This window comes from Canis lupus, chromosome 30 (genome assembly GCF_003254725.2).
Source record: "Canis lupus dingo isolate Sandy chromosome 30, ASM325472v2, whole genome shotgun sequence".
Taxonomy (NCBI): domain Eukaryota; kingdom Metazoa; phylum Chordata; class Mammalia; order Carnivora; family Canidae; genus Canis; species Canis lupus.
In genome coordinates this window covers 27,816,198-27,923,133 of record NC_064272.1, presented here as the reverse complement: position 1 = coordinate 27,923,133, position 106,936 = coordinate 27,816,198, and the positions used below count along the sequence as shown (strand labels likewise).

At 44.6% G+C, this 106,936-nt stretch overlaps 1 protein-coding gene and 1 long non-coding RNA gene across 40 annotated transcripts; both read right to left on the bottom strand.

The window, feature by feature from the left end:
- Positions 1–40,362: 40,362 nt before the first annotated feature.
- On the bottom strand, positions 40,363–68,902 carry TPM1 (tropomyosin 1). 39 transcript variants are annotated; one of them, XM_025472584.3, is made up of 10 exons: positions 68,644–68,902; positions 67,391–67,516; positions 54,674–54,807; positions 52,054–52,171; positions 50,688–50,758; positions 49,849–49,924; positions 49,326–49,388; positions 48,980–49,049; positions 47,473–47,551; positions 45,868–46,066 (listed from the first exon to the last, which is right to left on the bottom strand). In XM_025472584.3, exons 1-10 carry the CDS (start codon positions 68,755–68,757, stop codon positions 46,063–46,065), a joined length of 855 nt encoding a protein of 284 aa, XP_025328369.1. In that variant the 5' UTR covers positions 68,758–68,902; the 3' UTR covers positions 45,868–46,062. The 39 variants fall into 39 exon arrangements, with proteins under 39 accessions (XP_025328371.1, XP_025328375.1, XP_035564484.1 ...); XM_049104481.1 differs by having other exon boundaries at positions 48,980–49,043; positions 68,644–68,886; XM_049104485.1 differs by having other exon boundaries at positions 49,326–49,379; positions 68,644–68,886.
- A 9,515-nt stretch (positions 68,903–78,417) lies between these two features.
- LOC112675810 (uncharacterized) lies at positions 78,418–82,928 on the bottom strand. Its single transcript, XR_003146081.3, has 2 exons — positions 82,845–82,928; positions 78,418–78,838 (listed from the first exon to the last, which is right to left on the bottom strand). It is a non-coding gene; the product is annotated as an uncharacterized LOC112675810 (long non-coding RNA).
- Between the last annotated feature and the right edge of the window lie 24,008 nt (positions 82,929–106,936).

Below are 106,936 nucleotides of genomic sequence, written 5' to 3'. Positions count from 1 at the left end.
CCTCTCAGTTAAGTAGGAATAGAGAATTTTGTCAACTTGATAAAGAATATCTACAAAAACCTTTTCATTTAACAACGTACTCAATGGTGAGAAATTTTCCCACTCAAATCAGGAACAAGGCAAAGATGTCCCCTCTCAGCACTGCTTTTCCACATTTTACTGGAATACCTAATGGAATAAGACAAGAAAAGATACAAAAGGTTTACAGATTGGAAAGGAAGAAATAAAACTTTGTTGATGAAATGATCATCTATGTAGAAAATCTATAAGAATTTACAAAAGCTCCTGAAACTAAAAAGCCATTATAGCAAGGTTTCAGGATACATGGTTAATATAGAAAAGCTAATTGCTTCCCTAATATACTAACACTGAACAAGTGAAATTTGAAATGAAAACAATACTATTTACATTAGCACCTGCTAAATGAAATACTTAAGTATAATCTAACAAAATATGTACAAGATCTATATGAGGAAAACTACAAAACTCTGATGAATGAAATCAAAGAACTACCTAAGTGGAGAGATCGCCATGTTCATGGATAGGAGAAGTCAATATTGTCAAGATGTCAGTTCTTTACAACTTGATCTACAGATTCATTGCAATCCCAATTAAGATCCCAGAAAGTGGGGCAGCCTGGGTGGCTCAGCAGTTTAGCGCTGCCTTCAGCCCAGGGCGTGATCCTAGAGTCCTGGGATTGGGTCCTGCATCGGGCTCCCTGCATGGAGCCTGCTTCTCCCTCTGCCTGTGTCTCTGCCTCTCTCTTGCTCTCTCTGTGTCTCTCATGAATAAATAAAATCTTAAAATAAATAAATAAATAAATAAATAAATAAATAAATAAATAAATAAATAAAATCCCAGAAAGTTATTTTGTGGATACCAATACACCGATTCTAAAGTTTATATAGATAGGCAAGAGATCCATAATAGCCAACATAACATTGAAAGAGAAGAACAAAGATGGAGTATTGATGTTACTCAACTCCCAGATTTCCTTTAAAGCCTCAGTAATTAAGTACTGGCAAAATAATAGGCAAATAGATTAGTGGAACAGAGTAGAGTCCAGAAACAGACCCACAAAATTATAGTCAACTGCTCTTTAAAAAAAAAAAAAAAAAGATTTATTTATTTATTTACTGGAGAGAGCGAGAGAGAGCAAGAGAGTATGTGTGTGGGGGGAGGGGCAGAGGGAGCAGGAGACCCCTGCTCAGTGGGGAGCTCGCAGCTCTCGATCCCAGGACTCTGAGATCTTGACATGAGCTGAAATCAAGAGTCAGATGATTAACGGACTGAGCCAACCAGGTGCCCTTATAGTCAACCAGTCTTTGACAAAGGAGCAAATGCAGTACAATGGAGAAAAGTTAGTCTTTCAATAAATAGTGCTGGAGCAACTGGACATTCATATGCCAAAGACAGAGAGATAGACTTTATGCTTTCACAAAAATTAACATGGTCACAGACCTAAATTAAAAATGCAAAACTATATAACTCCTGAAGGATAATATAAGGAAAATCCAGGTGACCTTAGATTTAGCCATAACTTTATAAACCACACCAAAGACATGCATGATTCATGAAAAAAATTGGTAAGCTTGGCATCATTGAAATAAAAAATTTCTGCTCTGCAAAAGATACTGTCAAGAGAATAAGACAAGCTACAAACTAGGAGAAATCCTTGCAGAAGACATTATCTGATTTAAAAAAAAAAAAACCCAACTGGGTGGCTCAGTTAGTTAAGTGTGTCCCACTCTTGATTTTGGCCCAGGTCATGATCTCAGGGTCGTGAGGTTGAGCCCCATGTTGGGCTCTGTTGGGCATGTAGTCTGCTTAAGATTCTTTCTCCCTCTCCCTCAGCCTCTTCATCACCCCCCCCACCCCCTGCCATGCTTGCATATATTCTCTCTCTCTAACAAAATGAAAAACTGTTACCCAAATATATAAAAAAAAACCTCAACAGTAAAAATACAAACAACTGAATTAAAAATGTGCCAGAGACCTTAGCAGACACCTCACCAAAGAAAATACAGAGATGGGGAACCCTGGGTGGCCAGCAGTTTAGCGCTTGCCTTTGGCCCAGGGCGCGATCCTGGAGTCCCGGGATCAAATCCCACGTCAGGCTCCCGGTGCATGGAGCCTGCTTCTCCCTCTGCCTATGTCTCTGCCTCTCTCTCTCTCTCTGTGTGTGTGACTATCATAAATAAATAAAAATTAAAAAATTAAAAAAAATACAGAGATGGCAAACAAACATATGAAAGAGTGCTCTACATCATATGTCTGGTCAGAAAAATTCAAGTTAAAACAACAATGAGATACCACACACCTATTAGAATGGTCAAAATTCATAAAACTGCATCAACAAATGTTGACAAGGATAGGGAGCAATAGGAACCCTCATTCACTGTCTGGTATGCAGAATGATATAGCCACTTTGGAAAGACAGTTTAGCAATTTCTTACAAAGCTAAACATATTTTTCCATACAAACCAGAATCTCTCTCCTTGGTAAGAGAGCTAAAGGAGTCGAAAACTTATGTCTACACAATAACTTGCACATGGATATTTATAGAAGCTTTATTCATAATTGTCAAAACTAAGAAGCAATTGAGAGACGTCCTTCAGTAGATGAAAGGATAGACTGTGGCACATCCAGACAATGGAATATTGTTTAACAGTAAAAGACATAAATGAGCTATTAGGCCATGAAAAGACATGGAGGAAATTTACCTGCTTGTTACTAGGTAAAATAAGCCACTTTGAAAAGGCTACATATAATATGATTCCAGCTATACCATATTTGGGGAAAGGCAAAACTACACAGAGTTAAAAAAATCAATGGTTGCTAGGGATCATTGGGGAGAGAGGGATACATAGGTGGAAAGCAGGATTTTTAGGGCTGTGAAACTACTCTGTATGATACCATAAGGGTCATTAAAATTTGGTCAAACCCATAGCATGTACAAAACCAAGAGTGAGGGACTCCTGGGTGGCTCAGAGATTGAGCATCTGCCTTTGGCTCAGGGAATAATCCCAGGCTCCTGGGATTGAGTCCCACAGTGGGCTCCCTGCGTGGAGCCTGCTTCTCCCTCTGCCTGTGTCTCTGCCTCTCTCTCTCTCTCTGTGTCTCTCATGAATACATAATTTTTTTTAAATCTAAAAAAAAAGAAAAAAACAAGAGTGAACACTAATGTAAAGTGTGGACTTTAGGTGATAATGATATGTCAATGTAGGTTTGACTGTTTATTCTCCTCTAATACCACTTTTAGTGGAAAAAAAAAAAGAGAGAGATGTCTACTACTAAAGTCACCAGTTCTTTTCCTGCTGCATCTTTCAGTTTACACTTAGATGGTTTATCTTCTTCCCACCTCTCTTTCCCTCCACATGTAAACTTAGTTGTTTGGTCACTGCCTCAGTGATGAAAGACAAAATAGGAATTCAATTCCTATGCCTCTCTTGGATTGAGACTGATGGAAAGTTAACAAACAGCCCTATCTTGAAATGTCATAATGATCTTTTTAAGGAAAGGAATCAAGTCACACATGAAGGCTTTCTCACTGGAGTAGTGAGAATTTTAAACTCTTGGGACCTGGAAGCAAACCATGCAAGCCCTGTTCTGTGCCCCATCTCTATAGATGAGCAGGGGGTCGGGAACTCTGCTCCATTCTGTTACTGCGACTGTGTCTCCAGAATTAGCTGTGGAGACCTGATGGGCATCCCCACTTGGCTGATGGGCAGGTTGTGCAGCAGAAGGAATCCACACCAGAGGGTCTTTCAGGCAGGTGATTTCTCCTGCGGCCTTACTAACCACTAGCCTCAGACAGATGAACTCTGGGGAAAGTAGATTTTCTTTTTAGGTCCAAAAAGCAAACGATGAGGTAATAGAATGCTGCAGGCATCTATTTTAGCTTCACAGCTCTGAACAATTTCCAGTTGCAGATGTTAAAATATCCAGAATCCATGGAGAACAGAAGAGATGACATTATTCATCCTGCCCATGCAGCTCTGGGAGCCTCCTGCAATTCCCAGCACTTGATGACTCATGTAGGAGCAACCCTGTGCATGCTCCCAGCTCGCATATAATTCACTTCGCTTATAAAACCTTTTTACAGAGAGTCATTACAGGGCCAGACTTCTATGCTGGGGATAGAGAAAGATGAGCAAGTTCCGGGGAACCCTCAGGAGCTCACAGCAGAGAAGGCAGGTGGAGAGACCCTGCGTTTGGTCGAGCAGGCTCTGTCCCACACACGGGTGTCCAGGGAGGGGTGAGTGGGTTGAAATCCAGCCTACGCTCTTATTGTCAAGCCGCGTGTCTGTGTCTGGAGGAAAGGCTGCCTTTTTCTAATATGCTCAAAAGAGCAAATGTGTATTCCCAGTAGCCCTGGACCGAGTTACAGACCTAGAACTCATTCATACAGTAACACAAGTGCTATAATAGAGACAGGTATCCATGACCATGAGAAAGGAGGAGAGAGCAGGGCAGGAATTAAGGAGAGTGGCAGAGAGGGAGGGACATTTCAGGAGGGCCTTGGAAGAGAACAGGAAGAATAGGAATTAACCCTGTATTGGTGGAAAAAAAAAAAAAGGCAAACAGGCAGGGGAAGCAGAATGAGCAAAGATGCAGAGGCCTGACAACATAAGGCCTGTTTCTGGAACAGAGAGTGGTTCAGACTGGCTGATGGAGGTGAGGCCAGAAGGTGGGTAGGTCTTCTAAGCCACATTGAGGTTGCCTGGCTTCAGCTGGTAGGCTGATGGTCCTCAAACTTTGGCGTGACCCGAAGCACACGGAAGGCTTGTTACAAGTGTAGTTTCCTTGGCCCAAGCCCCAGAGATGAGTTCTGATTCAGGAGGTTCTGGGTAGGGGTGGGGGTTTTAAGAATGAACGCTTAAAATGATTTTCCCCTTGGATTTTGATCCAGTAGTCAGAGGAGAAACAGCACTGAGCTACAAAGGGTGTTCAGAGGAGTTAGGGGAGCAGAGTGTCTGCTGGGCTTGCCAGAGCAAAGAACACCAGCTGCAAAGTGGGGAGTTGGGGGCAGCTGGTGAAATCCACTTTGCCAGTACAGGCACTTAGAAAGTGGTCTCATCAATAAAAAATTAAAAAAAAAAAAAAAAAAAAAAAGAAAGTGGTCTCAGAGCCCCTCCGTTAATCGATCCACCCTCAAGTGCCAAGGTCAGATAACAGCTTTAAAATACTAAGAAAGCAGAGGCAAACACTTCAGGCCCAGCTCTACCACCTGTGGATTGGGTCATTTCAGGCTAATCATTTCCCGAGTCTCTATCTGTACACAACAGGAACTCTGAGGCCCCTCTTGGCTGTGTGGTATGGAGCTTTGATACCTCCTACTGAGAAGTTCACTGTATAAAAGGGTGCTGGATAAGGGTTTTTTTTTTTTTTTTAAGATTTTATTTATTCATGAGAGACACCGAGAGAGAGGCAGAAACATAGGCAGCGGGAGAAGCAGGCGCCCCAAAGGGCACCCGATGTGGGACTTGATCATGACCTGAGCCGAAGGCAAACACTCAACCACTGAGGCACCCAGATGCCCCTAGGGTGCTGGATCAGTTAAAAACAAAACAAAACGAAACAAAAAACCTCTAATAGTGGAAGTTAGGCTCAGAGTTGTTTTGAGAAAGGGAAGTTCTTTGTTTCTGCAACCTTCTGGAACCTCTTTGTGTGTTTCATAGCACCTAACACAGTGCTCTGCATCTGGTAGGCCCTTAGTACAGACTGCAATGGTGAACAGCTTTGAGGGTCGTTGGATCTTCAGGGCAGGACACATCTGAAACTCCTCCTCTGTGCTTTATCAAGCCTACATTATCGGCAGGCATTTTATGTAGTGCTCCCCTGTTACCCAGACTTTTATTAATTAGGGTTCTCGATTACCTGGATGTTTTATTTTATTTTATTTTATTTATTTATTTTTTTATTTATGATAGTCACAGAGAGAGAGAGAGAGAGGCAAAGACACAGGCAGAGAGAAGCAGGTTCCATGCACCGGGAGCCCGATGTGGGATTCGATCCCGGGTCTCCAGGATCGCGCCCTGGGCCAAAGGCAGGCGCCAAACCGCTGCGCCACCCAGGGATCCCTACCTGGATGTTTTAAAACAGCCTCAGGTAATGGTACCATAAACCTGAGCTGGCTGTAACCTATATGTGATTGGGTAGGGGAAACAATTAGAGATTTTAAAGGTAATAAAAACTTTCTCTTAGACTTACAGAGCCTTTAATATATTCAGAGTGTGTCTTTTAAACTTGCCAAGTGAAGGGCGCCTGGGGGGCTCAGTGGTTGAGCATCTGTCTTCAGCTCAGGTCCTGGTTCTGGGGTCCTGGGATCGAGTCCTGCATCAGGCTCCCCATAGGGAGCCTGTTTCTCCCTCTGCCTCTCTCTCACGAATAAATGAATAAAACCTTTAAAAAAGATAAACTTGCCAAATGAAGGTAGTTATGTGAAATATTTGAAAGTATAATAAAAGCAGGCTTTGGTTTGGGAAGTGATGTTCCTTCCTGTCCCATATCAAAAGACAGATATAAAGTTCCTTCATTTATCAGTTTGCAGATTGGAAGGGTCTGTGTCTAGGATGTAGTGTGTCCTGAACAAGGCAATAGGCATGTTATACTTACTACTGGTCAGCAGAAGGGCAAGACCAGTGTGGGAGCTGTCAGAGGAAGGCATGCATTTGGAAGACGCTCCCTAGTTGAGGTAGAAGCTGCTGGTGTCTTGCCCATATTCCCACACCACCCCCTTCCAGTTGTCAGCACCTGCAGGTCTGTGTCTGAGGATTCTCTGGTGCCACAGCCAATCCTGCACATGAGTGCAGCAGGCTGGAGGGGTCAGAGAATCATTGCCATGCCACCCTCACCCCTTCGAAAAGACAGACTGATGGGATCAGATGTAAGCCTTAATTCCCTTGCCCCTTGAACAGAATAACTATCTTCTAGAGTTCCCTGGGTGGGGGGTGGGGCTAAGCTCCAGATGGGCACAGTGGTAGCCTGCATGATCACAAATCATGCCTCTTCCTGTCTCCCTTCTCTGGACCATCTCTCAGACAAACCACCTGTATTGGAATCCTTGTCTCAGGTGCTAGTTCTGGGGAAACCCCGATTGAGACATCAGGCCACTGGAAATGTGATCACCGAGGACATTGATGTGTAGCCCTGGTGTTAACAAGAGACAGGGCCACCATGTGGCTTACACAGCTGTAGAGGAAGTAGCTGAAGAGTCCTGCATAAAAAGAGGTGAGCACAGGGGAAGTTCATGGAGAGCAGGGTGGTGGAGGGCAAGAAGGTGAGAGAAAGCAACCTTGGTTCGATGTCTGCTCTGGTTCCCACCCTGGGGTTGGTGTTAGACATACATTATCTCTATCAATCTACAACAACACTATACACTAAGAAGACATCATCTCCATTCTGCAGGTTTAGGAAATGATGATTGAAGGAAACAACTTGTTTACAATCACATGGCCATCAAGTGGCATAGGGAAGGGATTTCAACTCAGGCTCAACTTTGGCTTTCTCTCTGGTGCCAAAGTCTATGCTCTGTCTCCCAGAGCTCCCCTAGTAGCCCACATATAATGAATAACTATCAGTCACCAGTGTGGTCTTGACAAAGCAGAGCCAGTAGTTCCTCCAGCTAGGCTGGGCGTCCCAGTGGAAGGACCTTAGGGAAGCCTAAGTCAGTTGTCTGTGTTTCCCACTCAGTGTCCACCTCCCTGAAATTCATTCAGAAATGTTCTAGGAGAACCTGTTTGTGTGCCAGGCACTGGGGAAAGTTGTAGGTATACAGTAGTGAGCAGACTTGCCCCAGCTCTCATGGAACCTAGAGACCAGAAGGGAAGATGGATCTTTATCAAATAATCATACTCATAAATGTGTAATTAAACATGAGGGTAATTGCTCTTAAGGAAAAAAAAAAAAAAAAACATGGTTAATGAAAACCTGAAGAGACTTGTCCTAGATTGGGGGTCCTCAAGGGAAACTTCTCCAGGAAATGCCATCTGAACTGTCATCATCAGGTGGGTGGAAGGGAGAGGTGGAGGAAGCTGTGAGGTTAATGTGGCTCCAGGCCAGGAGAGATGGACAGGATAAAGGGTCAAGATGAAGCAGCAGCAGCAGGCAGGGGCCAAGGGCAGGGTTTTGAGTTTCAGCCTGAGAGTGAAGGGTTCAAGTAAGAGCATGGAGAACAGATTTTAGGCAAAAAGAGGGCAGAGTTGGTGCAGAGAGAGCAGTTAGGAGGCTCTCAAGGTAACAAAGGCGAGGCATGAATGGGACTTGTCCACCGTGGTGGCCATGGAGCAGAAAAGTGATTGGTTCTTTGTGGAAATTTGGAGGGAAAACCCATGAGGGCATGGTGACAGTTTGAATATGAGGGCGAAGAGTGGAAGATTTCAAAGATGAAACCAGGCTTAACATGGCTTACACAAACTCCTACTAGCTGAACTGGTGTTTACTTCAATTGCAGTGAAACACCGTTGAAAGGACAATATGCCCGCTCTGTGTATTTTATGACAGGCCTGATGAGAACAACTGCCTTGCATGTGAGAGGGCCGCACATCCCTGTCAAGCTCAGACAGGACCACAGTGGTGGTTTCCGGAAGAAGTTTACATACCCCAGTCAAAGCCCTTGGGTGGCCAACATAGTTGCCACTTTTTCCTGTTAGAACCCCTCTAAGAATCTCTGTCGTAAGAGGAGGGGCTGGCTCTAAAACAGAACCCCCAGTCAGAGCCTGCTGACCTCAGAGCAAGAGGCTTACCATAAATCAGAGCATTCTGGGAATCCAACCCCAAGAATGCTGGCCCCCTTCCCCACTTGTGACTGTTTTTGAACTCTAGGATTTGGCAGTCATTCAAACCAAATAACTCTGGGTGCAAAAGGCAATGGGGTCCAGAACAATCTCTGCCTCATCGTTTCAGAGAAGATGTCTCCAAATCCTTGTCCTCTTCCCTTTTCAGTTAGAGCGTATTCTCTGGTATAATGAGAATGGGCATAAACATCTTTTCTTAATATGCTTTCCTCTGACAAGGCATTTGATTTTGCTTCATTGGGAGAGAATTTCTAAGATTTCAAACTTGAGTGTCAGGTCCCAAGTATCCTGGTGGTACACTTGGATGTCCCAGTTAAAGTCACTTGTTAAGGTAAGCAGGTACTTTTGGAACAAATATCCTGTCGGGTTCCGCTCTCCAAAAGTCAGAGACCTGGCCTCCCAGCTCAGCAGAGAGGCAGTGGGGATAGGAGTATGTCCCCTGGGATGAACAATGACAGATCCCAAACAGGGAATGTGGCCCATGGGCTCTGAACTGGGCCATTACTTTTGTTCAATTACACATCAGGAAAAGGGAAAAAATGAGGAAAGCAAATTAATACTTAATAACCATTGCATCCAATACACAACTCTGGCTCTAATATTTCATGGTTGAGATCTATGCACACCTGAGTCCTCCCACCAAACCCCCTACGTCATCATTAACACCTATGATTCTCAACTTGCACTTTGAATCATGTGGAGTAGCGTTGAGGGTGGGGATGAGGGTATAAAAAAAAAACAAAAAACAAAAAACTAATGCCTTTGGTAATGACTCCATTCATTCCCACACAATATGTAAGTCACCCCACTCTATTTGTTGCCTCCATCTTTCCTGATGGCCTATAAGGCAAGCTGTGGCCACTTCTGCCTTCCAGCACACTCTTTGCCTCCAAAAGGCACACACTGTGTTTCCTATTTGAGCCCAGTTCCTATACCCTATCTTTGCACTGAAGCCTTGTACTGTTTAATAACATGAACACTCCCTCATCTCTCTGGGTCTTTCCTTTCTGGTCTCCTCTAATTCTTGCTTCTAAGGTCCAGATCTTGGCTCTGAACTCCTTGCTCAGTGCCTACCTCTGCCACTGGGGATTGTGGGGCAGATGCTTAGGTCCACATGAGCAATCTGTGAAGTAGGAACTAATATATTCCCTAGTTTACAGCTGGAGAAATTAATATCCAGAAAGTTTAAGGGATCCATATAATACCACTCAGCTCTGAACCTCATTGCTTTCAAGTCTATAATCCAAATTATTATTCTAGTTTCAGCTGCGAAACAGAAAAAAGGTATTACCCACCTGGATTGTGATTATTTGGATGGTGAGGATTAGAAAGATAGAAATGTAAAATTAGGGAGACAAGCATAAATAAGGCTTGGATTATTGGGAGCCAACTGAATAAACTGTGGGCACGAAACATTACCTCAAGTATTTTGTATTAGTCAGCTCTGGCTTCCATAACAGGAATATCTGGAACAATAGAAATTTGTTTTTTTCACAGTTCTGGAGTTGGAAGTGTGAGGTGAGGGTGCCAGCAAGGTCGGGATCCAGTGATGACCCACTTTGTGGCTTGATCACATGGTGGACCTCTTGCATCTCTTCTTCTAAGGATACCAGTCCCATGGTATCAGATCTTCACCCTTGTGACCTCAGTTAACTGTAATTACCTCTTTACAGACCCTATCTCCTAGTACAGTCATATTGGGGATTTGAGCCTCAATTTATAAATTTTGGGGGACATAATCTAGTCCATAGCATGTTCCTATAAGAATCACTAAATCTTGGAAATGACACAAAGTCATTCTTTTCTTGCACATTGCTTCTCAGTAACTCACTGCTCTGCTCAGCCTTCTTTCCTGAAGTAGGGTGGAGGGAGGGGCACCTTTTGTCTAGATTCTACCCTCAGGCTCCAGGAAAGGTTATCCAAACAGACGTTAATTGTTTCTTTCAAAGGTTTTCCTGCTCTCTGGTTACTTAGTCACACAAATGTATTAGGGATTCCCAGAGGAAGCCCCCCAGATTCTAAGAAGCTGGCTTCTACCCTGGATTCAGTGATTTGCCCCATAGTTCACTAAGCCAATCTTTCAATTTTTAAGGAAGGGAAAAATTAAACCGCAGGGCAGCTTTTCTTATCCCCAGAGCCATTTTATACTTTAGGTAAAGAGGATGTTGGAGAACAATCCTAAGTGCAGGCCTGAAAGACTCATCCCCATGATGGTAGGGGCCTCAAAAGCATCCTCCATGGGATGAGGGCAAGCTTCTCTCTGAAAGGTCATAACTTCCCATTTTTGTCCTAAGAGGCTTTTTCTTATTAAGTTGTTGGAAGCTGTTAGAATCCGGGCTCACTGAGAAAATCTTAAGAGGCCCTTGCTATGATACTCACAAGAAGCTTAAGTGCAGCGCTAGTCAGGGCCTGCCTGTGAAAGAAAAGTTAGAACATGCTAGTATGTCAGGGACTTTAATCACACTTCGGAAAATCACAGTTGGGAAATTTCTAGAACAGGCTAGGCAGTCTCTCAGATATCTCTGTTCTATCTGAAAGCAGTGAGGAGGTAAGAATCCATAGGAAAGAAGCCCCAACATCCCTCTACTTCAGAGGACCCACTTTGCATCCAGCTGGTAGACCAATCCCATCTTCATGGTTTACTGTCTTGTTGCCAAGTTCCCATGTGTCAGTCTCCTTTTTCCTGAGCATAAGCCTAAGAAGGAGAGCTGCCTTAAATATATGTTGAATGTTCCTCCTTAATTTTGAACCCTAGGTGCCTCACTTCCCTCACCCCAGTCCTGCCCTGCCTCACAGGGCTTTGTGGATATGAAATTATAGAATGTCTGAAAAGTGCCTGGCACAAGGTGTATGTTCCCTAAATGCTGGTTTTCTTTCTTATCCTCCTTAAAAAAAAAAAAAAAAATCATTGTAGGGGGGACCATACCCTTAGTTATCATCTGAAATCTGACTAATGATAACCAATGTTTATTTAGTTCTTAGTGCCAGCCATTATGCTAATAATGATCATTTATTGAGTTCTTTCTAGGTGTCAAGTACTTTGTACGCATTATTCTAAATAGTCCATCCAATACTCTTATAAATAGAGATTATAATCACCTCCAATTAATAGATGAGGAATCTGAAGTGAGAGATTGGATAATTTGTTTAAGGTCTTATTGCTAGGGTAGAACTAGTTGTTTGGTTCCAGGGTCAGTCCTGAGAACAAAATTAGGGAATAAGACAGTTCTTGAAAGGGGAGAGAGAGAGAAGAATCAGAGTGAAATGCTTTCTAAAAATCCTCTCTTAGAAAAAATAAATAAATAAATAAAAAGAAAAAAATAATAAAATCCTCTCTTAGAAATAAAAAATGGCTGCATGCTTTCATTTCTAAGTGAATCCTTGTATGAATCCTGTTAGATAGGTACACACACTCTTATTTTACAGAGGATCTCGGAGAAGTAAAATTTCTTGTCTAGCAGCACCTAAAATTTCTCGGCAGGTGGCCACATGTCCAGGTGGATTTTCCACTGATAATAATGGCATTGTCAGGGTCTCTGGGTTCACGAATATTGTACCAGTCTCAGCCACAAGTCAAGTGTTAATTTTCTGCTCATACTTGTCTTTCTTGGGTCAGGAGTTTTTCATGGTGTGGAGGCCAAGAAAAATTAAGGCCTTTCCACCTCAAGTTTAGCATTAGCACAAGTACAGCCATCTTAGGCCCCTGGGAATAAGACCTGACCTTTACAGGAAAAACTGCAGAATGTCCTAGGCAGGGAATCCCATATCGGAAAGACAATAAAGCTCAGAATGTCCTCGGCAGAGAATCCCATATCAGATCCTAAGAAACTCCCCCACCCTTTCCCCCATATTGGAATGGAAAAAATTCTCCACCCCTTCTGAAGATCCCCTAGATCAGCCCATAAAAAACCCAGCTGTAACCCACTTCGGGGTCCAAGCCCCTGCTCTGCTGTGTGGAGTATACTTGGACCCAAGCTCGAGCTTGTAACCCTCGTGTGTTTGCATCGGTATCGGCTCTGTGGTGGTTTCTCGATTTCGCAATTGGGCACAACACATGGTGCTGCAGATGCAGGTATGTATTGTCTGGGTTTTGTGGCTCTGTATGTATTCAATGTTTTTTATTTATAACTGTGTAACAGTTAAAAGCATAAGGAGTTTATACATAATTCTGGGCTAGCATATATTTAAATAGCATTCAAATAAAATTAATTTTGGTAAGCCTAGAAGTCTAAAAGATATTTCCTTTTAAATGAATATAACCATGAACCCAAAATAATTCAAACTGGCAACATCAATTTAAAGAAGTTTTGCTAAGGGTGGCTGGGTGGCTCATCTGACTCTTGGTTTCAGCTCAGGTCGTGATCTCAGGGTCATGAGATCGAGCCCTGTGTCAATACCTGCATGGAATCCCTCATCAGGCTCTGGACTCAGTGCCTAGTTTGCTTGAGATTCTCTGTCCCTCTCCCTCTGCTCCACCCCCTCTCTTTTTCTCTCCCTCCTTTTATTAAAAGAAAAGGAAACTATCATTTGTTGAATTTTTGTGTAATATCAAAGAAGAATGTCCACAACTATCTGCAAGTCTATTAAAATACTCTTCTCTTTCCAACAACATCTATGCATGAGGTCATATTTTGTTCATATATGTCAACCAAAGCAATATATAAAAATGGATTGAATACATAAGTGAATTTGAGAATCCAGCTGTCTTCTGCTTAGCTACACATTACATGGATTTGCAAAAATGTAAAATACTACTACTTTTCTCACTAAAGTTTTATTTTGCAAAATATATTTTCATCAAAAATGCTAGATATGTTAATATATAATGAGTATATTATTGGCACTTAAAAATAAAATAGTAAACAAATCTCAATATTAATTTCTAATACTGATAGATACAACTCATAAGCAAAAGCTCTTTCAGATTCTCAATAATTTTTAAAAGGGTAAATCGATCCTGAAACCCAAAAGATCATCCTTGGGCAGGCTTTCATCCCTGTATAAAAGGGACATGCTGCCCACCTTTTTTTGGGTACCTTCTCTTGACAGGGTTCTTCCATATTTGGTATATCTCTACGTCTCTACAACTTTAGATACCCAACAGTTTTCTGTTTGAATGACTCGGAAAGTTTTCTTCGAACAATGTTATGTGATGTCTTTGACCTCTACTTGTTTAGATATCACACATATGTCTATTCTTTTTCCCTCTAGTTATGACAATTCACATAGCATTATTTGGCCCCAGTACTATCTAACACGGTGCCTGCTGTAGACACTGAAATCATGTTATGGTATTCAGTGGTTGTCCAGATGACCCAGAATCTGCAAACATTAATATAACTTTAAATAGGCATCAAATGATAGGATAAAATATCAAAGTCCTCATGGAGCATTCACAGATACCTGCAGGTGAGTCTGCAGCTCCTAGTGTGAGAAGCCCGAGCTAGGTGGCTCAAGCACAATGGCTGGAGCCATGCGTTGAATGAACCTCAGAGATACTGGAAATGCCACTGTTCTCAGCACCAATTACATAATTACTTAGTAGTTTCTTAAGAGCTGTGCCTAAATATGATCTTAAGAATTATTCTTATTTCTATGCTTTGGAACTCAGTTTTAAATGTTTTCCTCTCAACTTCCTTTCTTTTTATTTAAAAAAGAATTTATTTATTCATGAGAGACACACACAGAGAGGGAGAGGGACATAGACAGAGGGAAAAGTAGGCTCCATGTAGGAAGCCTGATGCGGGACACGATCTGGGGACCCTGGGATCACACCCTGAGCCTAAGGCAGATGCTCAACCACTGAGCCTCCAGGCATCCCTCCTCTCAACTTCCTTGATCACCAATGGACCAGAGATCTACATCCAGGTCTGCCCCTAATTCTTCCTCCTAAAGTTCCCGTCGGATGTGTCTAAGCCTTGTTTCTCTCTCACAGATGCCTCCTTGTGCGTACAGAGGTCCTGAGTCATCTTCCTTCAATTGTTCCACACTCTGGCTTCCCTACCTTGCTATCAAGCTCTCCAACAGGCCATTATACATGTTTCCCAGGTACACTAAACACAAAACATTCCTTTCTTCCCTTAAAAAAGTCAATCAATATTTCTTCCATACTCCCTGTACGACAGAGTTGAATGTAGACTGTCACAGGGAGTCTGGTCAGGTCCTCTTATGTCAAACATTTCTCAAAATATTTGGTTCCAGCTCCTTCACTTACCAGCTGTCTGTGTGAACTGGGCAAATCACTTAACTTTCTGAGCCTTGGTGTCCCTGTCTATAAAGTGGTCATACATAATACCCTGTGTACTATCTGTTGTGTGGAGTTGTTGTGAAACTCAAAGTTGATCATCTGAAGGATGTGAAAGTATTTTGAAAATTGTTAAGTGCTAGTCAAAGGCAAGTTGGTACTAAGACAGAAACTGACATATTTAATAGCCACTTTATGATTCCTCCCATTCAGGGTGGACGAGAGTGTCATCTCAGCACAATTGATGGATTGAAGATTTAGGAACATAAGATTCTTAGAGGACTTTTTCCCTGCATAGTATCTGCTTCTTTTATTTGCAGTATATCATGTTTGAATGTTGTGGTGGTTGATGAAATTTTTTGGCAAAGTATTACTGATGGAAATGAGAAACCATTTGCTTTTCCAAATAGATCATAACTGCCTCCTTGTTCTAAAAAGAGGTGCTCTGTAGAGTAACTAGGTTCAGTTTAGAAATAGAATATCTGTATCTCGAAAGGCCAAGTTTCTTTTTATAATGTTACCATACTTAAGACAACTTAGAAATAAAGAAATAAGAATAACCCAGAATCCTACTGAGTACAACTTTTTGTGTACTTGCCCATTACTGCCCAGTTATCATCCATAAAGACAGATAGCTTAAGAATGGTGTAATTATAACATACACACTATTTGGTATACTACCTTTTTTACCATTGTAGCAAACAGTTTCTCCACATTTCTACATAGTTTCCATGTTTATCATTGAAATGGCAAAATAGTGCCATGAACTTAAGCGCTTTTGGGTTAATCATAATGCCCTTTGGGTCAAGATTTAGGTTATTTCCAGGTCTCTCTTTTGCTACTTTTTTTTTTAAGATTTTATTTATTTATTTATTATGAGAGACACACAGAGAGAAAGGCAGAAACACAGGCAGAGGGAGAAGCAGGCTCAATGCAGGAAGCCTGATGTGGGACTCGATCCTGAGACTCCGAGATCACGCCCTGAGCCAAAGGCAGACGCTCAACTGCTGAGCCATCCAGGCGTCCCAAGAGTAGAATTATTCTATTCAAAGGGTATGAAAAATCTAGGATTCTTGCAAGTATATTTTTATTGCTTTCCAAAAGGATTTCCCAAATTACAATGCCATTAAGTGTGTATTTGATTTCATTGCAAACATTCTATGACTGATCAATTTATTGTAAAATTTTATTAATTGAATAAGTATAAAATGCTTTCTTAGAGTTGATTTATTTTTATTTCCACAAAGGAAATAAAGGTTTAAAGGGCTACTTTTCAGAGAAGAAAGTTTGGGCACGAAAAGAAATCCAGGCAATAGTATCTTCATTTAACATTTTGTCTACTGCAAGGAGACAGGAGTGTGAGCTGACTCCCAGTCTCTGTTTTAGAGGATAAGAACAGCTGGCTTTGCCCTGGAACTCACAGGGCATCCAGGCCTAGAGTATGTAGTAGAGGAACAGTCCTGCAATAGTTTACAAATACTTGCTGGAATTCACCAATAGAGAATTTCAATTCTGCTGAACTTCAAAACCAGCAAAGCAAGTTACAAATATTCCAGGAAAGGATATTAGATTGGCAATATGAAAGTTGATTATCACCCAACTACTGGCATTTAGATCCAGTCAGAAGGAATTTTCAGGCAAACAGAATCTGGTATGATGTTTACTGCTACTTAGAAGGAGCCAGGCCTCCTCACTTTGCTAGTTGCACAAATTCCCAAGGGAACTTGGGTGGCAAAAGCCCTACGTTTTCTCAGTTTTATGTTGCCCATTTGCTAGATGCTTTGCCTGAAAGAAGTGCTATGAAACGTGTGAACTGGAATCTTGGAAATAACTCTGACAGTCTCAGAAGCGACAATTTTAATTATGAAAGCTTGTTCCATTAAAGAAAAATCAGTCAACACCAAAGAAATACAAACAAAATTGTAAGAACATATTATGAGCAAGTATATGCCAACAAATTAGGCAATCTGGAAGAAATGGATGCATTCCTAGAAATTTATAAACTACCAAAACTTAAACAGGAAGAAATAGAAAATCTGAACAGACCCATAACCAGCAAGGAAAGTGAAACAGTAATAAAAAATCTCCCAAGGAACAAGAGTCCAGGGTAGGATGGCTTCCCAGCGGAAGTTCTACCAAACGTTTAAAGAGGAATTAATTTGTATTCTTCTGAGCTGCTTCAGAAAATAGAAATGGAAGGAAAACTTACAGATTCTTTCTATGAGGCCAGCATCACCTTGATCTCAAAACTAGACAAAGACCCCACCAAACAGGAGAAGTATAGACCAATATTCCTGATGAACATGGATGCAAAAATTCTCACCACATACTAGCCAATAGGATGCAACAGTACATTAAAAGGATTATTCACCATAACCAAGTGGGATATATTCCTGGGCTGGAAGGATGGCTCAACACCCACAAATCAATCAACATGATACACTACATTAATAAAAGAAAGGACAAGAACCATATGATCCCCTCAGTAGATGCAGAAAAAACATTTGACAAGTACAGCATCCTTTCTGGATTAAAATTCTTCACAGTTTAGGGATAGAGTGAACATGCCTCAATATCATAAAAGCCATATATGAAAAGCCCACAGTGAATATCATTCTCAAAGGGGGAAAACTGAGAGCTTTTCCCCTAAGGTCAAGTCCATGGCAGGGGTGTCCACTCTCACCACTGTTGTTCAACATAGTTCTAGAAGTCCTAGCCTCAGCAATTAGACAACAAAAAGAAGTAAAAGGCATCCGAATCAGCAAAAATGTCAAACTCTCACTCTTTGTAGATGACATACACTCTATATAGAAAATCCAAAAGACCCCACCCTAAAATTACTAGAACTCATACAGGAATTCAGCAAAGTGGCAGGAAATAAAATCAGTGCACAGAAATCAGTTGCATGCCTATACACTAACAATGAGATAGAAGGAAGAAATTAAGGAATCAATCCCAAATACAATTGCACCAAACCCCATAAGATATCTAGGAATAAACCTAACCAAAGAGATAAAGGATCAGTACTCAGCTAGAACACTCCTGAAAGAAATCGAGTAAGAGACAAAGAAATGGAAAAATGTTCCATGTTTATGGATTGGAAGAACAAATATTATTGAAATGTCTATACTACCTAGAGCAACCTATACATTCAATGCAATCCCTATCAAAACACCATCAACTTTTTTTCACAGAGCTGAAGCAAATAATCCTAAAATTTGTATGGAACAAGAAAAGACCCCAAATAACAAAAAGAATGTTGAAAAAGAAAACCAAAGCTGGTGGCATCATAATTCTGGACTTCAAATTATATGACATCTGTAACCATCAAGACAATATGGTACTGGCACAAAAGCAGACACATAGATCAATGGAACAAAATAGAGAACCCAGAAATGGATCCTTAACTCTATGGTCAACTAATCTTTGACAAAACAGGAAAGAATGTCCAATGGAAAAAAGACAGTCTCTTCAACAAATGGTGTTGGAAAAATTAGACAGCCACGTGTAGAAGAATGAAACTGGATCATTTTCTTACACTGTATACAAAAGATAGACTCAAAATGGATGAGAAACCTAAATGTGAGACAGGAATCCAACAAATCATAGAGGACAACACAGACAGTAACCTCTGTGACCTCAGCTGCAGCATTGCTAGACACATCTCCAAAGGCAAGGGAAACAAAGGCAAAAATGAACTATTGGAACTTCATCAAGATAAAAAAGGAAACAGTTGACACAACCAAAAGACAATCGACAGAATGGGAGATGATATTTGCCAATGTCTGATCAGATAAAGGGCTAGTATCCAAAATCTATAAAGAACTTATCAAACTCAACACCCAACACCATGACCACATCATCCAATCAAGAAATGGTCAGAAGACATGAACAGACATTTCTCCAAAGAAGGCATAGACACATAAAAAAATGCTCAATATCCCTCGGCATCAGGGAAATACAAATAAATCAAAACCACAATGAGATACCACTTCACACCAGTCAGAATGGCTGAAATTATAAGACAGGAAATGACAGATGTTGGCCAGGAAGCAGAGAGAGGGGAACCCTTTCACTGTTGGTGGCAATGCAAGCTGGTACAGCTACTCTGGAAAACAGTATAGAGACTCCTCAAAAAGTTGAAGATAGAGCAACCCTATGACCCAGCAATTGCACCAGTAGGTATTTACAAGAAAAAATGTTTTCATTTTTATTTTATTTTATTTAAAGATTTTATTTATTTATTTGAGAGAGAGAGAGAGAGAGAGAGAGAGAGAGAGCACGGGGGTGCCTGGGTGAACCAACGGGGTGGTGGGGGTAGGAAGGAAGGGTAGAGAAAGAGGGTGAGAGCCCAGTGTGGGGCTTGATCCCAGGACCCTGGGATCATGACCTGAGCTGAAAGCAGATGCTTAACCAACTGAGCCACCTGGGTGCCCCAGAAAAAATGTTTTTAAATTGTTAAAAATGTTAATGTAAGCAGAGGTGATTTGGAGCATGTTAGGGATGATTACTTGTTCCCTATCCTGGCTGGTCTTTTAAATATCTAAATTTCTTTGATAAGAAAGTGGATTGTAGAGGGAAAAGATAACTTATTTCAACTTAAAAACAATTGTATGAAGGAGAAATACCATTGTCTTCATTTTACAGATGAAGACACAGAATCAAAGGAGTGAAGCTCCTTGCCTCCAAGGTCACATGGCCCAGAGCATATCTTTGCTCTCCTATTTGAGCCTTTCTACTTCGGCTAACGGTTTACTCTTCTTATAATATTTGACATTGAGCAAAGGTTGATATTCTTTTACGTAGGTCCTAGAAGAGGTCTGGAAAAGACAGTGATGAGGATCTTGAATCGTGCACAAAGCCTTGGAGAAGCCCTTGGATGGAGAATGTGTGAACAGCAGGTGGCAGCAGTGTCCTTGGAGTCACGGTTCTCCCCGGAGGCCTTGGAGAGCAAGGTCAATGCTCTGCTCTCTGACTTGTCTCCCACCTTCCATCCACTTCCTCCTGAGCCCGGTGGACTACCTGACACCGAGTAGGAGTAGAGTGTTTCCCTTTCTCTGCAGTGTGTATCCCCGAGGAACCAGTGTGGAAGACTGGGGAAAATGACCCAGGGGTTATTTACAATGGAAAGGCTCCGTCTAGATAGTTAAGTCATGTATAATTGTGTGATCGTGTTATGTTGCCTTTTCTGTTCCTTGATGTTCTGGTCTGTAAAATGGGGATGATACTGGCCACCTGCTTCACAGGGTCATTGAGATGATTGAAGAAACATGACATATGCGAAGCCTTACAATAGCACAGTGAACACAACACATGCCATTCATTGGTACTCTTCTTTGTAGAGGGCTTTATCATTTGTAGTGGGCTTTCATACCTATCATCTCATTCCATCCTCCCTCCATATTTTTAAATGCAGATATTATGTCCATTTAACAGAGAAGGACTCAGGTTGAGTCAGAGGAAATAAAAAATTAGCATAAACTTTGAATGTCAGACAGTGGAAGTCAGATTCCTCCGAGAGGTGGGAACACATGCAAGTTTTTTTTTAAATAATAAATTTATTTTTTATTGGTGTTCAATTTGCCAATATACAGAATAACACCCAGTGCTCATCCTGTCAAGTGCCCCCCTCAGTGCCCACCACCCAGTCACCTCCATCCCCCGCCTACCTCCCCTTCTACCACCCCTAGTTCGTTTCCCAGAGTTAGGAGTCTTTATGTTCTGTCTCCCTTTCTGATATTTCCTACCCATTTCTTCTCCCTTCCCTTATATTCCCTTTCACTATTATTTATATTCCCCAAATGAATGAGAACATACACTGTTTGTCCTTCTCCGATTGACTTACTTCACTCAGCATAATACCCTCCAGTTCCATCCACGTTGAAGCAAATGGTGGGTATTTGTCATTTCTAATGGCTGAGGAATATTCCATTGTATACATAGACCACATCTTCTTTATCCACTCATCTTTCGATGGACACTGAGGCTCCTTCCACAGTTTGGCTATTGTGGACATTGCTGCTAGAAACATCGGGGTGCAGGTGTCCCAGCATTTCATTGCATCTGTATCTTTGGGGTAAATCCCCAGCAGTGCAATTGCTGGGTCATAGGGCACATGCAAGTTAATTAATGCTTCAGGGCTTCAGTTTCTTTGTCTGTAAAATAGTGATAATATTACCTATCTTGTGTTTGTTATGAGGATTAAATAAAACTTCATATCTGGAGCTCTCTGATGTAGTTCCTTTTAAATAAGGAACACTTAACTTTATCAAAACTATGTCTTAAAAATCAGACATACAGAAAAATTATATGGAAGGCAAGTTACTCACAATCCCACCACCCAGAAATAACTGTTATTATTATGGTGTGTTTTTTCCCTCAGTGTTTTTTTTAAGATTTTATTTATTTATTTATTTGAAAGAGAGTGAGAGAGAGCACAAGCAGGGGGAGCGGCAGGCAGAGGGAGGGGGAGAAGCAGGCTCCTTGCTGAGCAGGGAGCCAGATGTGGGGCTCAATCCTAGGACCCTGAGACCATGACCTGAGCTGAAGGCAGATGCTTAACCAACTGAGCCACCCAGGAACCCCTCCCTCAGTGTTTATATGTAATATGGCTGAGATTATATCACATATGTAGAAGTAACCTGGCCTTGTAGAAGTTCTGCCTTTAAGAAAGTGGCAGAGCTGGGCTTGTATACCAGGCAGGCTGGCTCCAGGTCAGAGCCGTCCTGTGTAACCGCTTCTCTACACTGCCTCTATAAAGTTAAGGCTTACATGACTTGAGAAACTGATGAGAAATGTTTAAATGTTTCAAGTTTGAAAGTACACACTTACATTCAAAAGCATGTAAAGAAACCAGAAGTAGTCAAAATAATCCTATCATACAGTTAAAGGCTGGAATTTTGCCTGGAAAAGTAGTGTTTCATGTGGGAAAAAGAATTTATTTCAGCACATTTCTGTGTAGCCAACATTTTAGTTGCTAAAATATTACTGTTCAAACTGTTATAATTACAATGAGTAAATTTGGTAAAACCAGTAAACTAGTCTTTTGACAAATTGATTAAATTGACAAACTGAATTGATAATTCAGCAGATTGGGTTTTGGGGTGCACTGATTTTTGGCAAATTGGCTTGTATCTACTGGACATGGAGTAGTGTTCACTATATAAACTTGTTGAGTAAATGAATACATGAGTGAATGAATGCACTGAATCTTGCTATAAACAAGATATTCTTTCCTTCTAAAATTCAATGGCTTTTCGATCTACAGATTGAATAAATCCCTCTCAAAATACCAATAGCATTTTTCACAAAACTAGAAACAAATAATATTAAAGTTTGTATGGAACCACAGAAGATCTTGAACAACCAAAGCAATCTTGAAAAAGAGAAACAAAGCTGGAGGTACGACCAGATTTTGAGATATATTACAAGCTGTAATAATCAAAACAGTATGGTACTGGCACAAAAAGAGACACAGAACAATAGAATAGAGAGACCCCGGAAATAAACCCATGATTATATGGTCAACTAATATATGACAAAGGAGTTTAGAATATAAATGGGGGAAAGACAGTCTTTTCAATAAATGATGCTGGGAAAACTGGACAGCTACCTGCAAAAGAATGAAACTGGACCACTTTCTTACACCATACACAAAAATAAACTCAAAATAGATTAAAGATCTAAATGTGAGAGCTGACACTATAAAAATCCTAGAAGAGAACACAGGCAATAATTTCTCTGACACTGGCTGTAGCAATTTTCCTAGCTATGCTTCCCAAGGCAAGGGAAACAAAAGCTAAAATAAATTATTGGGACTACATCAAAATAAAAAGCTTTTGCATAACAAAGGAAACTAACAACAAAACAAAAAGACAACCTACTGAGTGGGAGAAGATATTTGCAAATTGTATTTCTGATAAGGAGTTAATATCCAACATATATAAAGTACTTGTACAACTCAAACCCAACCCCCCCCAAAAAAAAGCAAAAACAAACCCCAAACAACCCCAATCCCATTAAAAGATGGGCAGAGGATCTGAATAGACATTTTTCCAAAGAAGATACATACACATGAAAAGATACTCAGCATCACTAATCATCAGGGAAATACAAATCAAAACCACAATGAGATATCACCTTATACCAGTTAAAATGGCTACGAGAAAAAAGATAAAAAATAGCAAGCATCGATGAGGATTTGGAGAAAAAAGAACCTTTGTGCACTGATAGTGGAAATGTAAATTGGTGCAGCCACTGTGGAAAACAGGACGGAAGTTCCTCAAAAAGTGACACACTGAACTACCATATGATCCAATAATTCTATCACTGGGTATTTATTCAGGGAAAACAAAAACACTAATTCAAAAAGATGTATGCACCGTGTTTACTGAAGCATTATTTACACCAGCCAAGACATGGAAGCAGCCCAAGTGTCCCTCAATAGATGAATGGATAAGGAAAATGTGGTATATATACATATATATAAAATGGAATATCACACAGCTATAAAAAGGATGAGATCATGCCATTTGAGACAACATGGATGCACCTAGTGGGTATTATGCTAAGTGAAATGAGTAAGACTGAGAAAGATAAATACCATATGGTTCCACTCATAAGTGGGATCTAAATTTTAAAAAGAGCAAATGAATAAACAAATAAAAAGCAGAATCAGAGAACAAACTGATGGTTTTCGGAGGGGAGGGTGGGGGTTGCACAAAATGCATGAAGGGGAGTAGGAGGCACAGTTTTCCAGTTATGGAATGAACAAGGAATAAATAGGCACAGCATAAGGAATCAATGATATCGTAACAGGGATGTAATGGGACAGATGGTAGCTATACTAGTGGTGACCACAGCATACTGTGTTGACTACATTCATACTAAAGAGAGAGAGAGAGACAGAGATATCAGATTTGTGGTAACCAGAGGCAGAAGAAGAGACAGAGAAATAGGATGAGGGTCAGAAGGTACAAACTCCCAGTGATCAGATAAGCAAGCACTGGAGATGTCATGTCCAACATGATGACTAGAACTAACACTTCTGTATGAATGGTGTATGGGAAAGTTGTTGAGAGAATAAATCCCAAGAGTTCTCATCATAAGGAGGAAATTTTTTTTCCTTTTTTTTCTTTTCTTCTTATTGTATCTATATGAGAATGTGGATGCTAGCCAAACCCACTGTAGTAATCACAGTGCTGCCTCCCAGAAAGAAACCTATATTCAAGGAAATCTGGCTGGGGAGGGCTGGCAATAGGACAGAATGCAGCTGGGGGTGATAAGACAGCCTGGGAACACCAAAGACAAAAAACTGGTGGTGTTGGGGGGATGTGGGGAGAAGGCTGGAGAGCACTGTTTTCTTTTCTCAAGGGTAAGAGTGAACTAAGGGAGGGGAAGAGCATTCTTCAAAGGGAATATAGCAACCAGTGTCAGCTTTCAGAATTTGCATGGGTGACAGGATATTCCTGCTGCCATCAGGAGACCTACCACAGCTCAGTGATGCTGCAGGCTGGCCCACCCAGGCCAGAGGCCCCCCAGTAGCTCCTTGCCTCATACCCAGGCCATCTGACCTGTGCAGGTCTCTGGCCACTAGCCAAGCAGTAAAACGTATCACCTACTCATTCTGGTTTCCTCTCTCTTTCATAACTTACATTAGCCTTAGCAGAGACTCAACATAGTAGTTCACTATACCTATAAGGTACTTCTTCCCAGAAAGCTTCACACCCACCATCTAAAAGCTCATACACTGGAATAGCCCTTCAGGGTTTAAAGCACTTGTGTACAGGGATGCCTGGGTGGCTCAGGGGTTGAGCGTCTGCCTTTGGCTCAGGGTGTCATCCTGGGATCTCTGGGATGGAGTCCCAAATCTGGCTCCCGGCATGGAGTCTGCTTCTCCCTCTGCCTGTGTCTCTGACTCTCTCTCTCTCTGTGTATCTCATGAATAAATAATTAAATCTTTAAAAAAGAAAAAAAAACACTTGTGTATAGATGGGCTCTGAATGGAAAGGTGTTGAGCTTACTCAAAGCAGTTACTATCTGGTATCAGCTGGGGCCTCCATCTTATCCCTCAGAGATCTGGTTCAACTTGGCCCAAACCCTAATCCCAGGACCTGTGACCAGGGCTGGTTGTAGTCCATAACAGGCCCCATGGCCTTTCAATTCATTATGGAATTCACATTCCACATCATATCAAACACATTGGAGTATACCCATATTTCAGAGTAAATATAACATTTTCACATAGCAAAAAAAATCAAAATGAATTCTGCTTTTGAAATTATTTTGCTACTAGTCAGCCATTTATTATATGATTAGGATTTCTAGGCTGTCATCACATGCACATTGGAAATTTTATGGAGTGAGAAAAATCAAACCACAGCATTATTTTCAAATATAAAGAATTTATAAATACAAAACTTAAAAATGCCGTTGACATAAATATATGTTTTATAGATGTTTAATTAAAATGCTTTACTTTCGGGCAGCCTGCGAGGCTCAGCGGTTTAGCACCGCCTTCAGCCCAGGGCGTGATCCTGGAGACGGGGGATCGAGTCCCACATCGGGCTTCCTGCATGGAGCCTGCTTCTCCTTCTGCCTGTGTCTCTGCCTCTCTCTCTCTCTCTCTCTCTCTCTCTGTCTCTCATGAATAAATAGATAAAAATCTTAAAAAAAATAAATAAAATGCTTTACTTTCAATTTTTATGTTTCTCCTTGTGTTACGTCCATTCATTGCTTTTCTCATCTCACACGCTTCCACAGGCCTTTGAAAACTGTTCATCTGCCAGAGGCCCTGTGCCAGTGGGACCAGCACACCAGATGGCCCTGCTTGAAGGTTGCTAAAAGCCCTTCCCAATATTTTGGCCTGGCCCTCACCTGATTTCTAGCATCTTTTCGATTCCTTGCTCCTGCATATCTGCTCATGCTTTGGTTTCAGCTGATATCAAAACTGGTCACAAGGCTCATCTCCTTCCTTGTTTTCTACAAAATACCACCAAGAGTGACCTCTTGGTGGAATCCTGGATGATCAAGGTTGGTCCATCTGACCAAGGATAATCAGAAGCTTAAAACTTTCAGCATTAATCCCCTTTCTCTGGAGAGGGTAGGGGCTTGGAAATGGAGTTAAGAATCAACCATGCCTATACGAGGAAGCCTCCATAAAAATTCCAATAAAGGGGACTTGGGGAACTTTGGTGCTAGTGAACACACCTGTATGCTGGGATGGTGGCCGACTCCACCTCCACAGGCACACACGTTCCTGTGCTCAGGACCCTTCTGGATCTTGTCCTATGTATCTCTTCATCTGCCTATTCATTCATTACCTTTACTATGTCCTTTATAATAAGCTGGTAACTGTTTCCTTGATTTCTGGAAGCCATTCTAGCAAATTTTCGAACCCAAGGAGAAGATCATAGGAACTCCAATCTATAGCTGGTTGGTCAGAAGGACAGGTGACAGCCCAGGATTTGTGACTGGTGCCGTAAGTGGGGGGCAGTCTCGTGGGATTGAGCCCTTAACTTGTGGGATCTGCTGCTAACTCCAGGTAGATAGTGTCAGAACTGAACTGAACTGTAGGACACCCCTAGTATCGGAGAATTGCCTAAAGCATGGAAAACCCGCACATCTGGTGTCAGAAGTGTTGCGAGTATGGAAGTATTTTGATTTTATGATTCTGGGCAAACGCAAAGTTTCTTCACATCAGGAAAAGATTGAGGATTCTTTGTTTAAAGGTATTTCATGACATATAACACATTACACTATGAAAACAGGGAGATGGAAAAATTCACCGGTGGAGGCAGAATGAAAGCCTGCTGTTTTCCATTAACTCTCCTCAGTTCACATCCTGAAGGTGGAGCTGACTTTTAAATTGCTCACCAGCAATCCAGAGTGTGGCTAGAAGACTCCCACGCTGCTACTGCTCTGTGAAGTCTCATACAGTACTCGGCTGTGACACTCTAAGGTAAGAAGGGAAAAATGGAGCTTCAAGGCTCATCCTGGTGAGACCAACAAAATCCCTCTGGCAAATCCAGGAAAATCTAGAATTCCAGAGAGCCTGGGGAAGTCACAACTTTCAGACCGGATCAAACTTCAGCAACTTTCCTAACTGGGAGGTGATGTCTACCTTGAAAATCCCTGGGCTGCCAACTCAACCCAAGTTCACTTGCCTTGAAGTTGACCAGCTGCAAAACTAGAAGTCTGGGGAGAGAGTGCGTGTGGTATGTGGGGGCCAAAATGATAATCCCATCTTTACAGATAAGCTTGAGGGTGGGGTGCGGGACAATGGGAGAAATACCAATTCTGGAATTCCTATCCTTGTTTTGTTTCCTGTCCTGTTATCACCACATCCCCCCTACCTTCTGGCCTCCCAACACACACACACACACACACACACACACACACACACACACACACACACAATCTCCTTACAGGATGGAAACCATTTAGCTGCAGACAGATGATTTCCCAGGCATACTGTTGGGAGGACCTGGAGTAAATCACTTCCTTCTCTACCCCTGGGAAAGGTCTCTCTCTTGCTTAAATCATAATTCAAACAGTCTGCCTCCAGTGAGCTGAGACTGAGATGACGTATGGAGTGCATCAGCACCGATGGCCCGAGCTCCAAGAATTAGGAGCAGAGAAAAGATAAGATAAAGTGAAGGTGCCTCTGCACCAATGCAGTGCCTGCTTCAGACAAACCTGACTGCCAAAACTTAGAGAATGTTTTCATTTCTCTAAATAGAAATAAGTAGGAATAATAAGAAATATTCTAAAATATGATTTTAGGGGCGCCTGGGTGGCTCAGTCGGTTAAGCATCTGCCTTCGGCTCAGGTCACGATCTCAGGGTCCTGGGATCAAGCCCCACATCAGGCTCCCTGCTCAGTGGGGAGTCTGCTCCTCCCTTTCCCTTTGCTCCTCCCCCCTGCTCGTTCTCACTCTCAAATAAATACAATCTTTAAAAAAATTGATTTTATTCAAAAGACTTCTATATACACAAAACTTTCTGGGAATCTATGTATCTCATAAAAAAGGTTACGTCCTCAGCAGATTATATCTGTAATTTTTAAAAAACTATTGGAACACGCTGATGGGATAATTATAAGAGCCTCTCCACAGAGTAGACAGCAAATTTTTCTGTAAAAAGCCAGATAGTAAGTATTTTAGACTGTAAGTCTCTGTTATGACTACTCAGCTCTATATATGTAGCACAAAAAGCAGCCTTAGACATCACATAAATTAATGGATGTGAGTGTTCCAATAAAACTCTATAAACACTGAAATGTGAATTTTGTATACTTTTCACGTATATGAACTATTATTCTTTTGAAATTTTTTCAACCATTAAAAAATTTAAAAACCATTCTTAGCTCTCAGGCTGTAACAAAAACAGGTGGTGGGTTCAATTTGGCCCACAGATGATAATTTGGTTGGTTTACAAAATTCCCAGGACATTGTGTATGCAGGTAAAGTTTTATTTTTGGTTAATATAATCCTTTCCCTATGGTTCTGGTTTATAATAAATAAATATTTATTTATTAAAGATTTTATTTATTTATTCATGAGAGACACAGAGATACAGAGACACAGGCAGAGGGAGAAGCAGGCTCCTCACAGGAAGCCCGATGCCGGACTTGATCCAAGGACCCCAGGATCAAGACCTGAGCCAAAGGCAGACCTCAGCCACTGAGACACCCAGGCATCCCTTATTTATTTATTTTAGAGAGAGAGAGAGAGAGAGTGAGCAAGCACACAAATGGGGGGAGGGGCAGAGGGAGAGAGAGAATCTCGGACTACCCACTGAGCACAGAGCCCAACATGGGACCCCATCTCACCACACTGAGATCCTGACCTGAGCCTAAACCAAGAGTTGGATGCTTAACCAACTAAGCCACCCAGGGATCCCTGATTCTGGTATTTTATTTTATTTCAAAGATTTCATTTATCTATTTTAGAGAAAGAGAGTGAGGAGGGTCAGAGCAAGAGGGAGATTCTCTGACTCCCCATTGAGTGCAGAGGCCGAGGCCAGGCTCAATCTCACGACTCTAAGATCGTGACCTGAGCTGAAACCAAGAGTTGGTGACTCAAATAACTGGACTACCCAGGCGCTCCTGGTTCTGGTATTTTAGAATAAGACAAGTGAGTAAGGAAAATGAAAGTCAAAGGAATAAATTATTAATATAGGAATTTCAAGAAGAATAAAGAAAAATATTTTGAAGAAGGTCTCTCATTTGACGCTTTGTAAAACAAGTACTGACTTGACCTTCAGACAGAATGGGTTTCACCTCTATCAAATTCAACAGACTTTTATTGACCTCAATTATATTCCAGGAACACACTAAGTGCAAAGACGTTGAAAAGACAGCTCCTGCCCTTTGACAGGGTGCACCTGCTAATCAAAGGTCCTTTCCATTTAGCAATAGTATCCGACCATTCATTCAACAATGCATTTGTTGAACACCTACTTCATGCTAGGTCCTGGATTAGGTGCCAGACCTTCCTTCCAAGATAAATTCCAAAGAAGTTTATGATAAGTGACTTTCTTCCATGCTTTCACTTAGTTCTTATCTTATTTTCTTGAGGGAAAACCAGAGACAAGAGGTCTAGCTGGCTGTCCCGGATGTAATATCAGAGCGAGAAAGCAGAGCATGCCTAGTACCTGCCTTAGCAGGCTGGGACTAGGGTGAGGTGAGTGAAGCCTCAAGGGCACAGAGGTCAAGGAGGCTTCACACACAAATACTGCATGACCTTGAGAGTGAGCACCTCCTTAAGTTTTGCACCCGATGCCTCACTTGCCTCATACTAGTCCTGGCTGGTGCCTCAGCTTCCCTGAAGTCTAGCTGTGGTTCTGGGAGGGCTGGAATGGGCTTTGATGGGTTTGGGTGACCTCATAGTCATGTGACCGGTTCCTAGGATGTCCTGACTTGCTGGTGAGGAATTCCTTCTTTCTCATGGTACGGTCTTGTACAACTCCAGGCTGGCCTCACCACCAGAGCCTAGGCTGGTATGAGGCCCCGGGCATGGTGTGGGCATCGTGTCTTCCTTTCCTACACTGACTTCCAAGGTGAGTGAGCTGTTTTCTGTTTCTTCTCACCACCCACATGACAGTGGTACATTCGAAGTCACACCTCAGAGCCCTGCTATTCCGGCTGTGGTCCACAGACCAGAAGCACTGGCATCACCTGGAGCTCATGGGAAATACAGACTCTGTCCCAGACCCCAGCCAGAAGCTGCATTTTGACGAGCCAGGTGATTCCTGTGCTCATTTAAATGTGGGAAGTGCTAATATACACCTTTCCCCCACTCTCCCACCACTGAATCCCCTTGGGCTTCACAGTCACAGGGGCCTGGGAAAGGGCCTTCCTGGGAAATGCGTAACTTGCTGAAACTCAAGGAGGCTCTGGGCTGGCCCTCGCCTTCCCAGATGGCCTGGCTCCCTGAGGAATCCTCAGCCCAGGGCTCCTTGGATACATCATGCAATCTCCAGTTCAAGGCTGATGCTAAAATAAAAGAAAAAAAAATACACACTGACCTCAGAAAATGGTGAGAGTGTCACCCTTTTGGAATGAGCCTCTCTCCAGGAAGCTCTTCCCCTTTAAAAGTTTGGGGTAATGAGGGTAGGAGTCTCAAGAAGCTACTTTGAGTGGTGACGTTTCCCTACAAGGTCCCCCGGACTAACCTGGGATGGTGGGGGTGGTGGGGGTGGTTCTCTTAGAGAAGGGACCTGTTCTATCGACCTTTTAGAATGGGCCAGGAGTGAAGAAGGGACATTAACGTCCCTACTATTTACTGACGGCCTGCCCTGTACCAGCCACCTACCATGTACCAGGGTGTCAGCAAATAGTATTCTTTTTTTTTTTTCCTTAAGATTTTATCTATTTATCCATGAGAGACACAGAGAGAGAGGCAGACACAGGCAGAGGGAGAGAAGCAGGCTCCATGCAGGGGGCCCGACGCGGGACTCAATCCCGGGTCTCCAGGATCAGGCCCTGGGCCGAAGGCAGGTGTTAAACCGCTGAGCCACCCGGGCTGCCCAGTATTCTTTATTTTTTAACACAACCATAAAGGATGGGCTTTCACAGAGGAGGGAAGTGAAATTCAGAGAAGCCGAGTAACTTGCCTCAAGTTCCCCAGTTACTTGCTGAGAAGAACCAGGGATAGAACCAGGTTTCATCAGTGTTGCAGACTCACAAAAACACATGAAATCTAACACATGAGATGGAACTGTGGTTGGCATTTATCCCATGTGGTGGTGGCAGTGATGACGGCTCTGGGTGTGGGCAGGTGTGAGTGTGCACTGGGGGAAGGTGGGATGGAGTCTTCAGGAGAGTCAAGGGCACAAGTGAGACACCTGCAGAGGAACCCAGCTCCTCTTGCTGGCGGGCCATGGCATCAATGAGGTATGTAGACAGCTGAAGACACCATTTACACATTTACAATTCAAAATAAAAGATGACTATAGAATAAGTGGAAATAGACCAAGGATATTGAGATTCTTCCAATGATGGACTTCATCAATGCTTTTTTGGGGGGAAATACAAAAAATTCTATCTTTTTTTTTTCTTCTGGGTGCTCTTCCTTCGCTGATGCACTCAGTACCCATCCTTGTAGGACCCATCTTAACACCAGTGCTGAGGCCAGGAGATGCTCACCCGGCTATTTGGAGGTGGTGGTGACACCCTCCACTTGGGAGGACCAGTGCATGCTTGTTAGGGAGGTGAGGAAGCTGAAAACCTAAGTGAGTCACTGCTCTAAAGATTTTTGGAGTGCTTGCTCACCCCATTCCTGGGCTCTGAGTCAAGAATGTAACTGAAGCCCCAGACAATAGGGTGTGAAAGGAAAGATGTTCCCTAGTGTCAGATACCCAGGCCAACCAGACCCAAAAGCACAGAGCAGGTGCTTGGCTTTCGTTCCTGATGCTGGCTGGGTCCCTGCACCCTGCCCCACACCCCACACCTCTCTAGACAAAAGCCACAGCTAAGAAGCTTGAGTTCCTGCCTCCTCCCAGATATCTAGGAACCACTCCGACAGAGAATAGCCTGCTTCCTCCTGCCAACCCCTTCTTTCAAGGCTAAAGATACAGAAGGCAGGAACTGCATCCCAATGGAGGACACCACGAAGCAGGTCCTTAGGTATGAAGGATTTTATCAGAGGAGGATGAGGGTATTTTATTGTCTGAAGAAAACTTTCAAGTGCCCTTGGTAACCTTCTAGTGTCTGAGAATAAGATCAACAACCAAGTGAGCTGCGTTGTTCATAGTGTTATTGAGAAGTCCCCAGGGAACCAAACCCCTCTCATGCTCTGGTGAAGATACCATGGAAGAGGTGATTCCTGGAGAGCTGGTGATGGTTGGTCCATCCTTTGGTTACTGAGGGGTCCCTACTGGAGAGGGGCTGTGCTCTTTACCAACACTGGATTTGAGTCCTCAAGGGCCATGAAGCCTTGTCCTCCTTGTGACTTCAGGGGGAAGAAACCACTGACCTATCTGGCCCTGAACCATCCTGATGGACATCAGAGGCTGCCTCACAGGTGAGTATGGAAGGGACAAGGGCGGCCTTTCCTTTGAAGCCTGAGAAAAGTGGCTATAAGGGCTGATGGCAAGGACACGAGACTCAGGCTCGTTTAAGTGATAACACAACACAAGAAGATGTCCATTGTGAAGTTTTTGTATCAGGAACTGTACTAACAACTTGACATCTTCTTTAGTCATGACCTTAACGAGGTGCTATTTAGTATTACCCCCACTTTGCAGACAGAAAAGTTAAGTAGCTTACTTGAAGTCACATGACCACAGGTGGCCTTCAAATTCTGCTCTAACTTCAAACCCTGGGATTCTAACCACTCTCTTGGGCTGCGTCCTCTGTAGTACAGCCGAAGTTACTTTTATTGCTGCTGCTACCCTCTGTCACTGTTCGTTTAAGTAAGGAATGGGCTTCCTAAAACCAAAGCCAGAATGGCCCTCGACGCTGCCTCTGGGCCCACACACCAATTACTCACTTTTATCAGTTCTGGGTCTAGACATGGGGTATAGGAAAGAGTGGGTAACTGCTGTGTGAACATTGCTCAAAGTTCAAGTTTCTGTGTTTTTGTTGGCAGGAGGAGAGCTGGGAGAGACAGAGATCACATGTGGAGCTAGATTTCTCAAAAGTCTCTATTTCAACCAGTTTGGGAAGTGTTTGTTTTGTTTCTTTTTTAAGAACCCAAAGCTTGGAACCCAAATGGGCTACCCAGTTCTGGCTAGAGCATGATATTTAGGGTTATGTTGGGACTTAAAAAGAAATAGCTTTTTTTTTTTTTTTTTAAAGTATATGTTTTCATGTCCTGTCAGTCAGGAAATATCCAAAATTACAATGAATCCTTATCAGTTCTAGTTACAAAAGAAAAAAAAATCAGAAATATTCCAAATGATCAAAAATAGAATAACAAATTGGGGATCCCTGGGTGGCTCAGTGGTTTAGCGCCTGCCTTCAGCCCAGGGCGTGATCTTGGGGTCGCAGGATCGAGTCCTGCGTCAGGCTCCTTGCATGGGGTCTGCTTCTCCCTCTGCCTGTGTCTCTCTGTCTCTGTCTCTGAGTGTGTGTCTCTAGTGAATAAATAAATAAAATCTTAAAAAAAAACAAATTACAGCACATAGACCAGATGCAATAGCATATAATAGTAATACCATGAAGGCTAGGTTAGTAACAGGAGGTAGATACCTGTGCAAAACTTTTTGTAATAAAAAATACGAAGTTTTGGGATCCCTGGGTGGCGCAGCGGTTTAGCGCCGGCCTTTGGCCCAGGGCGCGATCCTGGAGACCCGGGATCGAATCCCACGTTGGGCTCCCAGTGCATGGAGCCTGCTTCTCCCTCTGCCTATGTCTCTGCCTCTCTCTCTCACTGTGTGCCTATCATAAATAAATAAAAATTAAAAAAAAATACGAAGTTTTGAAAATTAAAGCCCTAACTATACATACAGGCACAACCTATGAAAAATAATTTTTTTTTAAAAGTGCTGGTGAGATAACGAATGACTATTCCTTTATGGATTTTCTCTATAGTTTTAATAGCATGTGACAAATGAAAAATTCCAAGTGTATATAATTATATGGCGGCTTGTAGGCTTGTACCGTACGTATACATTTTGGCCCTCCTTACCTTGCAACCTCGTATCCAAATATGGCAGAACTTTTCATTTGAACTTGCAAATTGCTGCATGAAATTTACATATTCCTTTAAATACATAATACACATCCATTGCCGTTATACAAATTGGGAGTAATTCCTTGGGTTAGAGTCTTTGTCACCCAAATTTAGCTATGCCATATTTATCCCTAGCACTTACCTTTTTTGAGTAGGAAACTAGAAGAGCAAAAGAAGAGATCCCACCTCCCAACAGTTCCTATCAATAACAGTAGTGAAATTCAACTTTCTCTCACACATCACCTTACTTTTCATCTTTCCATGAAAGTTGGAAAATGAATTACCTGGAGACACTCAGGTAATTCACCTATTAGGAAGGTTGAAGTCTGGCGACCCCAGCAGATCAGGTCACGGTCTTCTCTAAGGGCTATAAGAAACAGTGCTGGGGAATCTTCCCATGGAAGAAAGGTGTGTTCATGGCATCTGTCATCCATTTGTTTTTCCAGAAATCAAAATCTCCCTGCAAATTTCCCTATTGGCATAGAATGCTGAGTTTATAGTCTCTAAGAGTCTATCTAATAATTTATTTGTACTCTAGTCTTTCCTCTAAAGATTGAGATGCTCTTGGATAAAAGCAAAGGTATGTTAAGACCAAAACCAAGATTAATTTAAAACAAGTTAAACAGCATAAAACAAAGAGTAGGAAGGTGGTTAAGAAGGGAGAATTTTTCAGTTAAAGTCTGGTAGAAAAACTACAATGAAAAACAAACTTGGTGGCCTGAGCAAAGAGCAAAACCAAAGCATCTGTAAATAAGTGGAGGTCTTGTTTCTAAGGTTTGAGAGGTTAGGTTGAATCATGAACTGCCTGTGACGAGAGCACTTCTAAGAAAATGATGCAGCAGGCCCAGGAGGGCCCGGCCTCTTCCACTGTTTAGGTGGTTAACAATCTTCCAGGAAGGAGGAGGCATGATGCCCATTTTCAATGCACTCCTGTATCACTTATTCTCAATTTGCCATGTAATCACATCCCATTATTTTTTAGTGTGTGTGCACTGGTTCTTCTATAGACTCTGAGGGCAAGTCTATTTTAGAAGAAGTCTATTTTATGCCTTTTCTATACTGTTCTACAACCCCCCAACCTATAGTTCCTAAAATGATGTGCATGCTTCTTAGGTGGGATTTTTTAGTCCCATAGGCCAAATCATGCATAACCTTAATTTCCATATATCATATATTCTCTAGAAGACAATATGGGAGTCATTTCTGTGTTTAAGAGAAAGTGAGCAGAACAAGAGATTAGTGTAGTAAGAAAACTGCAGCTGGAAGAGGGGAGATCACAAGCCAGAAACAGGAACTTTCAAGTATAAGACTAATAACTGAAGAGATGTGAATGGTTTTGCCGGGATTTGAGTCTAGAAACACTTCACTGAGGCACGTTTTCTTTAGATTTATTATATTCCTATTCCTAGACAAGTTATTGTGACTTGTTCCTTTTTTTTTTAAAGATTTATTTATGATAGACACAGAGAGAGAGAGAGAGAGAGAGAGAGAGAGAGAGAGAGAGGCAGAGACACAGGCAGAGGGAGAAGCAGGCTCCATGCACCGAGAGCCCGACGTGGGTCTCCAGGATCGCGCCCTGGGCCAAAGGCAGGCGCCAAACCGCTGAGCCACCCAGGGATCCCCTGACTTGTTCCTTTTTAATTTCTTGTGAAGGTGGTAAGATGGACAACCCTGGAGAATTCCAGAAAGGAGTACTTTGTGAGAACATAGGAAGAAGACGAATCATGGGAATGGCAGTCCTCGAAGTGAAAAAAACAGTAATTCATCATTTCCCATTTGGGTTCGATAGCAGTCCTTTAAGAGAAAAAATGAAAAACCCTATTGCCTGGGTGCTGGCTCATATTTCTAATATATTCTCTGCGATTTTAGCACCTGTACTAAATAAACCCTTTTGGGACAGTGACAGGGCTTGCTTCAGGTAATGCTGTCATTGACCACTGCATGATTCAAGTAGTTATTTGGCAAATTGTTTTTTTATTTTATTTATCTATCTATCTATTTATTTATTTATTTATCTATTTATTTATTTATTTATTAATTATTTATTTTTAAGATTTTATTTATTTATTCATGAGAGATACAGAGAGAAAGAGAGAGGCAGAGACACAGGCATAGGGAGAAGCAGGCTCCATGCAGGGAGCCTGATGTGGGACTTGATCCCGGGTCTCCAGGATCATGCCCTGAGCCAAAGGCAGGCACTAAACCGCTGAGCCACCCAGGGATCCCCTGGCAAATTGTTTTAATGTGAAAAATGGTTTTCATAGAGGAAGTGGGCTTGGGATAGAGTGGAGGGTGGGGGCGCTGATGCAAAATGTGGTCAGCTCATCAAAACCTAGCTCACTGGAAGGCCACAGAACTATACCATCTACCTGCATGTATCTGAGTGTTTACTATCCAATTTATGAGTCTAAGGAACAAGAATTCCAATTCCTGAGCATCTAGCATTCCAAAGTTGAAAACAGATCTGGACTTTCCATCGTGAAGTGTGCTTCCCTCTTACCTTCCGACCATCATGTAGCATCCACCCAGAGGAGTGTTGGCCCAATAAGGCCCAGGAGGGCTCTTGGGGACAGAACAATCAATCCTAGGTCACACACACACACAAAGGGCTTGTTTTGTCTTCACTAGCTTTCTTCTGGAGGAGTGGATTCCACAGTGGTCCTGCCCAGTGGCTGCTCAAGAATGAACCAGGGCTGCCTACCTTCATTCACATCTGGTCCAGGGGCTCTGGGCAGTATTCCTACTGTCTGCTTCACTCTGTAGCATGTCCAAATGCAGTTCGAGAGCCCAGCAAGAGAAACTCATTTTCAAAGGCCAGTGTTGTGCTTAAAAATGAAATTTGAATCTATTGCTTTGAAACATTCTTTACTTTTTGCTTGGGTGGGTAAGGACTCCAGAATTGTTACTTGAGCATTTGTGTCTGGGCCATTTGTTCAATCCACAAAAGTATTCTGAATGCCTTTTGTGTGGTACCAGGGCCATGCAACCAATGGGGGCGAGGAAGGGGTCCTGGAGATTTTCACTTTAAAAGGAACCAAGTTACTTCTTTGTTTCCCTAAGGACCCCCAAGGAAGGGGGTAAAAGGCTCAGGCTGAGGAGCAGAAACAGGACTGGAGGTGGGGGGAGCATCACCACACCACCTCGTTTAGTTCCCAGGCTTGTGAGAAGTGCAGAACACGTGAAGAGGCAAAACTTCTCCCTCAAGGCTGAAGACACTGCTGCTTGAAATGGTAAAATTAACAGAGGTGAGTGGTGGAGCAGGCTTCAGAGCTTGCCCATCTGGTTTCTAGGCCCTGCAGGAGTGTTCAACTCTACTAGCTGAAAGACCTTGAGCAAGCCATCGAACCTCTCCGGGCCTTGATTATAAACCTCCTTCCAGCTCGGCTGTGAATCAGCATTTTGGTTAGGGCATCAGCCTTGGCAGGCCTGGTAAGGCCTTGACTTGACTCTTTGTTCTCCATGGCCTTGGAAACAGATGGAAATAAAACTCTCACAGGCAGCAGAAACTGGTCTTAGCCTCTAGGTTGATGCCCATTTGTCAAAAATTTGGCAAAAGTTGCATTCATATTAGTGAACCCTCAACTTAGCTTCATTCGCTGTTTGACACATAAAATTTATGACAGCCGTTGGAGGAATGTAGCTCTGAAAATTCTCAATGTCAAAAAGTATATATAATGGAAGGAACACTTCTTCCATTCCCTGACATTTCTAATTTTTTTCCCCAAAACCCTGTCTCCAATTCTGGAAATGATGGCTCCCTGAGCACCTCAGTGCTTTTTGTTTTGGTTGGAGAATTCGGATTTTTTTCCCCCTGTATGTACATTTGACTGCAGATTTTAAAACAAAATCACATCTACAAATAGTGTCGACAAGTAGAAAAAATGGTTAACATACACTCAAATATTTGTTCAAGACATTTTTTCCTTCCTGGAGAAAAAAAAATTAGGCCAAAAGTATTAAACTCTGGATACATACCAGCATACACAAAAATTAATTTTCTTTCTGCTAATGACCTCACCAGGGGCAGTAAGTAGAGGATTTGTTCTCAATGCCAGTCTCAAAAAGTTCAGAATGTATCCAGGAAGTGCTTTTCTTTTTTTCCCCCAGAGAGATTATGGAACTCTTATCATAAATTGAAACATTTTGGGGGAAATGCTTATTTCTCACTTGTACCCTTCCTCTCTGGAGGGCCCGAATGTTTTACTCTAAACATGGCAGCTTCTTAAAGCTGCTCATTCTGAAATCTGGGCCTGCTAATGGAATTTGGGGTATGAATCTTGAACTATTTCTCTGTACTTCATGATTTTCTAAATGGTGACCGTATCAGCTTCCAGCCTCGGTGCTTCCACTTGGAAGAGCCCTTATCTTTCTCCTGACCTCACAGCTGTGGCATGTTCAGAGATTATCACATTGGAGCAGCCCCAAGGCGTGTGCCATGAGGAGACAGGGTGTTCCTTCCTATCAAAAAGATCAGGTAATAACTCTTCAAACTGGCATGATACTTCATGAATTCATTATTTCTACCAGATCCCTGGAGCCCAGGAAGTCAGGTGGTAAGCCAGTCACTGGCAGTCATGTCAGCTGCAAAGCTGATTCCACCTACATCTTCCCGGTGTCCTCCCCCAATTGTATTTGTGGCATCATGTTTTTAACTATCTCCAGCAGTGGCTTTTCTTCTGATGCAAAACATCTGAAACAGGTGGGAGAACCCGAACAGGGCTGCGGCGTCACACAGGCCTGAATCTGAAGGTCGACCCCACTCCCTGTGAGCCACGGGACTGTGAGTAGTTTCACGGATTCCCTGAGCCTCGGCTTCTGTGTAAATAAAACAGCGAATGATGGAGAACTGAAATAATACCTTGTTTAAGGCACTTATAGGTTCTGGCATAGGATACCTGAGAAGAGTATTAACAGCCATCATCATCTGGGGGGAAGTTAGTGTTGTTCCACTTTTAGAAGTCAGGAATTCAATCCCCTGCGGTGCTCTCTGGAGCACATGTGGCGTGAGCAGGACAGCAGCAGTTAATGGTTAGCAAGCATGTCCTGGGTGCAGCACTATGTACTTTGGGATGTGGGCGATACGTTCCAGTCCCATGGTACTGCCTTAGGTGCTAGGTGCTAATCTCATCCTCATTTCATAACTGAAGAATCTCAGATTTAGACTTGACTGGCTAGGCAGCTAGTAAAGGTGAAGCCAGAGCTGGCTCCCCACGTGAAAGAGTGCTGGCTTGGGAAAGGCCTCTGTCACTGTAGTGAGGCAGAGACCAGTCCTGGCCTAGCTGAGGACCAGCAGTGAGCCTAGGGGCAGTGAAGACGGGGGAAGACCCAGGACATTTCTTCACCTTGAGCAAGGGGACAGCTTTTTAGAAGTGGGAACCAGAAGCCTGGCCTCCAGGCTTCTTCTTTACCTTCCATGCCCTTCCTCTCTGTGGAGAGAAAATACTTGATCAAAGGGCTTGGAAGAACAGCTACAGATATATTTAATACTTTTCAATGAAAATACTATGTCATCTGTCACAGAGGAGTTTTCATTTCCATTCTATCATGTTTGCTTTTCAAGAGAATGTCCTTTTCCGCCATGCAGCTCAAGTTTGGCCAACTCATGTTTGTAATCTACTTTCATTTGCTTCAAGTCTTCAGGAGTGACCTGTGTTATTTTCCATTTCTAAGTCTGAGAGAATGAAGATGTATTGGAATTTCGAACTCAGCAAGAGCGAGAAAGCAGGAAATCACGAAGAGCCTTTCGAGCAACACTTTTCAGTAGTCACACAGCTAGAAGAGGAGAGCACACTTGGTGCCTTCACCCACAATGTGCTGATGTGTATGTGTCACTGCTGAAGCCTTAGCTAACTTGGGGGAAAATCCCCAAAGCAGCACAACCACTGCAAAAGCCTGTATGAATGTGCAGATATACACTTGGAACATGGAGAAAGGTCTTTGGAAAAGAGTCTTTCCCGCTGGGTTATAACATTAACAGACCAAAGGGATGCTGCCTTAAGAGAGTGGGGAGGATGATGCACAAAACCCACTTGCCCCCTGATCTTTGGGACACTGTTTTAAGAAACCATTCACAAGGGAAGGTAGGTCGACCACACCATCCAAAGTTCACAAAGTAAAAACATACAAATGACAGGACCACCAAATTTAGAAAATGTCCTACAATGTGCATTTTATTCCATACCATTATACAATGTTTACATATAGTTATAACTCTTATGAAAATGTTTCTTCTTTACCAATTGTACATAGTGCCTAAATCTTTCACTTTAACATAAGAGAAATGGAGAGTGGAAATCCACATCGAATGCTATCCTATAAGTTGTAATGAGCCGCAAATGTGCCAATGAGGAGGCTAGAAGTCTTACAGGAGCAGCGTGCCTTACAAACCCTTGGCTTTAGTGAATTCGGGCATACAGGACCCACAGTCTCATCTTGTAGTAAAACTCAAGACAAAATAAATTAGTGTTGGACAGAATTCTAAATTGAACAATATTGAACGAAAGACCACAGTGGGACTTTTTGTTTAAAGTAGCACCAAACCACACCTGATTGCATTTTCAACATTAATCTGCCTGTTGAATACATCGTTGGCACTTTGAGTGGAAATCTTTCTGCTTTAGTGAGGATTGCTAGACTGGCGGAGTACGCGGTGTTGCAAAACTCTCTATGAAGTGTGGCAACGTCAACCTGGGAAATGGCACATTTAAGTCATTACGGCCCTGCCACGGGCTTGCCTTTGTGTGTGTGTGTGTGTGTGTGTGTGTGTGTGTGTGTTTTCCCCATCCCCTGATCTAGCTGGTATCTCGTGGATGTTTTCTGTGACAGTGTAAAAGTAAATAAAAATGCGTTTAAGGGGGGGGGTTCATGGTAAGCATGGTGTTACAAAACAAAACAAAATAAAACAAAACAAAAAAAACCAACAAAACAACATGAAAGAATGTGGTCGCAGCTAAGGAGGTTTTCACATGTTGTTTAACTCCAGTAAAGTCTGATCCAGCATCTGATGCATACTAAGGTTTTCTTCTTTGGCATGAGCCACTTTCTCTGTGGTGGGATTAGAAAATTAAGTCATAAATAGCTGCACTCTGGACACAGTGGCGGTTTGCACATTTAGGCAGGCAAACATCAGTCACAAACAAGGATGAGATGATTAGGACAAGGCATGCTGGTAAGATATTACTCATTTCCAGACAAGGACCTACAAAGGGGGAAGACGTCTTTGACCTGAAGGAGCTACAGGCACAGCAGGGTCTCACAGGGCGGTCAGGTAAACTTTCACCAAACGTTCACTCAGAAAAAAAGCACAGGTGGCGCTTGGCGAAGGTCTGCTGGCCCTATGCTGTAGGGACAGGGAGGGGTGCCAGCAGCACTGAAGTTAATACAGCAGATGTTTCTGAGTTACAGGCAGTTAAAGGTCTGGGAGCTGTGTTGTAACACAATCTCACAGAAGACAAAGAGGACGTAAGTAGGTTTTCTGGCAACTTTTAAAATGATTTATTTCTGTTGCTCGTTAAAAAAATGAATTATCAACATATTTCATGCACACTTCAGTAGGACATTTTCTTGCTATTCTTATAGTTCTATTTATTATTAGCATGACATTCTCACCAGATTCCAACAACACCATTAGACGGAATAAAAGCATACCTTTCAGACAATCAGGGACTTCTGACATGAGCTCCTGTTTTCAAAAGCTATTTTGCCCAAGCATAGGTACATTTAATCAAACACTATACCAGATATTAAGAAGTCAGGAATACGAATATGTAATAGCTATGTGGGTGTATATATATATATATTATATATATGATGCAATATATAATATATATATGTATATAGTCACTCCTCTGCTTTGGCTTTCTAACTTAAAGCAGGACTCAGTTCTCTGTAGGAAATACAAAACAATTTTTGGTCCTCATTATGTATCAGTTCAAACAAGAGGACCTGCAGTTGCTGAATTGTTCTAAGTATTTAACCCATATACATATATGTAATTTTACCATAAAAGCAGTTTGGGGGTTTAAAGAGAACCTAATTATTCCAGATATAGAGGAAAATGCAGGTGAAGCCAACTTTTTAGCTAATTCCTTCCATGTACAATTCTGCAGAAAGCAAGTGTTGTCAGCCCTACTGGTTGAAGGTACGGCAGTCATAAGATTTCCTGCCCATGGGCTCCATTCCTAGAATTCAGCCCAAGCTCTTTCCTAAGTTTAATCCTCATTCAGGGCCAGCTTTAGTTGGTTAGTTAGGCGGCGGTTTTGCTCAAGTTGCTGGTAGAGTTGATCTGTACAGGTCAGCAAGCAGGTTAGCAGAAGAGAGGCAGAAGGAAGAGAGGTTAGCCAGACTTGGTAAAGGAGTTAACAGCACACAGAGATACCTCAGGTCACCTGCCGAGCAGCTCACCCTTCCCCGGTGGTCATCTGTCCCATGCCCAGGAAGGGTGGGTGGGAAAGGCCTGGCAGACTTAGGAGCCACCAGGATTTCTCTCTTGGTGGCCGGGGAGGGAAAGGGAGCGACAGGGGTGAGGAAGAGAGAGGAGGAGGGGGATGTTCCTTTTATACCTTACTAAAACCGCTGCATGAATAGAACCACATGCAGTTTCTGGCAACAGCCTGAGGAACCGAGGCAGAGCATCACAGTGGAGATATTACGTTGAAACTTCAACCTGCCCATTTTGCCCACCTCTTCCCAGAACCCCTTTCACTTGCACTCCTGTGGCTAGAGCTTTCCTTTCAGGCAGTACCAAGAGGGACCCCCAGTGGCTGCTTCATGCAGTTTTGCAGAACTAAGCTCCCTGTGCCTCTGCTTATCACCACCATACAGGGTGCTACCTTGCTCAAAGAGTAACACAACAGGTACTCATTTCCGAAGGAAACTGACTTAAAATTCATTTGCTTACTAGTTGAAAAGAATGGCATTCATGGTGGTGTGAGATGGAGGTGTACCGAGTGAACAAAATCTCAAACTTCCACAGGGAGACTAGTGCAACATGAATTTTACACATTGGCATATAATCTGCTCACATGGCAGGGCGGTCAACCAGAGGGGTCATCAGGCTGTATCTGATGGTCCAAGGGATGCTCCCCAAATGATAAGAACCTGGCACTTACCATAAATAGCTGGAGGATATAAAATTGGTTCAAATGACAGTGACAACCTGGACCTAGAAATTCTACGTACTGATTTTGAAAGGCTGACAATCCCATCCCTGGAGAGAATGCACTATCAGCCTCCAGACTGGCGTGTGTTGGGAAACTGATCAATTCTTATTTTGGCTTTCTCTCCTATGTGGTAGGTGATGGGGAAGATGCCATGTACGTTATGCTTTATAGCTCAGAGTATCTGCTACTTATCCTCTTTGCTCAACCACATCCTCTAGATATTCAAAACCCTAGCCAAAAGTCACCTTCTCCAGGTAGCTCCAAATGTATACCCATCTATAGGTTCAGACACACTTCACTTCTCTACCTTCCAGCAAGATGGCCAGCTCATCAAGGGCAAAGAGCATTTCTGGCTCATCTCTTCACATCTCCACTGCCTTCTACAGTGTCCTGTGTAAGGCACATGCTCCGGGGTTGCAAATTTAAACCCTACCGATATAGTCACACTACTACATGTGGGGCAATCGTCATAGGCAGGATGTCTCAGTTTGCTGAGCTAGTTGTCTGGCCAAACTGGGATGAAATAACTTTAGAGAAACCCTAAAGAACCTAGTCAATGTGAACTCAGCTTAAATGACAGTTGTCCCTACCACATCTCCCTTTGGACATGCTCCACTCAGCTACCATGGAGCTGGTTTGCCTGGTGGCCTGAGGGCAGGGACCAGAAACAGTCATACATTTAGCAGTATTTTCTCCTCCTTTCCTACCTCCCAGATATCTGAAACCTCTAGCGCCCAGATGAGCAATGCTCTCTGTTTGGTCCTACCAGGTTCTTGCAGTAGCAGCAGCTATGGTCTGGCCCTCTAAACTAGAAACCTGGATCCCAACAATTTCTTGACAGAATCAAGTTGCTATTTATCCACTTGTGAACCCTTACCTTCTTGGGCTATTCTAGATTTGCCTTTCCAAACCATCAGTTTTCCACTTCCCCTTGTAGAATGTATTAGAAAAAGTGTGAAAGTCTCTGGTTTAAAAAAAAAAAAAGAAAAAAAGATGTGCCTCTAGAATTAACTGCACATCTGCTCAGCAGAACTTTTAAACTCATCATTTTGTCTCTAGTAGGAAGCAGGGTCAAAGAAGGGCTCACTTCAATCAGTAGGAGCTAAAAAAAAAAGGGGGGGGGGTTAGGAATCATAGTCAAAAGCAGACCCAACAAGCCTTAGGGGAAAAAAAAAATCCATGAAATTTTAGAAGTCTTTACACTCTCGAGAGAGATGTTGATTCTAAATTTTAGAAAGTCTACTATATCACTATTGAAATAATTTGTGGTCCTCTTAAAAAAGTATTTTTTCTCTGATCTGAAGTCTTTATAGTGTGATTGACATTATTTTCAGTTTGTCTAAGTTGAGTATAGTGGTACATATCAACCCTCTCAGTCTAACAAAAACAGATGAAAATCACCCACATTTAAAACACAGGAGAAATACAGCCAGATTGTTGAGGATGCAGAAATGCTGGGAATTAAGAAACAAAAGTTCATACCATTTTAAAGTTCTAATTTTGCAATGTGTTTCTCTTTTAAAATCACTTAGCTCTTGTTTTTGGAGTGAACTAGTGAAGCCTACATAAAATAGAACTGTATTCTGAACAACTACTACTAACTACACTTTTAGAGAGAAAAAAAAGAATTAACTCTAATGACTATACTTCAAAAATGTCTACAAATGAAGGAAAAAACCCCAGTTATTATCACAAAGAATATATATTCTTTGTGATATCTATCTATACACATAGATCTATATCTGTATCATCTATATCTACCTATCTATCTATCTCCTCCTAAAAAATATGTGACGTCCTTAAGGGCACAAAAATGAATCTGGACCTAAACATTATCATATTTAGAAAACTTATGATGTCTTTCTTGATCCAAATGAAGGTGGCTGAGTAATGAATATACTTTTAAAATGCTTTGTTCTTTGTGCCGTGAAAGGATGATTGACAGTAACCTCAACTACCGCTGTTGAATACAAGTTCTTTTTCACGATTCCAATTATGTGAATTCCAGGCAGTGTGGGGTGCTAGTTAGCCACGTCCCTACAAGTAGGGCCACCTCAACATCAACACAGAGGGCTCTCCGTGTCCCATGCCAAACTTCTGGCAGAGGAAGACACTGCTCAAGGCACATCTTCTCACTCAAGCAAGCAAATGTGCAGAGGTTCTCAATGAGGACTACATACCAGTACCACCACCACCTCAAAAATACAATACAAAACAAACCCCCCTACGCAGATACCCAGGCCTCACTCTAACCTTTGCAAACCAAAACTCTATGAGAGAACCACGCATGAATATTTTTTGAAAGTTCCGTAAGGAACTACTACTGGTTTAGAAATGTTTAACATTAATGTTGAGAATGGAAGAAAAAAAAAAAAAAAAGGTAGTGGCTAAAAACTAATCCTCATGTGTGTGAAATAGATTTATCATTTTATTCAGCGTTGAAACTAAAATGTCAGGAAGTAAGAAGTAAAAAGAATGGCAAACAGAGAGAGCTTATGCAGTGTTTATTTGACACTGAAATGAGGAGCTTCTGTACAATGGAAAGCGGTGTGCCTGGCTCTTAGGCAGGGTGCTAAAAGAGCGAGCCAGGGCAGCTGGGGAACATACAGCCACCTGCAGAGCTCAGAGAGGTGGGACAGCCAGCTTGATGAAGGGGTCTCAGGAGGAGTGAAGCAAAGAAACTTATCTGCATGAGGAGAAAAGGTGGGAGAGAAAGAAAACAAAGTGGCACAATGGAATAAAGGAAAACCAAACTAACAGATGAGAGCAGCCCTTGAAACACAGGCCAGAAAGCACACATGCAAAACCCTCTGCCAGCTGCACCTGCAGGAGCATGTCCGTCCTCACCCACCAGCGTCTGGACCCAGGGCTAGCGCAAGTCCCTCTAGGGGAGGGGCCGTGGCCAAGACGACCCAAGAACAGAGTTCAAAAATAGATTTTAAGCTAACCCACCTTTTAGGATATTCAATCCATACCTGATGCTATAAGTTTTCCCCATAGAATCACCACATTTTAGCACTGGAAAACTCCTTAGAGACAGACATTCTGATTTACTCCCACATTGACAAATGAGGGAGGAGAGGATGCAATTCTACTTTCCATGGTGACAGTCACTGTCTCTAATGGTGATGTGGAGATTCTATAACCGGGAAGGCAGCAGGCACATGCCACACTCTTCAGGCTACCAATTTCTTGCATGGGTGGGTGGGGAAATTCCTAGCTTATACAGAATTCAGTGCCTTATTATTAGAATGAAGAGAACCCTCTGTGGAACACTGGAGGTTAGAATTCAAAGAGGCAGAAGTGTAATGCTAAGGTTTGGTTAGCCATATGCGGATTAGTTGTGTCTGCTCAAAGTTCTCATGAGAATGAGGGATCTGCTCCAATGCTCACTGTCTCACACAGTTAAAGGTGGGCCATTAACTCCCAAACTCATACTGTGTCATCAGTGTTTTATTTCCCAATACTTTGACACCAATTAGGGTGTTCAATGTGAGTATTTCTTTTACCTAAACACAGAAAATTAAAGGCTCTGGTATCCAGGAGATGAACCATTTCTTTCCAGAATTCTTAAAAGCAAGAGATGATCCCTCACAGCATCATTCCTTAGGCTGTACTGGATCAATTTCCTCTCAGATCATCAGTAACTGGACACTTTAGGGTTCCTTAATTTCTTTTACAAAAATTATACTGTATTTAATTGAGTCTCAGGAAGCCAATTTTTGATACTTCTGGGGAAGTTCCCGCACAATTCCATAGCCTTCTGAGTTTACTTGAACCTGGTTTAAGTTCGTAAGAGGGTAGTGCTCCAATCGTTCATATTTCAGTTCACTGCTTGGTGGGAACAACCTAGCTCAGAGATTGTGAAATAAACAGATTCTGAAAGGAAAATGATTTCTATAGCTAGACTTAATCTGCTTGGCTTTTATATTAGTAGACTGTGAACAAACAATAACTATCCTAAGGTTATGCAAAGAATAAACAGAAAAGCGTAAAGATGGAGCTTCTGGAGGTAGAGAAGGGAGCAGCGGTGAGTTTATCATATTAGCGTGAGGGCACGGATGTGAGCAGGCAGGGTGGATGAACATTTACATGGAAGTCATATCGTTGAGAGCGTGGTCCAGCTCCTCGCTGATGGCTTTGTACTTCAGTTTCTGAGCGTACAGCTCGTCTATGACCAGGAAGTGGAAGGCAGAGATGCAAGGGCATGGAGAGTGATCAAGAGATGGAGGGTGGGGGTGGGTGGCGCGGACGCCATCCCGACACAGCAGCAAGGAAAGGGCAGTGCATGAAGGAAGTGGTATCGCAGCAGGTGGCCAATGCAGGAGGCGTGCGTTTTGTTTTTAAATGAATTGAAACAAAAACAAAAAGAACAAAAGCCATTAGAAAATAAAACAAGAAGACCCAATATGAAAATCATCACAAATGTGGTTGGTATGTCAGTAAACCATGGTAAGTCCTAAATGAGACCACAGAAGGCTGTCTCCTGGGTAGGTGATAGAACACTTTTCCTGTCTATAGCTGTATTTTAATGGTGCTGGCGCGGTCAGCTACCTGCGACTATAAACAGTGGGAAAAATATCCAAGGACAGGGTTTTGGAAGGACAACTTGTGACTCTTGTCTGTCATTCTTATCTGGCTCCACCTTCAAACCACTGACTTCCTGACCAAAATGGACTTCTGGGTTATGGGTTTCTGGGCACCCTGGAAGCTGCCTTGTGAAGTCTTCTAAGCCACCCTGCTCCTGGCCCAGGAGGCTTGAGAAGCAAGGAGAGCTACAGGTTTATGGTGGTGCTGTGCCAAATCTGCAATTTAGTCTTTGTAATGATGAAGATTTCATACTTCTGCACTTAGGCAGATTGTTCTGCAACCATCTGTCACCCACTCTTCCTCTCTAGCTTGGTTATTGTCTGCACCAACCTTTGGGGCCTCTGCCAGCCCCTTCTGCCTTTCTTGAATTTAAGTATTTCCCTTTCTTTCTTTCTCATTGCTGACCCTTCTCACGACTCAGAGTTCCACATTTAGCATTTCTGTGAGATTAAGGTGGGTGTTCCTAAAACAAAACCTACGTACCTTAGGGGAGAAAGGCTTAAGTATAATCTCAAAAAAAAAAATAGTCCTATTATCCCCACACCCCTTTCAAAATGTGGAGCATCTCGAGGACATTGAGGACATAAACCCCACCCTTATGTTGGATTCTTACTTAGAAGATGAGTTGTGTCTAAAAACAAATCCATGCCACTCTGACAATTAGGAGGTATTAATAGCAGAAAATAAGCTAGTTGCTATCACCCTACAACCACCTCACCCACAATGACAAATAAACCTGCCATACTTCTCCAGAGTGTGACATAAAGCTGGATGGCATCTGCCATTAGAGACAAACGGGCCTCTTCTGGTGGCTTGAGTCATCTGGTGAGCATAGGACTCAGGTCCAAGAGTTTTAAGAGTCACAGAATGAAAACCCCAAAGGACAGATAGGAAGAATATGCAAGAGCAAAAAAGTGTATCAAGGAGGATGCACTTGGATTGGAAAACTGCTTTGCAAGGTCAGTATGCAACTATAGGACTAAATTAAAAACAAACCTTAAGATCTTACCTTCTAAGTCATCAATGCTTTTCTCCAATTTAGTTACTGACCTCTCCGCAAACTCAGCCCGAGTCTCGGCCTGCAATGATTCCATTTATTTCAGTCAAAATTGGGAAGCTTTATGTCGCTAGTAGCTACAAATATAGGGAACCCTAGAGCATGAAAATGAAGCACAGCACCCGTAAAATGGATCTAGAACGACCTGTCAGTCGCTAGCATAGCACATTAACGCCAGGACTGCCTTTGAACATTCCTGACTTGGATTACCATACTTCTTGGATTACCATACTTCAGCTCCGTAAGAATGGGGCTCAGTTAAAATCCAGTTGGCTTCATTCTAAAACACTCATATTACCTCCTTCAGCTTGTCAGAAAGAACCTTGATCTCTTCCTCATATTTGTCTTCCTTCTGCGAGTACTGTAATTAGAAAGAGCATTCCAGATGTCAGGCTATAGAGCTCACTCTACTCAGGTCTTCTAATACAAAGAAAGTGCCAGCCCAGCCAACAGATGTTGAGGATCTCTTAGGAGGTAATGGAGCCTCTGGTATCAAATGGCATGCTACAATACATTCTCTGTTTTCTTGCCTATTGTTTTACATGGGTTAAGAACAAGATAACTTAGCCATGTGGTGTTTAAACCAAGCAAATTAAATTGTTACAGACGATTCACATATTCAACATAAAATATTTTCCCTATTAAAAAAAAATGTTATCCAATAACCATCAGGACATCACCTCAAAATGATGCCATTTGCTAAATAAAACGCCTAAGGGACTGTTGCTTTCATCGGCGGGGCCTCAGATGAGAAAAAGTACGTGTTTTTTGAGCAGCTCTTATGAGAGACTCCTTTCCCCCACACCATGCTCCTGGCCTACCTTCTCAGCCTGAGCCTCCAGTGACTTCAAGTTGTTCGTCACAGTTTTCAATTCTTCTTCAAGCTCGGCACATTTGCTAATGTTTTCGATCAGAGGCAGAAAGGATGGGAGACAAGCCCAAGGAAGGAGGAGAGAAAAAGGAGAGGGATGGGAAAAAGTGAGAACTGAGTCCTAGAGAACAAAGGGCTGCCTTAAAGTAGCCAAATCGTCAGGTAGTAAAATGCTCAATTTTGCCAAGGACACTGTCCCCCCAACCCTGCAACAGCGGAAAGGCAGGGTGACAAAATCCAACAATTCTGAAGTGTGATAATTTGGCTACTTTTTCGGCTGCACCAAAGAGCATTTATGAAGGAAAAACAAAGGAGTATAAAGGACCCAAAGAAAGCACTTAAAGCAAGATAGAAGACAGCAGAGGGTGTCGTTATACCAAACGAACCAGTAGACACTGGAAGCTGAAAGACGTCTGCATTGCAGTTAAACCTAAAACCACACATGAGCCATCAGTACCTTATCCTCTGCAGCCATTAATGCTTTCAAGGTCTGATCCATTATTCTTAATTGTTCTTCCAGCTGTCGAACTTGGCTGTTAGTGGACACAGGAAATGCACAAGGCCATTCTCAAAATCAGTGTGCAGGTAAGGCATGCAGTGGTACACGCATTCATACAGACACCCCACACAAGCCCTCCGTGTTCCGTACTCGCAGCTCATCCACGGCAGATGAGCACAGAAGGAGCCCGGAGCTGAAACAGGTAAATGTGCAGCTGCCAGAAGGTCATGCTGTTTAGTCACTGCTCTGTAGCATCCCACACACAGCAGACCGGCACCAGGCCTACTTACCTTTCTGAGAGCTCAGCCCGTTCTTCTGCGCGTTCCAGGTCGCTCTCAATGATGACCAGCTTACGGGCCACCTGTAGAACAGACACACATACACACATCATGAGGGTGGCAAGCTTTGAGTAAGGGGGCAAAGCATGGGCATGGAGGTGGGGAACGGATCTACCAGCCCCTAGAACTTCTTATAGACAAAGAAGATGACTCTCTTTCCCATGGACTGGAAAGAAGTAACTCTCTACTGGGAGGGCCAATGGAGAGTAGACCAGAGGCTTCGGCTCACAAAGATCCAGAATGGTTGGTTTTGAGTAGGCAGTCTCATTTTAAGTCTAACCCAGGTGAAGTTCCTATAATTACATAGCCAGCCTAAGTGTGGAAGGAGGGAGAGATACAAAATTTACAATCTCAAAAATAGCAGCACGATGAGACATGATCCATTTGATGCTGTAAAGGTAGGGGCTGCCAAAACACACTGAAAATAATCCTGAGAACTCTACCAATTTAGAGCCCTGTACCTCAACCTTCTCTTTGTGGAGGAGGTTAAAAATGACAACAGAATAGCAACAGAAGCTAACATAAGATGAGCTGGTAAGATGACTAATCAAGCTCTCGATTCAGTGGAGGAAAGAACCTGAGAGAAGAAGGGATCCTCTGAAGCGTTTCAAGTAGTGGGCATAGGGTAACCGGAGTGGTAATAATGGTGGTCATAAAATAATTTTAAAAAGTAGAAAAAAAGGGGTGTCAATACCATTTCAAGATAGCCATGATACATTAAATGAAAACTAAAACAAATCATTAGCTTTGTTATCACAGGAGGTTGTTCTCATGGGGACAGGACCAGAAGTTGATTTACCTGTGAACTTCTCTTGACAATGGGATTCTATCAACTGGAAAAGAGAGGACAGACTGAAAAAAGCCTTTTGAATCTACATGGACTTTAGCGCAATGGACTGTGTCTCCATGCTGCCTGAAGTGGATGGTGCTAGGTGAGTCACACCAGGAAGAGCTGCCTGCGTGGTGACAATATGAGAGGCTCTTTCCACAAGTGACAAGAGGCCCAACTGCCTTTTCTCCAGGCCAAACATCTTTTGTCCTGGTCGGGATGCTGCAAAGGTGGGGGGCAGGGATCCTGGGGGAAACTTTGGTCTTTCTCAATGCTATGGATTGGCTTTATGATAAAGCCTGGGATCCCCTAGCAGGATCAAATCAGAACTATTTTCTGGAGACAAGGGAACTCTGTTTCTCAAAACCACCCATTTCCACCAATACAGCAGTGTTTCACAAAAGAACCCAAGGCTCATAAGCATGGTTCCCCAGCCCCCACCAAGGCCACTGCTGGCAAGTCATGAGGCTTTGGGTCCCAAGATCTGACCTCTTCATACTTGCGGTCGGCATCTTCAGCAATGTGCTTGGCCTCTTTCAGTTGGATCTCCTGAATTTCCATTTTCTCCTCATCCTTTTGGGCTCGGCTTTCAATGACTTTCATGCCTCTGAAAAGTAGACAAGCAGGAAGATCCAAGGTTTAGAGGAGATCTCCATAGGCCCACACTGCACTGGTCTGTGAGGCTTGGTGTAACGGGTAGACCAAAATAGAGCACAGAGCTGCTCTTATTTTCCAAACCATGAAGTAAGAGTTTCCAGAGCTTAAGACAGAAAAAGACATACACATCTCTGTTTTTTGTGAATGAAACCTCACACTTTCTTTTTTTATTTTTTTTTATTTTTATTTATTTATTTATTTTTTTAAATTTATGATAGTCACAGAGAGAGAGAGAGAGAGAGAGAGAGGCAGAGACACAGGCAGAGGGAGAAGCAGGCTCCATGCACCGGGAGCCCGATGTGGGATTCGACCCCGGGTCTCCAGGATCACGCCCTGGGCCAAAGGCAGGCGCTAAACCGCTCACCACCCGAAACCTCACACTTTCAATACTGGTGAAAACTGTCCAGGGATCTAATGTTAAATGAAAGGTGCAACGTCAGGATCCCGTTTGAAACTGGGAGGCACGGAAACAGGAAAAGCCAACATGTTTTACTTGCTATATAAATCATGGGATTTCTTCTTTTTCCTGGTGAGAAGCTTCAGCTTGAAAGTTTTAACAAAAACAAATTTTGTCTTCATGTACTTCTTATTAAGAAGGTAGCTGTTCTTACCCCATTAGCTACAAATGTGACTGAACCATAGGAAACTGCTGATACTTGACTGCATCAGATCTGTAAAAATGGCAATTTCCTATGGGTCAACCGATACTTTAGATAAGAAACTATGAATTCTGCCTTTAATAGAATTCTTTCACCATAGAGGTGTTGAGACACACGGATACCGTTGTCTATGCTGAACATGTATGTTTGGTGTTAAGTTTTGGAAAACGTGAATTGTTCCGTGATATGTTCAGTTTATGGCATATGTTTTTTTTTGTTTTTGTTTTTTTTTTTTTTTAGAAGATTTTATTTATTCATGGGGGGAGGGGGCAGAGACACACGGGGAGGGGGCAGAGACACACGCAGAGGGAGAAGCAGGCTCCATGCAGGGAGCCTGTCATGGGACTTGATCCCGGGTCTCCAGGATCAGGCCCTGGGCTGAAGGCGGCGCTAAACCGCTGAGCCACCTGGGCTGCCCAAGGCATAAGTCATGTTAAAACGGGATTCATTTAATAAAATCTGAGCAGGCAGTTCAGATAAATAAACCAGTAGTTTTGGATGAAGTACTATGGTATATATTAGGAAACCAAGATTCACGTCTTGGCTTAGCCATAAATTCGTTGTGAGACTTTGGATGGGTCGCATTAACCGATGAGTCCTCATTTTCTCATTTGTAAAACGAAGGGATGGGGTAAGTCATCTCTAAATTCCTTTTTCCTACAAACTCTAACATTGCCAGACTGTCTTTTAGGCTCACTAACAAGTATATTTCAGGAAGGATCAGCCACAAAACCACTGGTATGTGTGCACTGTAAGAGATGATGAGTCATCTTAAGGAATTCCAACACTCTCCATTAGAGAAGAAACAATAAGCAACAGTGAATAATGAACTGGAAACTTCAACTTAAAAGCTTCTTTAATCTTCAAGTCTGAAATTACTCTCTATCCCTGGTGGCAGGGAGCAGAAACTCACTTCTATCTAAGAGGGAGAAATGGAAAGAATGGCTGATGGCATTCACCTGCCCAGGTCATAGCACGGATACACTCTCCCCGGGTTCTGAACCACCACACCACTCTCTCATCCTTCTAGCAGAACTCTCTAGTCTCAATGAGTCATGCTTGGAATGCTTCTATGTAATAGGAATATATGAACTTGAATGGTTGAGCATAAGAAAGAGTATCTTCTAGGATACGTGGAGTTGTGCGTCTATATGGCCATGGTTTTCCTTTACTACCACAAAGCTGAATCTTGGAGTAGTAAGTCAGGAAGAGCCAGGTTACAGGGAGCGGGCTCAGAATACACAGGTATCTTCTGTATTTACATGTGCACGAGTGTCTTATCAGCAGTACTAAGTCCAAAACAATTTACTGTCACAGATCATATTACTGTTTTATCTGTGCTTCCTCTTCCACTTATTTTTAGGGTTATTTAACAATTGAGAGTCCCTGGTTCATTTATCAAGGCCCAGTCTCCGCTGTGTATTTTAAAATAAAGTTTATCTTTTAAAAAATGCCTAATTGCTCTGTGGTCAGCAGGAGCTGAATGAACCAAGAGGCATCCCTAGAATGTCTGGTTTAAATGTCCATCTCCTTTGCTGGACAGGGAGCTGCATGAGGGCAGGAATAGGATCTTTTTCTTCTTTGTAACCTCGGGGTTTAAAAATAGCACTTGGCACACAGGTATCCCACTAATGTTAAACAAACAAACCCAGTAAAGTTATATTTGGGATTGAACGAGGAAATGATCCCCCCAAGGGACTGTAAAACTCCTAAGCCCCAGATCAGAGAAGCCTCCCTGTCGCACCCAGAAGGGAGGCCTGTGCAGAAAGATGGGCTGGGAGAGGCACCCTCACCTCTCGCTCTCGTCCGCTGCCTTCTCAGCCTCCTCCAGCTTCTGCAAAGCTGTTGCCAGTCGCTCCTGGGCACGATCCAACTCTTCCTCAACCAGCTGGATGCGTCTGTTCAGAGAAGCTACATCGGCTTCAGCCTAGGCAGAGAGAATGAAAGGCATTTCAGGCTGGGAGAGAAAAGTGAGGGGAGTGCCTTCAGGAAGTGGTGGAGCCTGAAACACAGATTTCAGACAGGAAGCCTGGCCCTGTGGGGACCTACCTCCAAGGGCACCACCTGCCCTGGTCAACTCTGGAGTTCTGTGAGGCTATGATGATTTGATACAATGAACTGGTGTGTTTACAAGTCTGCACATACAGTTTTCAGTGGCCAGAGGGACTGTGAACGAGCGCACTCTCTCACTGGGTTCTTTTCTTCTTTGGAACTTCCACACTGACCCTGACTGCCACTGCGGCCACCTCACTCACAGGGGGGTGACGGGGTGGGGGCCGAACAGAGGCAGCACTTACCCGGGCTCGGCCACACAAGATAAGAGCATGACAGCCAGAAACCAGACTCAGGAGTCTGCCTTCCCCCTTCTCCTGGCCATTGGCTCAAAGGAGTCTTATAAAGGAACTAAAATAATTAAAATCAGCCATTCTTCTTCTTTTTTTAAAATATTTATTTATTTCTACTCAATGTGGGGCTTGAACTCATGACCCCAAGATCAAGAGTCATGTACATACTTTACCAACCGAGCCAGTCAGGCGCCCCTCCCCCCCCTTTTAAAGATTGTATTTATTTATTCATGAGATACACACACACAGAGAGACAGAGGCAGAGACACAGGCAGAGGGAGAAGCAGGCTCCATGCAGGGAGCCCGACGTGGGACTCGATCCCGGGTCTCCAGGATCACACCCTGGGCTGAAGGCGGCACTAAACTCTAAGCCACCCGGGCTGCCCAAATTCAGCCATTGTAAACTATACACCCTACAGATACAAGGAAATCTAGTAACCCCCCCCTCCTCCACCCTCTTTTCAGCAACCGGTGTAGAAGAACTCGGCCACCCTAGAACAGGGCCAAGACAAATTTCCCAAGTGTTTTTGAGATAAGCTTACTGGCATTTCTTACAAGGTTGCTACTAGAAAAGTTTCAAACTCCTTAAGGAGGAAAGCAGTACAGAGACTATTTTTATTGATATCTGTATCCAAATTAAGATGTTTCTTTTTTGGGGATGCAATGATTGCTTACTATTATAAACACTTGCTATTATGAGCTTCAGAACACTTGTAGGACTGTGATGGCCCACTGCAGACACTTGCATTGGTGTCTGTTTAAATACTATGTGTGGAAGTCAAAGCTAGGACTTACTAATCAGGTTCCATTTCCTCAACCACATCCACTTTGAATATGTGGGTATCATGGAGTGATCAAGTTTTCAGGACACTTGAGAGATTTCTAAAAACTAAGATACATACTTAAGCACCCATGCTAGTTCTATCTATATTCCCATCTTCTTTACTCAACAGGAAGCTTCTTACATGTAGGGAGTCACAGTTCTCTGCACACAATATGGGCTCAGTAAATGTCTACTGAATAAAACAAGTAAAACCAACCTAATTTAAACAAAAGAAACTTTCTTAGCTCAGGGACCCATGATATAAAAAGTTTGAAAGACCCATATAGTTAGAGTCTGTGATTACGGCCTTGAATGAAATTAATACGAGAACATTCAACCATTTGCCCATCAGGATTTGTAAAATTTTTTAAATGCCAAGTTTTGTCTAGGGAAGAGGTGATTAGGGCACCTCCAACTGGGGTGAAGGACTTTACAAAAAAAAAAATTCAAATATACTTTTATCTTGTCAAAAATTAACTATGTAATAATAACTGGCTGACGAGACAGGGCATGAGGAAGAGGGAAATGGATCCGAGGACGACAGTTTACAACCACACTGGCCTACACGGTAAATCCTTCCCAGTGCACAGCTAGTAATGGGTTCTGCTAAATCTAATGGGCAGGTGAGTATGGGTTTTTTCTAGAGGAGGGGAGAGGGTAATAGGGACGATAAATTTCTTATGTAGAAGCAACTGTCTTCTCAACCTTATTTTTTCAAAATTGGAAGGAAGTATACATTAAAAGGGTCAACTTTTGGGTCAGATCTGCTTTGGTCACTGTTCTGTATTTTCCATTTCTAGTAAGATTCTATGTCCTTTATGAATGAGGGTAGAGGGAGATAAGCAAGTCTGAAAGTTGAAAACAAAACGAAGAGCAAAACCAAAAATACTGTAGTATAATGTCTATGTCATGTACTCAAAAGTATTAGTCTCCTCCCCTTCTTTCATAATTATTATTTTAAATATGAAGGCAAGTATCCTTGTTACAAGTGCTGTGGCCAGAGAAATGTCAACAAGATTTTCTCTATAATGTTTTCTTGTAGCCACCACATTTTAAATTTCTGCTTTCTGTTTCATCTGGGCCCCAACCTTGAGGACTTTGTACTCACAGGAAGAAGCCTGTTTATGCTCTAGGGAAACGACCTTCAGAGTGACAGGGCAACCTAGGTCCCTGGCTTCTCACCCAGCTGGGGCACCAGAGGGGAAAGACCAATGCTTGTTCTTGCCACTCTACACAAGATTCCTTGACCTGAAAGGTTCTCCTCATCAGTCTCTATCTTCCCTCTTATTGCCTCTAACTCTAACCATTCTTCCTTTAGTCCTGGACCCTGTTTTATAAATGTCACTCACTGTTTCCCTGGGAGCATGTTGCAGAACCTTAGACTTCCCGACATTATGGGTTGGGTCCTGCAGGAATACCGCCCAAGAGGGCCTCATCCAGGGCACCCAAGGAACAGCTGGGAATGGAGGTCCATTCTAGGAGCCAGGACTAGAGAGATCACACCTGTGGGTGGTTCACAAAATGGGGTCTCAATTGTTTTAAAGGTCCCTAGGCATCATTCAGCAGTTCCCACAACTGGCTGAGTACCAGAATCCACTAGGAGGTGCACGTTAACAATGCAAACTTTCAGGCCCCATCCCCGGAGATTCTGACTCAGGAGGTCAGAGGGGAGGGCAGGCATCTGCAATATAAGCAACCTGTTCCATTCCTGCACCTTCCCTGCCCCACCATCCACAGCAGCTGGCAAATCTTTTGGGAACTACTCTCTGAGCTCTCTGTTCAAAAGAATTTTTGATAGAGGATTTTGATAGAGGATTTTTGATAGAGGGCTGACTATGCTCAGGCCGTACAGCCATCAGTGGGAGAACAAGACTAGAACCCCAGTTGCCTGGGTCCTTACGTGTGGGCTCTGTTACTTCTCCTGGCCTCCAGGAATCTCATGACAGCGCTGGATTGGTGGTTCTTACCCCGGGTGCCTTCTGTCTTCCTAAATCAGAATGGGAGATCCTCTACAGCCTCCACTAACACAACTACCCACACAAAAGCAAGGCTTCCGCAACAGAGGATAGCCAGTACTAGTGAAGTTACTATATTGAACGCCATCCTCTTAAACAAGTCCTCTCAGTCCTTTCAGAAATAACTTCATCACGCAGCACTCATGGGTGAGTGACGCCTCCTATAGGGACACAGGGCATTTGCTCTCAAGCCAGGAAATCAATGCCTGCTGCTCCTGGGGTTTCCCAGGACAGGCTAAGGTGCTTATAGGCTACAGCTGGGACCTGAGAGCAGTGTCTCGGGGGTACATCTGTCCCCATGAAAGCCTTCTCTGGGAAAAATCTGGACTCTTACCAGCTTCTCAAGCCCTACCATATTGGTATGGTTGCAATGTTGTTTGGGTCCCCAGAATTCAAATGAAGTTTAATTCCACAAATAAATTAAGGGTACTTCTCTCAATTTTTGTGTGTGTATGTATTTGGGATTATGCCCTTTGTTCAGAAGGCCCCTACGTGGGGCGCCTGGGTGGCTGAGCGGTAGAGCATCTGCCTTTGGCTCAGGGCATGATCTCGGTCCATGAAGTTCTGCATCAGGCTCCCTGCAAGAAGCCAGCTCCTCCCTCTATGTCTCTGCCTCTCTCTCTGGGTCTCTCATGAATAAAATAAAATTAAATTAAAAAATAAATAAAAAACAAAAGGCCCCCCTCACCTTTAATGGCTTTTATTCCTGGTGTTTTTTTTTTTTTTTTTTTTTTTTTTAAGTTTTGAGGTTTATTTAGGTATTCTCTAAGGTTCCTTTCATCACAGAACCTGGGCAGTCTACTTAAGATTTAGCCTGTGTTTACCTCTGTCAGTACAAGCCCACAGCCACATGAGTAGCTGTTATTTTAAAAGCACATATAAATAAGGCATTTGGGAAGGGTCAAGACCCAAGAAGCAAATTATTTCCAGGCATGGAAATCACCCTCAGTGTGCTGGGTTAGCTTCTTCTAACAACGGCTGTGTGTTGACACTGCTGGTGGAGTCTTTCAGTTTGGGATGCTAGTTTCTTTTATTTCAAAAGTGCTATTGTGTCCCAACGTGTAATGAGCTACTCAGAAGAGACTGCTATATTAGTAAAGGCTACCAATTATCTTCCTGCAGATCTGTTGTTAAACAATCACCAGACACTTTGCAGTTGTGCCTGCCCTGTCCCCTCACCCAACCCGAAGGTACTAGCTGCCCACACAGAAAACAAGGGTAGGTACACAACTGCCCCCCACCCAATACAGTACGGTACTACACAGAAATCAAGGGTGTGGCCACCTCAATACAGCAAAATATTACTCCAAATCAGATTTGAAAGAAAACTTTTAGGCCTAGATTTTCATGAAATCCAGATGTTACAGCCAACACAACTAAAAACAAAACAAAAAACAAAAAGACAGCAATGATGTTTACTTTAAAAAAGCATTCTAGGCGATCCCTGGGTGGCTCAGCGGTTTAGTGCCTGCCTTCAACCCAGGGCGTGATTCTGGAGTCCTGGGATCGAGTCCCATGTTGGGCTCCCTGCATGGAGCCTGCTTCTCACTCTGCCTGTGTCTCTGCCTCTGTCTCTCATGAATAAATAATTTTTTTTAAAAAAAAGCATTCTAGTTAAGACTATTAAGAAAAAAATAACTGTAGGAGAATAACAAATAATATTCTATCCTAAAAAGTGATCCTCTGGAATATGTTTTCAAAGTCCTGCCTGAACCAGCGGTGGAACATGGGATGATCAAAGGTCAAGCATTTTTATTTCATGCAAACTGTAGTTATACAGAGAAGGTTTCACCCAACTTGCTGTGTAAGACCAAGTGTCTACGGCCAAGTTAAACTTATGCCCTTATATGGTAAGGAAAGAGGAAAAAAACCACTGAGGACATTAAGGGGCACTCCCATGGATAACAGATAAACACAACCTCCTCTATCTGTGCCAAAGCCTATAATTTATGAGGCATATTTGTATAATGAGGGAGAACGGACAAGAACAGGGCATTGTAGTGCCCTTGCCTTGCCTACATATCAAAACAGACATCATGAGTGTATATTCCAGTTACTGCCAGTAACTGGGGGTGCCAGTGTGAGCACAAAGCACACTCTCGAGCTTCCTGGTCCCAGAGATATTTACCAACTTGAAAGTGGAAGAGGACAGGGGATTTTTATAAATTGGTTATTTCCCACAATTTAATAAAACTATCAGTTCAAAACCTATAGGCTACAACTTTAAGTCTCCTTGTTTGCTGGACTGCTATCCACAAAGGAGGAAAGACTGGCTCCTTCTTGCTACTTTTTCCTTTGATAATGACAACAAACATACAAAACCCTGGTGGGTCACAAGACCTAGAGTCAATCATTCTATCAAGCAAAGTATCCTCATTCCAACCGTTTCAAGGGCCCACACACCTTGGAAAAACAAACCAGTAGGAAATAAGTGATAGCCAAATTTTCCAAGGTAAGTGCTGCCATAATAGGGCCAATTAACTATAGCATGTCTGAACTTTTGAGAATAAGAACTTAGGGCCAACTCTCCAGTCAAATATTTTTTGCAGTGGCTCATGATTCTGACTCTAAACCTCTATCTTTGCTGCCAAGAGAAACTGTGACTACTAGCTTACCTCACAGCGCTGTCTGACAACTACCAAGAGGCTGGCTTCAATAAGCTACTTCCAAGGTCCAGCTGCAGAAGTCAGAGCAACTCTCAATCTGAAGTGGTCTCTTTAATGGTCTGATTCAGTTCTCAAACTGCTATCTTAAAAGGTTCTGTGTCCAGTCACCTGGATGGAGTGTTTTCCAAATTACTTTTAAAAACCCGGCCCAATTAAACCACTTTAAGCACAGAACTTTGAAAAGAATCAAAGCATCATCTCCAGCCAACAGACACAGGAAGACTACGGTTACGAAAATGATGCAGAGGAGTAGAAGAGTAACAACATGCCCTTCATAAAAATTAATCTTCTGCGTCTAACATCAATTACTGGGACAGAAGTTAATAAATACAAGGCTCTCCTGTATAGGACCACATATTCCCTTTCTTAGGAGGGTGAGGGGAGTTCTACTGACTTCTGCCACTAATGCCACTTCAGCCAAACGTTTCCTCCAGTCTGTCCACGTCCTCTCTCCATTCAAGTTCCAAAAGAAAAAAAATTGATTAAAGAAAAGCATTTACATGGAGCATTTTAAAATGCAGTGAAACGTCCAGGCCATTCTTAAGACCCTCTGATAGGTGAAGGCAAAGGGGGCAACAGGCAAAGCCAAGTGCTGTGCAATTTTAACACCAGCTGACACCTAGTACTTAATCTGTTGCCCATACACTGCTGTACCTTCTTTACACATACTAATTCCTCTCGCTACCTTAACCGGCAGGTACTAGTATTATCCACATTTTAAAGTTAGGGATCTGAGAGACGGAGAAGTTAATGTGCCCAGTGTCTCACAGGTAGTAAATAGCAGAAGCCAGAATTCAAGTTCTGGCAGTCTGGGTCCAGAGTTCTCATTCTTATCCATCTTGTTCTATTAGCTTTAATGGTTCAAGGACAGCTGTTAGCCAATCAGAGAGGGCCCTGGAATCAATTTATTGCCCTGCCAAATTCAGACGTATCTATGCGGTCTCTGCTGACCTGTTCTCAAGAAAATTATCTTTTGCTGATTGATTTCCTGATTCCCATCTGCATTTCATCTGAAATCTCCTCCAGCTAGGCCTTCCTCCTAAGAGAATCCATTGCTTCCCTGTATTTTATGCAAAACAGGTCTTGAAGTTTCTGCAGCCAGCCATATTGCAGTTACAAACACCTAACGAATGCAATTTACTCAACTCTGAATGGGTCCATATTAAGCACAGCTGGGCACCTTATTATGTTTGTTGTAAAATTCCCAAGGTGTTTGAGCATCCTGATTTAAAACACAGGCTCAAAAACCAACAAATAGTAAATGCCCGGACTACCTCTGAAATCCTATTCCTGTTTGTTGGATACGTTTGCCTTAGCAGAAAGGAAGGAAGCCAGGTATTACATTCACCATGGGGGAGGGGGAAGCCGGCAGGAGAATACACCCAATAATCGCTGACATTCAGCCAACTTTTTTCAATACTCGGTAACAAAGGAATGTCTGTAGAAGACCACTGGGGAGGAGGGATGGCTAATACAAAGGGAAAAGGTGAACGGGTCACATATTCTTGTCTGAACCCGGCGCTGTCAAGGTCTCCACCACCACAAAGAAACAGGCTTCCAGAAAACCAATGGTCACTGGGGACGGACTTTAGCATCCCCAGGCCCCAAAGTCTAGCAGCACCCCAGACTTGCCCGGTCGGCGCCCCTTTTCCAAAGGGACAGATTTCCGCAAGGTTTTCCCTCTTCCCTCCCCACCCTCGGGGTAAATACTGCCAGCAGCGCAAAGTGCACATCCCGGGGGACCCCAGACACCGGGGCCGAATGCAAATAACCCCAGAGTAGAGCCTTTTCTGGGAAACTGCTGCTTCCAGAACCTTCTCAAGACAACTGCTGCTTTCCCTTGGGGCTTTTACTTTAAAGCAGCTGAGATGCAAAGGAAGGGCTGCAAAGAACAGGCGGGGCCGCTCCCCCGAGCCAGAAGCCGGCTGCCCCAGGTGCGCCAGGTGCGCCCCCGCGGGCGTGGGGGTGGGGGTGGGGGCGGGGGCGGGGGCAGGTGGGCTCCGGGAGGCCCTGCACCGCGCGGCGGGCCCGGCGGGCGGGCGGGCGGGGGCGGGATGCGTGGGCCCCTTACGGTCTCCCTCAGCTTCCTCTCGTAGTCCAGCTCGCGCTGCAGGCTGCCCGCGCGCTCCTCCGCCGCGTCCGCCTGCTCCTGCAGGCTCCGGATCTTCCGCCGCACCGCCTCCAGCGAGCTGCTCCCGGCCATGGCTCGGGGCGGCGGCGGGCTGCGCGGGCAGAGGCCGGTGCTGCGCTCCCGCCGCCGCGGCCGCACTCCCGAGCGCCGGCCGCCCCGCCCCGCCCAGGCCGCGCCGCGCGACCGCGGCGCCCCCAGCGGCCCAGGAGCAGCCCGGAAGTGGCGGGCTCCCGGGCGGCGCAGGCGAACCGCGGGCCGGTGCGCGAGCGCCGCGGGCGGGGCGGGGCGGGGCGGGGCGCGCGCCGCGGGAGGCACTGCGCATGCTCGCGGCGGCGGGGCCCGCGGAGGTGCCGCGCGAGCCGGGGGCCGCCTGCGGAGCCGCGCACGGCCGGGAGCGAGGACTTGGGGCTCCGCGGCGACGCGGGGGAGCGGACCTGGCTGCGGAGCGCGACGGTGCCGCCTGCCGGCGACGGGAGCACGGCGCTCGGGCGTTCTGGGTGCCCTCGCCCGAGAGGGAGAGAAGCGGAGCCAGAGGTTTGGGGCCTGAAACGCGTCCCCAAAGGGGCCGTGCCTCGCTGCCCAGAAGCCCAGCACGCCCGAGCCGGACCACCGCAACCTTCCTCCCTCGCCGCGCTCGCGAAGCGAAAACCACTAACATACTGCATTGTGGTTAGACCTGCCGAGCGCAGGCTTCCTGGGTTCGAATCCGCTCCTGGGTCTCTCCTGGCTGTTGACTTTGGCCAAATAACCGGACTTTTCTGGGCTTCGTCTGTAAGCATGGGTTAACAGGAGCACTTTCCTCATAGGGCAGTGGTGAGGGTTGTGAAATACAAAGCGCTTAACACAATACATCGTACATAGTTAAGTGGTGGCTTTAAGTGAATAAAACAAATGCAGGCACTGGCTTAAGATGCAGGCGGGGCGCATCCCCGGCTGTGTTCTCAGGGCCCCGAGCCTCTTTGGGGCTCGTTTTCCATAAAAACAATCGTCTCGAGGATCCCTTATACTTACAAACTTCTCTGGTTTTAGGTCAGCCTCAAAGATCTGGGATCTGACCGATTCTGGGCTGGACTGGGAGGTCTTTAAAAGGCACAAGCGTGAAGGCTACAGAACCCTAATAGAGCCTCTGGCTCCAGCTGGATGAAAACCCAGTTTCTGGGAACCATCCTCAGCCAATTCTTCCACTGGGCCATGTATTTAAGAACCTCCTAGGGGCACCCGGGTGGCTCAGGGGTTGAGCCGTCTGCCTTAGGCTTGGGTCGTGATCCCGGGGTCCTCGGATGGAGGCCCCATTGGGCTCCCTCTGCCTATGTCTCTGCCTCTCTCTCTCTGTTATGAATAAAATCTTTAAAAAGAATAAATGCTTTCTATGTGTCATGGCTTTCTTCCTCACCTTTCTCGCAGGAAGCCCTTCAAGTCAATTTCTGATGTGTTTAAGTGTGGGAATAATGAAGAAAAAACCTACTTGACGACCCTCTCCTCCTCCTCCTCCTCTTCCTCCTCCAAAGCCCGAACAACGAACCTCCTGTGCTCTCCAGACTCATTTTCTTTGGACTTTGTCAGGTCTCTACTGAGTCTCAGAAACCTCTGCAGGTGCCCCCACGTCCTGTAGGTGGAGCCTCTCGCTTTGTTTCCAACACAGTTCATCTAGTCCGGCGGGAGGTTACAACTTTTCCCCTAGAGTACACAGTGAGCCTCCAACTTTGAAAGTGGAGGATGGGGGCGTCTGGGGACGTCCCCGGAGGAGCCAGGGAAACTGCTGGACATTTGCAAGTGCTCTCCGCAGCCAACTAATGACTTAATGTCCTGCTTTTCAAACACCTGGGAAAGACAGTTGCAGGTGAGTTCATTTTCACGCTGATGTCATTATACAAGAGTTTAGGACAGTTCTCAACCTTGGCTGCACATTTAAAAAATACTAATGCGTGGGTTCCACTCCCAGAGATTCTGCTTTAATTGAGCTGGGGTGCAGCCTGGATTCTAGGGTTTTAAAACTTCCCTAGGAGATTCTGTTTACATAAGGTTGAGAATCGCTGATGTAGGAAGCAAAGACCTACAAGGACTAAAGACTCACATTCTGCAGATAACTGACACATCACAATTATTGGGGCAGGGGTGGGAGGCCAGATAGAAAATGTTCAGCCTCATTCAGGTAGAACACCAAAAAAAATTCAGACCAAAACCATCAGGGTGGGATCCCTGGGTGGCGCAGCGGTTTAGCGCCTGCCTTTGGCCCAGGGCGCGATCCTGGAGACCCGGGATCGAATCCCACGTCAGGCTCCCGGTGCATGGAGCCTGCTTCTCCCTCTGCCTGTGTCTCTGCCTCTCTCTCTCTCTGTGACTATCATAAATAAATAAAAATTAAAAAAAAAAAAACCATCAGGGTGCTACCTTGTAAATCACAATCTTTTAAGCTAGGAAGACCCCTACGTCTGGAATAAGATTTACAAAGTATGTTGGTAAATAAGTAGAAAAATGTTTTTAGTAGTAGGAAAATATGGAAATGCTTTTACACTGCTGAGTAATGACAGCGAAGTGTCCTAATTCCAAGTGTAATACGATTCTACTTCAGGAAGCTGACCTCCTACCTCCCTCTTTCTCTAGTGATATCAGTCTCTTCCTCCTTAAGTCTTGACGATTTTTACTAGTTGGGAATCACTTTAAACATAGCATTTCTTCGCAAACGTTCTTCTTCAACATCCCTACAGTTTCTAAACAACCTAAAAGGTCCTAAAAGGGAAGATGATCAATATATACTACCCCCCCCCCCACAAAAAAAAGTGCCATATTAAGCATAGTTTTCCGGTAGAAAAAAAGAACCAAAACAGTTTCAAAAATTCCCCTCCCCTGTTAACCACGCCCCTGCCCAAGGTGGCTTTAAATATCCTCATTTCCATTTCTGCCCCACCTCATACCAGCATTCCCTTAAACAAGACTTTTCAATAAAGACATGATAGCGCTGCATAGTTACAATAATTATGATCTTTTTTCCCCTCTAAGAATTGTAGTAGCTTTTTTCTCCTTCTCTTGCCTTCAGTCTTACAGGGCTATTTTCAAATTCTCTGCATTCTTTTCCTTATAAGGACTATCTCTCCTTGATCTATCAGCGGCTCTTTTGAAAAAGCCAAATAAACGTCCTGCTGGACAATTTGGGGGAGACAGACATCCTCCATTTAACCTTATACGGAGCAGACATCTGATCTACATTATACAAAGCAGGCGCAGTTGTATGTGTTTTTTGGCTCTTTTTCTAAAGCCAGGTAGTTTGTAGCTTTAATGTTTTAGCTAAGTCAGTGCTTCTGTGAACCCCTTTTCCAGTAATCTTGACGGCGATTGGAGTATTTTTGTTGATTCTAAATGTCCGATGTCTGGATTTCTCATTTATAAAGCATGCCTGGAGATTACATTTTAAGCCTTTCGTGCCACAAAAAGCCTTTACTGGTTTCAAGAACCCAAGACCCTCCAGCAATTTGCATTTTCCTCTCCTACAAGAAATTCTGCCATTGTGCTTGGTAGTTCAACTTCTGGGCACAGCTTTCCCCGGTGCTCATACATTCTTGGAATTGTTACTAACTTCCCAAGGAATTCTTTCCTAATTGGGCCTCTAGCCTTAATGAGCTTCTACAATGGAATCCAACAGTGTGAAAAGAAGTCGTTCCTTTGGAAATCTAATGCTTGGCTTGACTTAGGGAGCAGACAAGGCAAGCTCTTCGGCTAAAAAGATTCCAAAGGGCAGGGGACAAAGTGCTGGTAGAGTTTTTGCAGTGTGTGCATCACCCCCGAAACTATGTGGTGGTTGTCAGAAGGCTGACAGGTGGGGGTGGGGCAAGCAGGAGGGGCAGGGGGCAGTTAGCTCACTATACCATATAAAGCACTGAGCTATATATAACTCCCAGGGTACTTTCAGGATCTAGTGCTGTCAGACTGCAGACCCAAGCAAGTATCATCTTCCCAGGCAGATCTTAAGGGCTGGATTAAGGTTCCCCTAGTAAGAAAGGAGGCCTCAAGTGTCTCTGCACCCCAGCATCAAGCTCAGCCTTCTAAGTAAAAGTAGTAGCGCCATGTCCTTCCTTCGATTCAGAGACTGGGCCCTAGGTACTCTGACCAGACTCACCATGGAAAACCAGGCATTCCCACCCATCAGAGGCGGCAAAGGAAAGGAAAGAAACTGAGGTATTCTGTTTGCACAAACCTTGATGATGACACCTCAGAGGTCTTCTGCCACCAGGGAGGCAAGGTTCACCTCCAGCATCCAGTTTCAGCCACTCCACTCCCAGCTTCTCACCCACCCACCTCCACCCCCCAGGAGCGGGGGAAAGAAAGAGAAAAAGAAAGAGGAGTGGATGAAATATAAATGAATGTGTGCAACAGGAGTCTGAGGCAGCATCCAGTGCTCTGGGCCATGTCAGGGCTGTGTGCGGGTGTCCAGCAGGAGGAGGCGACCCTCCTCCATTGCTCCTTGGCCATTGTGGTGACCGCAGAGTGGCCACCGGGCAGGAGGTGAGGGAGGTAGTGTGAGCGTGCACTTACGTCAGTGGCCTTTTTCTCCGCCAGCTCCAACTTCTCCTGGGCATCTTTGAGAGCCTCGGAGTATTTGTCCAGTTCATCTTCGGTGCCCTTGAGTTTCTTTTGCAGCGACACCAGCTCATCTTCCAGCTGGGAGTTGGCCGTGGGGGACGGGGAGGGGTGGGGTGGGGGTGCAGCAGGCAGCGTGATCCCGCAGGGGAGGGGTGTGGGTGCACAGAACCAGAAGGACAGGGACAGCGGGAGAGAGAGAGGGAAAGACAGGGAGGGAGAGAGAGAGAGAGACAGAGTTAGCCATTCGTGCGCCGCGCCGCGCCGCGCCCCGGGTACCTTGGCGGCGGTCTCATCCGCGGCCAGGAGGCTGTCCTCCGCCGAGTGCAGCTCCTCCAGCACCCGGTCCCGCTCGTCCTCCGACGCCCGCAGCAGCTTCTCCTTGGCCGCGATGTCCTCCTCCAGCTGGGGGGCAGCGGCGGGCGGGCGCGGGCGGCCGGCACGGACCGGGTGTTAGACACACACACACACACACACACACACACACACACACACAACACACGAGCGCCTGGTTGGCTGGGGCCCCGGGCTCGGGGCGCCGCCGACTCGGGGTTCGGGGGACTCTCGGTAGCCTCTTCTCCCCCGAAGCTGGAACCGCGCTGCAGGGGCGGCCCACCCTGCACCCCCACCCCCCGCGGGCACAAGGCTCCACACCTGGGGGTGCAGAAACACGCCGCTGTCTCCCTGGCCTTCGGGCCGTATACTCTCTATTCTGTTCCATCTTTGTTCTTAGGAAAAAAAAAAAAACCCAAAAAACCCAAAACCCAAACCAAAAACAAAACTCCCTGACCCTCCCCTCTCCCCGCCCAGTCTCTAACCCAGGTGAAGCTTTTCTTCTCTGCAGCCTAAAGTCCAGAGGAACTACTAGCACTTTCGGGACTCGACTCCCCGCCCCCCCCCGCCCCGCAGTGATCCCCGATCCTGAGGATCAAGTGCCTCCAGGACTTGAGTGGACTTCGAGGGCTCTGGGAAGCGGAGGAGCGAGATAAACGTCCCCCGAGGAGACCAAAAAAGTTAGAATGAGCCGGAGTCTCGCTCGCTGCCCCCTCCGCCTTGCGGGCTGCGCGGCCCCGCCGCCCGGGCTGGAGGGGGGCGGCCGGAGCCCCGGGGGGAGCCCCGGGGGAGCCCCGGGGGGAGCGCGAGGGGGAGCGCGGGGCGCCCAGGGCTCGGGGGCGCCGGCGCGGGCGCAGAGCCGGGGAGGCGCAGACCTGCTTGCTCCTGTCCTCCGCCGCCTTCTTATCGGCCTCCGCCTGCTCGGCTCGATCCAAGGCATTCTCCTTGTCGAGCTTGAGCATCTGCATCTTCTTCTTGATGGCGTCCATGGTGGCGGCGGCTGGGGGCCCTGCGGCTGCGGCGGGAGCGGCGAGGCGAGCGCGCGGCGGGGCGGCCGAGGCGGAGTGCGGGCGCGGAGCCGCCTGCTGCTCCCAGATATGTACTTTCCCAAGGGGGCGACCGCATTCCTCGAGACAGCCAATACTTTTTTGGAAAAGCTTTTTTCTCCGGCCCCTTCCCCCCTCTCCTCCCTCCGCCCCCTGCCCCCTCCCCGCGCCTTCCCGCGGGGGCCGCGCGCCCATTCGCTGCCGCCTGCCGGCCTCCCGGTTGACGGTGGATATGACTATATATGGGGACCCGAGCGCCGAGGCGGCGGCCCGCCGAGGCCGCCCTGTTTCCAAACCTGCGCGCCAGGGAGAGGGCGCCGAGGCCTCGCTGGGGCCGGGCCGGGCCGGCGCTGACCCCTGCTCCGTGCGCCCCGCGCGCCCCGCGCCCGCGCGCCCCCCACCTTCCGGGACCCCAGCCGGGCCCGCCCGAGCCCCAGGAGGCCCGGGGAGCGGGCCAGGTAGTGGGTGCGCGTGGCCCGGAGGGAGCCCCAAGACCCCTGCGCTCTCAGCATCCGGCCCGGGGCGAGGGGTGCGGGGGGTGCGGGTGGGGGGGCGGCAGCCGCCGTGCCCGACCCCAGGCCTGCGCCTTCCCTGCACCCTCCAGGTCCTTCCCCCGCAGCCCCCAGCCGGCCAGGTGTCATCTGGGGGCTCCCTTTCTGGAAGAGGGAAGGGAGCGTTGAGAGCAAGGCCTGGGGGGCTCCTCCTGAGACTTTCCTGCTAGTGCGGGTGGGGGGTGGTGTCTGGGGCTCTGTCTTCTGTGTGAGCTTCTCCCCCGGGGAGGGACAGTCAAAGCCTTCAGGAACGCAGGACCCGGTCGGCCTAGGTGTGCTGGGCCTGCTGTGTGGCCATACGGCAAAGGGCGGGCTGTGTGTAGGTGGCTGGGCGGGAGTCGAAGGAAAGGGAACTTTGAGTTTAGACCGAGGCACCGTGGTCCTCGCTCTCTACAGCCAGGAGCCGTGCGACCTCCTCGACAAGTAACTTAGCTTCAGTATCTTTAAATCCAGGGGGTGGATGATCCCTGCCGTGCCTCCAAATCTAACTCCCTGTCATTATTCTTGCACTGATTTTAGGGAGTCGGCCTCTTTCCATGTTTGGGTACTCGGATACCAGGTTGCCAAAACGCTGGCCGAGTGTTATCCCAGCTAAGTCATTGTATCCACAGCCTTAGCTCTGAGGAGGGATCAGGTCCAGCTGTGTAGAGTGAGCTCTGCTCGGAGGCAGATGGATTTCCCCTCCATCTCTCGCTCCTCCCTGCCCCCAAGGGGAGGGGAGGGAAGCCTATTCTTTTCTAGAACTTTGGTGGGAGGAGAAGAAAGGGGGCCGCCCTAGGGCCCTGTCTGACACTGGCCAAGGCGGAGTTGGTGAGGGTCTTGTTAACAGTCCCCACAGAGTAATGCACAACCTGTACTACATGGATACCGAATATTCCCCAGACGGTGTCTGAGCTGATTAGGCAGGCCAAACAACTTGTAAGTCCTTCAGAGAATGATCAAGTTCCTCTCCAGGATTTTATCGGGTTTCTTCCACTAACCCGACTGCCCAGGCGGGAAGAAATACCCTGACCTAATGGTCAGAACGTTAGACCCGCGTGCACAGGACCTGGTGGCACAGAAATTCACCAGGATCCTTTAATCACCTTCTGTCAACCCAGCCACTGGAGCACAGAAAAGGTTCAAGCCCTCCGGGCAATATGCATCTTCATGGGCCACAGGGAACTGACTCCATAGCCTGGGGCTCAGTGCAGGGGGCAAGAGTAGGGACTCAGGAGTTGGACCGTACGTTTTCAAATGCCCTGGCCAGGTTACAACTTCTTTAAGCCTCCATTTCCTCTTCTGTAAAAGTAAGTGTAAAAAGTCTTCCTTTTAAGGGTTGTCACAAGGATGAAAATGAGATAAAGAGTGAAAAGCATTTGTCTCGCGCATAGCGAAGTGCTTGGTCGATAGGGGCTGTTTGGGTGGCAGACAGCAAATCATTTCTCCTCTCTGGGACTCAATTTTCTCATCTATGAAACCAGGCTACTGAACTAGTGAAACTCCTGGAGAGATCATCTATTACTGACTTTTCTCCACTGTGCCTAATATAGCAGAGGAACTCGTTACAGTTTCCTTAAATGTCTGGTGCTACAGACAATTCATTAAACACATAGTTGGTGAGCACCTGCTATGTACTAGGCAGGCACTAAGCTCTGGGATTCCAAAATGAGTAAGACATGTTCATGCCCTCCAGGTGTTCAGCATGAGCAGGGGCACAAGAATTCAGAGGAGGAAGATCTAGAAAGGACCACAGGTCATAGCCGTCAGAGAAACACTTTCCTGAAAAGTGGTGGCTTTAAAAAAAAAAAAAAAAAAGATTTTATTTATTCATGAGAGACACGCACACAGAGGCAGAGACATAGGCAGAGGGAGAAGCAGGATCCCCACGGGGAACCTGTTGTAGGACTCCGTTTCAGAATCCCAGGATCCAGCCCTGAGCCAAAAGCAGACCCTCAAACACTAAGCCACCCAGGAATCCCAAAGTGGTAGTTTTTAAACTGATTTTAGAGGAAGGGTAGCAGTTAGAGAGGAGGGTATTGAATAAGCCCAAAAAAGAACAAGGAATGTTTGACAGTAGTTGGACAGAAGGTTTATTTGGGGGTGAACTGGGACATGAGACTGGAAAGATAGATGAGGGGGCATATGGAACTTGATTCTGGGTTCACACATTCAGGTCTTCTCGTGTGGGTTGAAGCCACTCACTTCTGTTCCCCCCTCTGCCCTTCCCACCTAAGTCTGTGTTCAGAGGAGGAAGACTGTGTCCAAGTGTGGCAATAGAGCTGCATAGAACCAACTTTTAAAAATCCTGTAGTACCACATCATTGATCTCTAGACTGGTGAGCTAACATAGCAGGTCCCTGGGCTCAGTCATTTCCATTTCACCACTGTTGAGTTTGCCCCATAAACAGCCTGACAGCCAGATCCTACCCAGCTTAATGGACTGTACCATTCATGGCTTCTCTGTCATCAAGAGCTAGGACAAGCAAACATCATGACTTTTTTTTTTTTTTCAAACATCATGACTGTACTGGGCAGGTCTTCTGGTGGCTGGAGAGGATCAAGAGGATTGGGCTAGACAGTCATGTACTACCGTGTATATGCCTGTTCCCAGCAGATTGGCCATGACACAAAGATCCATAGGCTAACCAGGGACCTAGGTTGCAGGCCACTCAGCTTCTCTCTTACTGTACTTGGAATGAAGGAACATGGAAAATATGAATCATTAGCTGTGGCTGCTGAAACAAAAGTGGTTTGCAGTCTTGGGCTGGAGATGCCTTGAATGAGGGTGATTAAGGCCATTGAGGCATATTTGGGCTTTCTCTCCAATCAAGGTCTTGGTAGGCTTGCACATCCCCACCCAGCTAAGTTAGTTGTGGTCACTGATTTGTTTTGGCCAAGGAAATGTGAGCGGAATTGACATAAGGTGGACACTTGAAGAGCACATGCCTCCTCATTTCTTTTTTTTAAAGACTGTCACTGCTCTGTCATTCTGGGTTCCCAAGTTGCTATGATAAGAGGAATTCCTCCTCTCTCCCAACTAACCCTTGGTGAACAAGTAGCTTGAGTGAGATATAAACCTTTGCTACTTTAGGCCACTGAGATCGGAGTCTCCTGGGGCATAACTAGCTTCTCTTGATGCATCCTCTAAATTATGAGGAAGCAGAGAAATTTGGTTATGGAGAAAGAATGGAACAGACATATCAAGATAAACAGACCATTGAGAGAAAGCGACTGGGAGAATCTGATCACATTTCAGTTCAAGGGTCCTTATAATAACTCTCCTTCTTTCCTGGGGTACATGAGAGAATCTGTGTTCTTTGGAAGTAAAAAAGCTGACCAAATCATGCTGGTGTAGAAGCTTGCACAAGATCCTTGGCCCCAAGCTTCTGTGTGGACACTAAGAACGTCCGCAGAATTTCCAGATTTCTCCAGAGCTTGGTATCAGTCATTTCTCAGTAAATGTTTGCTGAATGACTGTTTATTGGCTATTAGTCACATGAGTAAGTAGGAGACACAATACCGGGAAGGAAAGATAACAAAACTAGGTGCAAAAGATTTATTTCCATTGAATACATGGACTCCATGGTTTATTTTTGGAAGAATAAATATCATTATTGTGATAGAGTAGGACCGATGTCCCTCAAATATTTATGGAACACTGTGGTGTGCAGGGCATTTAACTAAAGTTTACAAAGTCAGGGAAGGTAGATAAGAGACATGGATTTTTTTCCTCCAGGAAAATATGTATGTTGCCGATAAAAAAACCCTCTCTCTGGGGGGTTATTTATTTATTTATTTATTTATTTATTTATTTTTGGTAGGCGATGTCTATTTTTATTTTATTTTATTATTTTATTGGAGTTCGATTTTCCAACATATAGTGTAACACCCAGTGCTCATCCCATCAAGTGCCCCCCTCAGTGCCCGTCACCCAGTCACCCCATCCCCCCTGCCCACTTCCCCTTCTACCACCCCTTGTTCGTTTCCCAGAGTTAGGAGTCTCTCATGTTTTGTCACCCTCTCTGATATTTCCCACTCATTTTCTCTCCTTTCTCTGGGAATCATTTAATGTGTATTTCCAATGATGTTACTACCATTTTCCCAAATGCTATCTGAGCCCCCTATAGCTATGAGGATCACATATCTTAGGTTTTCTAAGAGAGCTTTAATATTACTATACTGTCCCTTTACCCCCATAAGAGCACCCATACTTGCCACGCTACATTTCCCAATATTTGGTCAAAAAAAGAGAGTTAACATAAGCAAAGCTTGCTACCGGGACACCTTTAACAGGAACACTTACTTGGATATGTACATGTGGGTTTGTTTATCTAAAAACACAATATAAAACAAAAACCTCATTACCTAATAGTCACACCTTGTTTCACAGCAATAGCTCTACCTGTGTATGGCGACTGCCCTAGAGTCAACAGTGCTGACTCAAGCAATTAAGGGAAAGTGAAGAATCTATAATTAACCCGAGAGACAATTGCTTCTTCTACTGGATTTTGGAATGCAGCGTGTTATTATGCTCATGGCTCATTGTCTCACGGAACAAGATACAGCATGTTCTTCTCATCCACAGGGGAGGGAGTGTTTTTTCTCAAGGGCTTGTGATGCTACCACCAAGGACCCAAGGAGAACATGCTCTGCTTCCAGGAGGGGTTCAAGCTCTGTGGATGCTTCCTTCCTTGTTGAGTGAACTCTGAGAGGCCCTCTGAGTGCACTCACTACCTGGAGGGCTTGCATAGGCAAGATGGTTCTCCCAGGATGAGAAAAGGCATATGGCTTTTCCTGCCTTACATCTTCTCTTCTAAAAACTCTGTATAGGATTAATCAAGCCTGACTTGTGGAATTTAGCAGTCTCCAGCACGGCAATATTCCCTATGTCTGTACAGTTTAAAAAGCACTTTCATGTTTATCATCTCCTTACAGCTTATGACAGCATCAGGATAAGGACTTTTATTCCCATTCTACAGATTAGAATATCAGGATCACCCAGCTGGGAGGTGGCAGTGCAGGAACAAGAACATGGATGTCTCAGCTCCCAGCAATGGTGCTCTTTCCATTAACCCTTCCCCAGCCATGTTTATATGAATATTCAATGTCATATTTCAAAGCAACACATTACAAGATGAAGAGAGAACAGAGGGCCACCAGAGGTCCTTTCTGCTTATGACCATGGTTAACAAGTGACAGTAACGAGGCTGGGACTAAAAGGGTGTGTTATGTTTTATGGGCCAGTCTCCGTACAGCAGCCCCAGCTCCTGCACCTCAGTCGCTGGGAGAACCTGGTGAGGAGGTGTGGCTGGGCCCAGGAGACCTTTCCCGCTCTCACGTTTATGGCTCAGGATGGGACAGGAAGGACATCTTCATGAAGAGAGAGAGGCAGGTACATTAATTTTGTTCCTAGTAGCTTCAGGGAAGAGTTGGAGGTAATCGTTAGGAATCGACACCTACTTCTCTCAAAACCCTTGGGTTGACAAAGGAATGAGCCATCGCTCAATCCAAGTAGTATGTTTGGGGGGAAACGAAGACAAAATATGCGGCCAGGACAGCAGCTAGTGCTTCCTCAAGCCCCAGACTGTGCAGAAAAAAGCATCAACAGACTTTGCAGTCCAGAGACTTCAGCCAGCCTCAAGGGCCACATTTCAGCTTCGGAATGGTTTTAATCATTACTTCCCGGCAAACCCCGCATTCTTTTCGTATTGGATGCCACCTGTTCATTTTTATATTTTTATACTTGGTTCTCAAGTTTCCACTGATGTCCTTAACAGGAACATATGTGAAAGTGACCCTTGCAGCCTCCCGAGTGGCAGGCAGAACTCTACTCTTACTTTGCAGACCGGGAAATCTGATGCAAAAAGTACCTGTGGAGGTGGGCAAGCCAGTGCCTCCTGCCCTAGCTGACGTCTAGCTACCACTCATCCAGGTTCTCTGAGGGCCGCTGTATTAGGCATGCTCAAACCTGGGATCTCTAAAATTTTTTGTTCCTGTGACTTGGCCATACTCATTGCCAACAGTTTAATTTTCAGTTGAGATTATTTGGTTTGGAGGCCTATGGGTGGGCCCAGTTACTGAAAAGAAGCAGCGGACTTCCTTGTTTTTTAAGGACCCTTTCTTTTTTTTTTTTTTTGTTAAGATTTCATTTATTTATTTATGAGAGACACAGAGAGAGAGAGAGAGAGAGGGAGAAAGAGAGAGGCAGAGACACAGGCAGAGGGAGAAGCAGGCTTCATGCAGGAAGCCCGACATGAGACTCGATCCTGAGACTCCAGGATCACACCCTGGGCTGAAGGCAGGTGCTAAACCACTGAGCAACTCAGGCATCCCTGTAAGGACCCTTTCTTGACTGACTAGCAAAACCCTTCTCCCCAAGCACTTTCTACTGGGCCCCTGGCTTCTCCTTAAGAGAGCCCATTTTCTTAATTTAATAGAAATCACTATTTCTCAGTAGAAATGCTTCTTTGAGTGTATGTTCTCCAGAGGACCATTTCCACCTCAGTAACTTCAATAGAGGAAAGAGCCAGACCTTTCTTACTGCTTGAGATGGAGGAAACTCTGTTCTTTTTCTGAGGTGCTGCCGCTTGAGGAGGGAGTTCCCGCCGGCAGGCAGAGTTCCAGAAGAGGCTGGTTATTTTTAGCATGGCCTTCTTTCCTTCCCAACACCTGCCGTGATCTGTAACCCAAGGGGCTACTTAAATGCTAGCAAGATGACTGAGGACAAGGCAGCCTGAGCTAATGTCCTAAAATATCACCCATGGGAGGCTTTTCTTGCAAGAGCCATTTCCATTTCTAGCTCCATTCCTTTTCTTATTCCTCCCCAAACTACGGCTATTACAGATCCTGGCCAGATGTGTGACATATGCCTTGGGAAGAGGTTGGAGAAAACCACTGGATCTGTCTACCTTGATGGCAGCCAGTTTAGTTATAATGAGTCTACTCTTGACTCCCGTCTTCAGTTTTTCCCTACTCTTATTGCCAGACAGAGGCAACAAGACTCTCAACACATATTTCCCTGAAGCAAAATCCTCTTTTGCTATCCATGAAAATATGTGAAGATGAGAGACAAAGTCCAGCAAATGCTCTAGATCAGATGATGATGACGGAGATGCAAACATCTTTCTTATTGCAGAGAGAGCTCATTGAGCTCATTATCCCCCTAAAGATGGTGCAAGCTGGAAATAGAAATATGTTCTCAAGGAGCCTGATACATTTGTGGAGGACAGATGCATCATGGGTCATGAAGGACAATGAGGAAGTCTTAGGAGGTCTCTAATTCTGGAGTTTGACATCAGCCCATGTTATCCACCACATTCCTCAGTGCCTGTCACATGTACAGTACTGTGCTGATAAATTCTAGGGCTAGCCTGTGGGGTAAGTTCTTATGTCCATCTGTTGACATCTTGGCCTTCTCTAAATTCTCCCAGATGCCTTAGAAGGCTTGGTTATGAAGTTAAGAGCTTATTTCCAAAGGAAGTGAACCAGAACTTACATATTTAAATGGATTTTGTCCCCTTTAAAGTGGTCAGTTTTAATTCACTTGGCTAAAAAATGTAAGCAGTGAATCATACATGCAGTGATACAAGTTAGTAAAAAATAATAGGTATGCTTTATGTAATATGTATCATATATGGATACATACACAAACATAAAATAATTGTAAAGTTGCATATCAATCTGTTAACTGAATTCATTTCCTCTGAGGAGTTGGGGGGGAATAAGATTGAATATGGTGGTCAAAAGGGACTATAGCCATATATTTAAGGTTTCATTTTTATGAGTGAGATATTTTTATGAATAATATAATTAAAGTGTTAACAATCTCTTATTTTCCCTTTACCTGTCTTTCAAAATATATACATATTCTTGAGTATGTTAAGGAAAATTCTAGAGGGTTTATAATTGCCTGAATCTCTTAGAGGAAAGAATGCTAGCCAGAGCCAAACAGCAATTAAAAATCAATTAAAAAATAAAGTGGTCGAGCTCCATCAGGGCACCCAACTGTTTTTAATACCTGTTATTTGTCAGGCATAACACTGGGCACTAGAAATTAAAAATGAACAACCCAACATTGTGACCTTCCTCAAGATCTTTTATTTCTAAATCACTGCTTGTGGCAAACTCAAATTTCAAGCAATTCACTGGAATTGCCGTTAGTACTATTTTACAAGCCCCCCAATAAAATTAGTTTCATTACTCTATCATCTTGTGTCTGGACCCAAAGCAACGTGCCCTTGGCTTGATCACATCAAATTCGCCGCACCTGGTTCCTGATGACTTACGAATGTTTCCAAAACGCAACCTACCTTCAAAGGATAAAGATCTGTTTCACTAGGCAAAGTCAAAAGAATGTGCTACAGTGTCTAAGGGAATAGAGGCTCCAAACGTGGAGCTCAAGACTACTTCTGGAAAAAATTCAAATAAAAGAACATATGCACAATATTGACTATAGTTTCTTGGATGATGGGATTATGAGACATTTCTGAAATACTTTCTGTACTTTCCAAAGTTTAAAAAATGAATATGGGGGCGCCTGGCTGGCTCAGTAGGTAGAACATGTGACTCTTGATCTAGGGGTCATGAAGTCGAGCCTCACCTTGTGGGTAGAGGTTACTTAAAAAAAAAAAGGAAAAACGAATATGTTTTACTTTTATAACAATGATAAAGCAATAAATGTTTAAAAGCTCCTATAACCATAGCAGCAATGCTTTATATGTAAATATGAGGCCTCCCCAAGGAACAGTCTTGAAAGAGACAGTGCTTATAATTCTAAATAGCCTATTAGGTTACCTGTCATATTCTGCATCTTTCCTATTTCACAATCGTGGGCTATTTGTGTACTTGTCTTAATGCCTCTTCTAGCAGGAATGCTCCTTGAGTACTGTCCCTCTCCCCACCAGCACCCAGCTTAGGACTTCCACTGAGTAGTAACACGAGTAAGTATAGCAGCAGACTCTCACTAGACTGGGACTGAACAAGGCTAGGACTTGAACTCATTTCAGACAGGCACCAGAGTTCCCTTTCTTGACTGCTAGACTGCATCCTGCCTCCTAATGTTTGCCGGGAATAGGCCTGCAACATATGTTTATTAAATGAACGAATGTTCCGCGTGTGCATTAAAAAAAGTGCAGTCACATCATTAATGACAACAGGAAAGCCAACAGCCAGGATCTTCTCAGCCAAGAGAAGAGAGAAAGCAAAGCTCACTGGAGCTTGTTTTCACCTCCGCTCACTCTCTGTCAGCCTGGAAGTCTGAGCGAGGAGGGTGAGCTCATGGCTGGGAATGATGTGCTTCTCCCAGGTGTGTGGTTAGTGGGGAAGCTGCTGCTTGGGTTCTTCTCAGTCATCCACCAGATTCTTCCAAGGTATGAGTGCTGGTGATTGCTCTCTGGGTCCATCCACTCCAGCAAACCCATTGTTAGTTTGCTCCTTGGTGTGATCCTTTCTCGGTGCTTGCTGAGCCAATGGACCTGGGTCTCCTGGTACTGCTAGAGACAAATAGAAGCCAAGAGTTAAGAGCCCAGCCTTGGAGCATACTTGGTCTAGTGCAAGGCCAGGCCACACACTAGCCCTCCTGTCCCACACACCAGCCGAGAGGGTCCAGTTAAGAGATCAACATAAGGATGTAGACTGCTGTGTTTGGGGGAAGGGGGATGCCTTCTTGGGCTTGGAGCCATCCAGGCAGGAGTCTGAATGAGGATGAAGGTCCTTAATCTTTCCCAGCCTCAGTTTCTCCTGCAAACTAGAGACAATAACACCCACCTCATAAATCTGTTAGGAAGAGTAAGTGTGAGAACAGAACCACTGTGTCTGTTGCTTCCCTACTGACTTTCACATATGGAAAAATGACCAGCAAATTAATGATTTCCTATTTACTCCTTGAAACAAACAAGCTCACTGATCTTGCTATCAGATGTGCCTTCAGTAAAAGGCATTGATAAGTGAAACAGTATTTTTTTTGAGATTTTATTTATTTCAGAGAGAGCAAGCATAAGCATGAGTAGGGGGCGGGGAGGCAGAGGGAGAAGCAGACTCCCCACTGAGCAGGGAGCCCGATGCAGGAGCTCAAACCCAGGACCCTGAGATCATGACCTGAGTCGAAGGCTGACACTTAAACCGACTGAGCCACCCAGCTGCCCTGAAACTATTTCTTCTCTTATATTTTACATGGAGAAGTCAAGCATACAAACCATTGTTTATACCTTGTTTTAGGAGCTGGGAATTATTCTTTTAAAAATATAGGTTTTGGAATTAGACCAACCTGATTTTGCCATTTATTAGCTTTTGACTTTAATCAAGTCACTAAAACCTGTCTGTGCCTCAGTCTCCTCATCTGAAGAATGAGGATAAATAATGATACTCACTTCATCGGGTTGTTGTGATACTTGAACTATTTAGCAAATGTAAACCACAAGTGCCTGCCATCTAGAAAGGTTTAATAAGTACTACTTTCATAATTATTTTGAATTTATCAAAAGGTCCAAGGCATATGCTCACACATATATGTGTGTTTATTGGTCTGTGTATAAAACATTAGCCATCACACATTTGCTATTAAACACATTGCTATCACACCAATTTGGGGTTGGCTTCTTAGCATGAGCTCTTCACCCCAAACTCTTCTGAGAACAAAGCTGCTCTTCTGTGACTTGGCCTTCTGATTCCTATGCTCTTAATCACTTGCATGAAATACTAGGGAGGTGGATCCTTGAAGTCCTGCCAGAGCTGTATCAGGTAGGCTCTGGGGGCAAGTCAAGACCTGACCCTTATTTATTTTATTTTTAAATGTTGTATTGACATGTACTATACATACCGAGATGTACATAGATCATAAACAAACAACTCACTGAATTCTCACAAACTCAGCACACCTGTGTAACCAGCACCCAGATTGGGAATCAGAACATTCCAGAAGCCCCTTGTGCTCCTTCCATATACTATCTCTCTAAGGATAACCACTATCCTAATTAGCTGTTTCCTGGGTTTGAACTTCATATAAATCTGTCTCGATTATGAGCTGCTCAGTGCCTATTTGTTTCTCCTCAAAATCTACACTGTGATTAGATTTCCACCTGTTTTTGATTATTTTTTTAAAAAAATTTTATTTATTTATTCATGAGAGACACAAAGAGAGAGAGAGTAGCAGGCTCCATCCAGGGAGCCCTATGCAGGACTTGACTCTGGGACCCCGAGATCACGCCCTGAGCCAAAGGCAGAGGCTCAACCGCTGAGCCACCCAGGCGTCCTGTGTTTTTGATTATTAATTCAAGTGTCAGCAAGCTTTTATTCAGCAGCGACTACATGCAAGACGCATGTTAATTAACTAAAGCAGTGAGGCAAAAGTAATTGTGTCTTTGGAGAGTGATTTTTGCAATCTTCCTTGCATAGGGCCACCTCCCTGAGCTGTTTCTCTCCAGAATGAGGTCCAGGTTCCCCATACTCTTTTCTCTTGTCTGGCGTTCACTCTATATTCTATCCGTGGAAGTGAGTCTTTTTTGGTAAAGGTCCCAATGGAAACCTACCAGTGTGTCTGATTTCTAACTCCAGAATTCCAGGACGAGTATCTGGTTGGCCTCGCTTGGCCCACTCTTGGTTATACCAACTGTAGCTAGACAGTTAGGGAACCATCCCTGAAAAGAGGGAGTGCTGTTGAGGAAGGGGAGGGGCTTGGCTCAGGTTCTCAACAAGGACCATGGTCCAAACTAGCCCCTTGCAGCTCTGATAGTCTATGATTTCTTTTCCTTCTCATATACAGATCCTTGACCCAAAGTCCAAACTGATTTATTCACTTTCTGTACCAAATTTGAACTGGAGCACTTCAGAGAGAACAATGCTCATGGAGGACTGAGACGGATGCTCTCCAAACTCTCATTTGAGGGAGCACGTCTGGCTCTGATGCAAGGGCCAGCCACTCAGGATGGCGGCTCTTTCATCTCGCCCTGAGGATCAGCTGTGGTTTTATAGACACACATGCTCTGCAGTCTCTCCTCTGGGGGGTGGGGTGCGTGTTCTATCACAGCCAGACCTGGCCCCTAAAAACTAATTTCCTAGATGCAGGGACCACCAACTGTTTATGATGATGATGATTATTGCACAGCATTGGAATTCCTGCCCAGATGCCAAAAGTCACCCATGTGGAGGGGTGTTTGCAAAGGCGTCCTGAATCCTGCATAACCTCGTGGTCAGACTGAAGAGCATAATGCTGGGTTTATGGGTCCAGCTCTGCTTATATCATGGGTGGAACCGAGATGGGGGCAGGGAACTGTGCTCAGTTTGCTTTACAGACGAGAGCCCGTTTAATCCGTGCTGCAAATCCAAGAGGGAGACACTATTCCTACTCTTCAATTTTCTGAATATGGAAACTGGGGCAGAGAGTGGTTACGCATAACGCAAGTAAAACCTGTTACCATTAACAAAATGCTTTCTTCCCAATTATCTCATTTCATCCTCGAGACACCCCATTTTGTGGATGAACTTCTTTTGGCTCAGTTTCCCAATTTTGTATAGGTCATATGTGGCAGAGGTGGGACACAGATTCAGAGCTCTGACTTCCATCCCCTACAGCAAAGCCACAAATGACTAAGCTGCAGCGGATGGGGAAGCATGCCTTCGAATGATCCTGGTAAAACTTGGGTGTTTCAGAGACTGGTGAGTTCATATACAGAGTTTTACTGGGACGGGCATAATTTGAAGGAAGGGTTCTCTGGGAGGGAAGGACATGAGCCAGAGCCTGGGGAGAAGGAGAAACAGTGGGAATATTCTGACAGGTGGGAGCAGATGGGACAGTGTGTCAACAACCTACAGGTGGAGGTCTGTGATCTCAGAATTCCCTGACCATGTTTCTTCAGCTTCCCTGGGTGCCTGTGGTTAGGAATGGGGTGGGGGCAGGGGTGCAGCGCCATATTATTTACAAGTGCTGGGGAGGTCCAGCAACTTTCTAAAAGAAGGAACAATAAAACTTTTATAGACTGTTGCAGAGTCAGTTGCACCATAAGGTAGAGGCAGGTTGTGTATATAAGTGCTGGGAAGTTTGCAGGTCAGGGCGGGTGGGGAGCAAGCTGGTGAGGAGTGGCGGGGGGCTGTAACAGCTCTCTGGTCCCATGTTAGTTTCCACTGCTAGAAATCTGGTTTATTGGGAGGGCAGGATCCCTTTCCTGAGTCTCAGTTTCCTCATCTACAAAATGGGAGGTCATAACACCACTCAGGATTGCTGCAAGAAACCAATGAGATGTGCCAATTTGTCTCATGACATTACTTTCATTGTTATTTTATACTATTATTAAGCTTCAGTCTTCTCATGGGTGCATACCTCCCCAATTAGAAAATCACAGTCTTTGGGGGAGTAGGGGCCATGTCATCTTCTTCTTTTAATCTTTGACAGTGCCTGATAAACACACAACAAATTGTCTCAACAAACAAAATGGAAAAATTCTTAGTAAGGCATATTTATCCATGGCATGCCCGTCCTTGGGTGTAGTTTTCTAGGTGCTTTACCTTAGTTCCTGAGATTGGAATAAGCCAGGTCTCATGCTTGGCCATGAGAGAGTCCTATTACACTGGATCTTCTGCTCTAAAGAAATAGATTATTTTGGAATCAAGAACTTGAAATGTGTTTAGGTGATGATAAATTAACAATCAAGTTATTAAAAAATGAGGGTCTTGTCCTTTTCGTTGCTACAGGCTCATCAGCAGAACAGTTAATCCTTACCCCCCTCCCCAACCCCTAGGTACAGGGCACCAACCTTCCTGTTCTTGAGTCTGCACCACTTGCCCTGGGGCCTGGGGTGGAAGGCTGGTAAAAGCTTTCTGTGTGTGTGTGATTAAAAGATCAAGAGGAAAAGCATCAAGCATCAGGGCTTTTTTGGAAGGATTAGGCTCAGCTAGAAGGAAGGCTTGATTGTCCTAGAGGAGTAGGGATCAAGCTTAGGGCTTGGGTGGGGAAGAGGATGGAAGACCTTCATTCCTGAGGGAGACTTCTGGATGGGTTGGTGGATGCTTAAGAGCCATGGCCCAAACACCACAGTTAATGGAGTTTTGGCTTCTATCCCATGGCTGAGCTTGGTATGATGGTGATGGATATGCTTGTGGAGCAGCCCTCCTTTGAATGAATCCTACAAGCTTGGACCAGGGATCCTAACTAACCATGATGGACCACAACTAGAGGGCTTGCTCCTATCTTCTCAGGGTTCATGAAAGCCCTGGGGAAGGGGCAGGGAGACGCAAAACATGATCAACATGGGACTTCACACTGAGGTTGGTTTAATCGGGAACTGGAGCCTGATTTGATTTAATTCAAAAACATTTCAGCAGTAACAATTCTTACAGCTCAAGCAAGAAACAAAAATTCATGTCAGGGCAGCCCGGGTGGCTCAGCGGTTTAGCGCCGCCTTCAGCCAAGGGTATGATCCTTGAGACCTGGGATTGGGTCCCTGCAGGGAGCCTGCTTCTCCCTCTGCCTGTGTCTCTGCCTCTCTCTCTCTCTCTCTCTCTCAATCTTTCTCTGTGTGTCTCTCGTGAATAAATAAATAACATCTTTTTAAAAAAAAATCCATGTCAGTTAAGCTAACAGTGGTGAATGCTGTGTAGAGAGATTGCTATAGAAAAACTCTCCTGGACCAGAATATTGTGTGTGGAGGTTGAGAGAGGGCAGATGTTGACATGAAAGAACTCAGCATCAATCTGCAAATCTTTGGGTGATAAACTTTATTTGGTGAGTTTACTTTTGGGACGAATGCCTAGAAAATCCGGGTCTTTGATATACTTGAAAAACTAGGAGATGCTACAAAACCACAGGTAGTCTCTATGATACCATAGGAGGGAATTTGGATTTGAGGTTATCATTTCACATTGTGTTATAATTTTGTGATTCGAGTATCCAGCGTTAGGGGAAAGCAAGGATATTTTGGGAAGTGAGGGTCTTACTTTGATTCCTCTATATTTTGTTTCCATTCACTTATCTCCAGAGCTCCAACACTAAGTCCTTCTTTTGTCAGTGAAGTTTCCTGCCTTGGTTCCCCACCAGACTCTCACAATCTGGTGTCATCACTAGATTGTCATTGTCACCTGTTTGGACATTGTCTATTGCTCCAGGAATTCAGGGTCTACTAAAGGGGAAATCGTGAAGGTATGGTTAAGGAGAGACAGCTTCCCCTGCTATTTTGATATGGAAGGACTGTGTTAAAGTCCCCTATCCTAAATCAGGGTGAATTCAGATTTAGGCGCCAGTATGATGGAGGATCAGAGTTTGAAATAAGCAAGGTGAATATGGTGGGAGCTCTACTAGTGGGAAGGCAAGATGGTCTGGCTAAGAAGTTCCAAGTGCCAGGTAAGGGGGGAAGGATGTTCCTTAGGGTAGGAGCTCAAGGATATTTTATAAGGTTGAGGATGAAGAATCATAGTGGGAGGAAGTCAAAGCCAAAGGGCACCATAATGGATGTTAAATCCAAAAGGTGGCTGAGATGGAAGAGAAGAAGGAGCAAAAAGGTGAGGGGGAGTGAGGGAAAGAAGCTGAATTGAAGTCAGGACCAGATCTGTGAAGTGAGATGGTGTGCTAGGGCACCCATGACACTCAGTAGCTGCTTCATTCCCCAGAGGAGAGTGCTGATCCTCAGTGGCCAGAAGCTGAACGTTCACTCTAGTCCCTTGAGAATCTATGGAACTCATCTTCATGCCTATGTGCTTTTCTTAGCCAGCTTGCTGTCTATGCTCTGTTCTCCAAATATTTGAATCCATTTGTCTACCTGACCCTCCCTCCCCGCCCATCCCAAAGTGAGCAGGGAGAAGGAAGCACAGAGAAAGAGTCCCCTTGGCCACCAACCAGTAACAACAACAACAACAAACAGTTTTGATGGAAGATCAGAGGTTGAAATAAGCAAGCATTTCAACTCATGGTTTGTTTATGTCTCCTTGGCTTCTACTCTGAGGAATGAGATCTAGAAGTACATACTAGTCAGAGCTTTCTCCCAAAGTACCGATGAGTCTGATGTCTGCTCACTCTTTTCTCTACACTTCACCTGACAGGAGCCTCTTTAGCTGTCTCTTCTGAACACTGTACTATGTTCTGGGCTCTGGGATCAAGCTAGATCTTCAATAGGGAGAATGGCAGGGATCTGGAGCTACAGTTCTATGAATACCTACTGAGTCAGCATGGCAGCCATTCCTTTGGTAATCTGCTGTACCCGTCAGCTTTATCTAGGCCTCAGCACCGAGTGTGGGCTTCTGACTTGCTTACCATTTCTACCTTGATTCCCTAAGTCTCTGAGACTGGGTTCTTCTAGCTAACCCCCCAGTAACCTGCCTCAAAGTCTTGGTCTGAAGTCTTGGCCCGGAGTCTCAGTACCTGTCCTTTGCCTTTCCTTCAAATTATACTTGTCCATTACTTTCCTCTGTCCAGACCCTCAAGCCTGGATCTACCTGAATGTTGTGTTCTGACCAGCCACCAGGATGTCCACTGATTGTCCCCAAACTACCAGCCCACCTCTCTGGACTTCCAGGATTACCTGTCATTAAGACCATTCTTGAACACCATGCCTGCCTTGGTAGGTCTTGGCCAGTCACCTCTCTTGGATGACCTCTCCCCTGCTTTATAAGCCATGGTTGTGCTAAGAAGTTTTAAAATCAATCACTCAGCAGCCAAAAAATAATTCTTTATGGGACATAGGTTCAGGCTACATGGTTGGTGCTATGAGGGCAAAGTTCCTCAAACAAGTGACACGTAAGAGGCAACAAATGTCAGTTTGTAGCAATATGAGACGTAATCTGAAATTATCTTCATTTAACCTTTTGGAAGAACTATTTGATGAATGTATTAGTTAGATATTGCTGCATAACAAATTACCTCAAAGTATAATAGCTTAAAACAAGAATAAATACTTATCTGTCACAGTTTCTAAGGATTGGCTATTAAGAAGTGGTCAAGCTGGGCAAGTGGCTTGGAGGTTCTCATTAGCTTGTAGTCAGGATGTCAGCTAGACTGCAGTTATCTGAAGGCTTGGCTGGAGCTGAAGGATTTGCTTCCAAAGTAGGGCATACCTGGCAGTTTGGTGCTGGATTCTGAAAGAACACCACATTTATTCCCATGAGCCTGTTTGTGACTTCATAAATGTCCCCATGACAAGATGGCTGGCTTCCTTCCGAGCAGGTCATCTAAGAGACCAAGGATGAAGAGGTAGTGTGTTTTTTGACCTAAGCTTGGAAGTCACAGACTGGCACTTCTACCATATTCTATTGGTCACATAGGTCAGAATCAATGTGGTAGGGACAACATCCCATAACAGGCGAGGATCATTGGCGGGCCATCTTGGAGACTCTTCATCATATTAAAAAGCCATTCAGCTTAAAGACCAGAAAGAGAATCAATTTTATATATTAAAAAGATAATGGTATTTGTTTAATGCTTTATATCCAGTGCTGGAATAGTGCCTAGCATATAGTAGGTACTCAATAAACGTTTAGTGAACACATGATTGCATGAACAATATACATTGCTTTCAGGAAGTGCTTTGTAGTTTATAAAGTACTACTCTCGATCTTATACAATTTGATCCTCACCACTGTGAGGTAGGTAAGGATAGTATTATTAATATTATTTTATAGAAGCATTAATAGTATTATTAATATACTTTCTTTATGATACATAAAGTATCATCCTATCAGATGAGACATGGTCCCGAACCTATTGCTCTTTCCCCCATGCTCCACTCATCTATACAATTAGGATGTGACCCCTGTTTATTTGTTTATTCATTTTTTAAAAGATTTTATTCATTTATTCATGAGACACACACACACACAGAGAGAGAGAGAGAGAGAGAGAGAGAGAGAGAGGCAGAGACACAGGCAGAGGGAGAAACATGCTCCATGCAGGGAGCCCGACGTGGGACTCTATCCCGGTTCTCCAGGATCATGCCCTGGGCTGAAGGCGGCACTAAACTGCTGAGCCACCTGGGCTGCCCATGACCCCTGTTTCATAGGCTTTGTCCATGAGCATGGGCTGTGAGGTGGGTATCTTAAAGTAGAGGTGAAATGACCCTGCAGACGCTGGGTCAACCCCCTTTTCTGGTTGATGGGGTCATTTGCTGTGAAACTGGAGACACTTAGGCCAGTCACTTACATGGGCTTTTCCAGGTCAATTCCAAACATTTTGCCAGGTGCAAACTGTCTCTCTGTGACACAAATTATAGAAGATGGTCACCCCCTCTTAACAACATTTGCAGACACCCTGACAATGTAGCTACAAGTGTGCTGTGAAGCAGTAAGAGCTCTCAGGATAGGTGCTAGGTCCAGCTGATTTCCTTGGTCTCACAGGAGAAATCTCCCTTCCATGATACCTAAAGTTATTGATATTTTCAGCATTTGCCAACAGTTGCATTTTTTCTTTTCAGGTTTGTGTCATAGATGGGCTATGTAAAATATAAATATTAAAACTGGTATTTAAAAAAAACTGGGATTTTTTTTCCTTAAAGAAACTAGTTTTTCTTTAGCTAAATAACTGAGAGAAAATCAGATAAAAAATGAACAGATTATGAAATCAATGAAATGGGCATAAGTTATTCTGATATCAAGAAACGCATTTTAACAACTGAAATTTCTGTGTCGGAGACAATTTTTCTTTAAGAAGAAGTACATTTTTTTTTTTAATTTTTATTTATTTATGATAGTCACAGAGAGAGAGAGAGAGAGGCAGAGACACAGGCAGAGGGAGAAACAGGCTCCATGCACCGGGAGCCTGATGTGGGATTCGATCCTGCGTCTCCAGGATCGCGCCCTGGGCCAAAGGCAGGCGCCAAACCGCTGCGCCACCCAGGGATCCCAAGAAGAAGTACATTTTGAAGATAAGTAACAAATAGGGTCATCGACTGGTGACAATCCCATCTTTAGGAAGGGGTTCATCTGGGTGAAGGGAGGTTCCCCCTGGAAGATAGTCTTCTTCTCAGCCAAGGTGTATGCAATGCAGCTCCTAACAGTCTTGGCCAGGTGGAGACCCCATGTGAGCCTGGGGTTCTTGCAGGCTTATGACCACCTAGCTCCTCCTATGACCTATGCGACCCAGCCTCTCTTTAATGAGCTAGTTAGGGGTTCTTGGGCATGAGCAAATAAAAAGAAACCCAGAAGAATCATTCTGTATGTAGTTAAAGTAAATATTTGCTCCCCCTCATTCCCTTATCCTTCTCCAGTTTCACAAGAATCTTTGTCTCTGGATTAGTTCAGCTGAAGTTAGTTTTCTTACCATCTGTAAGGAGGATTTTCCATTTTTTCCAACAAGAAAATAATCCTTGGGCCAAAGGAACTGTGAAAATGTTTAGTCTCCAGACAGGCATGCAGAACCCCTGCAACTCAACTTTGGAGAGTGCCATTATGTCATTTATGAAATGACCTCTCTTGCTTTTCCTCTGTGCACCCACCATCAAATTCAGGAATTCACAGTAACAATTCACATCCCTTTGGGATGTCATGGGGAGATTTACTGGGGTCGGTGGAGAGGGGTGCTGTTGGAATGCCACATGATTATCCAAAAAGGTGGTATGGAGCAAGAGAATGGATACTAGGCTCAGAGACTGGAGAATTGCCTCTAATCTGAGTCTCTTGCTTTATGATCATGGGAAAGTCATTTCCTGTTTTTGTGCCTCAGTTTCTCCAATTATAAAAAGGATGTGGTGACCTTGCTGATTTCCTTTTTAGATTTATTTTTTTAATTTATTTTTTTAAGTTAAAAAATTTTTTTAAAGGTTATATTTATTTATTCATGAGAGACGTGGAGAGAGAGGCAGAGACACAGGCAAAGGGGATGCAGGCTCCATGCAGGGAGGCTGATGTGGGACTCAATCCCGGGACCCTGGGATCACGCCCTGAGCCAAAGGCAGATGCTCAACCTCTGAGCCACCCAGGAGTCCCTCCTTTTGAGATTTAATGATTTATATGACTCACTCTGAAGGGGGCAAGGTGAGACAAAAATCAGGATAGTTTGTAAAATTATTTACATGAAATAAGTGATGAGAAGCCCATTCTCTGAATATTCTTGGGGGGAAAAAAGAGGACTTACCTTTAGAGCATGTATTTGTATTAGTGAACTGCATCAGTCCAGGCCAATGGATGTCAATGGGGGGTACTTACTGGGGAGGAAGCAGGCAATGTGATCACCAAAGAAGATTGATGGGGACCTGGCTCAGGAAGACAGTGGCTGAAGCTATCAGTAGAGGTAGACCAGGTAGCCAGGTGAATACTTAGATATCAGGAGACAGTTAGAAGGTCAAGGTCGAAGCAAGACAAAGTGAGAAACTGAGTAGTATATATAGCAACAAGCAAACTAGCTTGCAACTGAGGCCTCTCCTGCCTTAGCCAGGGAACTTTTTACATGCTTCCTGCTGAACCAGGGCTGATGATGAGACCACTCTGGCCAATTCCAATTCTGTTAGCTGGCCCAAGAGGGGTCCTATGGGAGATAAGAGAGTAGGGAGGCAGCCCATCTAATGTTTTCAAGTGACTAAATAGCTATGCAAATAAACATGCAAAACAATCTATTGAAATTAAAAGACAAAGTATAAATGATAATAAATTCATGTCAACTTTAAAAATCAATATTTAGGTAAAAATTACTATATAGCCCTTTGAAAATGTAGTTAAATCTTTAAAAATACTTTTATAAAAATAAAACTATTTACAATTCTAGCTTTCAGTGTCTGCCTGTGGTCAACATAAAGAATTAGTATCATGCTTCCTGTATGTTATGGATAGGCCTGCAAATACACAAGTTTAAAATATTATGGTTTGTTCTCTAGCCATCATGCATAACTGTTGTGAATACTACAGTAATTTTTGTCTTCAAAGCACACAGGAGAACGTAGAAGAAACAGACACTCAGCACCACATTCACTTTGCATGAGTCTGTTGTGTTCATGTCAGAGAAGAAGAAAATAAATTAATTTGCCTTTACTCTTATCTATGCAACCACTGTTCAAAGCTTGCCCAGTCTCTGAAGGGAGGAGTCCATCTCCAATGCTGGCAGCAGCATAACCCACAAACCCTGGCATTTGGGCACATTTTCCTTTTGATTCGTAGACTCAAGCCAAGAGATACGGAGAAATGTTTCCCTGGGGCCTGAATGGTGTTACTCATGAGAGTGGATGTTTAGGGTTATCGGCTGTGCTGTGGCAATGCTGAGCTCAGGATCCTGAGTGACAGAAGCACTCTTGTGTTGTTTTATACATTAACTTATTCTGTGTTAGTGACATATGAGACCCAGTAATGCAAGGGCTCAGAGAAGGGGTCCCTTTTGCCTGGGTCTTGCCCAGATGTTGGATGGTGCAGTTAAGAGATGCCAGTGTGGGTGAATGCTGGCTAAAGATGACACATTCAAAGTAGAAAAGAAGCTGAACCACAGTTAAAGAAAGTTCCATTTTCTTGAGTGTCCTTTTGTGAAGCTTCAGCTAATCTCTCCTCTTTCCTTATAGACAGGATTAATTATCAGCCTTCGAACCACTCATTGTGGTTGTATGTATTTTTTTTATTATTCCAAATATCACTTTGTAATAAATAACTCAATAATATGTTAATATTTGTTTCCCTGGCTAGTTTGACAACTTGGGAATCAGGTTGGTATCTTAATTGTCCCTATGTTTCTTGCGTGAAGCACAGCCACTGATGTATGATGGGCATGTGGGCAGAAGTGGACTGTGTCAAGAGCTTATGCTTTGGTGCCACTCTTGGATTTGAATCCTGGTCTTACCAGTCCCAGTTGGGGGACTTCAGAAATTTCTTAATGCCCCTAAGCCTCAGTTTACTCATCTGAAAATGGGGCCAGTGGCATTCCCACCTCATCTGGTTGTTCTGAGGCTGACTTACGGTATTTGTCAAATATTTAGTACGATGTTAGGTGTTGCAGTCATTCCCACTATTAATCCCAACCAAACCATCTCCTCGTCCTGCCTCACAGTGTTGACATGCAGATACACCAGGTAGTGCATACTGGGGCAAGCACTTGCAAGAATATTGCAAGGAGGCATTATTGTTAGGTCGATTTCTAATCTCAAAAGGGACACTGAGTGTATGGAAAGTCTGCAGGTCTTTGAGCTGATGGGGAAGGAGAGAGGATGAAGGAATCTGCTAGGCTAAAACAGTCCTGGAACAAATGAAATGTAGCTCTTCAGTTGTCATTCTCCTGCTGGACAGTGACGCTCTCTGGCAAATATTTCCTGCACTAATGGGGTGGTGGTGACGGCCCTGTCCTAAGGCAGCTCCTATCACAAGCTAAGGAGCCCCAGAGGGGGGTGTAACCTGAGACCCCATCCTGGAAGGCCTGAAATCTCAGCAGGATAGCACCAGCTTTGAGAGCAGCAGACTTGCTGGGGCTCAGCTGTGCTTCAACGATGGTTGTGTCCTGCTGGTCAGGCACAGGACACATCCTGTCTCTGCAACTTGGAAAAACACTCAGGCCGTTATGGACTGGTGTGTTCTTATCTGTCAGCTGACTTGTCCTGAGAAATGCCTTGGCTTCCCAAATCCCACTCACCACAGCAGGGTGAGCAGCTGCCTCTTTCGGGCCCTGGGAGGCAGGGTCTGCAGCCCATGCTCTGTGCCCTCAGTGGAGCAGCCACTGCAACATTTCTAAGCTCTGATTCATCTCCAGGCGCTATGCCAGGTGTGCAGGGGACAGGAAGACTGTGAGAAGGCTCTCTGTTCCCAGTAGCCTAGACTCGAGTTGGGGAAAGATAACAGGGTGCTGGTCAGCTGTTAATGTAATAAATGTCTGTCCTAAGTGTCAAATGAATGCTTTGGAAGGTGAAGGAGGGGCCCCATAGAGTCGACTGGGATGTTCTAGGAGGGAATCTGAGAACAAGTGAGGTTTTGCTGTGTTAGGGTGATTCTCTGACCTTGCAGTTGCCCATTTATCTTCAGTGATGCCCCGTAACCAGGATAGGTGGCACCACCCGATTGCCAGGATTTGGGGTACGGGGCAGAGGAGAGGTGACAGTCTCTTGCTCAGTTGGGTATGAGATTGTAATTCTTAGAGCAGCCTGGGATGAGACTTGCAAATCACTTCTTACGAACACGCTAGGCTTGGGATAATCCTTAGGAAAGGTGACACACCATGTTACAGCTTCCCTCAGCTCAAAGAAGGGATGAGAAGGAAAAGAGCTGCTGCAGGGGCAGAGCATCTCAGAGTGTGGCTTTCCATCTAGTATGTGTCTGGAGCAGCCATGTGGTTATAGCAGGCAGGGGGCCCAGGGCCAAAGTTCTGGTTGACCTGGAACCAGACTGCAAGGACCACAGTGGGGTGTGAAGTAGCCCATCTTGGATGCTCTAAGGTCTCAGGATAGGCCGAGAAGAGTTCCATTTGCAAAGCATTGCAGATGAGGGGGGTAGGCTGTTTCTTGATCACGCTCTGGATTAGTCTCTAGGTGGGGGGGCTTTAGCAAGTTCCTTGTTAGAAGAGTCAACTTCACAAGTAGGGCCAGCTCTGAGAGTTCTAAAGAGCAATTATGACTGAGAGACAAGGCCATTCGTTGTGAAAGGCCTGTCATCAGATGGAAGTGACTTTGCTTCTTCATGAAACCTGAAAGGGGTCACGTAAGGAGGGACCACCACCCACGTGCCATTATTGTTAGCATCGTCTTTGTTATAGAAGAGCAGTCATTAAGCACCAACTATGTGTCAGGCACAGTGCTATGTGCTGATCCTTATATAGCAGTCTGGCAAGCTAAAAGTTACTTTTGTAAGGGAAACAACTCAAGTTCAGAAATGTTAAATAATTTGTTGGAAATTAATTTATTGCATTAAAAAGTCAGGGCTGGGGCTGGAACCCAGGTCTGTCTGACTCTCAAGTGGATGTTCTACTCTGGTGACTGTTTCCACAACAACAGCAGAGGTGTAGCGGCTTTGGCATCAAGTGAGCTTCCCTTGAGTGCAGCTAATTTAAACAGCAAAGGGGTTTATTGGAGAGTCATAAGATGAATCAAGTACTGACAGAAAGGCTGAAGACCCAGGTAGGAACCTGCCCCTATGAAGACTTACACATGGGAAATTCCTCTGGGAAAGTATTTGGATGCTGGGGAGCCAAATAGAGAGGTAAACACTTACTTCAGACTCCTAGAAATGGTAGAGCATCAAGGTTGGTGGTATTGGAGCCCCAGTGAAAATAATGTGCTCAAATGTAGCTAAAACCCACAACCATTGACACCTGAGCCTTAGTGCCTTGCTATAGGGCCTAAAAATACAAGTCACTTATATAGATTTGAACAGGCGATAGTGTCCCTTCTATTTGCCCCCCTTCATGCAACAACCAAACTTAAGTGGTTGAGGTTTTTTTTTTTTTTTTAAGATTTTATTTATTTATTCATAAGAGACAGAGAGGCAGAGACACAGGCAGAGAGAGAAGCAGATTCCCCAAGGGAAGCCTGATGCAGGGCTTGATCCCAGGATCCTGGGATCATAACCTGAGCCCAAGGCAGATGCTCAACCACTGAGCCACCCAGGGGCCTTGTTGGGGGTTTCCTTGTTGGGGCTCACTGGGTTGAGGTCTGCAGCACCCAGGGGCCCCAAGTGGTTGACCTTTTGTAGTGACCACCCCCAGTGTGGTGCTGACCTCAGGACCTACTCACTCTACCCAGCCTGCAAGATGGCCCCCAAGGATTTTTGCCTCCTTGTCCAGGTGCATTGAATCAAGGTTGGCCAGTGTGAACAATGAAGTACAATAGATGTGACAACTTGTGGCTTCCAGAGCTCAGTCACAGAGGCACTGCAGCTTTTTCCTTGGTCTCCTACATAGATGGCTATGGGGTAAGCCAGTTGCCATGTTGTGAGGACACTCAGGCGCCACATACTAGCCACATGAGTGAGCCATTGAGTTTTGGACTAATTTGCTACACAAAACAATATTTAGAGGTGAGAAAGAAAGGAGGTAATAGGTAGGAAAGCAATAACCAATGATGGCACATAGTCTTTACTGGGGTTGAAAAGGATCTTCCAGCAGGTATGGACATTTCCTCAGTAATAGCTGTGACAGGTTCCCAGATTTTCAGCAAACCTGGGGCTCCCTCATCTGTTTTTCATATGTAGTTGTGTTTTTAAGAGCTGCCAAATATTTTGGCATCCTGGGACAAGGGTAAGGATTCATAAGGCCCAGGGTAAGGCAGTTGAGGAATAGCCTTCTCTCTATGGGGAGTGCCCTTCCCTAAGCCCACCTGACCAAAGACCTTTGTGTGTTATGTTTTCCCTCTGTGTAGACCAGGGATTAGCATACTATGGCCCATGAATCACTCATTAGTTTTTATAAATAAAGCTTTATTAGAAAATGCCTGTCTGTGTATCCTCCAATGCTGTTTTTGTGCTACAATGGCAGAGTTGAGTAGTTGTAGCAAATATCCTACGTGGCCTGGAAGGCTTAAAATACATTCTCTCTGACCTTTGAAGAACATTTTGCTGACTCCTGGTAGAAATGGCCAAACCATTGTTGGCTAGCACAGCTGAGAGCCAGGGAGGCAGCTGTGGTGTCTAGTCTCTGTTCCCAGCTCTACAGAAGACAAGGAAGCACCATGGTTCTCTTTACCTCTATCAGAATCAGGACTTTCCAACAAGACAGAGAGTAGAAATAGCAAGGAGGATCTCACCAAATCCTGACATGTGAGCCAATAAAGGTCTGCCCTCCTGTGTTAGTTACTTGTTGCTATTTAACAATTACCCCAAGATGTGATTCCTCAAAACAGTAAACAGTTATTATCTCTCACAGTTTCTGTAGGTCAGGAATCTAGGAATGGCTTAGCTTGGTTGTTCTGGCAATTCAAGAAGTTTCACTGTAAGCCACAAGCATTTTTGCAACATAAGTCATTGGTGGTAAGGCAACTTTGCTGTAAAAGAAAAAAATGATTGGTTGACAGTTTTTTGGTTTTGTCACCAGTGAAAAGTTTGGTTTCATTCTCCCATTGATACTCTCAGCCCTTATAATGGTTTGTACAGTGGCACAGAGTTTTGAACCTATATTTCCCATAGAACTTTAGACCATCTATCAACGGACATGTGACAGCAGTGAACAAACAAGTTCAGGAGAGTAGAAGGCTTTTATGAAACAATGCAAAGCTCAGGTACAAATATACATCCTAGTATTTGGAAACGGATACCTCTCTTAATGGAGAAAGAAATTGTAGCAAAAACAAAAAAAAAGTATGTGCTAAACAAGAAGATGAATCAACAAGCAAACAAAATGTATGATGTTATGGATGAAAGACATTGAAGACAAGTGTTTAGATAAAATCCACAACATAAAACCTTTTGTTTGGGTACAGAATTGCTACCAATCAATCTATACACATTTTAGATGTATTCAATATTTTGCATTTCACAAGGAAGTTAAAAAAATTTTTATTCACTTTTCATATTTCATTATGTCCTTCTTAATGAATGCCCCCTTTCGTTTTTTATGATTTTATCTTTTACATCAAAGTTGCCTTATGGTTAATTAATTATGTGGCAAAAACCCTTGCAGCAAAGATGCTTATGATGAACATACCAGACATAGCTTCTGGCTTAGGGCCTTTCATCAGGTTAAGATGTTGGGGCTGTAGTACCTGAAGGCTTGACTGGGGCTGGATAACATGGCTCACTCACATGGCTACCAAGTCAGTGCTGGTTGTTGACAGGTGGCTTCACTACTACCCCACATGGGCCTTTTCACAGGTTGTTCGAGGGTCCCCACAACATGGTGGCTGACTTCCCTAAGAGAAAGCACCCTGTCATTTCTATAACATCCTATTAGCTACCTAGTAGGCAGGGAGGGACTACAAACAGGGTGAATACCTAAAGGCAAGATTCATTGTGAACGGTCTTGGAGGCTGGATACCACACATCTCCCCTCAAATAAGAGTACTCACGCATGGTAGGACGTGTCCTTTGGATAAGGAAAGAGACGGATACTCTAAGTGGTCTCTGCATGGTGGGATGGAGAGAACTATGGGATGGCAGTCAGAAGATCTGAGCATCAGTTCTGCTCTGCCCCTGACCTTCTGAGGGCCCTAGGATAGGCCACATCTGTGATGGAGCTGCAGTTTTCTCATCTGTGAATAAGAAAATCTTTTTCAGGCAGGTCAATGTGGCATGGGGGTTAAGTCCCCACCACTTAGCCAATTTCTCATTTCTGTGGACCTCAACTTTTTCATCTGTGAAAACAAGGGTGAGAATACCACCTCCCTAAGGTGGTGTGAAGAATAAATGAGCCAGGGGGGGCCTGGGTGGCTCAGTGGCTGAGTGTCTGCCTTTGGCTTAGGTCATGACCCTGGGGTCCTGGGATTGAATCCTGCATCGGGCCCCCCACAGGGAGCCTGCTTCTCCCTCTGCCTGTGTCTCTGCCTCTCTCTGTGTGTCTCTCATGAATAAATAAATAAAATCTTTTTTTAAAAAAAGAATAAATGAGCCAGGTCATGTAATATGCCTATATGTCTAATATACACAAGGTGCCCAATAAGTAGTAGCTGCTATTATTTGCAGCAGAAAAGGCAATATTACCTACAACTTGAAGATCTTCAACTCCACAGTCTGCTGTGAGCCCTGAGAACGAGGAGCTTCTATATGTTCCCTCTCCCCATCAGTCTAGACCCCTCCTGATTCCCTCTGGGGTGGGCTTCAGGTGTCTGTGCTCAGACCTCTGGGGAAGGTTGGGGTACCCATTTCCTTTTTTAGCATTTTGTGGTCAAGGCACTTGCATGCCTGTTAGAGCTACCTGAAATTAGAAACCAAGCAATGGCAACAACCTCAAGCTCAGAGTTGGGGCCCATCCCTGGGACAACTGGAAAGATGAGATCACAGAGTGGCGGAGGTGGGTTGAACCTCAGCTCTCATCTAGTCTCTAGTCGGGCCACCCCTCCAGCCCATGGGGCCACCGTCCCCCCTGGTTTACCTCTGTTCTTGAAGTCAACCCTTCTAGAATAGGTTCGGATTTGGATACCTGGTGATGGGAGTGCGAGTGGGGGCAGGGCACCCCGGTAGAGATGTTTTTCATGATGGGGGCAGGAAAGGTGGTGGTCCAGAGTGGAACCGTAGTGCTCCACACAGGCCCCTTAGAGGCTGAGAAATCCTTTCCCATAGGCTGCCTTACAGAGGTGCACTGGTTGTGAAATGCAAAACCAGATGGCATTGGTAACGCATACTGTCTGACACAGCATTCCTCTGGCTTCCCGGCCTTCTGCAAATCCCATTTGTTTCCTTGTTGGGGCTCACTGGGTTGAGGTCTGCAGCACCCTACACATCAAAGACACCACCAGGTTTCCCAGCACAGCCCTCAGAGGCTTCTAACCAGCCTCTGACAATAAAATCACTTTTAAATAAAAACCAAGACGATATTTGGCAGAAAGGGATTAACAGGATCAGTGGTGTGGGGGGTGTGGGGGGGATGACATCATACTATTTTTGTTGGCACTTCCCCAGCTCGAGTGTGAGGAGTCTGGGCATGGAGGGAGGATATATATTTTTTTTCTTTTCAACTAACTTGGCTGCTCTGAGTCTACATCTGAAAAATCCAGGGAGCTGGCATGGTTGGGGGTGACCTTCCGGCAGGGCCAGGGCAACTGCCAGCCTGGGGCGGAGGTGAGCACAGTGGGCCTGTAGAGGTAGAGCAGGGACTGGAGCGTCATTTTCCTGGGGTCTCTGGCAACAGGAGAGGAGAGGTCCAGTTTGGGAATTAGGCACTGAGTTTAGAGAAAGGTGCCAAAGTGGGCAAATGTCCTGGTCCAACCAGCTTTAGGGACAGACTAACCCAGAGGAACATGGCATAGACCTCTGGCTGATGGCCACTAGTGATGCCCACAATTGACAGAGCAATGAAGTTCTTGGGAGACACTGCTCCAGTGGGTACCAAACTTATTCTGATTTTTAGTTAAGGAACTCTTGCTTCAGATGAGCAACTGGGGGTGCCTACTGCATACAGAGGATGCAGGAAGAATAGCTGCAAGGCTTGGCACCTCCTGGCAGTGCCTCCCCGGCTCCTGAGGCTGCCTAGGAACGTATCACGAAATACAAATTGAAAATGACATTTATTAGATGAACACTTACTAAGTGGCTGCTCCACACCTGGCCCTTCTCCAGGCATAGGGGGTACAGTGGTGAGCAAAACCAGCACAGCCCTCCTCCCACCCCCATGGGGCTCACACTGTGGTATGAGAGATGGACGTTAATTAAATAATGACACAAATACATGTTGACTCGCTCCTCCCCTGAAACATATGAAGAAACTGGTTTGGGAAGTGCCAGGTTCTTAGTGGGGCTGTTGAGGCTCTCAGCTACCAAGCTCCGGGGCTCCTCTCTACGTTGACCCACGTGGGTCTCCCACCTAGCCCGCAGCACCATCCAGATCCTCAATGCACTGCCCCGTGTATGACTTCTCTTCTCCCGCCTCTGGTTCCCCTGGGCTGCCTCCTTCCCCCTTTCCTCCTTTCTCCCCTCCAGCTACCTCCACCACCCCCAGAGGGCCCTGGGATAATCCTGCATGTCTGAAAAGCCTCCTCAGTTGGAGGGCATCTTGCCAGCTCTCTTCAGCGTTCCTGCCTGGTCCAGAGAGGGGGGCAAGGCCAGAGCTGGCAAAGGAGCAAGAAACCTGGGCAGAGTCCTTGTCCTGCCCCTGAGACCTTAGGTGTCACCCAACTTCACAGGGATGCCCATGAACTCACCTTGAACTGGTCTGACCTCCTCAAGTGTACACGGTTCCTTTCTTCAAGAAACTCCCTGAAGGCCAGGATTGACTCCCTCCTTCTCTGTCTTCTCCCAGTACCAAGTTCAAGACCTTGAGCTCATTAGGGGCCTAAGACGACATTTGGCCATTGACTAGTACATTTTGTTATGAGCTCCTGAGCATTGCACTTGCTCATTGCTGCCTCACAGCTGGTTCTAGTCCAGCTGTTCTGGGTTTTCTTCTCCTGAGGAGACTGAAGGCACCTCCTTCTAGTGTATTGAGTACCTGCTGCATACCAGCCTATGCTAAGAGTGACATCTTCTCTTCCCTTCAAAGAGTGTAGGATCTAAGAGAGGGAGCAGGCAAAAAAAGCAACAATGGCGTATCATGTGCTGGGTAGAGTCAGGGATGCCACGCAGACATGGGGGCCCCTTCCACCTCCTTCAGAAGGCAGCATCCCCTCATCTATAGGAGTGAGCAGAAGGTTGGGTCATCTGTCTGTCCTCTCAGGGCCTCCCCTGTATTGTTGGTCTGCCTCCGTGAACCCCAACTCACCCACTGGACACTTGAGAACCTAATGGTCCCTCTTTCTGAGGCCAGTGACTAGGTGAGTTTTCCTTTGCTACCCCCATCTTGTTGGGCTTCCTAAAATGGCCACATCGTGCTGAACAGGCATGAGCTGAGTTCTCTATGGAAGGGTTCTTCCTCTATTATGATATAGGGGAAAAAAACCCCAAATTTCTTGTTAAACTTTTCCCTGAATCTTAAAGGAAAGGCACTTAAAACTAAGTTTATCACAAGCAGGGGTCCCTGATGACATCTGTTTACACCTGACCTGTTTCACCAAACCTGGAGTTTCTCCCATGCTTTGGCAAGTCTAGTCTTCAACTCTCTACCCAACTCCTTTGGGAATCCTCTCTCCTTCTCCCCTTGAAGTTTCTAACTTCCATCCTCCTGATATGCCTGCCCTGGGACATTCATTCTGGAGAATTTCCCATTTAGCCATCCTCTCTTCTCTAAACCCTCTCAGGGCCACTCAAATCCTAGGGACTAGTCAGGACCAAGGTGGGAGAAGTTCCAAGTCCTGCAGCCCATGATCAGCAGTGGATAAGGATCCTTCTCTTGGGATTTCTGTTCAACATTCCCATCAGTGTGAGCTGCAAACACATGGGTTCTGTGATCCAATAGAGCTATTAAATTATGAATATATATTTCTCCCTAAAACAATTGATTTTGGGAGATAGTATTGTTTAAACCATGCATGACAAATCCAGCCATTTAGGAGTGTGCTGGAGGTAGCTCATCCTGGCTTGCAAGAGCTGGTGGATGCATTGTTAGGAATTTTGCAAGCCAGTTGTTAAACATTGCCATTACGAAGTAGTAACTTATATAAACATAAGCAAATATACTAAAAACAAATGTAATAAATATTCAGTACTTTCTAATTGTTTTACTCTACAATCATCTGTGTTCTTGAAGTTATTTACATCTATTGCCTCTGTGTGGTGGGATGCTCCATGTGTGCTACTGTGCATCATTATCTCACTCCACTTTCAGTGACATCACATGGGTAGCTTGAAGTCAGCCATGGTGGGAATATTTACACCATGGCAAGTGGCAGGCATCACCCATCAGGGTTCCCCACCCCCCACTAAGCTGGTTGCTAAACTTTTAGCTGCTCTTCGCTGAGAAAGGCCTCAGCGAAGCCTGAGAAACTGAGAAAGTTTCCTCAGCAGGCATGGCACTCCTCCGCCTTCTTCAGGATGCCACGTCATTTTGCAGGATTGCACTTGGCTTCTTGCCTGTTGCCTGGTGCCTATTGGAACTAACAGCTCTTAACGGCAGTTGCCTTAATTACTCAAGGAAGGGCTGAGTCACTATCTTAGGGGATGGGAGAGTTGACAGTTGTTCTAGAAATGAGAGATGTGTGTTGAATGCGTGGTGAGCACAGGCCTTAGTTCAGCCTGGTGGAGTAGACTTAAGGCAGGTTTGCCTGAGGAAACCGTGCTGGAGCTAAGGGGGACTTCCTGTTCCTGGAGGGTACGGGGTTGCGTGGTAGGCTGGGTGAAGTCGGAGGATAAACCTGGGTCCTCTCTCCAGAGCATCAGCTTACTCAGTGGTAAGTAACTAAAAACATTGTCTTAACAATAAACACACATGGGATTCCTGGGTGGCTCAGTGGTTTGGCGCCTGCCTTCAGCCCAGGGTGTGATCCTGGTGTCCCAGGATTGAGTCCCATGTCGGGCTTCTGCATGGAGCCTGCTTCTCCCTCTGCTTGTGTCTCTGCCTCTATCTCTCTCTGTCTCTCATGAATAAATAAATAAAATCTTAAAAAAGAACTTACAAAAGAGACAATAAACACACATGGAAACACTATGTAGAAAAGGACAAAATTTGGATGAATTTTAAAATTAGAACAGGGGATGCAAAGAGGTTTTTCCTCCATGACAGCCTCTTCAGCTATAGCTCTAGACTCCAGGAGTACTTATTCCTTCTCCTCTGACATTCAGTCTTTTGAAAAATTTGAGCATCCTCGAGCTACAGGTCTTCGAGATATCCATAGGAATGAACTCAAGAGAGGCTGGAAGGAAGTGGTGAGGGGATTCTAGAAAGTAGAATTCAATAGAAAAGAGCAAGGGCTTGGGTCAGATTCCTTGGGTTGGAATTCCTGCTCTGCTGCTTATTAACTGTGAAGTATTAGGCAGGTTACTTAACTGCTCTGTGCCTCTTTCCACAGCTGTCAACCGAGGCCAGAAATAGTACCTATCTAATAGGTCGTTTCAGGGATGAAATTAGAGGTGTGGACAGCACTTGGAGCAGCCTTAGCACTTGTTCCTTGCAGTCATTTCAAGCAGAGAAAACACGTGAGCAAAGCCCAAAGCCTGGGACAGGCTGCTCCATGTAGTGAGGGCATGGGATACTCTGGTGGAAGGGGAGGTTCAAGTGCTGTCTTAGCTCATGGCTTTCATGACTCTCAACTCGCCCTCTTGGGTCTTCCCTACGCAGGGAGGGGGTTGAGCTTGCAGATCACTGAGATCCATTCTGGTGCCCTCAGCCTACGTCTTACTTCATCTGTTCTTTGTCTCGTTTCTCTCTGAATATCACACAGAACATTCAGGTCCCCACTATTTAGTGACTTAATATATTTTTACATTGCTCGCCAGTTACTTTTTGGATTAGTCTTCCCATCCCCAAACAACAAAGTATATATTTGATTTTAAAAGCTAAGGTGAAGCGATAATCTAAGTTTATAATTTTTAATTTTTATTTCTTTAAAGATTTATTTATTCATGAGAGAGAGAGAGAGAGAGAGAGAGAGAGAGAGAGGCAGAGACACAAAAAAAGGGAGAAGCAGGCTCCATGCAGGGGCCCCGATGTGGGACTCGATCCTGGGTCTCCAGGATCATGCCCTGGACTGAAGGCGGTGCTAAACCGCTGAGCCACCGGGCTGCCCCAATTTTTTTTTTTTAAACCTCATTTGGCTAATTTCACAGCAAAGTATGGCCCAACACATGAGAACAGAAGATTTCTGTGGGTCAAGGAGTCAGAGAGATTAGGGTTCAAGTCCTGACCCACCGAAGTTGTTTTATCTTTTACCTTTAGTTTCTTTACGTCTGAAATGGGCTACTGATACAAGTGCCTACCTCACAGGGCTGCAGTGAGAAGTTAAATGATCTAAGTCAAGTCAGATTCTGAGATGGCAAAGTTGACTTCCCTTTTGGGTACCATCATCATTAGTAGGCTCTGTCCCTTTACCCCATGTCATGGCCCAGGGAGCTCTGTGCCATCCACCTGGGAACACTGCATTCTCCTACTTGGGTCCCCCACATTCGGCCACACTTTTGTAAATAGCCCCTTTTTCCAGCTCTCCTTAAATGACCTGATTTGAGTGTTCAGCCTGCCTCCTGTGGAGCCCGACTGATAAACTTAGCAGAGTACTTGGCCTGCAGTAGGTGCTCAACAAGTGGAAGCAATTATTTACATGCAGAGTAGAAAACTCTGTGTCCTGTTAAAGGACTAGCTGGGCATATTTACCCAACAACACTTACTGATTCAATAGATACTTATCATATGTGATTGTTTATTTTTCATTTATTATGAAATGCTTACCATGTGGTAGTCGGCAAAATGTCTGGAATTAACTTCTTGCCCACTTGCCATTGGTTTCAGCAGGAGGAGGGAGTGCTCTGGCATTTTCTGTCTTATACCAGCTGTTGAGCAAAATCACCAGTCTCAGGGTGATGAACCAGTCAGAGCTCTTCCCTGCAAGGGAGCAGTAAGTCATTCTCAGGAGAAGTGGGTTCCCCTCACTGCGCGCTCTCTGGGGAGGACATGCGCACAGTAGGGTAAGTGGCCCTGTCAGAACAGGGCTTTCTGTCCAAGGCTTGGAGGATTCCCTAAAATGAGGGAAGAGCCCTGGATGGGGATCAGGGCACTGGTTATGGCCTCTGCAGTGCTGCTATGTTTCTGTGGGTGGACAGGGATTACCCTCCTCGGGACTCAGTTTCCTTCTCTGTACACCCCACAGTTGGTGTATTGTTTCCCAAGGCAGCTGCTGCAACAAATTGCTGCAGACTTGGTGTCTACACACAATGGGAATTTGTTATCTCACAGTTTGGAGGTTGGAAGTCTGAAATCAAGGTGACCACAGGGTCATGCTCCCTCTGAAGTTTCTAGGGGAGAATCCTTCCTTGTCTTCCAGCCCCTGGTGGCTCCTGGTGTTCTTTGGCATGTGGTCCCAGAGCTCCAATCTCTGCTTCCCCCTCTACTTAGCCTTCTTCCCTATATCTCAGTGTGTCCTCCCCTCTTTCCATGAGGCCACCATCCCTGAATTTAGGGCCCACCTCTCATCCAGATCCTTAACTAATTACATCTGCAAAGACCACATTTCTAAAGAAGGTCACACTCTTAGGTTCAGGTGGTTGTGAGTTTTGTAGGGGGAAGGGACACTATTCAACCCAATTGGATTATAGGGTCTCAATACTTCTTACCAGTCCGAGGACTTTGGAAGTTGGTGGGTATGCAGAAGTCCCTTGCCAGGCACCTCTCTTTTGTTGGGACTCCCTTGGTAGAGATTGGGTGAGGTAGGATATCCTCTGAGCTCTGTGAAGGAGAGTCAAAAATTACCTGGGTGGGAATTACCACTGGAGGGACTGCCATCACTCAACACTGTATCATATCCTCCTCTTCCCTCCCTACTGACACCACTTGACATCCCCCCACCACTCCCCCACCCCTCTTCCCCCCAACTCTTACTACTTCACTACTCAACTCTGTTGACCTGTGTGCTGGCCACTGAGCTAGATACACCCATCATTTCCCTTTCTCCCACTAGCACTATGAAGTCAATAGTATTACCATTCCCACTGAAAGTTACAGAACTGGGCATAGAATAGCAGAACCAGGGTCTGAACACAGGTCTGGTGGATCCAAAGCTCATGCTCTTGCCACACATGTGGAAGTTTCAGCAGCAGACATAGGCCCCGGCTCTGGTTTTCATTTGACATTACTTGTTTTCAAGGCAAGATTGTGAAACTGTCAAATTAGTTTACAAGGTTTCCCTGTAAATTGCCTGTTCCTGTCTTTTCCTTCCTCTCTATACCTTACACCCCCATGGTGGTGGAATCTGGTACCCTAGAGTCTGTTCCGGCCATTTCAATTTCTTAGATCCCTCGTTTCCACCAAGGTCACAGTGTCAGGTAACAACATAAAATGCTGTCCTTGCTTCACTCTCAGCCCTCCAAGGGTCCCTGCATTGTTCTTAGCATGTGGTCCTATGTGTGGAAAGCAATTTTCTCCGCTCACTTTTCCTTCCCTCACCCCCATCCTTCTAAGGGCACGGTTGGGCCCCACCTACCTGACAAGGGCAGAGATTCCTGTTCTACTATTACAGCTTCTATCTCAACAGTGTACAGCCTGAACTCTTAGTACATAGCTGTTTTTCTTTGGTTCAACACATACTTTAAGTGAAACACGTACACACTCTATAGCCAGGTCCTAAATAATAATATTGACAGAAACATGGATCTTTTGGTGTCACAGTTTTCCCAATACATTTAAAAAGTTTGTTTATTTATATCCTAATGTCCCCTCCTGTACTCAACAGGATGGGAATCACCTTGGTAGAGAAGCTGGTGTTTTGCTGCTTAGTTGAGGCATCCACTAAGGATGCTGGGATTTTGGGGGAAGGGAACAAAAGTTGGGGGCTTATACATTGGTGTAATCTTTTTAGCAATCAGTGTGGTGATATGTGTCAGGAGCCTTACAATATTGAAGTTTATACTTACACTTCTAGAAAATAATTCCTGAGATTACTCCCAAAGCAGAAAGAGCTTGATTTATTTCATAGTGCCATTTACAAACATTTACAGATTTATGAATGCCTTAAGCAAATGTTTTGGCAGCCAGTGAGAGTTCTAGTGATTGGGACAAATAAATCATGATGTGTTCTTTATGGAATATTATGTGACTATTAAAATGAAACTCTGTAAAGTTGAAGGGAAGAAGCAGGGCATATACACATGACTATTAAATACTTAGGATGGCCATTACTCTGTAAAATAAAACATGCATAAAAGAAAGATGTAAGAGATATTGCTAACTGCTAGCAAAAGTTATTAGAAAGCAGAACTAGAGTTTTTCCCCTTTATTTTCTCTCTCTGTATTATTTCCAAGTTTGAAAGCTTAAGGGGGGAATTAAACCATCGACAAGATTATTTATGTTTCTTTTATGTCTACTCTCTGGACTGGGAGTGATGGTCCCAAAGTCTCTAAAAAGTTGAGGCATAATAGGGTTTAGAGGCCTGTCAAGTGAGTGCCCACTGAGGAACACTACAGATCAACAGGGAGTCCCCAGAAAAGGGAGATTGCACACTGCTACCCTGGCAGTGCTTGAAAACACATCATTGTCCTTTATGAGAAATGTCCAGCCTGACATCTCAAATTACTGCCCAGGGCCAGGGGGAGAGAGGAGAGAGATTCCCCAGGGGTGGGGTGCCTCCTCCTGGATGTCTTCAGGACAGTCTCTTTGGCCATGAAAGTTCTGTAAGGTCCTGGCCAGCTAGCAGCATGGGAGCCCTGGGACGGACGACGAGCCAGGCACTGTGGGAGCTAGGAAACAAGATGGTATAAATTAATGAGAACAGAATGATTATCACAACAAAATAGCCACTCTTTACTGAATGCCTAAATGCATGGACATACAGTGATATGGGAATTTTATCCCATTTAACACTTATAACCACCCTAGGTGAGAGGGTTGTAGTCCTCATTTTGTGGATGGGCAAGCTGACTCAGAGAGGTTTAGCACCTCTGCAAGATCACACAGCTGGGATTCACACTCAGGTCTCACTGATTCTAACACTCCAACTTTTTCAGTGATGCTCCCTGGCTCTCCATGGAAGGGATCTAATGCTATTCATGCCCTCCCTGCTTTACCAGGCGTTAAAGCACTGGGTAATTGGGGATGTGGTCATAAATCAAGCAATGGCTCCTGAGGGATACAAACCACAAGTGTTACTTCCATTTGCTTAAGTCAAGTTCATCTTAGCCTTCTCTGGGGTTGTCACAGTGCTCAGCCATGGAGGATGCCGGGATACATGGGAGGTGCTGAGACACTGGTGTGTACACGTGTGATCTACTGTGGCCTCACAGACCAGGTATAAAATAAAGGCTATATTTTATTAGGCAGTCATGTTGATTACCTTCATATTAATAAAGAAAGGTATGGTTAAGGAGCCCCTCCTTGGCTCCCTCTCACTCAACAGGATTCAGCCTGGGGCACATATTTGTACTTAAAGCATTAACCCCTAAAACAGGATAATAATCCCAGACACACACACACAGAGAAACATGCATAAGCGTGTGCAAGCACGAGCATACAAACACACACACACTCCTTCACACCATAGTAATTTGCTGAAAATGCTGACTAAAT

Excerpts from the sequence above, each read along its gene's own strand:
- TPM1 (XM_035708588.2), bottom strand. The coding sequence starts at position 68,757 with ATGGACGCCATCAAGAAGAAGATGCAGATGCTCAAGCTCGACAAGGAG. Across the intron at positions 54,808-67,390 it reads CGGAGAAAAAGGCCACTGAC|GCTGAAGCCGATGTAGCTTC; the intron begins GTAAGTGCACGC and ends CTCTCTGCCTAG. Across the intron at positions 49,389-50,355 it reads TAATGGCTGCAGAGGATAAG|TACTCGCAGAAGGAAGACAA; the intron begins GTACTGATGGCT and ends TTCTAATTACAG.